Source organism: Trichoplusia ni, chromosome 26 (genome assembly GCF_003590095.1).
Source record: "Trichoplusia ni isolate ovarian cell line Hi5 chromosome 26, tn1, whole genome shotgun sequence".
Taxonomy (NCBI): Eukaryota; Metazoa; Arthropoda; class Insecta; order Lepidoptera; family Noctuidae; genus Trichoplusia; species Trichoplusia ni.
This window is the reverse complement of record NC_039503.1, coordinates 2,300,168-2,406,184: the sequence shown is the minus strand read 5'-3', so window position 1 is coordinate 2,406,184 and position 106,017 is coordinate 2,300,168. Positions and strand designations below refer to the sequence as shown.

The window sequence follows — 106,017 nt, the reverse complement described above, 5'->3', positions numbered from 1 at the left end:
TCTTGAAAACAAAGCTTCCATTTAACATAAATAAACATTTACAATCGCTTTTTCAATAATGGCGCCCAGACGTGGGACCGAACAACAACATTTAAAAATTCCACTAAATTATTTTCCTTGTAAATAATCAAATCAAAATTTTAAGTAGCTTACGGTCACAAAACTCGTAAAACAATTCCCAGAGATGCACTGTTGACCTAGAACAAGCAGTTATAGATAAAACAGAACTTGTTTCTTCTATACTAATATCATAAAAAGGAAAGATTTGATTGTTTGTTTGTTTGACAGGAATAGGCTTCGAAACTACTGGACCGATTCGAAAAATTATTTCACTGTTGAGAAGCTACATTATACCCGCTGAACATAGGTTAAATTTATTTTGAAAAATATTAGTTATCCGTAAGAAAATTGCAATAATGTAACCAAAGGTGTAAAATCGGAAACCTATTTCTGCGTACGCTGCTACTATTGACAATAGAACAAAATGATGTACTACAGTTTGCTTACCACGCGGACGAAGTCGCGGGCAACTGCTAGTACAATAATCCATGCATTTATATGACTGTTATAAGATAAAAAATATCGTTGATTTCTAGTCAGTCTGAACTTAAAACTTGATTGGAACAGGTGTTGTGAATAATGTATAAATATATAATATTAATTTTGTCCATCAGTCTGTCTGTGCTGTGTGATCTCAATAAGGAAGAAGGTATGTTTTCATTTTGTTTTATAATATAATAAAGAGGTTAGGGTTTCACTATTTAGCATATTTCATACAAAAAAAAATACTCTGTTCTCGCATTATACACCGTGATTTTTTAGTCGTCTTACAAAAGCGGCCCAGTTCATGTATCCAATGACTAGAACACGTTCATGATAAAATAGGTATTTATGAGATTTGAATAAATTTAAAATGCAATTTTTATTTAATATTATGATACAATCCATAGTTTTTTAGAAACACAGCTCTGTTGCGAGCGCGGTCCGAGCCTTGTAACAATGGTGAGGGGCGCGGGCGGTGGCGTTTTTATAATTTTTAAGAGTATATTTCAGATTTTTCTTGTTTAATTTTTCTTCGTACTTATTATCTTAGTTGATAATAATAAAAAAAAATCGCGCCTAGGGGCATTTTACGTCGGATACATGAACTGGGCTCCTTTTGTATAAATAATAATATAGAAGATGTACTTCAAAAATATTTGATTTGAAAAGAGTAACTTATGGAGTTTCTTGCCGGTTCTTCTCCATAAGAATGTCACTGTGGAACCGTGCACCTATAGTCAGTATTGTTACGTTTTAAAAGTGCCTGGTAAACGGCATTTTTGCAATAAAAACCTTTCGATTTTATTTTAAGTTGTACTAACAGATTTTTCTTCCTGTCCTTGAATGGAGGAAGGATGCATTGAGTGAGAATACATTTCTAATACTCGATAAAAACAAATTATATTTTTTTTGCTATAATTGGTGCATAATAATACCTAAGTAGATTTTATATTTTATTTTTGAAAGCCACATTATTTTTGAATGTCATGCTATATATAACCACTGTCTGCCTATCCGTCCATCTGTTACTAGGCTGTATCTTAAAACCGTGATCACCGTTCTTGGCAATGTGGTTGCTGAGAACAATTTGTGCACGACAACCAAAGCTTGAGTTTGTGGTTGCCGTGAATAACAATATTATACATTTTCCTCTTCAAATGAAATGTTTGTGTTTATTAGTCATTTTTTATAGTCAGATCCAAGAATACATCTTTAGACATTAATAATTACTAGGAACTTGATTAATATATGCAATATAAGCTGTTTTTTCCTATACAGCATAATCATTAATTATTATATTATTAAACTAGATGTTGCCCGCGACTTCGTCGTGGTTAGAAGATATAAGTTAGGAATTTTTGAACGGAAGCCCTCGAAGATGAATATTTTTCCATGTTTTTTTCCAAATCTTCGATTGTATCTTCCCTCCTATTAGTCACAGCTTGATGGTATATAGCCTAAAACCTTCCCCGGTGAAGGGTCTATACAACACAAAAAGAATTTTTCAATTTGAACCAGTAGTTTCGGAGATTAGCGCGTTCAAACAAACAAACAAACAAACTCTTCAGCTTTATATATTAGTATAGATATAGATTATATATTAGCATAGATTACTAGCTGTTACCCGCGCACCCGCCTGTGACAAATCAAAAATAATCAACAGAAGTATAATAACGGACTTAAAATAAAAAAAGGTGGCAAAACTTGGTGACACCTCATGAAAAAGGTCTCGTCGCCCAACTGTCCTGACTGTGGCACAGTAGAGGATGTGCAACACGTCAATACACCCGAATTTGAAAATTGTCTGGACTTTAAAAGAGAGTGCGACCCCTGAGTTTGTTTCGACATTTCTTCTTAGGGTAGTCAGATAGGAAATGTCGGCTCCATCGTTCTCAAAAAAAGACATGTAGAAGTGATAAAATATCCTATTTGCAGAATGAATAATTTCATTTCATTTTCGTGGAATATGTCCGGGTTGAAGTCTATAGGCGAAATGCCTTTGGTTGCAGTGTGGGTTATGTTAATTGTATTTTCGCTTCCCCGTTCTCCGAAGAGGACAAAATTCTTTTTAAGGTCGTAGTTAGTTTTTTTTTTGGTTTTATATTTATTTTTGTGTCGTATTTTTAAGCTCTAAGTAATTTTTTGAACGATGTTGTCGCTAAGCTTCAAACTTCTGAAATAAAGAAAAAAACTCGGTGACATTTAGTGGGACCAAATGACAGCAATTACAAGTTAATTAAATAAATTATTTAACCGGACCGAGTGGTTGAGGTCACCACGCCAAAGCCACTGTGCGCGTCATGTCGCGGGTTCGACCCCGCGTAGGACAAGCATTTGTGTGATCCACGAATGCTTGTTCTGAGTCTGGGTGTCTTTGTGCATGTGACTTGAATGTTTGTGAAACCCCCCGCGATACAAGGATTGAATTCCTTAGAGCGGAGGTCGTTTTAAAAATTAAGAAATATAAGAAGGAAATATATAACAAAATAGGTTCATGCAGTCTGAAGCTTCAAAGTTTTAAAAAAAAATATACTAACGAATTGAAAACAACCTTCTTTTTGACGTCGTTTTAAAGAAAATAATTATTATGTGAATAAATAAAGGTGACATACGATTTTGAGTTTGCACAGTTGTTTTTACCAACACCTGAAAATTGATTTACAGAATATTGTTTACTAGCTGTCCGCGTGGTTAGAAGATATAAGTTGTGATTTATACCTGCCCTGTTTTTTTCCACATTTTCTATTGTATCTTCGCTCCTATGAGTCGCAGCGTGATGGTTTATAGCCTAAAGCCTTCCTCGATGAATGGTCTATTCAACACAAAAAGATTTTTTCAATTCGGACCAGTAGTTCCTGAGATTAGCGCGTTCAAACAAACAAACAAACTCTTCAGCTTTATATATTAGTATAGATAGATTAAGTTTTAAACCCAGTTATTTCACAGTACATATTATCAACTATTTCGCTTGTGTATTTAAATTGTATATTTATTTTGTTTCTCTGTAATCTGAGGTTCAAAAGTTCACAAACACACTCACAAACAATCAACAAAGTTAATTTGCTGTTCATTTTGATTTGTCTCAGTACAAAATGTTTGGAATCGCTTTGAAATCAACTGCAGCTGTAACTTTGTATTTTTAAATAACTTTCTTAAGCTGATTAAGTTGCATAGTTGAATGTTTAATAACGTGTGTAATAGAATTTGACTAGAAAATTCATACTACTAACACGTCATACTGATTTTCAAATTATTGCACTAGCCTTTTCCCAACTATATTGGGGTCGGCTACCCGTCTAACCGGTTTCAGCTAAGTACCAGTGTTTTACAAGGAGCGACTGCCTATCTGACCTCCTCAACCCAGTTACCTGGGCAACACGATACCCCTTGGTTAGACTGGTTGTCAGACTTTTCAAGCTTCTGACTACCTGTAACGACTGTCAAAGATGTAGGAATAACATCCGGGACCAATTTAAAGTGCCTTCCGAAACACGAAGGAATTCGTTATTACAAAGATGGTCACCCATCTACGGACCAACCGCGTCAATAGCTTAACCTGTGATCGAATCACTTATGCGGTTATAGCTTAGCCACGAGCTCCTATTTGTCTTTTATCTCGTGAACCAAAAATAAACGATACCTATACAGCTATTTAAAATCTCGTATGACGTCACTTAACAGTACGCTTTCTACTGTAATTTTTTTTATTTGTTTTTCAGGCGCAGAATGTGATTGGGAAGGAGTGAAAGGTACTTGCGTCAACCAGAAAAGATGTTTTACAAGTTTGGATGCAAGGAGTCCTAGTCAACCGGTAATTAATTCTACTAATATTATAAACAATAAAGTTTGCATGTATGGATGTTTGTTCCCCCTTCACACAAAAACCATTGAACGGATTTAGACGAACATTGGTACATCGATAGTATATAACCTGGATTAATACTGTAATTTTCCGTTTTTTGTCCTTCTTGGTATATCTGAAATATTTAAAGCCAGAGTAAATTGTATTTTTTAGTCAATCAGATTGATTTCCAAAAAATATTTCTCGTATAGAAACAAAATAAAATACAGTGGTATGAAATCTCGTGTGACGTCACTTACCAGTACGTACTTTTTTACTAGCAGGTGGTGTTTTTAGCCTCCACTATGAAATAAATTCATCTTCCTTACTCTTTAGATACTTTTTAATCATGTGATAACATGAAAAATGCGTATTCAATAGTTTTTGGAAATCTGTCTGACGGACTACAGATTTATTAAATACTAGCTGTTGCCCGCGACTTCGTCCCCGTGGGTAGAAGATATAAGTTATGATTCATACCTGCCCTGTTTTTATTCACATTTTCCATTGTATCTTCGCTCCTATTAGTCGCAGCGTGATGGTTTATAGCCTAAAGCCTACCTCGATGAATGGTCTATACAACACTAAAATATTTTTTCAATTTGGACCAGTTCCTGAGATTAGCGCGTTCAAACAAACAAACAAACGCTTCAGCTTTATATATTAGTATAGATTATTATATTAGTCAAATGACCGCGGGATGACCTGGATTCGTTCTTACCGAACTGGTCACTCGGGACTCTTTAGAGAGACACGTGGAAGAAGAGTGGGGAGGACTTTGCCCAGCAGAGGGGCATTCCAGGCTAGTAATAATAATATTGTTAAGTCAAATACCCTATTAATTATAACCGTTTGTTTTTTTGCAGATATGTTCAATGCAAGGAGAAACTAAGATTATTTGTTGCACCGATTGTAAACTTGTAAATGATACCAGGTAAGAGGGCTCTCTTCGCCATCGTAGAGTTTATTTTATTTACTGGTGGAGGTCACCACGCCAAACCAGCTGTGCGTGGCGTGTCGCGGGTTCGATCCCCGTGTATGACAAGCGTTTGTGTCCGCGATTGCTTGTCCTGAGTCTGGGTGTCTTTGTGCATCAAGAAAGTGACCTACCGGCCCACATTACTGGCCGGTGGAAGCCCGCGGTTGGTGTATGAAGGATTGCAACGCATTGCCATACACCGACATAAAACCGCGGATGACGTAGCACGGCGGTTCAGGTTTAGTCAGTAAAAGTCTGACACTACCCATTTCCTCCCCCGAGGGAGTGGGTGTCCATGAGGATTCCCCCGCCTAAACAAAAAATAAAAAGGGTGTCTTTGTGCATGGGTCTTGAATGTTTGATAAAAAATAAAACATTTGTTTGTACAAGTAATTTTGGCCCCAATTCTGCTATTTACAATGGCCGATGAATGAATGAAAATTGGCTTTAATTGAAATTACATTTTTTGTATTTTTTCCTACAGAATAATTGGAAATTCAGTACGGGACGGTACACTCAAGGTCAATACAATTAACTTCTAATTATTGTATTGGAAAAATGCTTAAGAGAATAGGAATACTTTCAAATTTAATCCAATTGCCATTCATTCATCGGCCATTGTAAAATAGCAGAATCGGGGCCCAGTTGTCTAGTACTCATAATACAAGCTTTGTTTAATTTGAGACAAGATGACGTTGTTTAGAAGTTGTTTAATCCTACTACTATTATAAAGGCGAAAGTTTGTAAGTATGGATGTTTCACTTCTTCTTTCACGTAAAAACTACTGAATGGATTTGAATGAAACTTTACCGCAATATAGCTTATACATCAGAATAACACATAGGCTACAATTTTTGAGGTTTCTAATGTGAGGTCGTAAAAAAACACATTTTTTGCGCTTACATTGCAAACGCTGACTGAATCCTACAAGATAGATAGAAGGCAGGTATAAATTATAACTTATATCTTCTAACCACGCGGACGAAGTCGCGGGCAGTATTATAATACAATACAAAACGAATAAAAAGGTATAACGATGGTAAGAGACCTGACGGAATGTCATTGCTGCCTTGGAAATTGGGTCGGCCTTTGGTGTGGGACGCGACATGCGTCGACACCCTCGCGCCATCCCATGTTCTAAGTTCAGCGGTCTCGCCGGGCGCTGCTGCTGGAGCCGCGGAAGCCCTAAAACGGCGGAAATATAATAACCTTGTTGGTAATTATATTTTTGAGCCGTTTGGGGTCGAAACGTTCGTGACATGGGGACCAGGTGCACGAGTTCTTTATAAAGAACTCGCAAAGCGTTTGGTCGACATTACACGTGATCAGAAGGCTGGTCTATATTTTGCCCAAAGAATTAGCATTGCCATACAACGTGGCAATGCAGCCAGCCTTCTGGGCACGTTTCCCGACTTTGGCAGGGATGAGGATATCTTTTTTGACGCTTTGTAAATAATGCATATTTTTCTTTTTATATTATATAGCTTTCAAAATGTAAATATTAGTTTAGTTTAGTTCCTAGATACTACTAATTTTAGATGATTAAGAAGGTTAAATATTTTTAATTAATTGTATACAAATAAAAAGGTGATTAAGTTTATTCGAAAAACGTGACTTTGACTTGTCAGGTTCAATAAATTTGAGCGATTCGTCAGAGTTAGCGAGGAGACATGTACGAAACCTAGTTTGGTTAAACATTTATCTATATTTTTATGTTTACTTTTTTCAGTAATGCAGTATTCAGTCCATCAGGAGATATTCTATGGAAAGATGGAGGCAAAGCGAGGGATAGTGAGTACTTTCCCACGTTTTTATACACTCAATGTTCTTGTTTGTTTGTCGTTCCGGTTGGATTTTTGCAACTCAATTTTGAGACCCTTCCCGATAAGCTAGCAAGCTGAAATTTTCAGGGTAGCTTCAAACCCGATGACAATGTAATTTAGAACTATAAAAATGGCTGGACCGATTTTGATAAAATGTTGATGAAGTAAAATAAAAAAAAATGAGTTTTTAGAATTTTTAAATCTATTCATTTTTTGTTACTAATATTAATATTATTAATGCAATTTTCAGACTGCATCAAATACCTGGACGAACAGCCCTACAGATGTCGGGACGGAGGTTTCTACAGTGGCATCCAAAGAAGTCTGGACGAGGAAAAGAAATGCCACCGGTACAACATTTGGGCCGTCGGGGGCGCTCCCTACCCCGGGCATGTACCTGGACCTGAGTATCCTCATCAGGTAAACTATGTCCTCTATAGCGGTAGCCTATTTATTTTCCTGGTGGACTTACATACTTGACTGCAGAGATAGCCGAGTGGTTGAGGTCACCACGATAAACCACTGAGCGCGACGTGTCGCGGGTTCGATCCTCGCGAAGTTCAAGCATTTGTGTGATCCACGAATGCTTGTTCTGAGTCTGGGTGTCTTTGTGCATGTGATTTGAATATTTGTGAAATCCCTGCGATATAAAGACTTAATTCCTCAGTGCGGTATTAATTTACGCCTTTTCTATGTAAAAATATCTTTGTGAAATCGTTAACGCGATCATTAGATGTTAAAACAATGTTTTATTTCAGGCATTACTTGGATATGAGTCAAAAGGAACTGTGTCTTGGAAAGCCGGAGGATCCATCATCAGCGATCGGTTTATTTTGACAGCAGCACATGTCAACATTCCATTAAGGTTTGTTTCTATAAGAAAATGGTCTGTTGGTCTTGTGGTTAGTGGCACTGGCTTTTATACTGCAGGTCGTGGGTTCAATTGTTCAGGATAAATGTTTATGTAATGAGCAAGATCGGTTGTTCTGTGTCCGGTAGTGATATGTTTATATATAAAAAATAATTGTTTCATTATTTAAATACACAATGAACCGAGTGGTATAGGCATAAATGGCCCCTGTCCGAGACAAATATCAGTGTGGTCTAAAATTTCGATAATATGTAAAAATGATGGCAAATCCTACATATAAGGATTAAATTTTCATTACACAATTCCAAATATTGGAATTGTGTCTGATTGAAATCTTCTCTATGGAGGCTTTGCCCAGCAGTGGCACAGTAACAGGCAAAAAACATTATTATATTAAAATCAGTTAAATTTCAGCCAAAACATATCTTCACAATATTTCTGTTCACAGCGGAGAAGTCAGTCACATCGCTATGGGTGTGCTATCTCTCTCAGATCCTGCCACAAGACAAGAACGGAAGGTGAAGAGGTTTATACCTCATCCAGACTTCAAACCCGCACCTGTCAAAAACGACATCGCTTTAATAGAAGTCGACTCACCGTGAGTAATTATAACATGTTTTAAACAATAAATTCATTGCCATCATTACCCAACCCTTATAATTTTTCCCACGTTTTTATACACTCACTTTCTTGTTTGTTTGTCGTTCCGGTTGGATTTTGCAACTCAATGTTGAGGCACTTCCCGATAGGCTAGCTGGCTAAAATTTTCAGGGCATGCATTTTAGAACTATAAAAACGGCTAGACCGATTTTGATAAAATTTTAACGGAAATTTAAAAACGTGGACATTTCCATTATTTTTATTTGTGGTCGGCGCAACATGTCTCCTTACATACCTTTCTATCTGACGTCATCTCACAAGAAACACTCTTTGCAGCCATATCGTCTTTCACATAATCCATGCATCGTTTCTTTGGTCGTCCTCTTCCCATGCATTCTCATAAAAATTCAAAGATGGCGCTGTACCCTGACATGATTTGATTGCACTATTATTATAATAAAGATTGTTTTTCAGGATCCAATTCAGTGTGAATGTTATGCCAGCTTGTTTGTTCACGACAACCAGTGAATTCCAGACAGCTATTACCACAACTTGGAGAGATCTGAAAGGTGGTGATAAACTAGCGGACACCATTCAAACTGTGAGTGTAGATAGAATATAATTATTGTTCAAAATAGGTATGAAAAAGAGTTCTATAGTTTAGGGTGTTATTTCGATTCCAATAATAGGTATGGCAAAAATAAATAAATAAATGCGGACAACATCACATACATTGTTCTGAACCCAAAGTAAGTTGCTAAAGCACTTGTGTTATGGAATTCAGATACAACGAAGGTACCACAAACACCCAGACCCGAGACAATGTAGAAATGTCAATTTTACCCGCACGGGGATCGAACCCGGGACCTCAGAGCTAGCAACACGTTGAAACCGGTACGCCACCAAAAATTTCAACTGATCTGGCTAGCTGATCAGTTGAAATTTCACAGATGAATCAATATTTTTCTAGTTACCATCTGTTATGCGGTGGTATTTGCCCAATATACAAGCTAGGAACTTGAATTAGACTAGACTGACTGCTATCCTAGTGGTCGTGGGTTCGAAACTCAAGACAAATGTGTGTGTGATGGGCACGATCATTTGTTCCGTGTCTGGGTGTAATACATCAAAAATACTTATGTATTTAGAAATATATAAATAGGTTTATCAGTTGTCTAGTATTCATTTGCTGTCATTATCATTTTATATCCCTTTTACAGATTAATTTGGAAGAATTCAATAAAGAAGACGTAATATCCTTGAATGTCGACAGCGAAAAACAGCTGTTTTACGGAAGCAAGATTGTGCCATCGGAGTCTTGTCGGGTAAGCTGTTTATAATACACCTACATGCTTTTGCCCGCGATTCCATCCGTTAAGACTTCACGTCACAGCGCGTTGCGTGGTTCCCGTTTCCATGGCAACGCCCGGATAAAATGAAGCCAAACTTGGACCCCTCATTTTCCCCTTTACTTTCTTTTTTGCCCTTAACAAAGTAGCCCATATTTTTAACTTCATATTTTTATTTAAACAAATGACACATTGGTTGAGATCACCACGTCAAACCCACTAAGAGCGAATTGTCGCGGGTTCCATCCCCACGTAGGACAGGCATTTGTGTGATTCACGAAAGCTTGTTCTGAGTCTGGGTGTCTTTGTGCACGTGGTTTATATGTTTGTCTAAGCCTCCAAGACACAATGATTAATATCCTTACTACAGGAGTTTTCTTAAAGTAGGGGGTTGTTTTTTTTAATATTTTATGTCTTATATTTGATTCCAGGGCTTCTCCGGGGAGCCACTTTTGGCCCAGGACCAGTTCGCCCGCTGCATCTACTCCGTAATCGGAGTGACATCGGAGGGTCCTTCAACGTGCGGTTCCGGGAACGTTAGCCCTAATATCTACACTAAAGTTGCTTACTATCTACCCTGGATAGAAAGTGTAGTATGGCCTTAGTTCCAAAATAAAAATGTTTAAATAATAATAAAGGTCTTTTGAACGTCATAGTTTTCACTAATTTAATAATACCAATAGTCCTTATTATGTTTTCCTCAGATTTGCAATAGTTTTGTAGCTACCTTGGGCCATCCATATCTGTTATTTTATCAGAAGAGGGATGGCCCCTGGTAGATACTCCATCATATTGTAGATTAAAGTTCTCAACAAGGCCTCTGCAAGTTGCACTTGTGTTCCTGTGTACGCACTTTAAGAGGCCGGGTCTCTTCCCATGATCTTTATTCAAGTACGATGAAAAACTGTACTTGTTGCACCATTTCGCTTCTTCAAATGGCTACGTCTTAATGTAACAATTTACAAATTAATATTACTGACTTTTAAATTTTTGTTTTTTTTTACTGAGTATATACATTTCTTTTTGGTAAGGGAGGACTCTTCATTGACACCCATTTCCTCGGGGGAGGGCTAGTGTCAGATTCTTACTGACTAAACCTGAACCGGCGTGCTACGTCATCCGCGCTTTTGTGTTGGAGTATGGCAATGCGTTGCAATCTTTCATACACTGAGTACATACCTGCCTTTTTTAAGCTAGGATTTTTTTTCTTTAATTCATTTTATTTGTCTGGAGTGGAAAGCTATGGAGCTTCAAACCTAGCCGTGGGCGTGGTGTGGGGATGTGTCGGATTCTCGGAATATAAAATCGAGATAAAAACTATCCTATGCGTTAATTTTGATTATAAACTGTCTGTGTAACAAGTTTCGTCGTGGTTTTTGCATGAAAGAGTAACAAACATGAACATACAAACTTTCACATTAGTGGAATGGAATGAATAACATCCAGACACTGAACAAAATGATCTTGCTCATCATACAAATATTTGTCCTGGGTGGTAATCGAATCGGTGGCGACCACCGATAGTAGTCAAGGCCACTAACTACTAGACCAACAGGCCAGCCAATTTAGCACTTCAAGTGGACTGCAAAGAGTTTAGTTAACTCAAAATTGTTGTTAAAGTTAAAATTACTCTATGTTTCCAAACTTCAAAATCAGAATCTGTCATTTTGGATTTCATTGTTAAAAATTATATATCACTCTGATAATGTAAATTTGAAACACAGTTTACATTTATAATCTTTTATTCAACAAAAATTACAGTTATTATAAAAATATGGCAGTGACTTGTGACACAGGAACTATAACATTGTGTAAAGGAAGAAATTGCTCTTTGAGAGCGGAGTCACGAGAACAGAGACTCAAAAAGTGCAGTTCGTTAAATTTAATTCAGCATGTCGATATATACGGTCGGTATAAATTGAATTACTTCGAGGTCAATAGAATGAGGATAAGGAGTAATAACAATCCTATTTGTGTATCGTCCATCGCATCTCGTTTGAGAAGAATAACTGGTGAACCGACTTCTTTTGAATCATCTGTCAAGAATGTTGACTCGAAGCTCAGTCGGTTCTCGTCGTCAACAAAATCTGGACTGTTTCCGAATTCTGGCAGCATGTAGGATCCTGTAGCCTGGTTTGAAGACGACAAATTTTATTTTTGATACTTTCCTTTTGAAATGAAGTGCGTTTTAGTAAATGGTTGTGTGAATTTATTTTAGTAAATGGTCAATAAAAATCTGTTTCTTTTAAAGTTGTTTTTTTACTGGCCTCTTATTGTCAGAGTTTAAACTGTTAAGCCATTGATATTCTGCCGGGGCAGTGGGATTGTCCGAATTACCGTGGCCCCGAATCACGAAGGGCGAAGGAAGGAATATGGGTGAGTCCCACTAGGCCTATCAATCCCTACTGTTACTCACAAATACAAAATCTTGAGGCTTGCGACGCGCGTTCGGTTAAACAATACCAACTTGCCCGCCATGCGCGGGCGTCGAGTTAGGTGGCGCAGGGTCACGCATGAGCGTTCTTTTCCGCCCTTACCCTAATGCCTAAATTTCTAAAACGTTCTCGCTGGCCCTGGTCCCTAGGCCCTAGAGGTTCACTTTTGCATTAAAATAACTAGTGATATATAGCTGCTAAATCTAGCATTCGTACTGCTACATAATCGTGAGATCAGACTTTATCTGATGTAGTTCTCTTTCCTTACGGGCACATCCTTTGGACTCTTTCTGGGGGGGATGGACGTAAAGAGTCCAACTCTCACTCCTCATAAGAACGGATGCGCAGGACGACGCGCCCGTCTCCTTCTTGGCCTGCTGGCTGATCGAGTGACAGGGTGCCCTCCCCGCCACCCGCAGGCCCGCAGGCACCTTGCGGTGGCCATAGAACAAAATCTCTCCCTTAAGTAGAGAGTCAGGCACGGGGTTGTCAGTCGTCCGAATATTGTCACTTGTAAAAACCGATAAGTGATGTCACACGGGATTTCCACTTATTTTATCATCTCCAATTTTTTGCACACGTGCTAAAAGACATCCTTCTTAATATTATAAACTCGAAAGCTTGTATGTTTGTTCCTCTTTCATGCAAAAACCACTGAACAGATTTAAACGAAATTTGGTATACAGATAGCTTATAGCCAGGATTGACGTGAGATTTAGTTTTAGGACAATTTTGTTCCCGTGGCATCATTTTCGTATTGTAACGGGCGAGAGCTAGTAATAAAACTCGAGGTTAAGCAACACTTAGTACAACCATAAACTTGAACGATGACCAATTACTTTTAAAATATATTTATTTATTCTATTTTTACTTGACCGGTTTTTAAATAAATCCGATGCTTGCTATACGATAAACGGTGATATATTATTAAATACTGGATCGGTTTGACACGACCTTATTTATTGTAATACATTTTAAATAACTTTAGTTAAGCCAAGTCGGTTAATCGGGAAGGATGTGCGTTACAATACTACGTCACTTGTTAATTTTCGTTCTTTTAAGTTATCCAGTTTTAAGTGAGCTGTTGAATTTAGACGAAGGTAAATTATTTTCCTACGTTTTTATACACTCACTTTCTTATATGTTTGTCGTTCCGGTCGGATTTTTGTAATTCAGTTTCCAGCAGTTTTTGATAAGCTAGCAGGCTGAAATTTCCAGGGGAGCTTCAAAACTAATGTCCGATTTTGAAAAAAAATTAACGTTTGATTTACATGTAGGACACTTACAAACATTCAGAAAACACGTTAAATTTTTGATCCCGTTGTGGATGTTTTTGTACATAATTGACAATTATTACGTGTAGTTAGAGGGTGCGTCTGATAACAAGTACATTTTAAATAACTAAGGGGTATCGAGTTGCCCAGGTAACTGGGTTGATCAGGTCAGATAGGCAGTCGCTCCTTGTAGAACACTGGTACTTAGCTGAATCCGGTTAGACAGGAAGGCGACACCAACATAGTTGGGAAAAGGCTAGGATGATGATGGTAACTTGCTAAAAGCGGTGAAGGAAAACATCGTAAGGTCACCAGTACCCCTATGAATTGTTTAAAAGACTGTCAACTGTAACTCCGTGGTGCCTTATAACTGAGCCTAACTCAGTTGTCAATCTCTTTTCTTTGCTAAAACTAGCTATTTCGTTTCGGGTTCCAAGGCAGTTAATTGTTCATCCTGGGACACACCGAACTTAAGTGTTTCGGTGGTTTTTATCGGTTTCATTGTAGATCCTGGCTAACAGGAGTTGCAAGGTCGACATGTATGGCGGGCTAGTCCCATTAAAAAGAAAACTGTGTAACTGTCAAGAGATTTCAAGGTTTAAAAACTTATGCATTAACAATACGATAAGGAGGTTGTTTTGCAGTTCGGGAAAGCCAAAAATGTATTGTTGACGTCATCCTGTTTTGAGATAACAAAATAATCGTTACTATTTGCACTTTTAAGCATTATTATTTGTTAATTTATTTTCCTGTAGGTTACAACAGCAGTTTAAATTTGTCATCGTATTATACAAAAAGAATATATTTTAAATACAAAAACAACCGACCACCTACTGAGCCAAACTTGATGAAGTTTATATAGGACAGTAATTTCGCGATAAATAGAAAATAATCAATAAAATCATACAAATAATAGAGACGAATAAAAAACCTAATCTTTTTTGAAGTCGTTTGAACTGAACTCATTTTTATACCGTTAAGGTAGGATTTTTTCCAACAGTGGGATGGAAGTTAGGAATATATTATGCCTAAGATCGCGGTAGTTTTCATCGCGATCCCGTGGTCCAAGCGATTGGTAAAGCACTCCGGTGTCTTTAGCCGGTAACAGTCCGGTCCTACTTCTCCGCCTTCTTCAAGACTCAATACTCAATTATTTATTGCGTTCCATAATGTACATCAAGGTCTTAAAATCCATATGGACCCTGTCGGGCACAGCAAAATCTTAGGAGAGAGGAAGCAGTAACAAATAGCCTTATATACATACATGGTACATATGCCCATCTAAAAATTTATTTATGTATATCTTTTTATGTATTACATTAATATAGCACATTATCTAATATATAAAATTCCCGTGTCACGATGTTAGTTACCGTACTCCTCCGAAACGGTTCGACCGATTCTTATGAAATTTTGTATACATATTGGGTAGGACTGAGAATAGAACAACATCTATTTTTCATACCCCTAAGCGATAAGGGTTGCTCACACTAAAAAAAAATATTTAATGTTTTGAACGAAATTGTTTGTTTTTATTTTTTTATACTGTGACATTAAAAATACAATACAACTAGAAAAAAAAAATTCGGCAAAACAACGTTTGCTGGGTCAGCTAGTAATTTTATATATCATATGTAAGAAATATAATTATATGTAATCATGTTGGTATTGTAATTATTTATTTATTTATTTTTAGGGTGTATCTGTATTTTACACAGACAGATTTTTTTAGACAGAAATTGTATGAGCATTTACCCGGGTAAATAAATGCTGACCTACCAAACTTTGCTTTGTCATATTTTTATGGTAACTGTCGTGAGACTGATTCATTATTAAATGATGTAACGGTTTATTCAAGCGTATTTATCGGGAGTGCCCGACTAGTTTCGGACCCGGCGTCAGCTCATGATTAAGGACTCTGATTGGACCCAGGAACCAGGACGAATGTTTATGTGATGAGAATGATCATTTGTTCTGTGTCTGTCTGGGTATAATTTAAATGTAATATGTATGTATTTAGAAATATGTAAGTGTTGTTTATCAGTTGTCTAGTACTCATAACACAAGCTCTGCTTAGTTTGAGACTAGATGGCGTTGTGTGAAATTTGTTTAATATTATGTTTCATTATTTTTAGGGTCAAAATGCATGTGGAATGACATGGAGGGAGTCTGTGTCAACTTCTACAGATGTTTTAGTGCACCAGAGTATGTGAAGAATAGAACTCACCCGCCGGTAATTTGGACTTTTGTTTATTAACACATCCCCTGCCCCCAACACACCTGTGTTTGGTTAAAAGATGCCATTTAAATATACAACATGGCGCTACACTTATTCCGTTGGCTCGGCGACCCAAAATTTGTCTTGGCCTCTGATAGGCCACTTCTCGCCAGTCATCGGCATGAAGCGCCCGAAGATCCGCCTCAACTGTGTCACTCCAGCGATACCTGATTACGCCAAGAGAGCGTCTACTAGGTGCTACATTGGCGACATTAATTCACTACTAGTAGGTAAAGCCTAGTAGGTAGTGCGCCTTGTAGGTACTTATATTCTTTTCTTTGGCGTTATAATAATATCACAAACTAGCTGTTGCCCGCGACTTCGTCCCCGTGGGTAGAAGATATAAATTATGATTGAGGTATAGCTGCCCTTTTTTTTACATTTTCCATTGTATCTTCGCTCCTATTAGTCGCAGCGTGATGGTTCATAGCCTAAAGCCTTCCTCGATGAATGGTCTATTCAACACAAAAATAATTTTTCAATTTGGACCAGTAGTTCCTGAGATTAGCGCGTTCAAACAAACAAACAAACTCTTCAGCTTTATATATTAGTATAGTATAGATTCAAATCGTACGTATAGGTTATTCAAAGCTGCATCTTAATGATTTTTTTGTTGTTTTCAGATTTGTTCATTTGATGGCAATGTTCCCATAATCTGCTGTACCGATTGTCTTTTCTTTCAAGATTTAAGGTAACTATTTAAAAGGTTTTTTTTCCATAATAATTAATTTATTCTATTCCTTTGCATGTAATAAAATTTTGCATGTTAAATTTGTACACTTCCCGGTTTCTGATGGAGCTGAAATTTGGTATTTTGAAATTTGATTGGCAACCTTATGACATGGAACTGATCTTTAAATACTGAAGCCTTATACTTTAAGGTGGATATAGAAACTCCAAAATAAAAGACACTCCCTCTAGAGTTTCAAGTCCTTTAAATAAATAAATGCGGACAACATCACATACATTGTTCTGAACCCACAGTAAGTTGCTAAAGCACTTGTGTTATGGAATTCAGATACAACGAAGGTACCACAAACACCCAGACCCGAGACAATGTAGAAATAAGAATTTTTACATTGACCTGACCGGGGATCGAACCCGGGTCCTCAGAGTTAGTGACACCTTGAAACCGGTGATTTGATTTCTTTTGAAGAGTATTTTAAAGTATTTGATGTTGATTTACAGAAAAACAAAATCACTTGTTTTAAAAATAAGCTTTCAGATGGCTTTTATTTTAAAATAAAACTCCTTAATAGGAATAAACGAATCTTAACTAGGTGCTGGTGTAAGAGGAGCTCGTGGCTAAGCTATAACCGCATAAGTGAAACGATCACAGGTTAAGCTATGCTTGACGCGGTCGGTCCGTAGATGGGTGACCATCTTTTTCATAACGAGTTCCTCCGTGTTTCGGAAGACACGTTAAATTGTGGGTCTCGGCTGTTATTCTTACATCTTTGACAGTCGTTACAGCTAGTTAGAATCTTGAAAAGTCTGACTACCAGTCTAACCAAGGCGTATCGTGTCGTCCAGGTAACTGGGTTGAGGTGGTCAGATAGGCAATCCATCCTTGTAAAACACTGGTACTTAGCTGAAACCGGTTAGACTGGTAGCCGACCCCAATATAGTTGGGAAAAGGCTAGGCCAATGAACTAGGTGGTAATGTGGTGTGGGTGGGTATGTGTCATTCCTGGTTATGAGCTATCTGTGTACAAAGTTTCGTTCGAATCCTTTCAGTGGTTTTTGCGTGAAAGAGTTAGAAACATCCATACATACTTATAAACTTTTACGTTTTAAATTGTAAGTTATAAGATGAAAATTGTGTTTTCTTTCTCAGGAAGATCAGATGGAACAATAATATTGGGTTTCTTCGCTTCAATGGGCCGAAATCTAAAGATAGTAAGTTTGTTTTCTGTCATTGTAATATTAGATACTTGACTGACCTAATGGTCTAGTAGTTAGTGGCCCTTGCTTTAGTACCGGAGGTTGTGGATTCGTTTCCCACCCAGAACAAAATTATCCTGTGATATATAATATATCCTGGGACAGCTCACACACGGTTATCTGATCCCAAGCTAAGCAGAGCTTGTATATATCAGTTGTCTGGTTACCATAACACAAGTTATGGTAACCAGACAACTGATAAACTTACTTATATATTTCTAAATACATACATATTATAGATAAATTACACCCAGACACCAGAACAAATGATCGTGCTCATCACACAACATTTATCCTGGGTGGGAATCGAACCCACGACCTCGGGTATAGCAGTCAGGGTCACTAACCACTAGACCAACAGGCCCATCACTGTGCATTTACAATAGTGTTACCCACAGATGGCGCTGTACGTTCAGATGAGTTGTGTTGACTATATTCCGTTTGTTTTATATTCCAGAATGTCTGAATTATGTAGATGCCTTGCCATACCCTGATAAAACGAAATATACTGCTAAATTATTAAAGCATTTGGATCCGAATACAAAATGCTATGTAATCACTCAGTCTATTGGCAGAATTAATACGCCTTTGCCTCCTCGAAAAGCAGCTTATATGGTAAGTTCATAATTTGACTTCACGGATAGCTGATTGGTTGAGGTCACCACGCTAAACCCAAATATAAAATCCCACGTTTTTAATTGTCACTCCATTCAAATTTTATGAAAAATCCAGATGTTTTTGTAGTTGTAAATTGCATTGTAATCGGGTTTGAAGCTACCCTGAAAATTTCAGCCTGCTAGCTTATCGGGAAATGCCTCAAAATTAAGTTGCAAAAATCCAACCGGAACGACAAACAAACAAGAAAGTCAGTGTATAAAAACGTGGGAAAACTACACCAATATCCATCATAGCTTACAATCAAAATTGTCCATAATATTAGATATTTAAGTAATTTTTGAATTTTTTAGGCTCATCTTGCCAATTTAGATGATATCGGTGATGTGAAATTCCTATGTGCTGGTGCTATAATAAGTGAAAGATTCGTTCTGACTGCCGGACATTGTGTATCAGGGAGTGTACTGTAAGTATATTAATTTTTTTTTGAATAAAAGAACAAATAGTGAGTACAATATTCCACAATTTTCACACAACGCCATCTAGTGTCAGACCAGGCAAAGCTTGTATTATGAGTACTAGACAACTGATACACATACAGATAGACATATTTATATATTTATAAATACGTACCTGTACCGTATCCCGGCGTTCCCAACGAAACGGGAACCACAGCGTTATGCAAACTGAAGTCCACGCGGACGGAGTCGCGGGCAACAACTAGTTTTATGTGAATACTAACAGAAATGTATTCTTTCAGAGGACCAGTAAAGTACATAGCTGTCGATTTTATGAAAACAGATACTTATGCCCCACTGTGGCAGCTGTATACGGTAAAGAGGACTGTCCCTCACCCAGATTACCAGCTTCCCTCCAAATACCATGATATAGCTTTAGTGGAGACGAAGAAAATGTAAGTTATGTTGTAGTCTATATCTATACTAATATATAAAGCTGAAGAGATTTTTATTTGAACGCGCTAATCTCAGGAACTATTGGTTCAAATTGAAAAATTCCATTCATTGAGGAAGGTTTTAGGCTATATAATATCACGCTGTGACTAATAGGAGCGAAGATACAATGGAAAATGTGGAAAAAAACAGGGCAGGTATAAATCATAACTTATTTTCTAACCACTCGGACGAAGTCACGGGCAACAGCTAGTTTATTATATATATCATCATCATCAGCCCATATTCATCCACTGCTAGACATAGGCCTCCCCAGTCGCACGCCATCGAGATCTATCTTCAGCTGCTCGCATCCAGCTCCTGCCATCTTGCGCAGATTATCCCTCCCCCATGCCTGAGAACGTCCTACACTACGTTTGCCGAGTGCCTATTCCACTCGAGAAGCTTCTCCAAACCCGATGACAATGCAATTTACAACTATAAAAATGACTATACCAATTTTGATAAAATTTTAATGGAGTGACATTTAAAATGTGGTTTTTTTTATTTTTAAACCTAGGTATTAATTTCCACTTGTGCTTCCTTTTAGGATCACTTTAAGTGACTTGGTGTTACCAGCTTGCCTGTATATGGAGACATTTGATCGAAAGAGAGTTAGAGAAATCATTAAGGCCTCCACGGTAGATAACCAGAACAATTTGGAACCGGTAAGATATTATATTTAACCTTAACGTTGCCTTTACAGTACCACGCCCTTCCCAGGGCCCATTTAAAAAAAAGTCTGTTCGCCAGTCTGTCACGAGGCTGTATATCATGAAAAGATTAAATAGGTAGAGAATTGTAATTTCCGCAGATAATGTATTTCCTTACCGATATAAAGGTAAATCATTATAATAAATTTCAGGCTAAGCTACGGTCGGTACAGTCACAGGTTTAATGGGTTACTAATTTCTTTAATTATTTTTTATGTTTTTTTGTTTGGAATCCTCAATGTCGTGAATCTGGCTAAACCTTTACCGGGTTTTTACGAATAATATAATTTCCTTTTTAGATATACATATTTTTCTGTTCAGGCAACACTTGAGGAACTGGACGACTTCGCGTGTTCATTCTTGTATCCAACTCGGGAGACACTACCTAAAGGATTTAACACAACAATACAGACTTGCTTTGGGAGTACAGGGGAAGCAGATTCTTGTCAGGTATGCAATTACTAATGGCATAAATAGCAAATAAAAAAAAGTTTATCCGTCCCACAAACTGCCAAAAATCTTTTTTTTTTATTATTTCTTTAAGAACTTTGTCGCTTGGCGGCAACAACGTTCTATAAATTACATAGAGCTTAAAACTACACAAAAATAAAAAGCAATTAGTTTCGACGTAACGCTCTCTCTGATATCTTATAACCAAAAAAATATTGGATACGCATTTTATAATTTATCAATTAAACAATAAGTTACAATTTTCACAAAAAAAACCGACTTCAAATGAAATGGTAATGGGTATGATAATGGGACCACACGGGAAGCACAAGCTTTCAAATAAAAAAAGAATCATGAAAATCGGTTCACCCAATCGCTAGTTACGAGGTAACAAACATAACATAAAAAAAAATACAGTCGAATTGAGAACCTCCTCCTTTTTTTGAAGTCGGTTAAAAATGCAGGGGATACAGTGATTCTAAATGTCGTATGACGTCACTTACCAGTACGCATTTTACTCGCAAGTGATGTTCTAGTCCCCACTGCCAAGTTTGACACGTCAATATTTTTTCTCATTTCTTTTATAGAGTGCGACAGGTGGCCCCCTGATGTCTGAGCACCTCGCAGTCAGCTGTGCGCCCCTGGTCTACGGAGTGACAGCATCCGACAGGATCTGCGGGCCAGCTGGTAGCTCAGGACTATATACCAGGGTCAGCTATTATGTACCCTGGATTGAGAGCATCGTGTGGCATTAGTTTAGCAGATCTCAATGTAAATCCCTTTAAAAAAGAACTAATATTATTAAAGAGTTATTGAAAACATGCCTTTTGGTTTGCCTGTATACTTAAGTACACATGTGTCAGGTAGAAAGCGTAAAAAAATAGTAAATACATTCGAAACCTCTACAATTGACTATGTTCCTCTACTAAATTATGCATAGATTAAACTTAAAAACTTTCCTAATGAATCACTTTATCTAATAAAAAAAACCGCATCACAATCCGTCAAGTCGTTTCAAAGATTTAAGTTGTCAAGAGGAAATAGAGAAAAAGCGCTTCTGTTTTATAATATGTAGTGATGATGTTATGAAACTCTAAGCCTGTATGTATTCAATTGAACTGTAAACATTATAATAATTATGTAAAATACTGTTTGTTTCCTAAACAAAAATAGAAATATAAAATAGATGCTGAAACATAGGTGTCTAACTAACCTACTTGGAGTGGATGCTATTCATTGTGTCAAGACGTTAATTACCTACTCCATGCATGTTACCTTATATATTATGTAAACATCATTTTGGCAATAAATAAACTAAATTAAAAAAATATGAACGTTTTATAAAACCATAAGATTCTTAGGCCTCAACAATGTACATATACACGGTGATTTTTTAGTCGTCTTACAAAAGGAGCCCAGTTCATGTATCCGACGTAAAATACCCCTAGGCGCGATTATTATTAAAAATGATAAAAACGCCGCCGCCCGCGCCCCTCACCATTGTTACAAGGCTTGGACCGCGCTCGCAACAGAGCTGTGTTTCTAAAAAACTACGAATTGCATTTTAAATTTATTCAAATCTCATAAATACCTATTTTTTTTATCATGAACGTGTTCTAGTCATTGGATACATGAACTGGGCTGCTTTTGTAAGACGACTAAAAAATCACGGTGTATACAATCTTTATGAAGTAGCATCAAATAACGCAAGTCGAAACGATTAAAATAAGTATAAGTTACTAATATCAGCTGGGACACACAATTTAACGTGCCCTCCGAAACACGAAGAAACTCGTTATGACAAAGATGATCACCCATCCACGGACCGACCGTATCAAGCGTAGCTTAACCTGTGATCGACCAACTTGTGTATTTGTAGTTTATCAATAAAAATATTATTATTCTAATTCGTTTTTATTTTTAAAATATATTTGCATTGTAAACCAGTATTAGTTGCCAACATTTTGCGTAAGAGAGCACATTTGAAAAATGTTTAAATATATGAAATTGTATTCGATTGTTATTCTGTGTGTGCCTTGTTTCTGCAATGCAGTGCGGTATAATTTAACTGAAGGTTTGTACAAATAATTATCCTAAGTTTTCATAAATAGTGTGTGTGACTAAAATAATCTAATTGGTCAATAAATTAGATTTCTAAATAATGTTGAATACGTATGTTTTTACCGATACAATAATATGATAGTGAAAAGCATGTTGTGATATATGTTGTGAATATTTGTTCTGTGTCTGGGTGTAATATATCTATAATATGTATATATTTAGAAATATATAAGTAAGTTTATCAGTTGTCTGGTTACCATAACACAAGCTCTGCTTAGCTTGGGATCAGATAACCGTGTGTGAGTTGTCCCAGGATATATTATTATATATTATATTTATATATATAGATGTAGGGGTTACCTACGGAAAATATAGCAAGAAAACCTGTGTTCTAAATATTGCATCTTGAATAAATAACCCGAGTAAAAATCTTTTATTTTTCCTGCGACACAGGTAGGCTTGAAAAAATATATTTATAAAATACTACTTTCACCCACCAAATTGATGGCCTTACTAATCAAAACTTACTTAACATCTATTTTTATTTATTTACAGTGGCAACAGAAATAAGTCCATGTTTTCAACTTTATTGTTATCAAGGTTCATGAGATACAGCTTGAAGACAGGCGAACACCGATGCCCAAAAACAGGGTTCAATTTTCACTCGTTGTTTACTAAACCCTACTTATATAACAACAAGCTGTTGCCCGCGACTCCGTTCGAATTCCCTCTCAACCTTTTTTTACAGTTAAAAGTAGCCTATGTACATATATCCTTTCGCAGGCTCTAGACTATCTGTGTACCGAATTTAATTACAATCGGTACAGTAGTTTTGGCGTGAAAGCGAAACACAAACAAACAGAGATACTTTCGCATTCACAATTTTATAGTGTAGATTTAAAATGTCACAATGTTTTGCTATAACCGGTCCCATTTAATTCAATACGTTCTTTTAAAAAACAACTATTTTGAACTTTACCCTTTAGTTGCTGCTCAAGTTTCTGCTTCTTAAATGTGGGCTTAGATAATGCTTAGTAATATATAAGTAGATGTATAGGAATGACATTCATTTTCGACAAGTGACGTGACTTTGACATTTTACAACAATTTCATATTGTTTACTAACAAGAATACATCATCATCATTATAACCTTTTCAAACTATGGTGTGGCCGGCTTCCAGTCTAACCGGATTCAGCTTAGTACCAGTGTTTTACAAGAAGCGACTGCCTATCTGACCTCCTCAACACAGTTACCTGGGCAACACGATACCCCTAGCTTAGACTGGTTGTCAGACTTTCTAGCTTCTTACTACCCGTAACGACTGACTGTCAAAGATAGTTAAATAACAACCGGGACCAACAATTTAACGTGCCTTCCGAAACACGGAGGCACTCGTTATGACATAGATGGTCACCCATCTACGGACAGACCGCAACAAGCTTAGCTGTGATCAATCAACTTGTGCCGTAACGGACTTCTATAACTACTGATCCAAGGTTGATAATATTATTAAATGATTCAACGATTTACTCACGCGTATTTATCGGGGGTGTCCGATTGGTTTCGGACCCAACCGGAGTCCTTAATCATGAGCTGACGCGGCGGCGAGCGTGTCGAAACTTGATAATATTTTCATGAGAATTGAGATTACAATTGACAGCGAGCACGTTAAATAAAAAATTATTAACAAAATCGATTCATCCGGTCATAAACAAAATACAAACGATTTGAAAACTTCCTGCTTTTTGAAAACTTTTGACGAATTTACTTCCAGACTAAGGTTTTAAAATGAAATTAGTTAACATATGAAGGTAAAACGAGCAAAATCTTCTGTCAAGACGAACGCCATCTCAGTCTGCCCGTGACCATGATACCAGCAAAGGTGTCGAAACGTCGGGTGCTAAAATCTAAAATTAAACCGCGATAAAATCCGTAAAAGTTTCATTTCAGTGTCTAACATTCGTAAACCTAAGAAACCAGACCTAAGTTGTTAATCCTTTTGACGCAAATCTGTTTTGACATTTGGAATATTCATTTATTTTCAGGTGCTGAATGCATATTAGATTCAAATTTAAACATCAAGGGAACATGCGTTTCAAAAAGAAGTTGCCGATCTGCGTTGGATAAGATTAGTCCCCCGCTTCCAGTGAGTATAAACGAAATTAAACAAGAAAAAAATATATAAAAACCCACGTTTTTAAAAGTCACTTCTTCAGATTTTATAAAAATGGGTCCAGCCGTTTTCATAGTTGTTAATTTTATGTCCTGAGGTTTGAAGCTACCCTGAGAGGTTCGAAGCTACCCTGAAAATTTCAGCCTGCTAGCTTTTCGGGAAGTGCCTCAAAATTGAGTTGCAAAAATCCTACCGGAACGAAAAACAAACAAACAATAAAAGTGAGCCGAACTCTGAACGCGATGATAATGCAATTTACATCTATAAAAACGGAATTACCGATATTTTTAATCTATTAATTATTTATCGCTCAATTTATTATGTTATTCTCTTGTTATAGCGTCAACTCAAATTAAATTCTATAGAAATTCTTAAGTAGGTGCTATCTGGCTGATTGAAGGGAATAAAAACTATGTCGTGTATCGCGAATATAATTCGCACCTAATGCATATTTCTTTACTTACCAACTAAAATTGATTCCAGAAGTGCCTATCGAGAAATGTCGGTACAAGGAAGAAGACTGTTGTATGCTGTGCCGACTGCGATCCTATTGAAGACACCTCGTATGTATTTTAATTGGTTCCGGGTCTGTTTCACAATCGTCATTGAAGTCCCCGTTGAATGACTGCATGGATAGCCGAGTGGTTAAGGTCACATGGTCACATCAAACACGCTTTGCGTGATGTGTCGGGGTCCGATTAACGTGTAGGACAAGCAGTTGTGTGACCCACGAATACTTGTCCTGAGTCTGGGTGTCTTTCAGCATGTGAGTTGAATGTTTGTGAAACGCGACACAAGGACTAAAATACTTTGTGCGGGAGTCGTTTAAGAAAACACTAGAAAGATTTTTTCAAAGAATGACAATTTTTTCAATTTATCTGCCAGACTTAAGACAAACGTTCGTGGATCACAAAAAACACTAGTCGTACGCAGGGATCGAACCTGCAACTCGTCACGCACATTGGGCTTGGCGTCTTGACCTATAAACACTCGGCTATCCGTGCAATCATTTACCAATTGCCCCTTTTGTTTCAGTAATGAGGTGTTGGCTCCAAACGGACAAATTTTCAGGAAGACTGGCAAAATAGCGACAGATAGTGAGTTTTTATTACTTGGCGTGGTGTTTATATACTTATGTTTTTTTTATACAACAAGTATGTTTTCAGGATGCCTGTTGTATTTGAAAGAACTGCCATACAAGTGTCGTGATAAATACAATTCGGAATTCAAGAGAGAATTTAACGAAAAGAAAAAATGTTATGACATGAATCGTTTGGCCAATAGAGTTCAAGAAAAGGACGAAATAAGCGAAAGAGCTGAATACCCACACCAGGTAAAGGTTATGACGACCTCCGTGGTCGACCTGCGTACGCACCTGTTTCAATGTGTCGCTAGCTCTGAGGTCCCACATTTCTACATTGTCTCGGGTCTGGGTGTTTGTGGTACCGTCGTTGTATCTGAATTCCATAACACAAGTGCTTTTATTAGCAACTTACTTTGGGTTCAGAACATTGTATGTGATGTTGTCCGCATTTATTTATTTATGTAAAAAATTGACTTAGGCAAAGTACCAATGTGACTCATTTCTCAATTATCTTAAGACTCCACTTTTGCCCGCACGGACTACGAATGGTTAAGGCCACTACGGCGAACCCACTATGCGCTACACGGGTTCGATCCTCTTAGGACAAGCATTTGTGTGATCCTCGAATGCTTGTCCTGAGTCTGGGTGTCTTTGTGCATGTGACTTGAATGATTGACGACCTCCGTGGTCGAGTGGCGCACGCACCGGTTTCAAGGTGTCGCTAGCTCTGAGGTCCCGGGTTCGATCCCCGGTCGGGTCAATGTAAAAATGCACATTTCTACATTGTCTCGGGTCTGGGTGTTTGTGGCACCTTCGTTGTATCTGAATTCCATAACACAAGTGCTTTAGCAACTTACTTTGGGTTCAGAACAATGTATGTGATGTTGTTCGCATTTATTTATTATTATTTATTTATTATTGTGAAACCTCCCGCGATACAAGTATTGAAATACTTAATGAGAGAATCGTTTTTTTTTTATAAACAAAGGAATTACACACAAACGGATGACTAAAACATGAAATTCTGAAATCGCGAGTGTAGTGATCAATGCTTTGAGCTTTCATCACCAGGCTTGATTTAGGTACGGGAGTAGGCCTGTGGTAGGCAGTAACATATTTGTAACTTACTCCGTTGGCTCAGCGTCCCAAATTGTGTATAGTGCTATGATACGAGAGAGCGTCACTTTACCTGATCCTTGGCCACTTCTCGCCAGACATCGGCGTGAAGCGCCCGAAGGTCCGCCTCAACTGTGTCACTCCAGCGACACCTGGGTTGGCCAACAGGGAGTCTACCAGTTGGTCGTCCCAGATACACTCTCTAAACACCGCGATCTTCTCCCATCCTTTCAACATTCGACAACTTAGTCTGTGAGGTTTGACCGAAGCTTCTATCCCTTCCCTACTAATATTATAAATGCGAAAGTAATTGTCTTTCTGTCTGTCTGTTACGCTTTCACGTCTAAACCATTAAACTGATTTTAATGAAATTTGGTACAAAGATAGAGTTAACCTTGAGAAAGATCAAAGAACATAGGATAGTTTTCATCCCGGACTTTTGAAGAGTTCTCTTGGAAACGCGATATAAACGACCTCGACGCGGGCGAAAACCTAGTAAAGAAATATATTGATTGATTAAATTTTTTAGGCACTAATTGGCTTCAAGACACCAGAGTCTATTGAATGGATAGCTGGAGGATCTATAATCAGCAGCCGCTTCATATTAACAGCTTCCCATGTCACACAACTCGGCCGTGGGTAAGATTACTTCAGTTTTTTGTTTTCCCGGGGCAAAACGCCTAATGTCTTCAATCCACGTCGAAGCCGTGGTGTTGCAATATTTTGGACTTCCACCGACTAGAAAACACCCCGGGCCCCTGCTACTGCTTAAGCATGTGACTTGGATATTTACAAAACTCATCACAGCATCAGAAGCAAATAAAATTATTTCTTTATGTTAGCGTTTGTCTGTTGCATTACTGGGTAAAATATAATATGGGGTATTTGACTACATCCAATAATAAAAGACTATTTAGTCTAAATAAAAGGTAGTGAGGCTAAAAACATCACTTAGCAAAAATCGTATTGTTAAGTTATATTAAACGAGATTCAAAATTACTTAATTAAATTTAATTTAATTTTTGTCAATTACCCAATTGTAACGCTTCTGAACACAAAATTATTTCGTCGTGTCTAAACGATTTCTGCTGGCATAAGATAATATTACAATTTTATCTAACTTCAGTTTTTTTTAACATTAACAGGGGCAAGCCGTCCAGCATTGCTGTGGGAGTAAAGAATATGTCAGATACAATCAGTTACAACGGGTTGCCATGGCAAATTGTCAAAGTGAAGTTTATAGCAAAACACCCATCTTACAAGTTATTCCCCCGAATACACGATATTGCTCTTATAAAAACTGAAACACAGTAAGTTTTTAGCCATTTACCAGACGAGATAAAGAATGTAAACACATTTTCAGGGGTTCATAACATTTTTATTTGAATAAACTATTATATAGGTCGAATTTTGTCAAAAATGAAGGAATGAACTTGTTCACAACATGGCGCACCAAATGTTGACAACTGCCGTACTGATTGATTTCTTGTACCACGTAACACATAAAGACAGCTGTCATCGAACAACTCACGCCATATATGCGCGTACGAGTGATAAGGACAGGGATAATAATCCCTCGCTGTCGCAATGTAACTCAGTAACGGTCCGCTTGTTTACGTTTTTTATCTCGTCTGGTTGGCCTTACTATACACGGATAGCCGAGTTGTTGAAGTCACCACGCCAAACATGAGCGCAACATGTTGCGGGTTCGATCCCCGCGGTTTACTCACGAGTATTAATTGGGATCGCCCGACTAGTTTAGGTCCCAACCAGAGTCTTTAATCATGAGCGGCGGGGTCGCGAATCAAAATAGTCGGACAATCCTGATAAATACGCTTGATTCAGTGTCATACTCGCGATAGTTACTAAAAAAATACCTAGTTATTTCTATTAGCACTATATCAATAAATACTAAGGTCATAAATTTGACACCTATGGTTACTTTTAGACTAACAACAGTTTTTGCTACTATTTTGGCACAGGCGAGAAATTTGTACTTTAAATTTACCTACCCTGTATTTGTCTTGCAGAATCGAATTCAATGAAAACGTGCTACCAGCATGTTTGGATGTAACCGGTGTGGATATAACTGATGCTGTGGCTACAACATGGGACGATATTACGCAACGGAAGACAGTATCTGACACCATTCAAACGGTAAACAAGATTAATGAAAATTTCTATAATAACTGTTGCCAGCGACCCGCCTGCTGCAAATCAAATATGATCCCACGGGAACATGAAATCGGGGTAAAAACTATCCTATGTGTTAATCCTGGTTATAAACTATCTGTGTACTATGTTTCGTCTAAATCCGTTTGGCGGTTTTTGCGTGAAAGACGAACAAACATACATACCTATAAGCTTTCGCTTTTATAATATTAGTAGGACTAGCGCGTGTATAATATTAGGGCGCGTCTTCTTCCGCGTAGAATACAATTTTTTTTTAATTTTTCTGAAATAAAAGCAGTACAAATTTCTTCTTATTACATCAGCCACCTCCCGATAAAAGTTTCGTCGAAACCGGTCCAATCATTTCAGAGATTAGCCAGAACAAACAGAAGCCAGATAAAAACTTAAGAAAAAAAAATTTTGTTGTATGTTTCCTCAGAATAGAGAGTCGTGGAAGGATTTGGTGGAGGCCTTTGCCCAGCAGTGGGACACAGTAGGCTAGAGAAAAAATGTTTCCGCATTCATAGTCATATATGCAGACAGAAGAAAACGGTGATTACAAAATTTAAAACAGAGTCCGACTTTGCTTACGTATTGATTTAAATTTAGTCTTTCAGGTATCATAATATTACCGCATTTATCGGTATATGTCGTATGTATGGTGTATATTTTAAGATAAGCTTTATATTAAAACATTTAATATAATATTTATTTACAATTTTACAGAGTTAAACATTTACAAGTTAAAAAAACTCTTTCAGGTAACAAATATAGCACCATTTTCTAAAGAAAAATGTTACGATGATATGAACACTACAGTGGAGGTCTGTCTAGTCAGCAACTCAAGTTTATCTCATATGAGCTGGGTAAGTAATATGCGAATGTCCTATTGAAGCCGGTCAATTAGTTAGTTCCGGACAAAAAGGCTAATTAGTGACTCATCAAATTCGAATTTCCCCACGTTTTTATATACACTCACTTTTCTTGTTTGTTTGTCGTTCCGGTTGGATTTTTGCAACTCAATTTTGAGGCACTTCCCGATAAGCTAGTAGGCTGAAGTTTTCAGGTATCTTCAAACCCGATGACAATGCAATTTACAACTATAAAAACAGCTGTACCTATTTCGATAACATTTGAATGGAGTGACTTATTATTGTACATCGAGTTCTTATTTTAAAGACATTTAAAAACGTGGCTTTTTATTTACTTTAAATCTATTAATTAATTACCTACCTACACGTTCAGAACCTTCACTTACACGAATCCAACTCTCTCTTAAAATGATTTAATTAATACGATTTAATCTTCTTCCAGGGCTACTCTGGCGAGCCATTATTGATAAATTCTCTCTATTCATCATGCCCCTACATCATAGTGGGAGTGACATCAATTCCTCTCGAAGCTAATCCTTTGAGATCCAAGTATGAAATGACAGCAGTCGTCTTCACCAAGATCTCAATGTTTGTACCCTGGATTGAGAAGATAGTTTGGGCTGGAGACAAGAATACAAAAAATAGTGGCAATCGCCATTTTAAAGTAACATTTATTTATTTATTAATGCTTATTTATATTTACAATCTTCAATGGTGGAATTGAGGCGGAAACTGAGTGACTCATTGGTCTAGTGGTTAGTTGCCCTGCCTGTTGTACGGTAGGTTGTGGGTTCGATTCCCTCCAAGGATAAATAATTGTGCTATGAGCACGAATTTTTTTTCTGACTGGTTGAGGTCTTCATTCAATTCAATTATTTATTGCATAAGTACCATAATGTGATGATAGGTCATCAATAAAATTATTATAAGTAAGTTTACAGCTCATTATGGACTCATTACAGACATATCTCATTACAGTTTATTTATAATAAATAAAACTAGCTGTTGCCCGCAACTCCGTCTGCGTGGACTTCAGGTTACAGCGTTCGGTGATCCCCGCTTCCATGGAAATACATCCCCTTAGTGACCTTTTCAATTTTCCCTCGGGAACTATTTCAAAAATCGGGATAAAAGGTAGCCTTTGTTCTTTTCTTTGTCAATGTAATGGCTATATGCATGCCAAATTTCATCCAAATCCGTTCAGCCATTTTTGCGGGATTGAGTAACAAACATCCAAACATCCACACTTTTACATTTATAATATTAAGTAACCTAAGGATATAATGTTACACATTTTACATGTTTCAAATACTGTTTAATACAGAATCGACATTGTTAAATACTTAGATAATTAAAACTCTATTTGTATTCAATTTGTTTTTATTTATCATCAAAATGTATACATAGCACAGTACCTACCCCTTAGTTAGACTGGTTGTTAGACTTTCTAGCTTCTGCCTACCTGTAACGACTGTCAAAGATGTGGAAATAACTGCCAGGACCTTACCTCTGTAATTGGGTTGAGGAGGTCAGATAGGCAGTCGCTCTTTATAAAACACTGGTACTTAGCTGAATCCGGTTAGACTAGAAGCCGACCCCAACATAGTAGGGAAAAGGCTAGGATGATGATGATGAATAAAATTTGTTCAAAATAAATGGTTTGCCTTCATTCTGTTACACATTATAGATCTGTGGAGTTGAAGCAGTTTCTAAGGCCATACAACACTTTCTATCCATGATACGTAGTGGGCTACCCTGGTATATATCTCTGGTTTGACATCTTGACTTGCACACCGATATCCAGATGATGTTACCCCAACAACCGTGTATACGCAGTTAGAAAACTGGTTTCTCACTAGAAGAGGTTCTCCGGATAAACCCTGGAAAAAAATTAAAGCATTTTAGGTATTTACAGTTTTTTGGACGACTCCTGCTTTGAGGAATTTCATCCTAGTATCGAGGTGGTTATCGCAAACATTCAAGTCATATGTACAAAGACACCCAGACTCAGAACAAGCTCAGCTCAGAGCATGAATCACAAAATGCTTGCACACGTGGGGATCGCAACCGCGATACGACGCGCGCAGTGGGTTTGGCGTGGTGACCTCAACCACTCGGCTATCCGTGCAGTCGAAACATGTAAATATTATTAGTAAGTGTTGGTTCAATTTTCTTTTTATATTAATGAAAGAACCTCACACTTTAAACTTTTTTTTTAAACGACTCCCCCACTAAGGTATTTAATTCTTGCGTCGCGGGTGTTTCACAAACATACAAATCACATGCACAACAACACCCAGACTAGGAACAAGCATTTGTGGATCACACAAATGCTTGTCCTACGCGGGGATCGCACTCGCGTTACGACGCGCTGAGTGGGTTTGGTGTGGAGACCTCAAGCGCTCGGCTATCCGTGCAGTTATTTGTCTATTTATGTATCTAAAAAAGAATTAGTTTATTAGTCTGGGAGTCCTTTTCAGATAATAAATGACAACTTACTTTGCACGATTCATTCGAATGCTTCTTACTGGCGTAGCACACTTGAGTCTCGTTGTCAAACCCATCCATAAGCTGCCTGCTTTTCGGGTAGGTTTCCGAACACTCTTTCTCAGAGTTTTGCTCAAGATCTCTTATCTACAAAAGAAAAATTATACTTGAAATATTACAAAAGATTAAAATAGAGTGCGAACGCCTCCTGCAGCAAGGAGTTTAATCCTTGTATCGCGGGGGCTTCACAAACATTCAAGTCACATGCACAAAGACACCCAGACTCAGGACAAGCATTCGTGGATCACGCAAATGCTTATCCTTCGCGGGGATCGAACACGCAACACGTCGCAATTAGAGGGATTGGCGTATTTTTTGGTACAATATAATGAGTTTTTTATTTGTAGCGGGCGAAGCCACTGGAAACAGCTAGTAACATAATATGTTCCCACGTTTTCATACAATCACTTTCTTGTTTGTTTGTCGTTCCGGTTGGTTTTTTGTAACTCAATTTTGAGGCACTTCCCGATAAGCTAGCCGGCTGAAATTTTCAGGGTAGCTTTAAACCCGATGGCAATGCAATTTACTACTATAAAAACAGCTAGACCGATTTTGATACAATTTTAATGGAGTGACATTTAAAAACGTGGGTATTTATATATCTATTACTTATTTCTTACCGTTTGAATTGAATCAGCGTAACCTTCGTCACTTGATGTAAGATCTCGCCAAGTCGTAGCTATGGCTTGACTGGTGTCTATAGTATCGTCCACGTGAAGACAGGCTGGCAAAACGTCGGGTCCAAATTCGATTCTAAAGAAAATAATGACTGCTTTAACTATTTGACACAGAGTAGAATAGAATAGAATAGAATTCTATTCTTTATAGTACATCATAGAATTAACGATAAATAGAACAAAATTCTATTACTGAGAGTCTGCTGTCTATTCGTCTGATACCAGGCTTTCTATTCATCTCCTAAACCGTGATAGTTGGTGAAACTTACTTCTTTGTTTCTTTGTCGTTCCGGTTGGAATTTTGCAAAAAAATTTAGGGCAGATTAAAAACTCGATGACTATGCATTTTACAACTATAAAAACGGCTGGACCAATATTGATTTATAATCTATTCATTATTATTTTTGTATTACTATTTCTATACTTACAAAGTTTCGGTCTCTACGAGTCCAATATCGTTGTGTTTCGATGGATATATGTAGTTTGGATGTGGGACGACACGTTTTATCTTCAATATTTGCCAATTAGACTTGTCTGAGAAGCTTTTGACCCCAACAGCGACGAAGTTGACATTACTGAAAACATAAAAATAATAAATAAGTATTTAAGAACGGTTTCGCATCGGGATTGTCTAGTTTCGGAGCGAATCGAAGTTCTTAATTATGAGGAGACGCTTAGGCGGCAGTTCAACTTGCGTCGCCAGTCGCCTATTAAAGATATTTCAAGTTAAATAAAAAGAAAATCAATAAAATCGGTTCTTCCATCAGGTGGCGACGGTTCGAAGGTTCCGTGGAGTTAGTTCCGGATACAAAATGAGATGGACAGATCTCAATAGCTAGACGAAAATGGAAATCAATTACCACATACCGTTTGAAAAAGTGGTGCTTTGGAAATTAGAGGGATCTAACCAATATCTGTTGATTTTACCCAACCTTTTTTTTGAGTTTCCAGCTTAAAACCCTAAGGACTTCAACACTCGTCACGCGTGGGTATATGTCGGAGTTCCAACAACTACTATCACCCCGGGCCCCTTCTACCGCTTAAGTTACACACAGGATCGCTCGCGCATAATTTGCGCGACTCTGGCAGTGCAATTTGGCAAAATTTGGAAAAAGTTCAATTATACATGTTATTATGTATAATTGAACTTTTTCCGAATAAATAATTTATTTATTATTATTATTCCCCCTTTCTTTTTGTTAAGTCGGGGGAATCCTCATGGACACCCACTCCCTCGGGGAAGGAAATGGGTAGTGTCAGAATCTTAAGCCAAGTATCCATTTGAGCATGCTCGGGCGAATGAGCGGCTCATTGGCCCGAGCATGCTCAAGTGGATACAAGGCTTTACTGACCTGGTGTACTTACTCTGGTACTTTGCTTCCTGACTTCAGTACATGTGCCGCAGTGAGGACATATCTATCACTGATGATGGAGCCTCCTGCTAGCCACGTTGCTGTCTCCTTTGTATCTCCAAATCCGAGCAGAGCCTGAAATCATTATCATCATCAACCTAGTCTCTTCCCAACTACGTTGGGGCCGGCTTTCAGTAATTGGATTTAGCTAAGTACCAGTGTTTTACAAGGAGCGACTGCCTATCTGACGTCCTCAACCCAGTTACCTGGGCGACACGATACCCCATAAGACAGACTGGTTGTCAGACTTTCTAGCTTCTGACTACCTGTAACGACTGTCAAAGATGTACATGTCAAAGATGCTGAATAACAGCCGAGACCCACAATTTAAGGTGCCTTCCGGAATTCCTTGTGACAAAGACCCATCTACAAACGGAATTCAGATTTAAATATTATGACAATTCCTTTGACACAAGGGGATTAAGTTAATTAAGGGGGGAGCAGTGGACTGCGATGATGATGATGATGATGATGATGATGATGATGATGAAGGGGATTAAAGTTTGCTGGCGAAAGACCTAACATGCCTTTTTAATAGTTCTATGTATGTATCTTATTATTTATTCTAATTTAATACAACACTGACATACGGTGCAGGAAAACATCGTGAGGGTACCTAGATTCCAAATATTGGAATCTGAAATCGTCAACCTCGATTAAGCAAGCGTGATGATCATTCCCCAAATTGTCTGTATACAGGAACAGGCCTTTGCCCAGCAGTGGGTCATATAAACGCGAGTATTGTACGTTTTTTTTGTTAAGGCGGGGGAATCCTCATGGATACCCACTCCCTCGGGGGAGGAAATGGGTAGTGTCAGACTTTTACTGACTAAACCTGAATCGCCGTGCTACGTCATCCGCGTTTTTATGTCGGTGTATGGCTATGCGTTACAATCCTTCATGCGCTAGTACTGTACCTGGTGAGGGTATTCAGCCCTTGGTTCTTCTTTTGACCCCGTGAGTGACACAGCAGGTGCGCCCCCTACCGCGTAGAAACTGAATCCATGACATTTCTTCTCCTTGTTGAGAGTCCTTGTCAACCCCCCATATACGTCTTCATGACATTTGTATTGTAAATCCTTGATGTAGTGCAGGCAGTCTGTCAAATTATAGTTTTTATAACATTCCACAATTATACAGCGCCATCTAGTTTCAAAATAGGTGAAGCTCGTACGAGTACTAGACAACTGATAAAAATACCGTGTATTTGTTTATAAATAAATATATTGTAGATAAATTACACCCAAATACAAAAAAAATGATCGTGGTAATCATACTACAGGGTTCGATCCCTGCGTTGGACAAGTGGATCCACGAATGCCCTGTGTGGAATTTGATTAAAATCGATTAAATAGTTTTCGAGTCTATTGCAGACTAAGAACGTGGCAAATCAATTATAAGCATAAAGATTATATTACATTGACATTATTAGTAAAATTACAAAAAAAACTTACTATCTCTTGCTTTGCGGCCATCTTTAATGTAGAAACCACCGTCGGGCATAATTACAATATCACTAAAAGGAAAAAAAAAACAAATCTATATCTATACTTCTATACTTAATATATGAAGCTGAAGAGTTTGTTTGTTTGATTGTTTGTTTGTTTGAACGCGCTAATCTCAGGAACTACTGGTTCAAATTGAAAAATTATTTTTTTGGTGAATAGACCATTCATCGAGGAAGGCTTTAGGCTATAAACCATCACGCTGCGACTAATAGGAGCGAAGATACAATAGAAAATGAGAAAAAAACAGGGCAGGTATAAATCATAACTTATATCTTCTTCCCACGGGGACGAAGTCGCGGGCAACAGCTAGTGATATTATAAAATATATTATACCTTACGTTGTATGACTTACTGTCAAAAAGGTCAACTTAGGGCAACAGATCGTAGATTATTTTAAACTAAATAACTTACTCGGTATTTTCAATTAGCTCGCAATCTGTACAGCATATTAAATCCTTCCCACCTTGGTGGGGACAAGCCTGAAATTATAACAAAATAATAAAAAATGCTCGGGGTATAAAAAATAGATGTCCGATTCTCAGACCTACAACACGCCCACAAAATTTCATGAGAACCGGTCGAGTCGTTTCGGAGTTCAATTTCGTACGCCGTTACACGAGAATTTTATACATTAGAAGATACTCCAATAATATAACTTGTGAAGGTCATAGGATCTTTTGAGGTCTACTTACTGGTTGCTTTGGGTTTCGGTTGTCTAGTGTCGTCATACATCGCTTCTCACTAACACAAGTACCTTTGAGGCCCTCCCATTCGCAAGTGGCTCCTGAAACACAAGCTATTTTAAAACTCGTCCAGCCATATTGGAAACGTGAAAAATTATGATAATTGGTGGAGAAATATGGCGTGACTAATATTAATTCTACAAGGAAAAACCTACTAATATTATAAACGCGAAATTTTGAATGTATGGATGTTTTTTTAGCGACTCCCGCACTAAAGAATTTAATCGTGTGTTGTGTGTGTTGTGTCGCGGGGGTTTCCACGAACATACAATTAACATACACAAACACACGAGACTAAGAACAAGCAGTCGTGGATCACACAAACGCTTGTCCTACGTGCGTGGATTAAACCCGCGACACGTCGCGCACAATCTTATCTATACTTCTATATTAATATATAAAGCTGAAGAGTTTGTTTAAACGCGCTAATCTCAGGAACTACTGGTTCAAATTGAACAATTCTTTTTGTGTTGAATAGACCATTCATCGAGGAAGGCTTTTTCATTTAGGCTATAAACCATCTCGTTGCAACTAATAGGAGCGAAAATACAATGGAAAATGTGAAAAAGCAGGGCAGGTATAAATCATAACTTATATCTTCTTCCCACGGGGACGAAGTCGCGGGCAACAGCTAGTTATTTAGATTTCTATGCGCACAATGGATTTGGCGTGATGACCTCAACTACTCCTCTTTCACGCAAACCACTGAACGGATTTAGACGTAACTCGGTGCACAGATAGTTTATAACCTGGGTATACACATAGGATAGTTTTTATCCCGGTTTTATGTTCCCGTGGGGTCATTTGTAGCGGGCGGGCCCGCGGGCAACAGCTGTTCAAGTATATATCGTACATATACATAGACTTTATATAATTCATCATCATTCCCCTGCCCTTATCCCAATTATTTTATTTGGGGTCGGCGCAACATGTCATCTTCTTCCTTACCTTTTTATCGGCCGTCATCTCACAAGAAACACACTTTACAGACTTTATATAATTGTTTATATATAATATGGTTCACACAATTTTTGCTCTTGACAACATTCTATTATTAAAAGTTGCATCACAAAATATATGTCTCTAAAAAACTACGACTTGCATCATAATATTGAATAAAAATTGCATTTTAAATTTATTCAAATCTCATTAATACCTATTTTATCATGAACGTGTTCTAGTCATTGGATACATGAACTGGGCTGCTTTTGTAAGACGAGTAAAAAAACACGGTGTATTAAAAATAAAAACCCGTTTTGATATATCGGACAGCAGACGGACAACGGACAACAGAAATATTATTTCTGTTGCGAGGGCGGTCCGAGACTTGTAACAATGGTGAGGGGCGCGGGCGGCGGCGTTTTTATCATTTTTAAGAGTATATTTCAGATTTCTCTTGTTTAATTTTTCTTCATACTTATGATCTTAGTTTATGATAAAAAAAATATAATCGCGCCTAGGGATATTTTACGTCGGATACATGAACTGGGCTCCTTTCGTAGTACGACTAGAAAATCACCGTGTAGGTATATTGTTGACAAAATATTGGCTCTTGACAACATGCTATTATTAAAAGTTGCTTTAACATAATTATATCAGAACAGGTTTCTTAGATTTTTAATATAAGTCATTAGTTTTGTGTTATTTTTTTCCTTGTTTGCAAACCAAGTTCATTTCTCAGTCTAGGTATATTAGCATAAAACACTTTGATATGATTAATATAAACACATTAAATTCCATCATTTTATTCATCCCAGCCTTTTCCCAACTATGTTGTGGTCGGCTTCCAGTCTAACCGGTTTCAGCTAAGTACCAGTGTTTCACAAGGAGCGACTGCCTATCTGACCTCCTCAACCCAGTTACCTGGGCAACACGATACCCCTTAGACTGGTTGTCAGACAATACAGTTGCGAAGGTTGAAATTAAAAACGGAATCGAGAAACTAAGGAATCGCTGTCTATACACATTTGTCCTAGGTGGGAATCGTACCCACGACCTCCTGTATCCAGGCATAGCAGCCAGGGTCATTAACCACAAAACCTTGGTCTGGGTTGTAGCAAAGGTGGACTGATCTTAATATTTTTAGGTGGAAATTGTTTTTGTAATTTTGTTTTCCTGTAGGTTATTTATAACAGAAACCCCAGTATCCAAGTCATACTGGTCCCGACCGGTTTTTATTTTTTGCTCGCTGCAGCAAATAAGCAATTTATCTGTAACTAGCTGTTGCCCGCGACTTCGTCCGCGTGGTTAGAAGATATAAGTTAGGAATTTTTGAACGGAAGCCCTCGAAGATGAATAATTTTCCCCATTTTTTCCACATTTTCTATTTTTAAGAGTATATTTCAGATTTCTCTTGTTTAATTTTTCTTCGTACTTATTATCTTAGTTGATGATAAAAAACTAAAAATCGCGCCTAGGGGTATTTTACGTCGGATACATGAATTGGGCTACTTTTGTAAGGCGATTAAAAAATCACCGTGTATAAAGTGATTATTACCTTCTTCCTTATTAGGGGCACAAGACACACACAGACAAACGGACAAACATAATATTATGTATTTAAACATTTTGTAAAGTCCCGCACTGCTCTAGAGATGAACTACTACTAATAAATTTCATAGGATCAAGATCTTTTTATACAAAAACTCAAGTCTTTATAAAAAAACCTCGTGACGACAAAGATGGCTTCTATCGGTTTCTGACACACCAGGCTGTTTCTCAGGAACCGTGATAGCTGGATAGTCAGAATAGGGTATTTGACCTTAGTATTTGACTCTTATAATACACCGTGATTTTTTAGTCGTCTTACAAAAGCAGCCCAGTTCATGTATCCAATGACTAGAACACGTTCATGATAAAAAAATAAGTATTTATGAGATTTGAATAAATTTAAAATGCAATTTTTATTCAATATTATGATGCAATTCGTAGTTTTTAGAAACACAGCTCTGTTGCGAGCGCGGTCCGAGCCTTGTAACAATGGTGAGGGGCGCCGGCGGCGATTTTATCATTTTTAAGAGTATATTTTAGATTTCTCTTGTTTAATTTTTCTTCGAACTTAGTATCTTAGTAGAAGATAAAAAAAAAAATAATCGCGCCTTGGGGTATTTTACGTCGGATACATGAACTGGGCTGCTTTTGTAAGACGACAAAAAAATCACCGTGTAGATCTGTCATAGATCTGTCATAGATCTGTTTAGTCCGTTAGACAGATTTTCAAAAAAATATATTTTGTTAAACTTTTTTAAAGGCCTTAAAGAATTTCATTCCTTGTGTCGCGTGGTGTTTCACAAACCTACAAATCACATGCCCAATGAAACCTACACTCAGAACAAGCATTCGTGGAACACACAAATGCTTGTCCTACGCTGGGATCGAAGCCGCGACACGACGCGCACAGTGGGTTTGGCGTGGTGACCTCGACCATTCGACTATCCGTGCAGTCAAATATTGGAAGCCTTTTTTCATTTTGTCACATCATCAAAAGTTAGTAGTGTTTAGAGGCTGAAAATATCACTTGTTGGAAAAAAGTGTACTGGTAAGTGACGTCACACGACATTTAAAGTGTATACCGTTCATTTTTTTGTTTACGAGATAAAATAAAAAAATAAATTTCTAATATTTTTCGGACTTTCTTTAGCCAATTCGTACGGAATCCAAGAGTCCGACTCGCACTCGACTTGGTTTTTTTTATTATTGTTTTTATGACGTCGCTTTCAAGAACGCAAACAAAAAATCTACTAAACCGATTTTTATAAAATTTTGTATATATGTTGGGCAGGTCTGAGAATAGAACAACATCTATTTTTCATACCGATAAGTGTTAAGGGTTGCTCACACTAAAAAAATATATTTTATTTTGTGGACGATTTTTTTTGTTTTTATTTTTTTATAATGTGGCAATAAAAAATACATACGACTAGAAATAATTTATTAGGTAACAACGTTTGCTGGGTCGGCTAGTAGTTATATATTTAGCAGTACCTAAGTTATATCTATCTTTCCTCATCATGCAGTAGTCAACATGGTTTTCACAGCGCATAAAAATATCAATATACAGAATTCGTTAAATAAATAAATGCGGACAACATCACATACATTGTTCTGAACCCAAAGTAAGTTGCTAAACTTATGTTATGGAATTCAGATACAACGAAGGTACCACAAACACCCAGACCCGAGACAATGCAGAAAATGTGAATTTTTACATTGACCCGACCGGGGATCGAACCCGGGACCTCAGAGCTAGCGACACCTTGAAACCGGTGCGTACGCCACTCGACCACGGAGGTCGTCGAAAAAATACCAATTTTTTATAGGTGGTATCAGTTTTCGCAAACGATTGTAGGTCGCGACTTATACGATATCTTTTTCATTTAATAATAGATATTCTGCAGGCCTACGGGCTTTAACGGCCTTACGGAACTTTTGGCACTAGGTGGACACATCACACATGTTTCATCGTGTCACATCACACATGACATCTTATATGTTTGGACATCACACATGAGACCTCACATGATAAGACATCACACATGACGAGACAAAACACAAGAGGAGACATCACATGAGACATCAAACATGAAGAGACATCACACATGAGGAGACACCACACATGAGGAGACATCACACATGAGGACACATCACATGAGACATCACACATGAGGAGACATTACCACCTCTTCAGGGTTACATTACTCTCCATCTCATCATCTCCTATCATGGGGCTTTGACTGCACAGATAACCGAATGGAACCGATCACCACGCCAAACCCACCGTGCGCGATGTTTCTAGGTATCCCCGCGTAAGAAGAGCATTTATGTGACTCACGAATGCTTGTCCTGAGTCTGGGTGTTCTTGTGCATGTAACTTGAATGTTTTTGAAACCCCTGGACACAAGGTAAAAGTTGCGGGGGTCGATTTTTTAATAACAGTGTATACTTTCATTTTTCGGGAACAGCGTAGGGTAGGCCCTTCGCCTGAATACCCCCCAGGTTGCAATGTCAGTCCCATGAGAGAACCTCATTATAATCTTTGAAAATACTATGTATTATAGAATAACCGGAAAGTTAACTTTAAAATAAAACAATTGTTTTTTTGGTATAATTTATTGTAAGATCATTAGAATCTTTTTTTATTATATAAATCTTATATTAATAACTTAATTTACGCTGCAACGCCGTCCTGTAATTCGTCCTCTGAAAATAAAAATATGCAAACGTAAGCCGGGGTTATGAAAGTCCAGCAATATTGTTTTTTTAACAACAAAAGATTGTTGTTGGAGTTGATGAAATTGGGACGAAAGAACAGGTCTTCCGTGTTAAATAAAATAAAAACAACAATATGGGTTCATCTATAGCGAAGTTATAAGGAACCAAACATAAAAAAGCGAAAAGTGACATGTTGAAGATTTATTTTGTTTAGTTAACATGGCAATAACTTGGCAAGATATGTGTGCTTTAATACGAATGGGCTTTGGAAGGAAGATGGTGTGTGACACTGTACTTATCACTGTTTTGTTTCAACAATGACCTAAATAGACAAATTTCGTCCAGACACCGAAAAAAATTAACGTGCTTATCACACAGACCATTTTTCCTGGGTGGGAATCGAACCCACGAAGTCTTCGTATATTCCTTTCAATTTCGTAAGTTCAAATCTAAATAAATTATCGCATGCGTAAATGGGCTGTTTGTCAATATCGAAGTAAACAAGTTTTGTTTCAAATAGGCCGTTTTCCAGGCACTTTTATAAAAAAACGTTACAATAATGACTAGTTGCGCGGTTCCGAAGTGTAATTCTTATGGTGAAGAACTGGCAAGAAACACCATAAGTTACTCTCATAACATAATAAAGATTCTTTGACTTTGTAGGTACCTTTATCATCTGTATCCATGGGTTCTGGCGTGTCGTGGTAGGCGGGCGCGAGTGGCGACACCACGACGCCGTCCCAGACGGTGATCTCTGTGGAGATGTCCTTGCCACCTTCGAAGGCTTGTAAGCCGAGGACGTAGCGGTGACCGCCGCGGGCTACCACGCGGAGGAGGCTGTATTGAGATGTAAGATGTAGGTAAAAGAAATCGGAATAAAGGAATGGTTGACATCATCTCGCTAAACCCACTGAGCGCGATATGTCGCGAGTCCGATTCCCGAGTAGGAGGCATTTGTGTGATCCAGGAATGCTTGTCCTGATCTGGATGTCTAACTTTCGCATTTGTTGATTAAATTTTTTTTGATTAAGATTGTAATTATAAATTCTTGTGTCGCGGTGGTTCGCAAAATTCAAGTCTCATGCACGGCACCCTGAGTCGAGACAAGCATTCGTAGACCCACGAAACGTTGTGCACGGTGGGTTTGGCGTGGTGACCTCAACCTCTCGGCTATCCGAGCAGTCAAAGTTCAAACAGGGAGTAAAATGTTTATGTTGGATAAACACATCCGAAAGGCAAGAGGTAGTTTTCAATTTAAAATAGAATCGTTTTATCCGTATTTCGTTCGTATTTGTCTACACTTTATTCAAATTGACCAAGATTAAACATTTTTGTCGTACCCCTGGATAGTGAACACAAAATTCTCTAAAGCAAAGTAGGGCTGTCCAGCTACAAGCATTATAGTGTAGTACAACTCACGTCTGTGCAGTAGCAGCGGCCAGGTCCTGCGCGGCGAGGTCGAGCGCGGTGTGAGCGCGCGCGTGAGCCGCCTCGCACGGGTCCGCGAGGCCCGCACAGCCCGGCAGGAACAGCCCGCCCGCCAGCAGCGACAGCGCGCGTCTGAGGAGCGGGCGGGGGTTACTGGGGCAGGGCTAGTGGGAGCAGTGTTGTGGTGGCTGCTAGTGAGGGGGGGAGGAAGGAAACACAGGCATGCAGCCCGGCAGGAACAGCCCGCCCGCCAGCAGCGACAGCGCGCGTCTGAGGAGCGGGCGGGGGTTACTGGGGCAGGGCTAGTGGGAGCAGTGTTGTGGTGGCTGCTAGTGAGGGGGGGGAGGAAGGAAACACAGGCATGCAGCCCGGCAGGAACAGCCCGCCCGCCAGCAGCGACAGCGCGCGTCTGAGGAGCGGGCGGGGGTTACTGGGGCAGGGCTAGTGGGAGCAGTGTTGTGGTGGCTGCTAGTGAGGGGGGGAGGAAGGAAACACAGGCATGCAGCCCGGCAGGAACAGCCCGCCCGCCAGCAGCGACAGCGCGCGTCTGAGGAGCGGGCGGGGGTTACTGGGGCAGGGCTAGTGGGAGCAGTGTTGTGGTGGCTGCTAGTGAGGGGGGGGAGGAAGGAAACACAGGCATGCAGCCCGGCAGGAACAGCCCGCCCGCCAGCAGCGACAGCGCGCGTCTGAGGAGCGGGCGGGGGTTACTGGGGCAGGGCTAGTGGGAGCAGTGTTGTGGTGGCTGCTAGTGAGGGGGGGGAGGAAGGAAACACAGGCATGCAGCCCGGCAGGAACAGCCCGCCCGCCAGCAGCGACAGCGCGCGTCTGAGGAGCGGGCGGGGGTTACTGGGGCAGGGCTAGTGGGAGCAGTGTTGTGGTGGCTGCTAGTGAGGGGGGGGAGGAAGGAAACACAGGCATGCAGCCCGGCAGGAACAGCGGCCTCTGGTCGTGGTCGTGGCCGTCTAGTGCGCGTGGACCCTTACTGGGGCAGGGAGTAGTAACATTGTCAGGACTTCTAGAGGGGTGACGGGACGGAGGAAGGTAGCAAACACCATATGTGGTGGATTTGGAATTCTGTGTGATTTATATGCAAGAGGTTGCAAAGTCGATCGCAACGAGCAATGTTATAATGCGACTTTTTCAAGTTATATGCAAAAATATAACACTGATGCAGGAAAAGATGTTGACATCACTTTCGGTAACATTTTACAGGGCGATGTCCACACGTCGAGTACTTTTTGCACTTATTAGTTTTATTTACATTCCTGTTATGTAAACATTTCTAAATATTGATTTTTGTTTCACAAATGCTATTAAAAGAAGGTAGGAAACCTGATTATGACCCATGAAATTAACAACACGCGAAAAAATGCTACCTTCATGAGAGTGCTATATTCTGGAAAATGGTATTACATATTTTGATTATAATCAATAAATTTAATAATAATTTACCTGAAAGCGACATTGATGGGCAGTGCTTGTCTGGCAGGGTTGTTCATGATGCAGTGGTGAGCAAGCAGGTCTATCATCCACGGGGTCAGGGGTTCGAGACCGGCGTGCCGCGAGCACATGTCGCGTAAAAGACGGATTAACACCTGAGGGTCAAACAATATAATATAAAATTGAAAAACTTTCACACAACGCAAAGCTTTTATTATGAGTACTAGACAACTGATAAACATACTTATATATTCTTAATATAGATATATATCACCCAGACTCAGAACAAATGATCATGCTCATCACACAAACATTTGTCCTTGGTGGAAATCGAACCCACGTTTGATGTAACTAACCTTAATTGAGGAATGATGTGCGTTCTCCTCGAACCAGCGGCTGTGACGGATGGCGGCCAAGTGACTGCTTATAACTTTGTAGTCAAGATGAACCTGGGAAATATAAAATGAAGGTGGATAGTATAGTTCATGGAAAAAAGGCACTAAGGCTGGATAAACAGAATGGATGTTAGATGAGGCCGCGTCAAAAATATATAATATATAATATGCGGACAACATCACATACATTGTTCTGAACCCAAAGTTAGTTGCTGAAGCACTTGTGTTATGGAATTCAGATACAACGAAGGTACCACAAACACCCAGACCCGAGACAATGTAAATTTGTGAATTTTTACATTGACCCGACCGCGGATCGAACCCGGGACCTCAGAGCTAGCGACACCTTGAAACCGGTGCTCACGCCACTCGACCACGGAGGTCGTCAAAAATGCTAACTAACTAGCTAAAAATCGTGACAGAAAACATCGTAGGGAAATTTTCAAGTGTTGGCAAAACTTGTTTTATGAGTGGTCTCGATAAAGACATGTATATAAATACATTCATTAATATCATTTTCGACGGATTAGTTTTTTAAGAAAAACACAGAAAGGCAGACAGAATACAGAAAAACAACAAATTTTCAACCTCATCAGACAAACACTCGTTCTGGGTGGGAATAGAACCGACGGCCTCCAGTACAACAAGGCCACTAACCCAAAGGCCAGCAGGCCTGTTAAGACTACCACAACGTAAAAAGCATCCTCAGTAAAACCAGAGAAAATTTATAAGAATTTCTCCGTGAGTGGTTGAGGTAAATTCCTCTCTCTTACCTCAGGCTCAAGTTTCCTCAGATTCTGATGCAGAGTGGTGACCAGCAGCCTGACGGCCGCGCTGGCCGCCGTCACCGTGAACCCTCGCTCGTGGCTCGCTGTGGTCACTGTGGTACCTCCCTCGGCGCGCATCAACTTGTTCAGCTCTTCGTTTACCTGTATTTATAAGATACTTGTTGATCATTTACTTTGAACAACAAAGGCATATAACTGACTTCAAATATACAAATAAGCGACCTAGAGGCGACAACAAAAAAAATACAGATGAATTGAGAACCTTATCCTTTTAGGAGTTGCTTAAAAATATCTGTTTTGCAATGTATTACATTTTAAGAGTTCCATACCTGAAGGGTTAGGATAATCTGACTAGTTTCGGACCCAAACAGTCTTTAATCATAACTGGCGCGTCGGTCAAGACATACGCGTGAGTAAACGGATATGAAACAAATAATAATGTATTCGCCTCGCACAAGTTGTTATACCGGTACATACCTTGTTAGAAAGTCCTTCAACCGCCTCCTTAGTGGGCAGAGTCTTCATTATAACAACAATATCAGCTACATTCTTCCCAGCCATCATAGTACCCTTCTTGTACGAGCCTACTTGACGAACCTCCTCCAACTGCTACAGAAATAATATTAAGATCAAACCCAAAATCACGAGTAACACTTTATACATGTTTGTGATGCGCATTCCCAGAACTATTTAGATCAGATACGTAAAATCAGGTGAAATTAGGATAATTTACTACCAAGTAGTCGTTTTTGGAGGTCAGATTACATTGGACAGCACCCATTAGGCTTCTAGAGAAACACTCGTGACCGCGCTTAGATTGCGGTCTGGTCATGTGCCATTAAATAAATTCTACCACTTAGTTGGTGTTAGCCAGAGGATTTTATTCATGTTTTGATAGAATGTGATCGGTACCGGGTTTTAAGATGTTGAATGTTGCATGGCTTGAATCTTCATAATGGATTAATACATGTTATTTTGTCCAGTCCACTATCAGAGGCGTGTAAGAAGATATTTGTTTTTGTTAAGTTATGTATGAATGAAAGAAGATATTTCCGCCTGTAAGTCCCTATGAGGCTGGCATAGTCGCCTCGAGTGACTGAAGCCTTGACAATTTTTAGATTAAATTTGAAGGTTAAATTACATTGGACAGCACCCAGTTTGGACCACCGATCAATGCTTCTTTAGTGCTTTTGTGGCGAAAGAAGTAAAGGCGCAACTACATCTCCAGCAGCGTCTTTCCATTTACAATATACAATATCAAGGTCTAGGTTAACAAAGATATATTAAGTTAATGTAATAATTGTATATCATATTCCTGAGCATCATTACCGGGCTAGTAGACAAGTTATGTTTACATACACTCATTCTGACTGAATCAATGTTGCCAAACTGCAGACAGGTAGTGCGGTGATCGAAGCTAAATCCTTTTTTATATTGAAAGAGGCATGTGCCAAGCAGTGGGATGTTGTTAATATTATGTCTATGCAGACTGTAAAGTATGCTGTGACTCAGAGTGCATACGATTTTTAATCCCAAATTGATCTAAACTTTGTAAATTTAAAGACTAATAATTTTCACACACTCACTATTGACACACTCAACAAGTGGGCCTGTACACAAATAATTTGTATATCTGACCACTAATGCTGGTTTATTAACTTTAATATATTGAATTGACATATCAAAGTCATGTTGCTTGTCTAAAGGAACTTCATTTTCATATTTTTTGGGTTTTCTTTTCCAATGAGAATAACCATTGTCAGGGACAAATTTAAACAGCACAATTCTTAAGCATTTGGGCACTAAATACACAAAATTACTTCTTTATATTTATCTATCTACAAACAAAAATATATCTTAAGGCTCATTAAACATTAAATAACTTAAAATGTTTCTACCAAAGTTAAGAATAGCTTACAGACAAAAAAACAAGCATACACACACAACACACATCAATCTAAACAAAAAATAAACTTTAAATACGGAACTACGCTATCAACATAAAATACATTCCCAATTGAACTACAAAATTGTATGGTTTTATGAGAAAAAACACAAACGTGACTTACGCAAGCTGCGAAGTCACCGGGTGCCACAACAAGGTTGTCAAGGACCGTCTGCAGCTTTGTGACAAGGCTCAGCACTGCGGACTGCTCCGCTGGAGTCGGGCAGAGTTCTGCATGTCTTTTCAGGAGAGCCTGGAATAATGTTTATATAAGTTAGATTTTAGCTTGTTTATTAATTATTGTTTTTTTTTTATAATGAGTATTTAAAACACTTCTTTTGCATTAAGATACTTAATCCGGGCACAAAGTTTGTCATAGCTTGGGTCTGAACCGACCGATTTCGCAATAGCTAACTTTGTAAGGGGTTTTACAGCATGAAACTAATAAAAAACTTAAAAATCGCAATTGTTTTTAAGCTATTAGTAAATTACGCCTGATGATAATCAATAGATGAAATGATACAATAAGAAAACGGTATTATACTTTAATCCTTTAAGACACGGCACTCATAGAAGTTAATTGTACAGTAGACTGGGTGGGAAAACAATGTATAAACTGTGTTTATTTAGCATATAGGCCATATATAACACATTAAATATCTTAATAAAACTTATATGAATGTAAAACTAAGAAATATTAACAGTTAATCACCTGAGTAAGAGCTGAATCGTCCGGTACGGGTTTGCATCTAGGAAACGCCGGTTCAGCAAGTATTAGGTCGAAAGGAGGCCTCAGCATTAAAACGCGAGGCCTATTAAACGGAGGGCGACCCATACCGCCTCTCCCAGGCATGCCGCGGCCACGACCAGATCCACGTACCATGTTTTAACTTTACAAATTAACAATACACAACTGAACTCCGGTTAGGTTATTTTATATAAACACCCACTGAATAATATCACTTATATGTAAAAACGCATACGATTTAAATGCGTTATTTTTTTTACTGTCTATTTTCGCTTTATTATTTAGTTTTTCTACTTTACATGCAAAAGAACGAGATGTTATTTTGCGAAATTATTCATAAAAACAAAATGGCAGCCGACGCGGTCGTAATGTTGCCACTGTAATTATTTAGTACTCGTCCGGAAATACGGAAATCTTCTAAAATTCAAAATAAAATAATCGTTTGATTTGAAAAGAAAGGCATAGTTTAATTTCAATAACTGATGTCTGGAATTATGATGCTTAGCTAAGGAACATTAATGTGCGGGACGGATCATGAACACAGATAGCCTAGTCCTAGCTTAGCATATGAGAGAACCGTTCTATCATTTGATAATGAAGTACAGTCAAATAATCTTTAGGCTTTCATTCCGGCATTTTTACCTAAAGGGTTAAAACGGGACACTAATACTGAGGCTCCGCTGCACAGGTCGAGATTTTATAAGGAAACCGGTCAAGTGCGAGTTGGGCTCGAGATATAGACAAATAGGTGTAGCAGATAAGACCACTTACTTTTTATAATATCAGTGGATATTGTATTAGTTTGTTGAAAATATACTTACATATTATTAAAATAAAACATTGTTACAATTAATAAATAAATGTTTATTAAATACTGAAACTCCAAATGTATGGTAATGACATTCCCTTTCGACAAGGTAACGTGACTTTGAGGTATTCTATTCAGTAAAAGATTAAAAAAATATGTGACTTTTCTACAATCGTTGACGTCAATAAATATATTATCTCTTTTTATAATAGACTACATGCACACTATAGAATATGTATCCTTATATCGCGGGAGGTTTCACAAACATTCAAATCACATGCACAAAGACATCCAGACTCAGGACAAGCATTCGTGGATCATATAAACGCTTGTCGTTGTGTTGCTTATATTGGCATGGTGTCACTGGTAACCGATTGAGGTCATCAGTGTCGGTTATCCGTATAATGTAGGGAAATGACATTTTATTTTCAGTCTTCATTCTATGTATTATATCTCTGGTAGTCCCCTACAATCGGTGTTGCCATGCTTATACCAATTTCTACTAATATAGTATTTTTTTTCTAAATTGTTTTTTTTCGACTCCCGCAAAAAGCATTTTAATCCTTGTGTCGTGGGTCATTTCCATACATCCAAGTATTTCTATAACGCTAGTACCTTATCTACAAATCCATTATCTTGTTTTACATTTTCTATACCACAAGATCACCAGTAATGCTTTCGATCCATGATACGTAAGCAGAGACCCGGGTGTACAGTCCAGAGCTACCAACGTAACCACAAGCTTTGCCGTATGACGTAACACCATAGACGGTGTGAAAACATTTTTCTCTTTCATCTTTGTTCTTTGCTATTACTTGTAGGGGCCCGCCGCTGTCGCCCTGTAAATAAAAAAGGTTTATTACAGCAAACGTATCCATTTCGATTGTGTTCTATTCTTTCAATATTTTTAATAAGTTTTGAAGACAACGACGGGTCGTCAAATATTCGAATCGATTGCAAATCCCCTTCCGCCATCATTAATATTGACTTGATCATCGATAATCTTTGTAACATCAATTTAAATTTAGTTTGTATAAATTTTCATATCGGCTACAAATTCGAACGCACTATAGGTCTAGATTATCGACATTCAATACAATTTCATAACGAGTTATTATTTCTACTATAAAAAACATTTTAGCTTTGACAGTGAATACATTGTGACCGCAATTTCGAGCAAACATTCGATTTTCCTCGACTTCAATATTGATAAAATATATGATTAATTGATTTCGACATCGATTACGATTTCGATACATACCTCACAAGTATCGCTCTCATGCTCCTGGTCACCATAGCAAGCTTGTGTCTCAGGGTCATACCCAGTCTCTAAATGCCTATGCTCTGGGTATGCCTCGGCGCATTCGTCATCAGGATAATTATAGACGGCCACCTACAAAGGAAAAAAGTTTGACTAAAGTAATTATGGGTTAAATACATAAAGCCAACTCTAAATTTAAAAAAAATGGGCTTAAAACCTAAGTTCAAATAAAAAAACTACTGAGCTAAACTTTATGGGACCTGATAGTTATTTCACATGAAATTAAAAATCAACAAAATGTGTCTATCTAGTCCGAAAATACGATAAACATAAAAAGATACGGGCGAATTTATTGAGAACCTCTACTTTTTTGAAGTCGGTTCATCATCATCATAAACAGCCTTAATCCTCCGACTGCTGGGCATAGGCCTCCCCTTTCTGCCAATTTCTACGGTCCAGTGCTAGCCTCATCCAGACTCGTCCCGAGACCTTTACTATATCATCTCTCCATTTTGCTCCCGGACGACCGACGCCTCTTTTGTCTTGTCTTGGCCACCATTCTGTCACCGCCTCAGTCCACCTACCGTCACTTCGTCTGGCCAAGTGGCCTGCCCAGCTCCACTTCAGCCTCGTAATTGTGTCACCGACGTCTCAAACTTTGGTTCGTTTTCGGATATCCACATTACCGACTCGGTGTTGGAGTTTGATGAGAGGTAGTTTATTGTAGAGGCGAGCACTAGCGTCCATGTCTCGGCACCATAGGCCAGAGTTCACAGGACGCATTGGTCAAAGAGACGAGATTTAAGGCACTGTGGAATTTAACGTGACTTCATTATGAAGTCGATTGACAAGTTTAATAATACTTACAGTTTGCAACACTTCAGTCAATGGTTTTCGCCGTCCCAGAGCTCCCCATCCCGTGACTGTCGCTATTCTTGGCAAATGGTCTTTTCTATTCAGACATGCTGGCAACACATCACGATTGTACCTTATTCTGAAACGCAATAAGTATTCTGAAATATATCATCATCATCATCACCATCCTATAGCCTATTACTTAACTCAACCTAGTTATCTGAGCAATACGATACCTCTTAGTTGTCAGACTTTCTAGCTTCTGACTACCTATAACGACGAGGCGACTGTATGTAAATGAAAAACATAATTTAGCCTCAATATTGTTCACATAGGTAAGCCCCACGGTGGGCGCCACTTACCTGGCCCCTGTGGCCAAAAGAGCGATATCATGGTATTTGGAAGGTGGTTCGTATTCCGGATACGGCATTATTTTGACTATGTCGTATATTTGCCACAGGAACGGATCCTCTGTTCGTGCCATAACACCGAGCGCAGCATATCTTACTTCGCCCCTAAAAAGAAAAATATAATATATTCCAAGATTTCATATAACGCTATCTAGTCTCAAACTAAGCAAAGCTTGTATTATGAGTACTAGACAAATGATGTAAATACATAAAGATGAATTACACCCAGATACAAAACAAATGATCGTGCTTATAACACAGACATTTGGGTAGGAATCGAACCCACGACCTCCGATATAGCAGTCAGGGTTACCAGCCACTAGATTAACAGGCCTGTGACGTATCAATATAGTAAAATTTATACACATTTGAGACGACACGGGTAAGTTCCATTCACAATAATTTAATCAATTTATTAAAAAAAAACACGTATCTCTCATTATACATCGAACTACAACACGGGCAGTGAAAAATATTTCTTCATTTCTATTAGACTGTCACAAATGTACGGAAATGTTCACTTTTTGATTAACTTACAGCGTTGGGCTCGAAATGCAATGTGCCGCGGTGAGGATGTACCTATGAGTAATGATAGACCCGCCGCACATCCACTGCGCCGTAGATCGATCAACACCGTAACCTATAAGAGCCTGGAAAGGAGAAAAATTAAAAATACAAACTTTTTCTCAATACTTTAAATCCAGGATAGATGTGGATGGATATAGGGGAAGAAGACGACCAAAGAAACGATGCATGGATTATGTGAAAGACGATATGGCAGCAAAGAGTTTAGCTTGTGAGATGAAGTCAGATAGAAAGGTATGGAAGAATGGAAGAAGACATGTTGCGCTGACCTCGAATAAAATAATGGTGATAAGGGCAGGGGAATGATGATGTTCAAGGGGTTAGAGAAGGTTCCGAGGTCTCCGTTAATAAATAATACATAACACAATCAATTTGTAAATTTATATAGTCTGTAATATGATTAATGTGTTGCGTGAGGTTTGCTAAACAATCAAGTCACATGCACAACGACATCCATACTCAGAACAAGAGATAAACGACATAAGTGCTTGTCCTAAGCGGGGATTTAATCCGCGATAGTTAAGAAATTACATGTAACCTAAAGGTCACATTGGTATCTTGCCTGCGTTGCAATGAAATCTGACTGCACGGATAGCCGAGTGGTTGAGGTCACCACTCCAAACCCACTGTCCGCGACGTGGATCCTCGCGAACAAGCATAAATTGAGTGATCCACGAACGCTTGTTCTGAGTCTGGGTGTCTTTGTGCACGCGATTTGTATGTTTGTGAAAACCCCCGAAACACAAGGTTTGAATTCCTCACAGCGGGAATCGTTTGTTTTATTTTTAAGGTTATAATTAAAAGAAAATGCAAACCATGTGAGGATACACCGCTTTTATGGCAGTCCCTCCGCCAGATTCAACTGGAAATGGTGACCTTGACCTTGGTTGCCTCTCGCAGAGCACGGTATCATCTAATTGCTCGAAATCCCCTCCGTATTCGCGGCACGGAAATTTTTCATAGTATTCTTCAAGGCATTCTGAAAATACAAGGTTTTATTTAAAAAAAGCTGTCGCTAGAAACCTGTTGTCAGCCGAACTTCCGGAAAAAAAACGATTATAACATAAAACATAAAAGCCTTTTTTATAACTATTTTGGGGACGGCTTCCAGTCTAACCGGATTCAGCTAAGTACCAGTGTTTTACAAGGAGCGACTGCCTATCTGACCTCTTTAACCCAGTTCCCTGGGTAACACGATACCCCTTAGTTAGACCGGTTGTCAGACTTACTAGATTCGCAACGACTGTGATATCGATGCATAAATAACAGCAATGACCCAAATGTTATGACATAGATCACCCATTTACGGACCGACCGAGTCAAGTGTAGCTTAACCTATCACCGATAACTATTTAATAGAATGGGAAAAACTCACTCTCATTCGCTTCGTTGTACCCGTCTACCAAGAAATCAGGAGTATACCTGAAATATAATCATAATAACATTTCTTAATATGTTAATCTGTTATCTAGTACTCTTGACAGTTGCTGTCTGGCGTCAATGATGTCACCATTGTAGCACCACATTGGATATGATTAAAGGATAAGTGACGGCAGGTGGACTAAGGCGGTGACAGAATGGTGAGGCAAGGTAAAAGAAGCATCGGTCATCCGGGAGCAAGATGGGTCGATAATACACCGTGATTTTTTAGTCGTCTTACAAAAGCAGCCCAGTTCATGTCTCCAATGACTAGAACACGTTCATGATAAAAAAATAGGTATTTATGAAATTTGAATAAATTTAAAATGCAATTTTAATTCAATATTATTTGTATTATTTTATACAATTCGTAGTTTTTTAGAAACACAGCTCTGTTGCGAGTGCGGTCCGAGCCTTGTAACAATGGTGAGGGGTGCGGGCGGCGGCGTTTTGATCATTTTTAAGAGTATTTTCAGATTTCTCTTGTTTAATTTTTCTTCGTACTTATTATCTTAGTTGATGATAAAAAATAATAATCGCGCCTAGGGGTATTTTACGTCGGATACATGAACTGGGCTACTTTTGTAAGACGACAAAAAAATCACCGTGTATAGTAAAGGTCTCGGGTCGAGTCTGGATGAGGCTGGCACAGGACCGTAAAAAAAATCACAAGATAGGGGAGGCCTATGCCCAGCAGTGGGAGGACAAAGGCTGTGGATGATGATGATTATAGCAGTATCGCTTTCCATTCATCAACACCCTGACAGAATGATAGTTTATTTGATATATTATGTACAGAATAGAATAGAAAAGAAGATGCTTACTCTTGTTCTGTGATGTAGCTGCAGTCTAAACAACAGATTAAGGGGTTCCAGCCGGTGAATGAGCACAACTGGAAAGGAGAAAACAGGTTTAGTAACAAGTGAATGCCACACAGGAAATCCGCTCCTAAGACAACCACTCAGGGGCGTTTGTATAAGTCTTGATCGAAAAAGAAAACAAAAATAAGCAGTGCCGGCGTTAGGGGGGGCGTGATGGGGCCAAGGCCCAGGGCGACAAATTCTGGGGGGCGCCAAGGTCTGAAGTTGGAGTCTCTTGCCTCTCCTGGCGCAAACCCTCAGAACTGTGCTCTACGCTAGAGGTGGAATATTTCCACCGCCAAACGTAACGCTAAAGGAAAGATGAAAATCTTAATATAATTTTACTTGGGATCAGAAAAAAACTAACACTTGATATTGCTTCCCTCAAGTGGGCGCCACAATATTATCGCCCGGGGTGTCAGTGGCCCTTACGCCGGCACTGAAAATATGGTGGAAAATGTTTCTACTCCCGCAGCCAGGAGTTTTATCCTTGTGTCGCGGGTTCCCAAACATTCAAGTCGCATGCACAAAGACACCCAGACTCAGAACAAGCAATCGTGGATCACAGAAATGCTTGTTCTATTCTATGCAGGGATTGAAACCGCGGCACGTGATGCACGTGTAGTAAAAGTGACATTAGTTAAGAATTTTTAAAACCCACAACTTTTAAACACTCGCATATAATTCAACTTCAATACAAAACAAACTAATTTGGAATCGTTCAATCTGTTCGGGAGATCATTTGTTCTATGCCTGGGTGTAATTTATCTATATTATGTATGTATTTAGAAATATTTTTTTTTAAACATTCAACCTATTTATTACTATAAATTAAACTAAACTAATATTTACATTTTTAAAACTATATCTATATAAAAAGAAAAATATACATTATTTACAAAGCGTCAAAAAAGACATCTTCATCCCTGCCAAAGTCGGGAAGCGTGCCCAGAGGGCTGGCTGTATTGCCACGTTGTAAAGCAATGCTAATTCTTTGGGCAAAATATAGACCAGCCTTCTGATCACGTGTAGAGTCGACCAAACGCTTTGCGAGTTCTTTATAAAGAACTCGTGCACCTGGTCCCCATGTCCCGAACGTTTCGACCCCAAACGGCTCAAAAATAGAAGAAGGTTATTATATTGCCGCCGTTTTAGGGTTTTAGAAATATTATATTAGTATGTTTATCAGTCGTCTAGTACTCATGATACAGGCTTTGCTAAGTTTGATACTAGATGGCGTTGTGTGAAAGTTGTGGAAAATGATTATAATATTATTACGTTTGGAAAGCTGAATCTCAGCATTTCTTTGAAAGTGTTTGAGCAGTTTGATAAACTCCTGCAGGTGCCTTTCGATCCATCTTTCAGGATACAATCGTCTCCTGAAAATATAAGCCATAGTTATTTTCTTGAAACAACATAATAATATACGTCGTGAACGGATGAAAATGTACAAGGCCAATGGCTTTAGAAACTAAGCTAAGGAGGTCACTGAACAGGCGTTCAAATTTATCCATTGTTTAGTTTGCCTTTAGTTATAATTAATAAATAAATTAAATAAATTTATCTGCCACGCTGCGCTTTCGGCTTATTAAATAACACATAAAATTACGATATTTTCTATTAATTCCTAAACAAAGTCATTTTGTGAATAAGGAGTAATAATTTGCCAGTTCTTCTCCATAAGAATGACATTTTGGAACCGTGGAAGTCAATATTGTAACGTTTTGAAATTGTCTACAAAACGGCCAACTTGAAAAAAAAAAGATTTTGATATGTTCAATGTTTACTCACGCGTATTTTTGGATAAAGGACTCAGTTTAGGATTGAAACTAGTCGCGTGATCCCGTTAAATAACTGTTATCAATTAACCATGAATCCGTTGCACGAAAATTGTGATACCTAATATAATATTAAAGTTCAGACAAAACCGCGCCTCATCGTTGTTTAGTTAACAATTGCAATTCGTTTTATTAACGGTTATTTAATATACACGTGTTATTTCTTTTTATCAGTAAAACTATCATTAAATAGCTTTGTTTACAATAATAGGAAACATGTCAGCATTAAGATTTTATTTCAAATTGAATTTTAAATAAAACATGCATTTGTTCTCCTTTTATAATGGGTTGACATCTTTATGACGTTCATTGAGATAAAATGGCGTTTTATATTCATTTTTTAAACCTAATTTGCTTTTTCTTCTTTTCTTTGACATCATTTATTTATTTAATTATCACACTAATCTACCATTACAGGTTACTTAACCTAATGCGGTAGCTAGGACTAAACAAAGGTCTAAGTATTTATGTGAACTAGGGTTTCAAAGATTGAATTATTATGCACATAGTTGCAGGTCTAAATTCCAGCAACTGTTTTAATATGTAATTTTCTGATAATTCTGATATACATAGGCAATAAGTTAGCCTGATACACATGCGCATCATTGCTCCTGGAACATCATCATACCGCTGTACAGCATTCTAATGATGAACTATACTATTGAAATAACTTTCTTAATAATAATAATAGAGTATTTGACAAACAGATATTCAAACAGTAATGGATCAAATTTTCCATTTATCTCGTACATAAAACATGAAGAGAGTGCGGCTATTTAGATTCTCGTGTGACGTCACTTACCAGTACGTTTTTTACTAGGGAGTGATTTTAGCTTAACTATCATACTTAGATTCTATGCTTTTTATCTTCGTTACTTTTTTAATGATGAGATAAAAAGAAAAAAGAGTGTTTAATAATAGGGATGATGACAATTTTTTTGCAGTGTCCTTCTTGTAGTTTTTTGTATAATATAATAATGGATACGTATTGTTTAATTTGTCCCGCAAACGTAAATTGACCAAATTATCACAATAGTCACGATTGAGTATAAATTTTACTCTATCGTTACGTCACAAGCCCCCTCTCCTAAACTTTAAAGCAGTTAATCTTTGTCAATTCTAGTTTTTCTGAAAAAGGAAAAAATACGTGTCTCATACTTTTCAATTATCTTACTGAGGGACTAATGAGATTTTTTCTTTTTGTACCCAGTCATCATTCCTATTAAATATGTGCACAGTGGTTTTTGGAAATTTTGGTTTTAAGAGGGGCCGGGGGCTAATGGTTCATTTAATCCCGGAATTCCCACGGTAACGAGAACCATCGCCCGCTGTAAACTGAAGTCAGTAATTTGAATTACAGCTAGTATAATAGGGATGATGACTGGGTATAAAAAGAAAAAATCTCATTAGTCCCTCAGTTAGATAATTGAAAAGTATGAGACACGTATTTTTTCCTTTTTCAGAAAAACTAGAATTGACAAAGATTAACTGCTTTAAAGTTTAGGAGAGGGGGCTTGTGACGTAACGATAGAGTAAAATTTATACTCAATCGTGACGTCACGCGTAAGTTTCATTCACTGTAATTTGGACAATTTATGTTTGCGGACAAATTAAAAAAAAACGAATCCATTATTATACAAAAAACTACAAGACGGACACTGCAAAAAAAATAATGTCATCATCCCTATTAAAAAACAAGATTTAGGTTTGAACCGTTATCTCTGTCCGTTTTAAGAACTTAATGAAACTCTGTAGTCATGTTCTTGCATGGATAAGAACAGGGAGCAGCAGTAACATAGAGTTCGATAAAATGTGTTAAATTTCATCAAGAAGTTAATTTTGAATTAAGCGTTTGAATAATACGTAGACTACTACATGCAGCGATAACTAAAATTTTCTTTTGGAAATTTTGTAAAGGTATCTGATTTGTTAGTATTTTTATGTTTATTTTAAATATAAATAATAAATGACAACATACCATCATTGATGCTACACAAAACTGAAAAATTACAAACAAATAAAATAAATACAACGAAAACTATGTTTGGTTCCAAATACATTTTTTCTGTAAATGCAATCCCTAAACAGGCCGTTTCAATATCAGGCGATAAGGGTTAACATGGACTGATTTAAAACGTTTAATCTAGAAGGCAAGCTGCACACGACGCTACTTTTTGCTGGCGAGGCCGGCAACTTTAAGTTGCTCGCGTTACAAGACTTGAGCGACAGAAATAACGGATCGGTAAAAATTGGCTCAAGAAAATTTGCCAAAGGAATTGGTCACCCATCAAATCTTTGGCCGTCATAACTGACTACACCCCCTCAACTGTCTATCTATCACTGTTCATGAGATACTGAAATATGTCTGATGAACTAATTAATCTCCTTCGATCGTCATACACCCAAAAAGTACCTAACTGGTACTTGTTTATTAGACATTTTGACACTTTATTTCACGATTTTCATAGACGAAAAATTTTTATTCTTTGACAGCCTGAAGTAAAAATATAATTACGAATTGACTAAGAGTTTATCATTTTCATACGACTTCAAAGAGAAAGAGGTTCTCCATTAGTTGGTATTTTGTTACATTTATAAGTTCCTCAGAACTTCGAACTGGATGAACTGATTTTTTTTATTCTATTTTTTATTGACCTGAAATAGCTGTGATTTGATGCCATAAAAATTCATCGAGTTTGGCTTAGTAGTTTTTTATTTGAAGTCGGTTGTACCTATGTTTTTGTTAGTAAAACAATAATATCATCGTTGCATGTAACTGCAGAATCATCATCATCATCATCTTCCCACACTCGTCCACTGTTGAACATTAAAAGCTTCTCAATTGCAGAATATCTGCCCCAAAAACCACCATCTCACTGGTTGTCGTGCTCAAGATTCACAGCAACCGGCAATCAAAATCAACAGTTGCCCAATTTACTGTGCATCGTATAATAAAACCCTATTGTATTCTTACTGAACCGAATCAATCCGATCGTTGTAAAGCTGTGTCAAATAAGCATTGTTACATGTTAATAAAAATCTAATGCCTTGTTATAAACAACTAACCATAGCGATAATAAATAAATAACTGGAAGGGTTAAGCTACGCTTGACACGGTCGGTCCGTGGAACGGACACATCTCACTCATAATGAGTCCCCTGGGTTTTGGAAGGCATGTTAAATTGTGGGCATGTTATTCATACATCTTCGACAGTCGTTACAGGTAGTCAGAAGCTTGAAAGTCTAACAACCAGTCTAACTAAGAGGTATCGTGTTGACCAGGTATCTGGGTTGAGGAGGTCAGATAGGCAGTCGCTATTTGTAAAACACTGGTACTTAGCTGCATCCAATACAGTTGGGAAATAGCTAGGATGATGATGAACTCATGATTGCACCCTGGCTCTCGATCAGCCAGCAGGCCAAGGAGACGGGCGCGTCGTCCTGCGTACCTGTTCTTATCAGGAGTGCAGGATAGGCTTTTTACACCTACGAGAAGGAGTCCAAAGGACTAGTGCCAGCCAGAGTCGCGCAGAGTATGCGCAAGTGGTCCCGTGATCTGGCTAAAGCAGTGGAACGGGCCCGGGGTGTTTTTAGTCGGTGGAAGTCCGACATATCCCCCCGCCGTGCCCTCGATGTGGGTTGAAGTTATTAGCGTTTCACCGCGGAAAAGCTATTTATTATATACCGGGAAAGCATGCAATCGTCCCGGAAGCCTTCACGCTTCTGAAGTGCTGGACTGATGGCCTCCCAAAACTACCTAACCAACAATGGGTATATTTGTAGTTTAAGTCAGTATAAGAATGTTTTCTACTAGACATGTGCGTGGGGAATGTGTCCTATTCAGTTGCGATGCTGTGGCAAAGTTTGCGGGTTTCCGTCGAAGCTGTGCGAAAACAATGTCGTTTTGTCATGCAAAGATGTGTAGCATAGCTGTGATAATAGTGTTTTAACAATTAAAATATACAACTGACTTCGATTAAAAAAATACTAAGCCAAATTGATGAAATTTATGGGATCAAATGACAACTCTTTGTCGGGAAATGATCGGGCGATCCACTCCTTGTAAAATTGCAATTCCTTATGTCGCGGAGGTTTCACAAACATTCATATCACATGCACAAAGACATCCAGACTCAGGACAAGCATTCGTGGATCACACTAATACTTGTCCTTGTGGGTCGATACCGCGACACGTAGCGCACAGCGGGTTTGACGTGACCTCAACCTCTCGGCTATCCGTGCAGGTGAAATAAAATTGACACAATGTATTTTTCTTTATTTATTTTAAATATGGCATTTAAAATTTGGTGTTGTTGTATTCTTCAATGTGATAGTGACATAAGCAGTACAGAATTTCAAAGTGGCGACCGAAAATTGAATAAATTGTAACTCGTTGGAGTTGAACGTGATGAATAAGACTTGAGGGGTGAAAAATTCCATTTAAAAACTACAGGTTTAAAGCTACTTTTAATAATTTCTCATAAGTTTGTTTAATTACACGAGAACAGCATTATTGTTCCTGTGATACAGTTAAAAGTTATCATATTTATGCTCCGTTCGTTGTTAGGGTAACCTTTTGACAGGTCGTCAAATCGATTAGAAAAGTCTTACCGATTCCGTTTAACACGTTCACTGCGTTAGTCAAATTTGATTACTTTCAGTTGGTGCGGCATGGGGTCTATTATATCCGAAGCACGACTTGTTCCTGGTGCGTTGGTGGGTCAAAAAGATCCGATCGACTTACATTGGTTTAGGTGGACTTATCTTTATAGATATAATGATTAAAGCATTTTCTTTTATTTCAATATGTTGACAAATAAACACTCAATAAAAGGCTGAAATCGTAGGTAGATGCACTGAATGGTTTGTTTGTAAATAAAGGAATTGTCTGTCGGATCTTAAGGATCCGTTATCCGCACTGGTTATTAAAAGTATCGATAAGTTTTTAGTGCTGTGGATGATAAAAAAAAAACATCGTCATCGATAAAATGTATGATATGTTTTTTTTTGAACATGTAAAATTAATTATACCGTAAGCTGGCTGAATTCTTTTCTGTTCCAATATTTGTATTCGTTCACTATGAGCTGTACTGGTTTATGGTGAGGGTCAATGTGGTGGCTGGGGATTGCTAACTGCAGTATTTTCGACGTGTAATGTTTGACCAGTTGACGGGTTGGCATTATCATACATATTCTGTTTACCCAATATTATTTGTCTTGGGGGACCTTCGCTCAAACAACATTTTCCTGGATCGCTTCATATTCAGTTCAGTTGCATAAAAACGCATCGAAACACACGCACCTCACTAGCTCAACTAGCATGTAATCTAGTGCGTCTATCGGGTCATCGGGCATCGGGTCGTTTAGAACCGATGAACGCACTAGACGTAAAAAATATTGCTTCAGTCGGCATCGGGTCGTAAGAACCCGATGCAATTTTTTCGAACCTATATTATCTATTTAACGAGGCAATTCCAAAACACTAACTGTCTCATTCATATTCATTGGGAGACCAAATATATCTGTCCCGCACCAGCGGCTAGCACAGTAATTTTTACCCCGCACCGGAGGAAAGATGAGCATCAGATACAATCAACCCGATACCGCACCGAACTTGTTAAAGAAAAAAATTCTATTCACCCCAAAAACCTTATTCATGATTTGAAGCTACCAATTTTTGCATTCAGATTTTTAATTATTTAATTACGGATTTCTCACGCATATTTATATAGATCGCCCGACTAGATTCGGACCCAACCGGAGTCCTTAATCATGAGCCGACACGGATTGGACGCGATTCTAAATGGTTTTCGTGCTATGCGTGGGTAAACCGTTTTTAAATAATTATGAAAACATCTATAAGATGAAACATTATACATTTGATAAATTCGATGTTTCGTCATTAATTTTGGTAGTTTAGTTGGTAAGGTGTTGCATTCAATCAGAAGTCCCAGGTTCAAATCCAGTCAATGGATCAATTTTTCCAATATATTTTTTGTATTTTATTAGTTATATTTTACTAAAGTCACAGATTTTTTTTAGTTATTTTTACTTATATCCTCTAGTTATTTTTCAATTTCTGCCAAGTTTCCTCGGTCTTTCTATGGCCACACGATTTTTTCGATCCAGGATATATAGGCGGAGACTCTGGTGTAGATCCCCGACCCACCAGCGACACCACATGGTCTTCCGTATGACGTCACTCCGATCAGAGTATACATGCATGACGAAAGATGCGAGTGGACTTGTAATGGACCCCCGCTGTCACCCTGGAAAAGAAAATCATCATTATCGTCGGCCTAGCCTTTTCCCTACTATGTTGGGTTCGGTTTCCAGTCTAACCGGATTCAGCTAAGTACCTAGTACCTAGCTAGTGTTTTACTTTGGAATAAGAAATAGTATTTCATCTTTTTTTCTGAGGAGCTCATGGCTAAGCTGTAATTGCACAAGTGTATCGATCACTGGTTAAGCTACGCTTGATACGGTCGGTCGATGGATGGGTGACCATATATGTCATAACGAGTTCCTCCTTGTTTCAGGCGTCTGTCAGATGTAAGAAGAAGAAGAAGTGTACAGAAGTGGGTTTCAAGTTTCAGTCAATTCAAAAGCCTGATGCTGAAATTCAGAAAAATGGTTGATGACTAAGTGATATCTCACCTCACAGGTATCATTAATACCGTCCATATCCCCGTAACACATCTGTGTGGTGTGATTGTAGCCGTCCACCAGGTTCCTGTGCTCCGGGTAATATGTATAACATTCTGCCTCTGTGTACATGCTTAGGACTACCTAGAATGGAAAGGGAATAATGGGTAATTAATAAATGCGGGAGAAAAATCTGAGCAAAGAGGTTTGGAAGAAGAGTAGGAAATAAAAGCTTAAAAGAGAAAAAACGTGATGCAATGTTGCCATCATCATTATCAGCCCATTCTTTTAAACGACTCCCGCATTAGGGAATTTAATCCTAGTGTCGCAGGGAGTTTCTCAAGTATTCAAGTAACATGCACAAAGACACCTAGACAGGACAAGCATTAGTAGATCACACAAAAGCTTGTCCTACGCGGGGTTCGAACCCGCGACACGTCGCGCACAGTGGGTTTGGTGTGGTGACCTCAACCACGCGGCTATCTGCTCGCATCCAGCTCTTACCAGCCGTCTTGCACAGATCATCACTCCACCGTGTATTTGTACTCACGCGTATTTATCGGGATCGCCCGACTAGTTTCCGACTCAAATCGTGTCCTTAATCATGAGCTGACGCTTTAACAGGGTCGCGAGCCAAATGGATCATTTAAAAATGAACATGAAATTCGACTGCACGGATAGCCGAGTGGTTCAGGTCAGCACGCCAAACCCACTGAGCGCGACATGTCGCGAGTTCGATCCCCGCGTAAAGCAAGCATTAGTGTGATCCACTAATGCTTGTTCTGAGTCTGGGTGTTGTTGTGCACGTGATTTATATGTTTGTGGAAGCCCCCAAGACACAAGGATTTAATTACTTAGTGCGGGAGTCGTGTAAAAAAAACAGCTTAACAATAGTTACTATTAATTTAGATGATGATGATGACGTATCTGATCATGGAATGCTTATGCTTACAGTTTGCAAGTTATCAGCTAGACTCTTCCGATGGCCCGTGGTGCCCCAACCAGTTCCGAAGGCGATGGAATGTTCTGCAGTATCGTCTGTGTTCAGACAGGCTGGTAGGATGTGGTGGTTGAATTTTATCCTGGAAAGAAGAGCAAATTATATTTACACAACGCCATTTTAGTGTCAGACTTAACGAAGTTTGTTTTCTGAGTACTAGGCAATTGATAAATACACATATATATACAACGACCGTTATACAATTGGTTGGTATAGAGTGGCGTATGCACCGGTTTGTGGTACCTTCGTTGTATCTGAATTCCGTAACACAAGTGCTTTAGCAACTTACTTTGGGTTCAGAACAATGTATGTGATGTTGTCCGCATTTATTAATTTATTAAAAAAAAATGTAGTATTCTAGTTAATTGTTATCCAATATATAGAGAAATGTCATAGGTTACTAGGTACTCATTGAAATAAAACAATTATATAGGTTGAAAGGAACATGCACTCGTTAACTATCAAAAACAATACTCTATAACTCTATACTAATATATAAAGCTGAAGAGTTTGTTTTTTTGTTTGAACGCGCTAATCTCAGGAACTACTGGTTAAAATTAAAAAATCCTTGTGAAATTTTCAATTTTTGTGTTGAATAGACCATTCATCGAGGTTCGATCGATGGCTATATACCAACACGCTGCGACTAATAGGAGCGAAGATACAATGGAAAATGTGGAAAAAACAGGGCAGGCATAACTTATATATTATATCTTCTAACCACAAGAAGTCGCGGATAACAGCTAGTGTATTATTAATTGTACAATCTTAAAGCCTTGCAACATTACCTTACCATACCTTTTTTACCTTAGGAAATTCTCATGGACATTTTCCGCCCTGAGAAGGCGGACAGGTGTGCCGAACAGGTCGACGCGGACAAGATTGAATATTTATTTTTGTTTTGACTAGCCCGCAAATGCTCGTCATTGCAACTCTTGTAAGCAAGGATCTACAATAAAACCATCGAAAACCACCGAAACACATAAGTTCGGTGTGTCCCAGGGGGAACAATTAACTGCCTTGGAACCCGCAACGAAATTAATCATAAATATTAAAAAGGAGGAGTAAGAAATGTGGAACAAGTTCACAGATAGGCGTCGATAACCACAGGGTAGGAACTGGTTCGATCCCCGTCTCTAACACTAGACTCACCATTTATCAGACTCCACTAAAGCTATATCATGGTATTTGGAAGGTGGCTTGTATTCCGGGTAGGGGATGCTCTTCCTCACGTTGTATTTGTGCCAGAGGTTCTCTTGATCAGACCGTTTTAGGATGCCTAAAGCTATAAATTTTAATGGACCCCTGTAAAGAAATAATTAAAAATTTAATTCTTTAAGTAATTAGAAAAAAGGATTTAAATTAATTAAGAAATTGCACATTGCGGACAGCCGATAAGGAGATTATGGCTAAACTACAATTGCACAACTTGATCGATCACAGATTAAGCTGTACTTGACACGGTCAGTCCGTTGATGGATGACAGACGTCATAATGAGTTCCTCTGTTTTTCGGAAGACATCTTGAATTGTAGGTCCCGGCTGTTATTCATACATCTTTGACAGTTGTTAAAGGCCAGCTTCCAGTCTAATCGGAAGCAGCTAGGTACCGGTATATTAGCATGCATTCGGCCTATCTGACCACCAAATCCAAGTTATCTGGGCAATACGCAGACTGGTTGTCAGAAGTTTTAGCTTCTGACTACCTGTAACGACTGTCAAAGATGTGTTGATAACAACCGTTACCCACAATTAAACGTGCCTTACGAAATACAGTCATCTCATGAACTCTTATGAACGGACTCGTAGCTTAACCTGTGATTTTTCAACTTGTAAAATTGTATATTCGCCACGAGGTCCTGCTCGACGATCGGTTCAGACTGATATAATATAAAGACTCACGAAGTTTCGCTGTGGAGGCAGTGTGCTGCCGTGAGAATATATCTGTGGCTGATGAGGGAGCCACCGCAGAGCCACTGAGCTGACTCCATGTCATCACCATAGCCTAGGAGAGTCTGTAATGAGTGTAAGAAGAATTATGTTCTAAGAGCCCGTGGACGCCAGACCAAGTTTGTCAGCGGATGCTCCCAACATAGGTAAGAACAATGGTCGATTATGGAATTTGGGTCACGGTGGCTTTGGAACCACGGGCTCTTACTCTATTAGTTTTCGTTGTTTGACGACCTCCGTGGTCGAGTGGCGTACGCACCGGTTTCAAGGTGTCGCTAGCTCTGAGGTCCCGGGTTCGATCCCCGGTCGGGTCAATGTAAAAATTCACATTTGTACATTGTCTCGGGTCTGGGTGTTTGTGGTACCTTCGTTGTATCTGAATTCCATAACACAAGTGCTTTAGCAACTTACTTTGGGTTCAGAACAATGTATGTGATGTTGTCCGATTTATTATTATTATTTATTTCTTTATAATTTTCGATCTACTTCCAAAAGGAGGAAGGTCTCAATTCGTCGGTTTCTGTTTTTGTTACCTCGGAACTTCGCATTAGATGAACCGATTTTGTTGATTCCTCTTCATTTAACGACGCTTAAGGTTGCCGTATTAGTTTCAATATCTTACCATATGAGGGTACTGCCCTCTGCCCGCATCCATGCCCCCAGCTACAGTGAGCACTGCGGTTGGCGTGTACGCATAGCAGTTCCTGTCATCATCCAGATACCGTTGCATCCCACCCTGGAGCTGACAAGGGTACTGCTCATCTATTACGTATTCTATGCATTCTGGGAAAGGAAAAAAATGATTTAAAAAATCTAAGTACTTACCAAAGTATTTTTTTTCAACCCTGAAAATTTCAGCCTGCTAGCTTATCGCGAAGTGCCTCAAAATTGAGTTACAAAAATCAAACCGGAACGACAAACAAGAAAAGTGAGTGTAGAAAAAATAAAAAATCTCCTGATTATAAACTCTTAACCCCCAGAACTTTTCAACGAGGACCGATTTAACAAACATGTCTATTGACCTATACTACAGAATTTAAATTGATATCGCTCAATTCGTTCGGTACTACCACAGACAGACGAGTGCGGTCCGTCTGCCTTGGGAGCCTTAGAGCTTTTTTTTCATTTGTGTATAAGGTTTTTTCTGCACCATGGCAAAAATCTTTTGCCGGGTCAGATAGATATTGCTCTATAAGTCTTATTTGGTTAAGAAACTTACTGTCTTCTGCTTTTTGGTGGGATTTAAAGTAATGGAGTCCAAATCTATCTACCATCACCGAGCTGAAAAAAAAAATATATCCTACTAAAATTGTAAACGTGTAAGTTTGTATGTATGGATGTTCGTTCCACTTTTACGCAAAAACCACTAGATGGATTTAGACGAAACTTGATACACAGATAGTTTATAACCGGAGGTTTTAGCTTTTATTCTCATTTTATGTTCCCGTGGGATCGTTTTCTGTTATTAGCGGGCAGCCCCCCGGACGACATCTAGTTTTTTTTTTCTGGTTTAATAATAAAAACCGCTCAGGGGGCTTAGACAAAGTAACAATTTAAAAACGATAACGAAGTTCGACAAGACTCAACTGTATGGGATTGACATAAGCCGCGTTAAATCACGTGGTCAATCGTCATCGTTATCGCAAGTTGGTAGACAATGTAATAATTCATAACGAAATCATAACGAAACGAATCGTCGTCGCGTTTGTTCCATACAAATGCGTAGACAAGCAGAGCAGTGGATCAGTAGAACCGATAAACCGGTTTTGTATAGCACTTCATATTGTAATTGTATATTTAACAAATAAAAATAAATGAATAATAAAAAAAATAGAATTTCTTGGGTGACAAATTTGGGGCCGTAACAACCATTGCTTTACCTCGATCTTTAATTAAAGTATTTCTTGTTTTGGGGCACAACCAAATCAGAAGTCTATCGTGGAAGGATTTGGGGGAGGCCTTGGCCCAGAATTGGGACACAGTGGGCTTAATAAAAACAACGTGTTTTTATATTTTACTTACTTTGTATCATTAATCAAATCGCAGTCCGTACAGCAGATAATTGGGATCTGATTTTTGTACGAACATACCTGTAAAACATAATAAAAATTGAAATAAAATAAGACAAAATCTATAGTGGTTTCTTGGGTTTACGCGAATGTTAGACATTGAAATGAAACTACTTTTACGGATTTTATCGCGGTTTAATTTTAGATTGTCTGCCCGTGACCATGATACCTGCAAAGGTTTCGAAACGTCGGGAACTAAAATCTAAAATTAAACCGCGATAACATCCGTAAAAGTAGTTTCATTTCAAAACATGCAGATGTTTTTGACGCGTATCTCGGATATAGGAATCTCCTTTGTTAAGGCGGGAGAATCCTTATGGACACTCACTCCCTCGCGGAAGGAAATGGGTAGTGTCAGACTCTAACTGACTAAACCCGAACTGCCGTGCTACGTCATCCGCGTTTATGTGTCGGTGTATGGCAATGCGTTGCAATCCTTCATATACCGACCGCGGGCTTCCACCGGCCAGTAGTGTGAGCCCACTGGTGGGCCACTTTCTCGTGTTGTGTGGAGGCCGACGTGTAAAGAGCGTCGCCCTCCTCGCCTCGTATTGGGACCACATCCATAGCACCGAATGTGGTCCCCCGCCGAGAGGGAGATATGAATCTCCTAAACTGCTGGAAGGATTTACATAACGTAGTGTCAAAATCGGAAGCTTATCTTAAGCTATATCTTGCTAGCTGTTGCCCGCGACTTCGACCGCGTGGTTTGAAGATATAAGTTAGGAATTTTTGAACGGAAGCCCTCGAAGATGAATATTTTTCCCCGTTTTTTCCACATTTTCCCTTGTATCTTCGCTCCTATTATTCGCAGCGTGGTGGTTATAGCCTAAAACCTTCCTCGGTGAATGGTCTATTCAACACAATCATTCTTCAATTTAAAACAGTAGTTCCTGAGATTAGCGCGTTCAAGCAAACACACAAAGAAACTCTTCAGCTTTATATATTAGTATAGATTTACCTGTGGCCGGTTCTTATCCTTTAGATCCTTCACCACCTGCATACACTTCTTTATGCTGACACACTTGCCTAACATGCCTTCTTCGGAAACACATTCTGACCCTGAAACATAAAGAAAAAGGTTGATAAAAATTCAAAATCGTAAAGATTTATAGTTATAGTTTTCATTAAAACTAAGTTCAGGGTCCGCATAGGATGGTTTTCATCGAGATTTTGAAGCAGTTAAGCTCACGGGGATCAGCAAGTATTCCGGTGTGTTTTTTTGTCTCAAAATTTAGTTCAATGCGTCTATAAAAAAAAAACATTGTAAAAATTATCAAATTTGTTTATTTAATTTTCAAAATACATACTTTTTAATTATTAACAGTTTGTTGACGAAGAAAGGGGTCTTAAAAAATATATTACCACTGAAATATGTTTTATGTACGTAAAAAACCAGAGTTTTTTTAAATAATAATTATCATTAGGTAAGTACACACATATGTAAATCACATCGAAATAACTCGTTTTTTTTAAATAACTCATGTACTTAAAACAAAACATAAGTACTAGGATTGTAATTTCAATAACTATGAAAAGATTTACAAAAAATATATTAGTGACGGTATGTTTTTGATAAAACACTTTGTTTCATTCAAATTAAAACATTGTTTGTATAATGTTTACAAGCCCTGCTTGGCTGTCAACAAGTTATGTTTTCGGCGACTTTCGTCAGAGCTAAAATAATAATAAAATTTTAAAATTATACAATTCTAAATACCCACGTTTTTAAGTGTCACTCCATTCAAATTTAATCAAAAGCCTTGCAGTTGTAACTTGCATTGTCATCGGGTTTGAAGCTACCCTGAAAATTTCAGCCTGCTAGCTTATCGGGAAGTGCCTCAAAATTGAGTTACAAAAAACCAACCGGAACGCGAACAAACATACAAACAAGAAAGTGAGGGTTTAAAAACGTGGGAATCTAAACACGGTTTTAAAAGTCAAAAGAAAAAAGAATAGATTTTTTTTTTCACTAATGTTTTTATAGCGCACTTGATAATTTTTCTTGTTCGTGCCTTTCTGCATATTCAACAGTTTCGCTCATTCTGATAGATTTTGCAAAAAATAAGGTGAATATTTAAATTTTAGGTAAATCTAAATTTTACACGCCGAAGTCGACGCTCTTTACACGTCGGCCTCCACACGGTAAATCGAAATTTTGAATCAAACATTATTTATTTCGGCTTATACGAATCTATACATAGCATATATACTTAGCTGAATCCGGTTGGACTGGTAGCCGACCCCAAAATAGTTGGGAAAAGGCTAGGCCGATGATGATTATACGAATCTATACAAAATTAACAACGAAAGAATTCTCACGAGTCCGTAGAAAAGAAAGTCAGTTACGAAAATCAGTATTAAGGATAAAAATTGTCTGGGATCGGCTTCTACTTTAACCGCATGCAGCTAAGTACCTACCAGTGTTTTACAAGGAGCGACTGCCTATCTGATCTCCTCAACACAGCTACCTGGACAACACCTGGATAGCCCTTACACTGATTGTCAGACTTTCTAACTTCTGCCCATTGTCAAAGATGTATGAATAACGGCCGGCACCCACAATTTAACGTGCCTTCCGAAACACGGAGGGGTTCGTTAAGATGTATATGGGGACCCATCCACAAACAGACCGTGTCATAGCTACTGATGATGATTTAGTATTTTGCCCAATAGATAACTATTACAAAAAAGGTTTAACTAGATATTGAAACTAAAAACTCGGTTAAACCCGAGGTACTCATTTACTCATTATTATGAGAACACTTCAAGATTTTTATAATAACGATTCATAATCATTGTAAAAACCCCCTACAAAAACCCACATGACCAAGAAATTCACAAACTACTTCATAATATGATAATATAAAATAGAGATCCTGCGATAGCCTAGTGGTGAGACCTCAGTCAAGGTTACCCTAGTTCGATTTTAAAACACCCAAAGACTTTTCGACTATAATAAATAAATAAATGTGGACAACATCACATACATTGTTCTGAACCCAAAGTAAATTGCTGAAGCAAGCTTTTATTATGGAATTCAGATACAACGAAGGTACCACAAACACCCAGACAAGAGATAATGTAGAAAATGTGAATTTTTACATTGACCCGACCGGGGATCGAACCCGGGACCTCAGAGCTAGCGACACCTTGAAATTCGACCACGGAGGTCGTCAATATTGTAAGTCGAAGTCAAAGTCAGAGTGCCTCTGTGTGGTCGCAAACACTTCTGCCCTAACACGAGTATGTCCAACATCTGGTATCTTGAAACAATAACTGCCGCGTGAGAAACCGGTCAAGAAATTCTCTAAAATTGTAAATAATGCAACAGTTTACTCACGCGTATTTATCGAGATAGAACGGCTAGTTTAGCGCCTCCTTTGGTCATGATTAAGGTCTCTAATTGGGTTCGAAATAAGTCGGGCGATCCCGATAAATACGCGTGAGTAAACCGTCCTTACTTTAAAATAATCTCTAATATAAATTAAATAAACTTACCTTCAGGTAATTCACAGATAACAAAATTGTACGTTACAATTAAACAAATAGCTAAACCAAACGGATTTAAATAAGAATATTTTATATTCATTTTTAAATATTGAAGCTTTGAAGGCCAGTCGAGTGCTTCGCCTGCTTAAGTCACACTGGCTAGAGCCGATTATAAATTGTATTCGGTAAGTTAAGCCGTCTCACACGATCTTTTGCGATATCATTCCAACATAATCGTAAGATTTAAACGTTCAATTAGAATTAAGACGCGTGTTTGAGCAAGATAGCGATCTCAAAGTAATGAGGATTCAATTAAGAACTGTCAATAAAAATGCTCTTTTTTATTATTTAAGTAAGTTGATTCATACATCTAAGACAGTTGCTACGGGTAGTCGGAAGCTAGAAAGTCTGACAACTTGTCGAAGTAAGGGGTATCGTGTTGCCCAGGTAACTGGGTTGAGGAGGTCAGATAAGCAGTCGCTCCTTGTAAAACACTGGTACTTAGCTGCATCCAGTTAGGCTAGAAGCCGACCCTAGCATAATTGGAAAAGGCTAGGATGATGATAATTAAGTAAGTTTAATTGTCAATGGACAGGGTCTCACCGCGACCTGTTATTTGGTATTAGTTTTCAAATGTGTTAAAAAAGGACGAGGCTCACAATTCGTCCGTTTTTTTTATAGGTATATCTATTAAGTCAGAACTTCGGACTGGATGAACTGATTTTGTTGATTCTCATTTTATTTTAATGTAATTTGGTCCTATAAATTACATTACATATCTACAAGTTTCGCGTTTATAATATTAGCATGATTAGTTACAAATTAAATTGCAGATAAAGTCGTCAAAAATCTTTTTAAAGTTAATCTGAAAGGTCTTTATATTTATCATGTTTTGCAAATGTTACTACCAAAAAATCCTGCCTAAATGTAAATTAACGTGACTTATAAAATTTACCGTAACCTAACAGGTTTGCTGATAAACCACTTGTTTCTGTTGTATTCTAACACTAACTGTTACCCGCGACTTCGTCTGCGTGGTTAGAATAAATAAGTTAGAAATTTCTGAACGAAAGCCATCGAAGATGAATAATTTTCCCAGTTTTTTCCACATTTTTCATGGTATCTTCGCTCCTCTTAGTCGCAGCGTGATGGTATATAGCCTAAAACCTTCCTCAATGAATGGGCTATTCAACATAAAATTAAAAATATTTTCCAGATTAGCGCGTTCAAACAAACAAACTCTTCAACTATATATATATTAGTATAGAAGTATAGATGACTAGGAGTGCTTGTGGACTCCGTTTCGCATTATTAATACTATACAACCGCGCTACATTGGCAACATTATTTTGACACACGATTAGGTTTAATAGCCAATAATTATAGGATTTAGGATAAGTTTCAATAATTCCAAATTGGAAGGATTTTTTCAAACTTAGTAATCAAATTGTAACCTGGACAACACGATACCCCTTAGTTATCAGTCTAACTAAGGGCCCGTATCGTTTTGCCCACGTAACATGGGTTGAGGAGTTCAAATAGGCAGTCGCTTCTTGTAAAACACTAGTACTTAGCTGAATCAGGTCAGACTGAAAGCCGACCCCAACAGTTGGGAAAATAAAATCTTGTAGTTTTATACTTTTGTGATGTCACATCATATACTTTTTGGTGAAGTTATGTTTAAAAATTGTTAAATAAGCTTTATAAACGATTAAAATTTTTTGCTTGTCATAAACAAGAGAAGTTGTGAAACAGCCCTACTAAATAATGTATAATAGCTTCTTATAATCTATGAAAGCATTTGATTGCTAACGTACTCTTTGCTAATTTGAAACAATTACGAAAATTGTACTTATGTTGAAATTCCAATGTAATAAAAATCAATAAATTATTTTTATTTTACAGCTGGCAATTCATTCACTTAAAAATACTGATGTTGTCAGCTGTCACAATGACATTATGATGTTCGATAAAATGACGTGGTCGAGGTTATGAATTGTTAAAAAATATGTTTTAACATTAATCAAAGCGATAATATAGTTCCAAATATTTATTAATAGTTAATAAAAATACAAAATGATCGAGATAACAGATACGCAGAGTAAGTTTTGTTATTTTTATGTCATGGTGGGCAGTTCTCTGAGTTGCTTTTGCCTTATCAACAAAATAAATATTTTACATCTTATTAGTATAATAAGCTGTATGGCAATTTCCCTAGTCTGTGAATGAGATTGCAATAAAGAATAGAAACAATTATTCATTTCACAATCTTTTATCCTTCACACTTTTTAGAAGTAATAGATTTTCCAATTTTTTCCTAACTTTAACTGATAATAGTTCAAATCGACAGAACGATTAAGTAAATTGACAATAATTGACATTAACATTTCAAACACAACTTAGATATACATAGTTTTGTTAAAACAATATTTAAAAGTATAATACCATTACTTTTTATTTGTTTTCTTTGAACTTTTAACTTAATGACATATCTATTCCTATTAATGCATAGTTTTAAGTATTAAACTGGAGCTAAGAACTATTAATATTAATAAAAACATAAACAATAATATGGCTCAGCATGTTTTGATGAGTTATTTGACTTGATACTCTTGAATGATTCCTGCCCAGGACAAATCTTGTGTGATGAGATCATTTGTTCTGGTGTCTGGTTGTAATTTAACTATAATATGTATGTATTTAGAAATATATAAGTAAGTTTATCAGTTGTCTGGTTACCATAACACAAGCTCTGCTTAGCTTGGGATCAGATAACCGTGTGTGAGTTGTCCCAGGATATATTATATTATAATGGTTAAATGGTTTTGGTAACAACAAATAAAACTGATGTGGTAAAATTATGATTAATTAATGTATCAAACTAAGTACTGAGTTTATTACAAGCAGTATTTTTGTGTACTTCTAATAAGTATGCAAATTTTAAGCATGTTCCTCTAATTCTATTCTATTGTGGTATAAAGTCCAGGGCATTGGAAATGAAGTCTTATTATTCAAGGAAAGTCCAAAAGAGATTATAAAAAAGCATATGTCTAGATGATAACCAACCTAATTAGGTGACTTTGTGCATGAGACTTGTATGATAGTGAAACCCTCATGACACAAGGATTAACTTTCTTAGTGCGGGAGTTGCTTTTTCCCCACGTTTTTGTCAACTCGCTTTCTTGTTTGTTTGTTGTTCCGGTTGGATTTTTGCAACTCCATTTTAAGGCACTTCCCGATAAGCGAGCAGGCTGAAAATTTCAGGGTAGCTTCAAACCTGATGACAGTGCAATCTAAAACTATAAAAATGGCTGTACCGATTTTGATAGAATTTGAAATGAGTGACATTTAAAATTGACGGTTTTAGACTTTTAAATCTATTGTTTATTTAATATGTAATGTTTTATTACAGAAATCGGGGTAGGTCTCGCCGGCTTTGGCATGACCTTCCTGTTTCTGGGTGTGCTTCTGTTATTTGATAAGGGTCTGCTGGCCATAGGAAATGTAAGTATTGACAGGTTAAGCATTACTTGTTGAAACAGGTTTTCAGTATAGGCATAAAGTTTTAAACATATTATCTGTAGAATTTTGACTGGCCTGTCGGTTTAGTGGTTAGTGACCCTGACTGCTATACCGGAGGTCGTGGGTTCGATTCCTACCCATGACAAATGTTTGTGTGATGAGCACGATCATTTGTTCTGTGTCTGGGTGTAATTTATCTATATTATGTATGTATTTAGAACTATATAAGTATGTTTATCAGTTGTCTAGTACTCATAACACAAGCTCTGCTTAATTTGAGACTGGATGGCGTTGTGTGATTGTTGTCCAATATTATATTATTATATATAATTATGATATTCTTTAAGAAAGCAATAGTAAAGCAAATTCTCAAATAAAAGTCCAGTTGAGTGCAAGTTAGTCGTGATACTAAGGGTTCTGTACAAATAGATTGCTACCACATCAGAGGAAATATAAAATTTGTGAACATTTCAACTTTAGCTATGTATTTTTCATGAAATAAATACACCTGGCTGTAACAGACAGACAGCAGAGCCTTAAAGATAAATATTGTTTATTTATGAAAAAACATTTTTATAGAATCCTTATAAGTACTACAAATTCATACAGAATGTTGATGATTTTGTCTTACATTTTAATACATAATAATGGATTATTTTTTGACGTATTTTTCCGCAAACATATATTGATAAAACTACAGTGAAATGAACTTACGCACGACGTCACTTCTGGGTATAAATTTTACGAAGTCGCGGCGTCACGAGTTTCTCCTAAGCACCAGTTTTGTTTAATTATTTAGTTTTTGTTTTAAATAATTATTTGTGGTCGTTAAAATATGAAGGTAGAACGAGCAACATCTTCTGTCAAGACGAACACCATCTCAGTCTGCCCGTGACCATGATACCTGCAAAGGTGTCGAAACGTCGGAAACTAAAATCAAACATTAAACCGCGAAAAGTAGTTTCATTTCAATGTCTAACATTCGCGTAAACCTAAGAAACCAGTAAAAAATAACCTATCTAACATTTTTAATTATCTAAATGACAGACACAACAGATTTTTCCTTTTATTATATTATCTTAATTTCATTTCCAGATACTTTTCATAAGCGGTTTAGCCTGCGTCATAGGTCTACAGAGGACGTTTTTCTTCTTTTTTCAACGGCATAAAATCAAGGCATCCGTGGCTTTCTTTGGTGGCATAAGCATAGTGTTGCTTGGATGGCCTATGATTGGCATGATCGCTGAAATATACGGGTTTTTATTACTGTTCAGGTATGTTATAGTTTAAGATAAATTATCTTACTTTTAATCAAATCATTTATTATTCATTAATAAATTTATTGTCACCATCCTACAGAGTCAATTTTTTTTATTTGTCCTTCAGAATGGCAAGGGTATCTAAGTCCATACAGCCATATACTGTGACAATCTGTTTGACAATTATTTATTTTTTTCTTACTTCTGGACTAAGGATTTTAATTATTGTGACGCGAGTTTTACGAACTTTTAAGTCGCATACAAAATCTTGCATAAATGTATATGTAATATACAAATGCTTGACCCAAACAGGGATCGAACCCACGACACTTCGCTCACAGTTGGTTTGATGCCTTTACGTTCCCTTTTGAAATATGCAACCTTTTTTTCAACATTAACGAACGACGTCCATTACTACCATACATAATATCTATTAAGTCTAATACATGTGTCTTTGTGCATGTGACTTGAATGTTTATGAAACACCCCGCGATACAAGGATTAAATTCCTTAGTGCGGGAGTCGTTTTTTTTTTTCTAAATTGAGTTATTGAAATTCGAATACCGACCTATTTTTGGCCTTATTTTCGGTGTTCTACTACTAACTGTCATATTAATACTAATTAATTCATTAATTTTTATATTTAACATCCACAGAGGTTTCCTGCCGGCCGCTATCAACTTCCTTCGAATGGTGCCTGTCCTGGGGTCCTTGTTGAGCCTGCCTATCATACGAGGGGTAAGCAAACTATAATTAATACGACTCTTGTAAAATATAACATTAAGAACGAGAATCTAAAGCTAGAGGTCCTGTTACCGGAGGACATACCGTGTAGACTACAATCTCCTGCTACGAATAACTCATGCATCTATCGGTATTGCCCGACTAGTTTTGCTACCTCGCCGCGTCAGCTCATGATTAAGGACTCCGGTTGGCACCGAAACTAGTCGGGCGATCCCGATAAATACGCGTGAGTAAACCGTTGTATCATTTAATTGTATTAAGCAAACTATAACTAATGAGACCAACTAGTTAATATCATATGACTTGTATTGAAAAGGCTGATTGATCTGAAATCCTTTTGAACCTTATTGCATCTTTAAATCAAGAGCTAGACTCTTGCCTAACTTTCTAAATGATAATCAGACATTTAATAAACTAAGCTATTTCACTACTTGTATATAATATAGTTCAGGGTTGGATGGCCCCTGGTAGATACCCCATCACATTGTAGATTAAAGTTCTCAACAAGGCCTCTACATGTTGGACTTGTGTCCCCGTGCACGCCTTTAAAAACGAACGGGTCTCGTCCCATGAAGATACCCCTTAATTGAAAAGTCGCTAGCTGTCACAGGAAGATGTTTCATCACATTTTAGATTAAAGTTCTCAACAAGGCCTCTGCAGGTTGGACCTGTGTCCCAGTGCATACCTTTAAAAAGGACCGAGTCTCTTACCATGAAGATACCCTTTGATTGAAAAGTCGCTACATTAAGGCCACTGCTCACTACACCGTACCATACCATGATCGTGCTATGAACGTGTCCGGCAAAAAAATATTCTCTGTATTAAAAAGTATGCGACCATGCCCGTGCCGTTACCGACCAGCATCGTCGCCTTTTTAATATAGAGAATATTTTTTTGCCGGACGTGACACGTGACATGGTGTAGTGGGCAGACTCCTTTAATTTATTCATCCCAACTTAAAAACTTTTCTTAAAACCTTATTTTACATACTAATTATGTTTCTTTTACAGGTTGTGGACAGGATAGCGGGCGACAACGGTCGGAATATGGTATGATAGTGCGTATAATGGACATTTTATATATAAATATAGTGTAAAAACTATACAAATGTGAGTGTCGAGTGTTTGTAACGATCATACATCTCATACATACGATTCGTGACTCATTTAAGTAGCTGAAAGTACCATATATTATGGTAGTTACCACTTTTATAAGTTAGACTAGCTGTCCCGGCGAACTACGTACCACTTAACTTTACGATGATAAAAGTGCAGACAAGTATTCAAAGTTTCCATATTTCATCACCATTTAAACCTTCCCTGGACTTTCACGAATATTTTATGACTAAAATAAGCGAAATCGGTTCAGCCGTTCTCGAGTTTTAGCGAGAATAACGAACAGCAATTCTTTTTATATATAAAAAGATTGAAGTATCAATTCATCTCAGCGTACAGCGCCATCTGTGGGTAACCCTTGTAACTACAGTGACGTTGTGTACTAACACAGTTTTCATTTGTGTGTCACTGTCACACTAATTAAAGCTTCCATAATACACAATTGCACGCACACATAGCGCTGTGGGTACAGATGATTTGTTCGCAATTGTTTGAAAAATGAGTAAGACAGTTGACTGTTAAAATTATATTGCGGTATACCGTTTAAAAGTAAAATCGAGTGGCGGCCTTAGGGGGTGGCGAACAGGGCAATCGCCCGGGGCCTCGCTGTTGCAGGGGCCTCGCGCCCCTAAAGTTTTTGAAGTTTATTTAACACTTGTAACGGCAAATTCAAATAAAGTTAGTTAACTATTTCATAATTAAGACTATCTTAAAACGAGATAATCGCGGACAAACATACATACATACATACATACATATATACAAACAATCGAACTGAGAACCTCCTGTTTTGAAGTCGCTTAAAAAGCAAGTACGCGGATCATTTTGTTAAGACCTTCCGCCCGGGGCCTCGCAACGGGTAAGGCTGCAGATGGTAAAATCTATACTAATATATAAAGCTGAAGAGTTTGTTTGTTTGAACGCGCTAATCTCAGGAAATTCTGGTTAAAATTGAAAAAATATTTTGTGTTAAATAGACCATTCATCGAGGAAGGTTTTAGGCTATATACCATCACGCTGCGACTAATAGGAGCGAAGATACAATGGAAAATGTGGAAAAAACAGGGAAAATTATTCATCTTCGAGGGCTTCCGTTCAAAAATTCCTAACTTATATGTATCTTCTAACCACGCGGACGAAGTCGCGGGTAACAGCTAGTAACTTATAAAAGTGGTACTTAACATAATTTATAGCGGGTGAAATTGAAATACACCGGTTTCATATTCACCGAAATACAATTATAAACTCACCGCATAATTTTTTCAGTGTTTTGAAACTGAAACTGGTCAATCGTATGGCCAATTTTTAATGTATTACACCCTAGCCATATTCGCGTTGGCAATATTCCTTAAATTATGTTAAATGTGTGTGTTTGGTATGAATGTGTGAGTTGAAATATGTTTCAATATTTGTTCGACGTGTATTTCAAAACTACCCGTTTTTATTTCAATCTTATTTAAATTTATGTTTTGATAAGTATAAAGAACTGCTGAGCGGGTAATATTTGGAATTCAAAACATAAGGAATAAGGAAAAGTTATCTACTGCCTCAGACGGGAATGGATCCTATAACTCTTGGGTATATGTGTCAGTCGCTTTAACAACTAAGCAACCGGAGGTTAAGTCCACCAAAATAAAGTTTTAATTTATTCGATGTATTATTTGTATATAATAGGGATGATGACATTTTGTTTGCAGTGTCCATCTTGTATTTTTTTGTATAATAATGGATACGTATTTTTTAATTTGTCCCGCAAACATAAATTGACCAAATTACAGTGAATGAAACTTACGCGTGACGTCACGATTGTGTATAAATTTTACTCTATCGTTACGTCACAAGCCCCCTCTCCTAAACTTTAAAGCAGTTAATCCTTGTCAATTCTAGTTTTTCTGAAAAAGGAAAAAAATACGTGTCTCATACTTTTCAATTATCTTACTGAGGGACTAATGAGATTTTTTCTTTTTATACCCAGTCATCATCCCTATTGAAAATATCATCTGTATCTATCCTTTGACAGCACGGATAGCCGAGTGGTTGACGTCGCCACGTCAAACCCATTATCCGCGACGTGCCGGTTCGATATTATTATTTACGTATATGTAATATTTATAAGATATATCTTGTATTTAGAGTTACCAAAGTTCCGAATAAAAACTGGTATGTTTGAAATATACACGAAATCAAAAGAGGTCGTATTGTCAAATGTTTTCACGAGGCCATCTTTCTATTAAGTATAAGAGATATCGCTGTCTATAAAGCATATTATCTCTTTCTGTCCATTATAATAGATACACGCGGATCGTAAAATTGACCGAAAACTTGAAGCATAACCTTGCTAGCAAAGCGATTAGCTTGAATATGAAGTAAAGAAATTACAGATTAAAATTGTATTTTGAGTTGCGCAGGCATTTTCTGTCAAATTAACGACTTGTCAAAAAGTTGTTCTTAAAATTCATGGAGCCATATTTACCTCCTGTAGTATGACGTGAGACGGAGTATTTTTTTTAAAAGATGCCTGTTATACTAGACAATTTGAAATACGGCCTCAAAAACCTTAAATGAAACACAATTTAAGACGAAAATGTATGAAAGCGTATTCTTAAATAATCTTTGGAAAGTTCTGCCATAATTATTTTGTATATTTTTTCCATTAATATAATCATTAATACTAAATCCTAAAGACTTATATTAAATATATAATTACTTGATTTTTAAAGTACAAGCGGTATATAAAAAATAAAAATTTATTTTTGTTGATGGATAAACTCAAATAATATATAAAAATCTAAAAGCCCACGTTTTTAAATGTCACTCCAATCAAATTTTATCAAAATCGGTCTAGCCGTTTTTATAGTTGTAAAATGAATGCCCTGAAAATTTTAGCCAGCTAGCCTATCGGGAAGTGCCTCAACATTGAGTTGTAAAATCCAACCGAAACAACAAAAAAACAAGAAAGTGAGTTTTTAAAAACGTGGAAAAAAGAATTGTTTTTTGGCTTAATGCAAAAACTATCTTATATTAAAGTGTGAACCTTGATTATATTATTAATTTTATATTGAAACTATACCTTTTAAACTACAAAACAGCATATTATTTATTTATTTAATAATTTATGTACACACACAAGAGGTCTAGGTTGTGTGTGAAACTAAAACGGAATAAGAAAAAAATTGTAAATTGAAACCCTAAACGAAACTAGCCTATTGATCCCACTGCTGGGCACAGGCCTCTTCCCATAAAGGCAAGGTTTGAGCATTATCACCACGCTAGCTCACTGCGGGTTGGTGATTTTAGATTTCCAATATTTGTGAATCTATTTTTCTTCACAATATTTTCCATCGACGAAATTCAATTATTATCTTTATAACACTATTTATTTATATATTAAATATGTTTATATTTATAATCTGAGTTTATTTAATCAACAAAAATATGGCCAGGCAAAATAGTCAAAAAAAACGAAATGTTTTTTATTAAAATGTATAAATTTTTGTAATATAGTACTTCCTCATATTATTTATTTGTATTTTTCAAATAAAAGCCGTTAGGGGCTTCCGCGATGAACTAAATGTTACTATTTTTTATTAAGATCTTGTCAAAATATAAGTATTAATGTAAATTAAGAGTTTTATTTGCATGAGAAATACCTGAAAGTTATCCTAAAGGCTACCTGAGACAGTCACAATTTTTGACCCAAACAGCCCAATTTTAGCAAATATAATTTTTTGTCGTAAGCATAATACAGGTTATTTGACCAAACAATTATTTAAAATAAAAATATAAAAAATAAGTCTATGAGTAGGATTTCTAAGAAAATATTGTATAAAAAAGAGTTTTGACAAAAATTTATAAAAGTGGCTGCTTGTGACGTCACTTGTCGGTGTACAAATAAGTGACGTCACACGAGGTTCCAACTTTCTGTATCAAAGTCAGTTTTTGTTTATGCGATAAGAAATGGAAAACTATCCGACGGACTGACTAGATTTTAATCTGATACCCCAATTGGTTTGACTCAATTTAACTACGTAAACAAATTGATAGTAACTGTCTGAGAATGATTCATTATTAAATGATGTAACGGTAAACTAGTCGGGCTACCCCGATAAATACGCGTGAGTAAACCGTTACATCATTTAATAACGTAAACAAATTGTTTTGATTGTCTGAAGGGGCCCAAAATTGTATAATTTATGAAATTAAAAAAAATCACTTAGGACTCGTTACAGAAATCATATTTAATTGTTTTAAGCTTTGTTCATTTCATTATAGTTATAGGGGTAATATTTTGTATTTTTGTTTGCCCCGTGTTGGGCGCCAATAACGAAATCGTTTAATAGTAATGCTTTTCTTTCCCAGGACGAAGCGTGAAACAAAGAATGGGGTTTCTGCTACATTCCTTTTTATTTAATTAAAATATATTTTTACATAATTCTCGTGGTTTTTTTTTGTACCAGCATTTTTAGCTCTGTGTAAAACTACTTCAGGATTCAACGATCATTGTCTTATAGAAAAACTTATTCGACGTGCTTTTTCAAGCCCATTTAAATATCTTTTCCAAGCTTGGGCAATAACTAAGTTCAATTAAGAAATCAATTACTGAAAACTGAAAGAAAAAAATGGGTGTTTGAAATAGCAGTAGCAATAAACAGTATGTAAAAATCTTTACTATCTAGCTATCACGCTTCTTGAGATACAACCTGGTAAAAAACGGACAGACAGCTGAGCCTTAGATAAATATAAAAAAGACTTTTTTAACCTTTGCGTAAAGAATAAAAAAACAGTACTAAAATATAAGAAATTGAATACAAATCTTATAATTACTTACTAATTATCTAACATCTCTCTTTAGTTAGCTGATATAAAATCAATTAACGATAAAACGGGGTGAATAGAGTTTCAAGGGGTGAATAGAGAATAGTGTTTTTTAGGGGGTTACATGAATATTTTCTTACATTAAAATGCTTAGACACACTTACTTTATGAAATACTTGTGAGTTTGCGTATAATCTTTATGTTTTGTCTAGTTAAACGTCCAAATTTTAATAAAAACTCTGTTTCTATCCATCCCAAAAAACCCTCTATTCACCCCGTTTTACGGTACCTAATAAAGACAAAGTCCTCACTTTTTGAGTTTTTTCAAGTGACGCCAAAACATCAGCTCCTTAGCTTTTGGAATCGAGAAAAATGTCAGTCTATCACAACACTATAATATATATAAAACAAGATAAAATTAAAAATTTGAACTAGCAGTAACAACTTTCACCTCCTAAGTACAACTTTAATGCCTCGATCGATTTTTTCAAACATGTCTCAGAACAAATAATTCACTAAGTATATCGCACGTCGTCGAATAAAGGGTTAATACGAAACAATCTAAATTATAATCGCCCAATTCGACAGTTATAATGCCATACATTGACACGTCAAAATTATAACAACCCTCTTTTTGCGTCGAGATTTAAAAACAGAAATCCTTTGGCAAGCCTTTTTTTTGGTTAGGCGGGGGAATCCTCATGGACACCCACCTCCTCGGGGGAGGAAGTGGGTCTAAACCTGAACTGCCGTACAGCGTCAGTGCCGGCGTTAGGGGGGGCGTGATGGGGCCAAGGCCCAGGGCGACAAATTCTGGGGGGCGCCAAGGTCTGAAGTTGGAGTCTCTTGCCTCTCCTGGCGCAAACCCTCAGAACTGTGCTCTACGCTAGAGGTGGAATACTTCCACCGCCAAACGTAACGCTAAAGGAGAGATGAAATTCTTAATATAATTTTACTTGGGATCAGCAAAAAACTAACACTTGATATTGCTTCCCTCAAGTGGGCACCACAATATTTTCGCCCGGGGTGTCAGTGGCCCTTACGCCGGCACTGTACAGCGTCCCCGTATTTAGTAGGTGCGGGGGCATGCATAGCATTTCAACACGCACCGTCCTTCAAGCCTGCCTCTTGATGCAATAACTAAACGCGTTTAGTCCCCGAATCGAGCTATTATCTGTGAGACCAGAGACATCGATAACGTAAATGGCGGTGCGTGTCGTGACAGTGTTGCCAGCTATAACTCTTACCCTATATATTGGGAAAATTTATAAAACGAATATCAAAATGAACAAGGTGTAAGACGCATCGTATATTTAAAATGTTTTTGGTAAAATGTACTTGAATAACACGGTCAGTGTTACCAATTAATAGAAATAAATTCAATTGTAATATTTTCAACACATTTTATAACCGATGAGCCTTCTAGACTGGCAAATATAAATCAAATATAGTTTGATACTTGGTGATGGAGTCAGAAATAGTTTAGTGATGATGATTCATTTATCACCATCATACCTTCATTAATCACCACATTTGCATTGCTGGGCATTTGTCTGTGTAGCATCCTCCCTTGCTCTATCCTATGCCATCTCTTCTCCTTCTTCATAGGTTATGACTTCTACCTTTTCCTTCAGGTGGTCTTTGTACTACCTTCTTGGTCTTCCTCTGCCTTCCAGCCTCTATCTGTCCTATTATACTCTTTGAGAATCAGTCGTGTCAAATGAGGCGACTTTTATATTTTTTCTATATGACGCATTCTCATGATTTGTTCTATTCATAAAGGTGACAAAACTGATCATAGGTACTTGAAGGTATTATAACCAAAATTTCATGGCTCAGAGGATGGCATCAGCCCGTTTTTGGGCTCCGAAGTATAGAACGGAACCCCATTAATAATGGTTCCATGTTCGCTAAACTCACGACAGATGAATTTCTGTAACCGATATAACAATAGTGAAAATAAAAATCCAGGTTAAGCAAGGAATGATATAGTCATACATTTGATGGGTGGCTATTTTTTTGTTACTCCTGCGAAAGCCGAATCCGAATCGCAAAGCTAGTATCATTAATTTTATCAACGAACGCAGACTTAATTTCCACAAAACCCCTCACTTAGGTGTATTATGCTTACAAATATTTATAAAATTTACACCCGAGTTGGTACTCTTAAAAACGACACTAGCGCTATTTCGTGCTGTGGTACGTTTTGGAACTACGCTCGATGGACAGCTAAAGATCCTGATAATACTAAATCGCTGCTAGATCTTGGTCTAGTTCTATAGTAACTTTTATAAGCCGAATCGAGAACTCAATCAAATTGAACAATAGTTAATAACAGCGAGTTGGCCTTGATCGCTTGGATTTCGGTTATAGCTGCAAAAACCGGCCTTAACGCCCTGTAACGGGTAAAAGTACGCCTCTGTATTAATCCAAGGTGTCAGCATACCAAATTTCATCGAAATCGGTCGAGCCGTTAACGCATCTCGAAGTATCAGACACACACAGCCCACTCACATACTTTTTTCTCTAACTTAATGGTTATTCCGCCGGCAAAGAAATTGTAATATACATATACCTGATTTATTAAATTAATTAGGTTACCTGCCGTTCAAATTTTACCTGAATCGTTTTTATGATTCTCTAAAACAGACCGAATGTTAATACCAAAAATAGGTCTAGACGTTTTGGAAATAACTGTCTAAGTTACCTAGAAAAAAAATCTAGTGCCACCTGAATAAAAAATCGACCTTTGAATACCTACTTGTTATCTACCTGATTTAAAAATACAGAAGCACAAGCATCACACTAAACTCCTAAATATTAGTAACGAATTACTTAAAAAAAATACAATATTATTTACAAATTCAAACTAAAAAACCTCGTAATTAAGTCAATTTAACAAAAACACTTTCACAAAAAAACTACCATACCTGTTCACAACAAAACGGAGTCAATACACCAGGAACAGTAATTTATGAGTCTGGCAACATTGCCAGCTAGTACCCGCCCGTGCCCGGGTCGCGATGGACGTCTCAAAACCCATTTAGAACACTATTTTACCCGAAAAGCGCACAAAAATTACCGCGGTAAATTATTATAGGGATTTATTTAACCATCATGAATAAAATTAATTCAATATTTGCGCTGTGGTGTGTGTTTTAATAGATAAAATTATTTATTGTCAGTTTGATTTTGTAAAAAGTTTCAAGTATTGAGCTAGGGAAACATTTTTTTATTTGTATGTGTGTGCTGTGTCATATTTATATGAATTTTAGTGGTGTGCGTGTCTAAGTGAGTATATTTTTTCGTTTTTAATTATTTAAATTAAGTGTTAAATTCAATTGTTACACAGGCTGTATGCGAAATATGACAAACGTATTTTTGGTCGATATTTTTTTTTGTTTTCTAACTGTTGCATCTTTCGATATAAAATTTTAATATTTAAACATTAATTTGTAATAAAATTTATTAAAAATAATATAATAAGGATAGTACAGTATTATTAGATACCGCCTAAATTATACAGGTCGATTTTTTTTTTTCATTATTTCATAATAAGTATCTAAAGATAAAAAAATGGTTTCTAAATTGAGTAATTTTAATTAAAACAATATATATTATAAGAGATTGGTTTAGATCAATGTACCAGGGAAGCTTGCAGCATTGATTTATCCAAGGAAAGGGCATGCAATAGGCGAATTTTAAAAGCCATATTTATTGGAATTTTTGATTAAATTGTCGTAAGTTTTCTACCAAGTATGCAATACCTTTTAAAATTAAAATGTTTTGGATTTTAATATCATGTTAATGTCGAAATTCGTATATTTTTACTATTGAAAATGAAAATATATACTACCTCTTTTAATTGCAAACACAGAAATCGTGGTTATTTGTTCGTTTTCTGTGTGAGAATTGATTTGGTATGTAATGGTACAATAGCTGGCGTTTTGACCCAAAAGGAGAACCAAAAGCGTGGTGATCAATGCTCGTTCTCTGTATGAGAGGCCTGTAGTGGGACAGTTGAAGGCTAGTGTTGTCAGCAGTTTCGGTAATGGCGCCCCACCGTGGGGCAACTCACCAGCGTGGTGATAAATGCTCGTTCTCTGTATGAGAGGCCTGCAGTGGGACAGTTACAGGCTGGTCTTATCAACAGTTTCGGTAATGGCGCCCCACAGTGGGACTCACGAGCGTGGTGATCAATGCTCGTTCTCTGTATGAGAGGCCTGCAGTGGGACAGTTAGAGGCTGGTGTTATTAACAGCTTCGGTAATGGCGCCCCACAGTGGGACTCACAAGCGTGGTAATCAATGCTCGTTCTCTGTACAAGAGGCTTGCAGTGGGACACGTCACAAGCTGGTATCATTAACAACCTGGTAATAGCACCCTCCGTGGGATCCCACAAGTGTGGTGATCAATACCCTAGTGGCTTGCAATGGGACAGTTACAAGCTGTCTTTATTAACGACCTTGACTTGTTAATGGCACCCACCGTGGGACCCGGCACAAATGTGAATTATTGGTCCCTCATACACATTTATGATACACTACGCGGTCTATTGATCTGAAAAAACACATTAAATACACTGTTATTATGTAATTTATATGTTTAGTAAATAAACGTTTTTATGAGCTATGGGATTCTTGTAATTTTGTTTAACATAAAGAGTGTGTCTATGTCTATGATTTAGAAAAATCATGGAAGCGCGATACAAAAAGGTTATTTTCTAGATATAAATCGTATTTTGTTAACTATAATAAAAACTGCTGGCTAAAAGATTCAAACCGTTAGCCAAACCACGAATTGACATAACAATGATTAAACCGCCATCAACGCAGTTGGTACATGGATGGGTGGTAAACACATGCGCATCGTATCGCAACTCTTTCCCCAAAACCAACACACACAACTACAAGCATTCGCTAGTTAAATATAAACAAGATTTAAAAATGCATGTTTTTACTTTCCTTACCTAACCACAAGGGAAATCGTAAAAGAATGTAAACAATTACTTTTACAGCTCCCGAATGTATAACTGTGTGTCTTGACTAACCAACGAATATATCACGGCAAGGTACTGAGTCTTGGTGGTCACCCGACTTCCTACTAAAATTATAAACGCAGATTTGTGTGTATGGATGTTTGTTCCTCTTTCACGCAAAAACCACTGAACGGATTTAGACTAAACTTGGTAGACAGGTAGTTTATAGCCAGGATTAACACATAATATATAGGTAGTTTTTGTCCCGATTTTAGGCCCACGGGCCACAGTCGGTCCTATCACTACCTAGGCTGTGTCTCTAGAACCATGATAGTTGACATTTTTACAGATGATGTATTTATAGTCGTTAAAACCACAAATCTATATCTATATCTATACTAATATATAAAGCTGAAGAGTTTGTTTGTTTGTTTGTTTGTTTGAACGCGCTAATCTCAGGAACTACTGGTCCAAATTGAAAAATTCTCTTTGTGTTGAATAGACCATTCATCGAGGAAGGCTTTAGGCTATAAACCATCACGCTGCGACTAATAGAAACGAAGATACAATGGAAAATGTGAAAAAAAACAGGGCAGGTATAAATCATAACTTATATTTTCTACCCACGGGGACGAAGTCGCGGGCAACAGCTAGTAATGTATAAAGCCATGTTTAAATTAGGCAAAGTATTGAAACTTCTGCATGGTTACATTAAAATAAAATTAGTTATATTATTATTTACTGTATTTTGCATACCAAAATAGTGAAATGTGGAATGGAAAAACTATATAAAATTTTAACACTCTTAAAATTCTCAGGTTAGCTACTTTAACTTTATTAGAATTTAATCCTTGTGTCGCGGGGCTTTCACAAACATTCAAGTCGCATGCACAAGAATGAGAAAAAATATAAAATACGTATCCAATATCGTTTAGGAGCAAAACGTCAAAAGCGCAAAATGTCAAAAGCGCAAAACGTTAAAGGCGCACAATGTCAAAAGTCTTACTGGAACACAGTACTTGCTTGAATTGTTGTAGAAGTCTATCTAACGAACTATGTATGAGATTTATTGTGAAACTAGCAGTTGCCCTAGTCCGCGTGGTTAGAAGATATAATTCATGACACTTTGGGTTACAATTTTGCAATTTTCTTACGGAACCCTAATGTTTTTGAAATAAATTATAGCCGTATTATTATTATATTCAGCGGGGATAATTTAGCTTTTCAGCAGTGAAAGAATTTTTAAAATCGGACCAGTACTTTCGAAGCTTATTGGTGGCTATCAAATAACTCGTGGGAGGAGCTCGTGGCTAAGCTATAACCGCATAAATGAATCGATTGGTCCGTAGATGGGTGACCATCTTTGTCATAACGATTTCCTCCGTGTTTCGTGAGTCAGAAGCTTGAAAAGTCTGACAGCCAGTCTAACTAAGGGGTATCGTGTTGCCCAGGTAACTGGGTTGAGGAGGTCAGATAGGCAGTCGCTCCTTGTAAAACACTGGTACTTAGCTGAAACCGGTTAGACTGGTAGCCGACCCCAACATAGTTGGGAAAAGGCTAGGCCAATGATGGTGGCAATCAAACAAACAAAAAAATCTTTCCTCTTTATAATATTAGTATAGATACCCGCACTATATTTTAGTAAATATCATTTTGATTTTGATTTCATACAATAGCTAATACTATAATAGATTTTCACGATACACCTATCCACATACATAATAAATGAACAGCGCAGTGTTTCCTATAATAAAACTGCGATACAAGTAATAATTAATGTGCTGCACACTTAGAATAGAATTCACATTCGTATCCGTTGGCTTCGGAATGAAGAATGGCGGTAAGGTATTATTTATCTTTACTTAGCTGCCGGACTATTTGTTAAGTATACCTTAGTCTGTATGTAAGGTATAATTCTTTAAACGCTTATGTGAATCGTGAAAGTATATGGAAATGAGGGTCTCGAAAAGAGTAAATTATGTCAGTGCCGTGAGTGCGACTTGCACTTAAACGTATGTTTTTAAATCTATATCTATACTAATCTATACTTTTATATCTATACTAATATATAAAGCTGAAGAGTTTGTTTGTTTGAACGCGCTAATCTCAGGAACTACTGGTCCAAATTGAAAAATTCTTTTTGTGTTGAATAGACCATTCATCGAGGAAGGCTTTAGGCTATAAAACATCATGCTGCAACTAATAGGAGCGAAGATACAATGGAAAATGTGAAAAAGAACAGGGCAGGTATTGGTAAATCATTACTTATTATCTTCTACCCACGGGGACGAAGTCGCGGGCAACAGCTAATTAGGTAATATTACCTACAATTTGGGAAAAAGATTAAGTTTTTGTTTTACAGAAACTATCGTGAGACTGATTCATTATTAAATGATGCAACGGTTCACTCACACGTATTTATCGGGAGTGCCCGACTAGTTTCGGACGTAACCAGACTTCCAATTACTAAGGACTACGCGTTTAAGTAATACGTTGCACAACACTTGTAAACCAAGTATCAACCATTTTAAAACAATTTAAGGCACAATTTGGCATGCAAAGAGCATTTGTCAAATCGCCACATCTGCACTCCTATTGGCAGCGTCACATAGTTACTACAATCTCGCAAACTCACACAAAATAACACTTAGTTTATGACTTCATTGTAAACGTCACGCTTTGCGAACTATTTTATTTTATAGCTTAAGTCGGCAACAGAAATCAGAAGCAATAATACCAGCCTATTTTTGTTCCTCTGCTGGGCACAGGCCTCTTGTCGTAAAAGAAGGTTTGAGCATTGATCACCACGCTAGCTCACTGCGGGCGATTTCAGATTCCAATATTTGTAATCCAGGTTTCTTCACGATGTTTTCCTTCACCGTTTGACAGTGGGGTCTTAGAATAATTAAGAAAATACATGTCTTTGAAAAATCATATCAGTACTTGAGTTGGAATCGAACTTGGACTTCGTGCATGTAAATCTATGGATAGAACCGCAACGCCACCACGACATCAGAAACAACAAGAACATATTATTATATTCGTACCGTAGATGGGTGACCATCTTGGTCATAACTAGTTCCTCCGTGTTTCGGAAGGCACGTTAAATTGTTATTTAAACATCTTTGGCAGTCGTTTCGGGTAGTCAAACTAAGCAAAGCTTGTATTATGAGTACTAGACAACTGATAAACATACCTACTTATACATCTTTAAATACATACATAATATAGATAAATTACACCCAGACACAAAAAAAATGTGTTCATCGCACAAACATTTGTCCTGGGTGGGAATTGAACCTACGACCTCCGGTATGGCAGTTAGGGTCACTAACCACTAGACCAACAGGACAGATTATCTTGCCCCTGTTTAGTAGGCTGTGAACACTGAGACTTCGTAAATTTGTCTGTTTGTTTCGCCTGTATGTTATAACTAGCTGTTGCCCGCGACTTCGTCCCCTTGGGTAGAAGATATAACTTATGATTTATACCTGCTCTGTTGTTTTCACATTTTGCATTGTATCTTCGCTCCTATTAGTCGCAGCGTTATGGTTTATAGCCTAAAGCCTTCCTCGATGAATGGTCTATTCAACACGAAAAGAATTTTTCAATTTGGACCAGTAGTTTCTGAGATTAGCGCGTTCAAACAAACAAACAAACTCTTCAACTTTATATATTAGTATAGATTAGTATAGATGCTTATTTTATCATATCGTAAAACAGTAAAAGCGAGTATTGTTAAAGGAAACGGATGTTTACTCTATAGATAATAATTTATTTTGACTTCAAAGTTCAGAGCGGACTGGCTTACAGACGTAAAGTTTTAAATTTATAATAAGATGTTAAGTGTCATATTTATTAGACAGATAGAGTTTATATAAACACTAGCTATTGCCCGCCACTTCGTCCCCGTGGGTAGAAGTTATCATTTATACCTGCCCTGTTTTTTTTTCACATTTTCCATTGTATCTTCGCTCCTATTAGTCGCAGCGTGATGGTTTATAGCCTAAAACTTTCCTCGACGAATGGTGTATTCAACACAAAAATAATTTTTCAATTTGGACCAGTAGTTCTTGAGATTAGCGCGTTCAAACAAACAAACTCTTCATCTTTACATTTTAGTATAGAAGTATATAAAATTGTTAATCGGTTATTTGAATAAAAAAACTCTTTATTTCGTTAGGCATAAATATTGGATACATATTTTTACCTTTATCAAGGAAACGAAAAGTTAAGGAGTTATAAAATCTCGTGTGACGTCACATACCAGTAGGTACGCTTTACTGGCAAGTCATCACTTGCTGGTAAAAAGCGTATGAAATTTATGGTAGTGGAGCTAGTAACATCTTACTAACCCCACTACCTATCTAGCCTGTTGTGAACAGACCCAGGCACAGGCCTAGTTTTAATTAAACATTATGTAAGGTTTAATTCACAAAAACGTAAATCTGGCGTCACTGAAGCTATTCAGCTGATAGGTGAACATTAATTGTAAAATTAACGAGATTTGGAAGAGCCTCATATATCTGTATATATACTTATACTAATATATAAAGCTGAAGAGTTTGTTTGTTTGTTTGTTTGAACGCGCTAATCTCAGGAACTACTGGTCCAAATTGAAAACCATCATCACGCTGCGACTAATAGGAGCGAAGATACAATGGAAAATTTGAAAAAAAACAGGGCAGGTATAAATCATAACTTATATCTTATATATATATATATCCCACGGGGACGAAGTCGCGGGCAACAGCTAGTTAATATATACTCCTTTAGTTCTAGGTAACAGTTTAAATCTACACATAGCCAATTAAACAATATTTTTTTATTATTTTTTAGTGTGTTTGCAGTTGTTATTAAGATTCCGCCAAACAATAAAATAGAATACGGTGTTCATTTCTACTTCATGGAATTGGCGCGAAAATATCGAGTCGGGCAATAAGTATCTAACACTCTAATAAATAAAATACTGCATACTAGAAGAAATAAACGAAAAACTCTAGAAAAATACTGCTGACACAAGAAACATAAAATACCGTCCGAATGAGAGTTCGACGCGCTGCATTGAGGGTTCTCTGTACAAACAGGTAAATGAAAAATATTAAAAAAATACACCATTCTTTTAATGGCCGTACCAAACGTTGCTTAACCTCAATCTTTATTTTTAGTACATTTGTTGTTATAGTAGCAAGAGAAATACATCATCTCAGAAAATCTCACAGCCTGGTGACAGACGAACTGACAGCCAAGCCTTATTAATAGAGTTCCGTTTTTCCCTTTGCATACGGAATCCCAAAACGTATAAAATATACAAATCTAAATGTTTTCATACCGTACGACATTTTGGCTGTACGCCACGCACCAAAGAGTATGCATGTTAATTCGATTTTGTGTCTGTAAAGAGGTTTAATAGTTTTGGCGGCGAATCGATGTGTTTATAATCTGTGGAGCGCTTTTCGCGGGAATATTGTTCCGTTTATTTTTAGGTTATGCGGTTTTGAATTATTTTAAGTAATAAAAAGTATTAATAGTATATTTACGATGACGAACTCCGTGGTCGAGTGGCGTACGCACCGGTTTCAAGGTGTCGCAAGCTCTGAGGTCCCGGGTTCGATCCCCGGTCGGGTCAATGTAAAAATCCACATTTCTACATTGCCTCGGGTCTGGGTGTTTGTGGTACCTTCGTTGTATCTGAATTCCATAACACAAGTGCTTCAGCAACTTACTTTGGGTTCAGAACAAAGTATGTCATGTTGTCCGCATTTATTGTTATTATAAATAAATAATGTTTGAAAGATTTTTAATGTTTGTCATGCTATTTTTGTTTTTGAAAGTACGAGAAAATGAAAAGGCGGGAAAATACTCTTTAATGCGTCGTTTTTTTTTACCTGATTTATATAATAACAATTAGTTTGTATGGATTATTATCCAGAGGATAAGCCGTGATTGATAGCCATGTTTTCTTATCGCGGAAATTTCAGATTTCATTATTCGCATAGACTTGTTTCCACAAAAATCAGTCGGGTGCGAGTCAGACTCGCGAAACTAAGGGTTCCGTAGAAATAAATGAAATGAAATTATTTATTCTTTTCACTTTTACATGTCTTTTTTGAGAACGATGGAGCCGACATTTCCTATCTGACTACCCTAAGAAGAAATGTCGAAACAAAATAAGTAGTAATTTTTGCAAAATAAAATGATCACCCATCAAAACAATGATCGTAAGTACAAACCGTTGCCTAACTTCGTTTTTTGTCAAAGCCACTATCATCTGTGATCATTTTAACAGCCTTACTATCACGGTTCCTAAAGCTATAGCTTAGTGACAGACGGACAAACAGATAGACAGACATCCATAGTTGCAGGTTTCCGTATTTACCCTTTAGGTACGGTCCTCAAAAGAATCTTGACTAACCAATACCATTTTTAACTCAAATCTAAACTATTAATTAATTATTTAATTTTTATCCCACTCAAGTGTCAGTTATCCGACTCCTGACACCTTCAAGTGTCTTTAAAATGTAAGACGGTAACCAGAACTAACTAATCGATGCCAAAATATATTTTTATTTTGATCAGTTGCAAAGAAAGCTGTGGCATTCCCGCTCAGGTGATTTAATAAGGTATTTGACTAAATATAATAACATGAATCTGTTTTGACCGTCAGAGAAATTTCCAAAAATATTGAATGCCTATTTTCCCACGTTTTTAAACACAGTGAGTGTTTAAAAACGTGGGAAAATAGGCATTCTTGTTTATTTGTCGTTCCGGTAGGATTTTTGCAACTCAATTTTGAGGCACTTCCCGATAAGCTAGCTGGCTGAAATTTGTAGGGTAGCTTTTGATGACAATACAATTTACAACCCCAAAAACGGTTCGACCGATGGAGTGACATTTGAAAATGTAAGAAGATATTTAGAAATTTTAATTTTCTTTTTATGAGGAGTTATAAAAGCACTTTCATTGAAGTTATACTCTAGGCGAATTTTTACTACTAATACTAATATATAAAGCTGAAGAGTTTGTTTGTTTGTTTGTTTGAACGCGGATACGGAACAGGAACTACTGGTCCAAATAGAAAAATTCTTTTTGTGTTGAATAGACCATTCATCGAGGAAGGCAGCGAAGATACAATGGAAAATGTGAAAAAAACAAGGCAGGTACAAAATCACACCTTTGATATATCTTCTACCCACGGGGATGAAGTCGCGGGCAACAGCTAGTTATATAATAATGATGAGAGTGAAATTTTACGAGTGCCACACAAAATTCTCACAGAGAGAAGTTGCTCTCTTTAACCACTCATTTAGTATTTTTTTTAATTTTAACTTTATTGACTGTGTTGACTATCCTTTTCCAGTTATTTTAGTATTTTATTGTAATTATTCTTTGCATGCAATATTGATACGTTACACTTACTTAAATAAATGCGGACAACATCACATACATTGTTCTGAACCCAAAGTAAGTTGCTAAAGCACTTGTGTTATGGAATTCAGATACAACGAAGGTACCACAAACACCCAGACCCGAGACAATGTACAAATGTGATTTTTTACATTGACTCGACCGGAGATCGAGCCCGGGACCTCAGAGCTAGCGATACCTTGAAACCGGTGCGTACGCCACTCGACCACGGAGGTCGTCAATATAAAACTACTTTTAAATGATGCTAAAGACGTATATCTTCCTACTCACGTAAATAAGTGCAGCAAACCTTTTTTTCATCTGCTTACCTGTTCCAACGCAAAACTCCTTTATATCTCGATAAAGATTTCCTACTTTATATTCAAATATCCGAGTGTAGAAATGCGTATTTACGACGGCCTCGTGACCTTGAAGCTGCGGGCATAAGAATTGTAATACACAAAAATAAACGTTTCAAGTGCGGTCTGACTAATTTATTGCGGTGTCCGATACAAATGTATGTTGAAAAATAGGGTTGGCGAGAGCTGAAAACATCTGTATAATACACTGCAGGCCTGTCTTACAGAAAAGCATCACACTTGTCAATGGTCCCAAGTTGGGCGCCATTCAGAAATTAAATCAATAGCCGGTCACGTGTGAGAGATAGTAGCGACATGAAGGTTCCGTACAAAAAAGCTATAGGAAGACGAATCAGTTTGGTGACAAGGGAATTTGAGAGTTTAATTTGATTCACTCAACAAATATATGACCTTAACAACGTTGCTTAACTTCCATCTTTAGTTTTTGTCTCTGTATCCAAAGGTTAAAAATAGAACCCTATTATTAGTAACAGGGTCACACTGTCTGTCCGTACGTTTGTCACCAGTTTGTATCTCATAAACAATGCCACACCGTTGAAATTTTCACAGATTTCTTTTTTCTAGACGCATTTAGTAAAATCTAAATTGAGGTTAAACAAAGGTTGTTACGGTAACAAGATTGATAAATATTTGTCTCTTAAAAAATAAATCTTTAGCTTATCTGTATAGGACCCCAAGAATCAACTCACACTAGACCGGTATTTATAGATGCACTGAGTTAAGACACAAGTATTTTTCATATTAGTGTAAAATAGTGTTGGTCTACGTTTTGCCCAAAATTATCTGTAAGCGTGGCAACCCTATCAACATTATATAAACACGTTTTTATTCGTAACCGTTAGCAATCCTATCTTTATTTTTATATCTTTTTGTCTGTCTGTATTATACGGAAGAGAAGGCAAGTATTTATATAAGCTAAAAACTTAAAAATAAACACGTGTATTTATAGACGAACGGCGAAGGAAAACATCGTGAGGAAACCTGGATTCCAAATATTAAGATTTGGAATTGCCTGCAGTTAGCGTGGTGATCAATGCTTGAACCTTATCTTTATGGGAATAGGCCTTTGCCCAGCAGTGGGACATTAATGGACTTGTTCTATGTTACTAATTTTTAATTCATATCCCACGTATAAGAAGAAACGAATCCTTATTTAGAAAAGTATACAAATAAAATTACAGAGACATAAAATTTTTGTTATAATATGGCTAACTCCTGATTTGCTAAACCGATAAGTTATTTTATTTATTAATTACTTGTGTCCTGCAAAGAGGGGAAAATAATTGTAGCAAACATTCAAGTCATATGCGCAAAGACACCCAGACTCGGGACAAGCATTCGTGGATCACACAAACACTTGTCCTACGCGGGGACGAAACCGTGACACGTTGCGCACACTGAGTTTAGGCGTGGTGACCTCATCCATCAAATGCACACATTTGCGACAATAATTTCTGCCTACCCTCTTTGTAGAATGCAAGTAATGTGAATGTAATGTCATTTTAATGATAATTGCTCTGATTCGATTTAGCATTTACCAAGATTTCATTAAGATTATGGTTGCTGGGTGATTGATCTATTTGCACGAGGTAAGTATAGGTTCAGTTCCAATGCAAATATGATTCATTTTTTAATGGGTATTTTTATCTGGATCTTTTACGGATCTCTTCCGATGTTCAAATAATCTTCATTTACCTGTCAACATTTGGACATAAACACAAATATATTAACTTAAATACGGCCGGACTTTTATCACTTTACAAGATTAATATGAATTTCTAGAGGTCATAAAACAGCTTGATATTTTTATAGCACGTTTTTAGTGGGGTTCGTTACCCAGTGGCAATAAAATGGTGTAACAAACTACCTTGTTGGTTATTTGTGATGTATACTTGGTTATTTATATATAGAAATATTGATTGGTTAATTTTTGAGTAGCTATTGCCCACGGCTGTGTTCGTAGGATAAAAATTATTCCCATTAGGTCTTTTCAAAATGAACGGTATCATACATGCCAAAAGTGCATCTATCAAATTTCGGTTGTTTTAAGAGCAAGTTCGAATTAATAGACTTTCCAAAGCGTAAAAAGATTCTGCTGTAGAATTTTAGAAAAGGTTTAATACCGATAATGTTGTCTCAAGATTTTTTTTTTGAAAAACTATTACCGCATTAAGTTAGACGACCTTTGTCGCGAGGGGTTTCACAAACATTCAAGTCACATGCACAAAGACACCCAGACTCAGGACAAGCATTCGTGGATCACACAAATGTTTGTCCTATACGGGTATGAATCCTGCACGACGTCACGCTCTGTGGGTGCCTTGGTGACCTCAACCACTCGGCTATCTGTGAAATCCAATTCATAATTTCATCTTACACCAACCGCTTATAACTTATGCGACAATTTACAGAATTTTACAAAAATGACCCAGAATTATACAGCCTTATTGAAAGAAATGTAAAACATTTCCCCAAAATGTAAATCACTGTAATTCTGAATGCGGTGTGCACCGGACGTCGTGGCCAGCTCGCGTTTTGTGGTCGGATGCATATACATAATTACGTTCCTTGCTTTGGTAACCGCAAATTCCTTGGCGTCTAGTGAGGCAGGAGCAGTTAGCTGCAGAATTCCAAGAACGTTATCGAATTTACAATGCTTTTGAATAAGAATTAAAACTTGTAATTCTTTAATTTAAAAGTGTTTATTCTTTTTCGACAAGTGACATGACCTTGACTTGAACGCCAAAAATGTATTTTTTTACGAGAAAAAACAGTTTCCTTTCGATAAATTAAGAATTCCGTATATATGGGATAAGATAAGATAAATTGTTCGGATGACAAATATATTTGAGAGTTTCCTCCCAAAAAAATTTAACTTAGTTTTTTTGCGGCAGCAAGAATACATCTTCCGAATCGCGAAGATATGTATCTATAATTATTATGGTTCATGAGATATAGCCCGGTGAAAGATAGACCAACAAACAGTACCTCAGAAGTACATTTCTAGTTCACCCTTGAGGTACGGAAACTTATCTACATCACAATGCAATGGTTCTCATCCTTCCCCACCTCAATATTATGAGAAAACCCATTTTAGAAAAGAGTAGAAAAAAATACTGCCAGTATTTTGAACCACCCACCCAAAAAACCAATCATCGGACCACGAGACCTCCATTTGTTTTTCAAATCACCATAACCGTCATTTTCCCATCCATGCCACCATTTACAGATATTACACCCCGACCCAAATAAACTAAAGGCAAAATATAGTCATAAACCCAACAAAATAAACATATTATTTTGACCTTACAGCAACCATTTTGTAAATATACTAATAATATTACAAACGTGAAAGTATGTATGGATGTTTTTTCCTCTTTCACGCAAAAACCACTGAACGGATTTAGACGAAACTTGGTACACAGATAGTTTATGACGAGGATACTTTTTATCCCCATTTAATGTTCCCGTGGGATCATTTTCAGCTAGTCGTAAATAAATATCATAGTACCCTCTTAACCGTGTTTGGTTTTTAATAAAAAAAGGGGTTACCATTTATGATCTTGTAGCGATCGGCTGCTATTGGTTTACGTAACGTAACGCTCGGTGTTGCCATCTTTTGATATTAGCATTTTAGGATTCCGTGCCGAAATAAAAAATATCATACCGTGGAAGCAACCATATAGGAAAAAAAAATAGTAAGCATGGGAGTCCCACGGTGTGCGCCATTATCGAAGCTGTTTATAACACCAGCCTGTAACTGTCACACTGCAGGCCTCTTATACAGAGAACGAGCATTGATCACAATGTCAGGTCCCACGTTGTGCGCCATTAGCGAAGCCGTTAAAAATAACAGCCTGTAACTGTGCCACTGCAGGCCTAACATACAGCGAACAATCATTTATTACACTTTTAAAGGTACCGTGGCAAGGCTGTCTGTCCGTCTGAGATCAGCCTATATATACTGATCCGTGATAATTAGACGGCTAGTTGTTGTCGCTATAACAAACAAATACTAAAATTAAATGATTGATTTTAACTACTTAAAAAAATCTTGGTTTTTTAATTTATTTTCGCCTAAATGATGTTTAACATTGGCATACTTGTACCAAAACCTTAGACTCGTAAATTACCATTTATAGACCAAGAATCGCAGACAAATAAATAAGTTTAAAAAATCACCAAAGATTTATTTCCTTTCTATAATATAGACCAAGAGCCACAAGTCTTTCAGTTGAAAACTTTTTCCCAAGTTTATACAGAACCCGATCCCACATCTCATCTCCCGCTTGCCGCCATTTTGTTATTAGTTTTTTACGACAATGTTGAAAGCGATTTGTTCGGAGTATTTTTTTACGTCCTAACACAAGTTTTGTGGTTATTGCTTATCTGCCCTTTGGCCTTGCACTTAACTTTATATGATTTCTGAAACATTTTAGAGCCAAGTAATTTTGGAAACACTGTTCCTTTTTAGAGATCCGTACCGAAAGGTTAAAACCGGAACCCTATTACTGAGGCTCTGCTGTCTGTTACTCGTCTGACACCAGGATTTACCTCATGAACTCTGATAACTAGGCTGTTGATATTTTCACAGATGATGTGTCTCAAAACAAAGAGTTTTAATGCCATCTATGAATAGGCCCACAATGAATAGGTCTTATATATCGAAAAAGCCTCTTTTTCGTCATACAAAACCAAGAGGAAACCTAGTATCTCATTATGGCCTCTTTTACATCCGTTAGCGTCTTAAGCAGTCTTTGAGAGGCATTCAGAGGCCGGCTTTAGGGTCAAGTTGGCCTCTCAAGACCTGCAATCCTGCACATTATGTAAGGGCTCTCGAATAAAGGGCTACTACTCTTCGATCGGCTGCCAAGTGATTTTTATTTTAAAGTAGAGTAGTAGAAGAAATTTGCTGGGCTTCTTAAGAATTGCTTTGTGCACAACGCCATCTAGTCTCGAACTAGGCAAAGCTTGTATTATGGATACTGGACAATTGATAATCATACTTATTTCAGAATAAATGCATTTGTACGTATCTTTATAATATAAAGAAATATCAGGTGTTAAGCAACAGTTGTTACAGTCGTACATTCGACGGGTGTCCAATTGTGTTAGCAAATATGTTTTCCTCTGGTCAATTTGTATAAAACTCTCAGTCTTAAGAGTCTAACGAATACTTGACCGATGTTTTGACCTCAATTCTATTTTTCCCACCAAATTCCTCATTAAAACGACTATTTTCGAAAATACTCAAGAAAATTCTTAAAAAAAGTCCTCAAAGACTACCTAATACAAATACCCCTTCCTATTACCCGCGGTCAATATCTACTGTAAAAAGCATAATAAATTATATGACACGAATTATGTCGGCGTAGCCATGGTTTACGTAAGCCCCACGTTGGGCGCCAGTAATCAATCACCACTTTTTGTCCCATTCACTGGGTAAGCGACGTGTATGCGTTTTAAAATTATCATGAATGTTTTTTATTGGTTGAAAAGGAGTTTTGGTGGCTGAAATTGTTTTCGGGTTCTGTAGTTAAACAGATAAATCTGTTGCGTTTTTTTTTTCAGAATACTTTATAATTTTGTGTTGATGTAAGAAACTTAATGAAGTTTAGGAGAAGTATAGCAATTTATTTATTTATTCAATTACCACACTAATCTACCATTACAGGTTACTTAACCTAATGCGGTAGCTAGGACTAAACAAAGGTCTAAGTATTTCTGTGAACTAGGGTTTCCAAGATTGAATTATTATGCACATAGTTGCAGGTCTACAAATAATACTAATACAATAAGACTCAAATTCGCCAAGAGTAATGTTGAACATCTTAGATTAAGTACGTTGCGTATTAATGACTCGTTCTGTTCGTCGGTCCGTTCATCTATCACTAGTGATTCTCATGAACTTTAAAAGCTAAAAAGTTGAAATTTCAAAATTGGGGTTAAACAACTATTCGTATAGACAAATTGGATGTTATTTATAACAGAGGTTTTCTTTACCATATTTTTAATTTATTTGTACGGAACCATTGGCTTCACGAATTCAACTCAAACTTGACCGGTTTTTTTTGTTAATGACTCATTAATCTTCACGTGATTGTATGAATTGAATGTAACGTTTCATAAAGCTATCTTTCCGCTTGTTTTGCGTATGAGTCATAATTTTGAAGTTAATTATGCGACGAATTTTATGTTTCCGTGGAAGAAAGTGTTTGGCCTTCAGAAATTTCAAGGTTACATTCGCCCCACGTTGGGCGCCAATTAACAAATTCCGTAAATGTTAACTGGTGTATATTGTATTCTTTTTATAAGTTCTTAAGAAACTGGTTAAGTGTGAGACTGAATTAAGAAGCTGAGGGTTCCGCAGATATTGTCAAAGAAAACAAATTAGGCCAAAAATATTAGTCAGGGATCTGTATGGGCCGTATTAGTTTTAATATTTATTTCACTTCTTTCATATTTTTTTCGTTCTGCTCGCAACGGAAATCATGTACTTATTTCCGTTAAAAATAACTGTGTATCTATAATGCCTCATGAGATACAAATCCAATGGGTATTGACCCTAAGTCAAGTTAAGCCACGATGAAATTTACAATGCACTTTCATAACTACCCACAGTTTAGCCTGGCGGGTTGCCAGCTTTAATAAATAAAGCTTCGTTTTAGTTATTAAGTTTAATCTTTGTCATGTCTGACGGTTATTTAAATTGTATACGTCAGTTATGCGATTAGAAAATGATTGTTGTTTTATCGATATTTGCCGCAGGGAGTCTTTTTGTGGGTAGTTGTCAATTTGTGTTTAATTTGCTTAATAGTATTTTTTGCTAAGCGTTTATTTTTATGTTTTGTGTTTACGTGCGTATATGCTACTGATCTCTTAAACGGCTAGACTGATTTAAAAGTTTTTATTTTTATGCGTGTACGGCAACATGACGTATGGTTAATTATATTGTCATCACCTACTACTATTTAAAAACCCGCTAAGTGTAAGTCAGACTCGCTACTTAGAGTTCCGTACGAATGAAAACAAATACACAAACAACATTTGTCGATAATCTCGATCGTTATTTTCAGAATTGGTTATTAGCAGCCACAGAAAAACATCATCTGTCTAGCTAGCACAGTTCTTAAGATACATTCTATTGACAGGAGAGACAATGCCTCAGTAACAGAGTACCGTTTTTATCCTTACATTACGGATTCCTAAAAAGGTTAATTGGCTATCCGTTTTGCGTTATAAATAATTAATGACATTAGCTCGAGGCTAAACGCACAGCTGTTCGTTCTCGCAGCAATCGTATTTTGTTTTCTACACGTATTTCGTGACGAGACAACCAATGTAAATAGTAAAATGTAGTTTCAAAGCCTGCCTTATTAACCCCCGACACAAAAAGAGGGTGGTTATAAGTTTGATGTGTCTGTAGTCTATCACATCATAGCTCCCGAACCAACGTGGTGACCTCAACAACGCGGCTATCTGTGCAGTCTAACTTTTGATTGAATTGAGACATATTTTGTTTCCACACAACATTTCAATGTAAATACTCCAATGTTTATTATGCCCATAACACACATAGAAACTCTTTCGACGGCTTATAAATTAGAAACAGAAATATTCTTAGAACATTTTGTGAGTTGAAACCTAATTAATGTTACGTTCAAATTCTGCACCTGCACCGTGAGCTTGCCAAATGTATAATTATATGGCGAACGTGACATTTTAGTGGCAGTCGGAGAGTTTCGATTTGAGATCTTAAATTAAACTAGCAGTTCATCATCGGTCTAGCTTTTTCCCAACTATGTTGTGGTCGGCTTCCAGTCTAACCGGATTCAGCTAAGTACCAGTGTTTTACAAGGAGCGACTGCCTATGACTGACCTCCTCAACCCAGTTACCTGGGTAACACGATACCCCTTAGTTAGACTTGTTGTCAGACTTTCAAGCTTCTGACTACCTGTAACGACTGTCATAGATGTATGAATGACAGCCGGGACCCACAATTTATCATGCTTTCCGAAATACGGAGGAACTCGTTATGACAAAGATGGTCACCCATCTACAGACTGGCCGCGTCAAGCGTAGCTTAGCCTGTGATCAATACACTTATACGGTTATAGCTCAGCTACGAACTCTCCTTAATTAAATTAAAAGCGTAATTTTTTATTCGTCTTACAAAAGCAGACCAGTTCATGTATCCAATGACTAGAACACGTTCATGATAAGGAAATAGGTATTTATGAGATTTGAAAAAATTAAAAATACAATTTTTATTCAATATTATGATGCAATTCGTAGCTTTTTAGAAACAGCGAGCGCGGTCCGAGCCCTGTAACAATGGTGAGGGGCGCGGGCGGCGGCGTTTTTATCATTTTTAAGAGTATATTTCAGATTTCTCTTGTTTAATTTTTCTTCGTATTTATTATCTTAGTTGACGATAAAAAAAAATCGCGCCTGGGGGTATTTTACGTCGGATACATGAACTGGGCTACTTTTGTAAGACGACTAAAAATCACCGTGTATAACAGATAAAAATGATATAAGTGAGCGAAGTTGCCTGATCTCTGGACTGTTAAGTGGAAAGTCGTAGGTTCGTTGTAAATTTGTCTGTCAGATAGGTTAAATAATTAGATCGAGTAAACAAAATAATATTAATGCCGGTGTGACGTCACTTATTTGTACACTCTTTACCAATAAGTGACGTTATTAGCGTAAGTTTCACTCCCTTATGTTTCAGCAACTTTGGTACTTTTTATCTGCGTTATGTTTTATTGATACAATAATCAAAAGAAAAATAATTATTCAATATTTTTAGTTATCTAAGAATAATCAATCTTTATTATATCCGTATATCTAGTATGTCCATAATGTACTCTCATTTGAGCCTATAATAAATGGTCTTCGCAAAAATGCTTTTTACACACAACAACACATTAATAAAATCTCATCTTTTTGTTACAGATTCCTGCCTTCACCATCCATTTCAAACTAATCTCCAACCTGTCAACATTCCCGCCAAAATGATCTGTCAATTGTTCCACAGATAAAAAATAGAACTGACGTAAATAAGGACGTTCCGTTTCACGTTAATTTCGCAGCCAAAAATACAATATGAGTTTTAGAAGTTAGTCGGTTGGAAAATAAGTTTTCAAAATGGCGACCCCTCCCGAGTCTCCGGTGGAAGAGCATGCCTATGAGTTGGAGCCAAGTCGGACGCCGAAGCCTATTCCTGTTGCTTTAGAAGAATTATGTCGGCAGACGAAATTTTCGAAACAAGAGATTCGAGTAATGTACAGGGGGTTTAAAACGGTGAGTTTTTGTTTATTTTTTAGTATTTTTTATATCGTTATTAAAACATAGTTTTTTTTATGCCATTTCTCTCAGTAATCATATCCGCTATATTCCTTAAAAGCAAGAACATACAACCGACTCCCAATTAAATCTACTGACTGAGCCAAACTTGATAAATAAGGGACAAAATGACAGCTATTCACGTTACATTTAAAAATAATTATCATTGCAAGCTTCTGACTACCCTTGACGACTGTCACGGATGTCCAAAAAACGCCCAGGACTCACAATTTAACGTGCCTGAAATATATATACACCGTAATTTTTTAG

At 37.4% G+C, this 106,017-nt stretch overlaps 8 protein-coding genes across 12 annotated transcripts; 4 read left to right on the top strand and 4 right to left on the bottom strand.

Annotated features, from left to right (window-relative positions):
* Positions 1–593: 593 nt before the first annotated feature.
* Positions 594–10,659, top strand: LOC113505624 (chymotrypsinogen B-like). Its single transcript, XM_026888416.1, has 10 exons — positions 594–709; positions 4,263–4,354; positions 5,251–5,318; positions 7,093–7,154; positions 7,437–7,606; positions 7,945–8,051; positions 8,506–8,655; positions 9,132–9,258; positions 9,878–9,982; positions 10,438–10,659. Exons 1-10 carry the CDS (start codon positions 640–642, stop codon positions 10,609–10,611), a joined length of 1,125 nt encoding a protein of 374 aa, XP_026744217.1. The 5' UTR covers positions 594–639; the 3' UTR covers positions 10,612–10,659.
* A 5,162-nt stretch (positions 10,660–15,821) lies between these two features.
* Positions 15,822–22,092, top strand: LOC113505625 (serine protease snake-like). Of its 2 annotated transcripts, none has more exons than XM_026888418.1 (9): positions 15,822–15,948; positions 16,617–16,684; positions 17,831–17,892; positions 18,395–18,552; positions 18,906–19,018; positions 19,313–19,465; positions 20,065–20,170; positions 20,537–20,665; positions 21,253–22,092. In XM_026888418.1, exons 1-9 carry the CDS (start codon positions 15,862–15,864, stop codon positions 21,418–21,420), a joined length of 1,044 nt encoding a protein of 347 aa, XP_026744219.1. In that variant the 5' UTR covers positions 15,822–15,861; the 3' UTR covers positions 21,421–22,092. The 2 variants fall into 2 exon arrangements, with proteins under 2 accessions (XP_026744219.1, XP_026744218.1); XM_026888417.1 differs by having other exon boundaries at positions 20,053–20,170.
* A 2,523-nt stretch (positions 22,093–24,615) lies between these two features.
* Positions 24,616–31,339, top strand: LOC113505687 (serine protease snake-like). Its single transcript, XM_026888488.1, has 9 exons — positions 24,616–24,874; positions 25,385–25,464; positions 25,937–25,998; positions 26,068–26,234; positions 27,631–27,740; positions 28,247–28,411; positions 29,132–29,258; positions 30,035–30,139; positions 30,588–31,339. Exons 4-9 carry the CDS (start codon positions 26,166–26,168, stop codon positions 30,867–30,869), a joined length of 858 nt encoding a protein of 285 aa, XP_026744289.1. The 5' UTR covers positions 24,616–24,874; positions 25,385–25,464; positions 25,937–25,998; positions 26,068–26,165; the 3' UTR covers positions 30,870–31,339.
* Positions 31,340–31,725: 386 nt separating this feature from the next.
* On the bottom strand, positions 31,726–39,860 carry LOC113505681 (serine protease snake-like). The gene is made up of 10 exons (XM_026888481.1): positions 39,530–39,860; positions 36,982–37,073; positions 36,701–36,768; positions 36,236–36,297; positions 35,699–35,880; positions 34,735–34,856; positions 33,798–33,944; positions 33,313–33,445; positions 32,645–32,779; positions 31,726–32,025 (listed from the first exon to the last, which is right to left on the bottom strand). The coding sequence occupies exons 1-10, from the start codon at positions 39,597–39,599 to the stop codon at positions 31,855–31,857; spliced, it is 1,182 nt and encodes a 393-aa protein (XP_026744282.1). The 5' UTR covers positions 39,600–39,860; the 3' UTR covers positions 31,726–31,854.
* Positions 39,861–42,125: 2,265 nt separating this feature from the next.
* Positions 42,126–49,357, bottom strand: LOC113505581 (interleukin enhancer-binding factor 2 homolog). 3 transcript variants are annotated; one of them, XM_026888366.1, is made up of 9 exons: positions 48,952–49,357; positions 48,364–48,492; positions 46,772–46,900; positions 46,280–46,435; positions 45,468–45,560; positions 45,124–45,266; positions 43,663–43,803; positions 42,911–43,080; positions 42,126–42,231 (listed from the first exon to the last, which is right to left on the bottom strand). In XM_026888366.1, the coding sequence occupies exons 1-9, from the start codon at positions 49,120–49,122 to the stop codon at positions 42,200–42,202; spliced, it is 1,164 nt and encodes a 387-aa protein (XP_026744167.1). In that variant the 5' UTR covers positions 49,123–49,357; the 3' UTR covers positions 42,126–42,199. The 3 variants fall into 3 exon arrangements, with proteins under 3 accessions (XP_026744167.1, XP_026744166.1, XP_026744168.1); XM_026888365.1 differs by having other exon boundaries at positions 46,772–46,903; positions 48,952–49,356; XM_026888367.1 differs by lacking the exons at positions 42,126–42,231; positions 42,911–43,080; positions 43,663–43,803 and adding an exon at positions 43,815–44,496 and having other exon boundaries at positions 46,772–46,903; positions 48,952–49,355.
* Positions 49,358–50,062: 705 nt separating this feature from the next.
* On the bottom strand, positions 50,063–56,584 carry LOC113505690 (serine protease snake-like). The gene is made up of 9 exons (XM_026888492.1): positions 56,464–56,584; positions 55,150–55,217; positions 54,282–54,328; positions 53,722–53,885; positions 52,859–52,971; positions 52,274–52,426; positions 51,924–52,050; positions 51,057–51,188; positions 50,063–50,634 (listed from the first exon to the last, which is right to left on the bottom strand). Exons 1-9 carry the CDS (start codon positions 56,485–56,487, stop codon positions 50,446–50,448), a joined length of 1,017 nt encoding a protein of 338 aa, XP_026744293.1. The 5' UTR covers positions 56,488–56,584; the 3' UTR covers positions 50,063–50,445.
* A 6,464-nt stretch (positions 56,585–63,048) lies between these two features.
* On the bottom strand, positions 63,049–68,757 carry LOC113505563 (serine protease snake-like). The gene is made up of 8 exons (XM_026888342.1): positions 68,640–68,757; positions 67,837–67,898; positions 67,240–67,400; positions 66,570–66,682; positions 65,821–65,973; positions 64,621–64,750; positions 63,681–63,812; positions 63,049–63,292 (listed from the first exon to the last, which is right to left on the bottom strand). The coding sequence occupies exons 2-8, from the start codon at positions 67,889–67,891 to the stop codon at positions 63,125–63,127; spliced, it is 912 nt and encodes a 303-aa protein (XP_026744143.1). The 5' UTR covers positions 67,892–67,898; positions 68,640–68,757; the 3' UTR covers positions 63,049–63,124.
* A 5,369-nt stretch (positions 68,758–74,126) lies between these two features.
* Positions 74,127–83,253, top strand: LOC113505562 (vesicle transport protein GOT1B). Of its 2 annotated transcripts, none has more exons than XM_026888339.1 (6): positions 74,127–74,279; positions 75,591–75,682; positions 76,796–76,974; positions 77,616–77,697; positions 78,715–78,753; positions 83,179–83,253. In XM_026888339.1, the coding sequence occupies exons 1-6, from the start codon at positions 74,255–74,257 to the stop codon at positions 83,188–83,190; spliced, it is 429 nt and encodes a 142-aa protein (XP_026744140.1). In that variant the 5' UTR covers positions 74,127–74,254; the 3' UTR covers positions 83,191–83,253. The 2 variants fall into 2 exon arrangements, with proteins under 2 accessions (XP_026744140.1, XP_026744142.1); XM_026888341.1 differs by having other exon boundaries at positions 78,715–78,761.
* Positions 83,254–106,017: the final 22,764 nt, after the last annotated feature.

Coding starts and splice junctions, on each gene's coding strand:
- LOC113505624 (XM_026888416.1), top strand. CDS start 640: ATGTATAAATATATAATATTAATTTTGTCCATCAGTCTGTCTGTGCTG. Junction 8,656..9,131: donor TTAATAGAAGTCGACTCACC/GTGAGTAATTAT, acceptor ATTGTTTTTCAG/GATCCAATTCAGTGTGAATG. Junction 9,259..9,877: donor TAGCGGACACCATTCAAACT/GTGAGTGTAGAT, acceptor TCCCTTTTACAG/ATTAATTTGGAAGAATTCAA.
- LOC113505625 (XM_026888417.1), top strand. CDS start 15,862: ATGTGGAATGACATGGAGGGAGTCTGTGTCAACTTCTACAGATGTTTT. Junction 19,019..19,312: donor TGTGTATCAGGGAGTGTACT/GTAAGTATATTA, acceptor GTATTCTTTCAG/AGGACCAGTAAAGTACATAG. Junction 20,171..20,536: donor ACCAGAACAATTTGGAACCG/GTAAGATATTAT, acceptor TTTTCTGTTCAG/GCAACACTTGAGGAACTGGA.
- LOC113505687 (XM_026888488.1), top strand. CDS start 26,166: ATGAATCGTTTGGCCAATAGAGTTCAAGAAAAGGACGAAATAAGCGAA. Junction 29,259..30,034: donor TATCTGACACCATTCAAACG/GTAAACAAGATT, acceptor AAACTCTTTCAG/GTAACAAATATAGCACCATT. Junction 30,140..30,587: donor GTTTATCTCATATGAGCTGG/GTAAGTAATATG, acceptor ATCTTCTTCCAG/GGCTACTCTGGCGAGCCATT.
- LOC113505681 (XM_026888481.1), bottom strand. CDS start 39,599: ATGTTTAAATACATAATATTATGTTTGTCCGTTTGTCTGTGTGTGTCT. Junction 36,298..36,700: donor GAGCTAATTGAAAATACCGA/GTAAGTTATTTA, acceptor TTTTCCTTTTAG/TGATATTGTAATTATGCCCG. Junction 32,026..32,644: donor ATTCGAATGAATCGTGCAAA/GTAAGTTGTCAT, acceptor ATTTTTTTCCAG/GGTTTATCCGGAGAACCTCT.
- LOC113505581 (XM_026888365.1), bottom strand. CDS start 49,122: ATGGTACGTGGATCTGGTCGTGGCCGCGGCATGCCTGGGAGAGGCGGT. Junction 46,436..46,771: donor TTGAAGGACTTTCTAACAAG/GTATGTACCGGT, acceptor TTATAAATACAG/GTAAACGAAGAGCTGAACAA. Junction 42,232..42,910: donor CATGGATACAGATGATAAAG/GTACCTACAAAG, acceptor TTTTATTTTCAG/AGGACGAATTACAGGACGGC.
- LOC113505690 (XM_026888492.1), bottom strand. CDS start 56,487: ATGCTGAGATTCAGCTTTCCAAAC. Junction 54,329..55,149: donor AGCTACATCACAGAACAAGA/GTAAGCATCTTC, acceptor ATTATATTTCAG/GTATACTCCTGATTTCTTGG. Junction 50,635..51,056: donor ATGAGAGCGATACTTGTGAG/GTATGTATCGAA, acceptor TTTTATTTACAG/GGCGACAGCGGCGGGCCCCT.
- LOC113505563 (XM_026888342.1), bottom strand. CDS start 67,891: ATGGTAGATAGATTTGGACTCCATTACTTTAAATCCCACCAAAAAGCA. Junction 65,974..66,569: donor TGCCTCCACAGCGAAACTTC/GTGAGTCTTTAT, acceptor ATTTCTTTACAG/GGGTCCATTAAAATTTATAG. Junction 64,751..65,820: donor TTAGTGGAGTCTGATAAATG/GTGAGTCTAGTG, acceptor TCTTCTTTCCAG/GATAAAATTCAACCACCACA.
- LOC113505562 (XM_026888339.1), top strand. CDS start 74,255: ATGATCGAGATAACAGATACGCAGA. Junction 75,683..76,795: donor GTCTGCTGGCCATAGGAAAT/GTAAGTATTGAC, acceptor TTTCATTTCCAG/ATACTTTTCATAAGCGGTTT. Junction 77,698..78,714: donor GCCTGCCTATCATACGAGGG/GTAAGCAAACTA, acceptor TTTCTTTTACAG/GTTGTGGACAGGATAGCGGG.